The sequence below is a fragment of the Trachypithecus francoisi genome, unplaced genomic scaffold, assembly GCF_009764315.1.
Source record: "Trachypithecus francoisi isolate TF-2019V2 unplaced genomic scaffold, Tfra_2.0 Lachesis_group10, whole genome shotgun sequence".
NCBI classification, from domain to species: domain Eukaryota; kingdom Metazoa; phylum Chordata; class Mammalia; order Primates; family Cercopithecidae; genus Trachypithecus; species Trachypithecus francoisi.
The window spans coordinates 120,093,613-120,237,791 of record NW_022681455.1 but is presented as its reverse complement, the minus strand read 5'-3'; positions in this window follow the sequence as shown (position 1 = coordinate 120,237,791).

Sequence of the window (144,179 nt, the reverse complement as noted above, 5' to 3'; positions counted from 1 at the left end):
TTAGACCTTCCTCCCTCCCGCTCATCTCCCTGGGACTCTAGGTTCTATGCAGCCCAATTTGAATATCTATAAGAAATACTTCTCTCTAAGGAAATGTCAGCTCAGACAGTCTTGGATGTAGCAAAGGACCACTTTTTTTTTTTTTTTTTTAACTGAAAATGGGGGACTCCTCAGGGTAGAGCAAACTACACAGGCATCAGTGCCAGACCTTTCTAGCTTTGTGACTTTGGGAAAGTCACTTTCCCTCTATAGATGCTTGGTTTCCTCACCTTTCAAATGAGAATGCTAGAACAAACCTGATGGAATTCTTATACAGGTTAAATGAATGAACCCAGGCGGCATCTATTAAGTGCCAATACCAGCTAGCTGCTCTTTTCCTCCTCATGCTCAGCATTTAGCACAGAAACTCGCACAGAACATATTCCCAGTAAACGTTTGCTGGACTGACTGTCAGTAGTCATGGGCTATGACTGTCATAGGCATGGGCTCAGAAGAACCAGTTGTATTATATCTTCTCAATTCCATATCTAGAGGCTTTACACTGGTAGCAGAAAATTGGCCATAGTGGGAATATTTGCAGAAGGGAATATAAACACTGTAAAATCAGAGCCTTATCCTGACCCACTCAGAGAGCCAGTTGCTAAACATTTAGCAGCACACCATTGCATGAGCTTCCCAGATGAACAATTTGAACAGAGGAGTATCAAATGTATATGTACTATTGCTAGTCTGGTGGTAAGCACAAAAGAAGCAGAGAAGTTAGAGATAGCTGTAGGCTGCAGATGTCAAAGAAAGATCTTAGAAAATGGAGAGGTTATGGATACCCAGGGAGAAGTAATAGGATGTTCCAGGGCTATAGGGAATAGGATAGGAGGGAACATGGCTAGGTTATTAAGGGAATGGCTTTGGAATATGAAAGACTGGGGAGAAGATAGGCAAGCAAAGAGCTGAGGAGGGATGGCTGGATAACAGGACAATTTGGAAGGCCAGGGCTGGAGGAAGGTGTTAGATTAGGTAGAGCCCAGAAGGATGCTTAGGTAGTGTTAGAAAGGAAGGTAAATCTTAATTCCATCCACAGCAATGATTCCTTTACCTTGCAGATATGTCCAACAACATGAAAAGCATCAACCTGTCAATTTTAGTGGCTTTCTTACCCTTTTCAGCTAGTGCGGAGTCTAACTAAATAGCTTCCAAACACCTGAAGAAATTTAGATAAATCAATGGAAGAAAGATCCAAAAAAAGGAACAAAGACAGGAGCGGGGTTTGGGGGCTGTGGTTTGAAGATGACAGCAATGGATCCCACCACCTGGTCTTTGCTGCATCCCTCCCAGATTCCAGCTGATGGATCATGAAAGCAACGTCAGTTGTTTGTATTTAACTTGTTGTACTTTGACCTCTGCCTCCCTAAGAGCCAGGGACAGCTCCTTCTAGGTTGGTGATTCCCAGCGTTGGTGACTTGTAAAAATGATCTGAAAAGCTTTTCAAATCCCAATGCCTATTCCCCAGCCCAGATCAATTAAATAATCCTGGGGTGGTACCCAGGCATCGATAATTTTTTCACAGCTCCCTGGGTGACTGTTCTGTGCAGCTAAGGCTAACAAGCACTGCTCTAAGGCATGGGTTCTCAAACTTCAGTAAGCCTCAGAATCACACATTGCATGACCTCACTCCAAGTTTCTGATTCAGACAGTCTGAGTGTAGAGCCTGAGAATTACATTTCAAACCAGTTCCCAGGTGCTACTGGAACAGGGATCACATCTGAGCACTTGAGAAATCTCTGCCTGCAGTAACTAAAGCAGGATTTGGAAAACAATCTGATAGAGGAGCTATAGACCACATCCCATCCGCAGCTCTGCAGCTCTCACCCAGAGAAACCCACCCGTTTAAAGCAGTGGGTCTCTACTGAAGGATGCTGCTCCTCCAGGGACATTTGGTGATGTCTGGAGGCATTTTTGGTTGCCAAGATTCAAGGTACGGGGGCCACTGGCCTCCAGTGAGGTTGAGAGGAGGGATGATGCTAGACATTCTATAATGCACAGGGAAGACCCTCCCACAAAGCGTTATCCAACCCCTGATGTCAATCTTGCTGGGACTAAGAAACTCTGGTTTAAAGTCTCTGAGGCTGTTTGACTTCCTAGGTGAAGTGGGAATAGTGACACCTGTCTTTCTAGGTTGTCGCTCAGAGAGAATGAGACCGTGCAGTGACTTAGGCAGGAAGTGCTCAGTACATGGTAGGCGTGCTTAACCTCCTAGCTGATTAATTTAGTGATGTAAACTTGCATGAGAGGGCTTGACCTCTGTGAATCTGTTCTTTTCATCTGCAAAATGGGCACAATAACAGAGTCAGTGTTCTGAAGAATGCTCATAAAGATTAAAGGAGATAATCTACGTAAAGCCCCTAGAAGTGCTTAGTAAACGTGATCTATTATTGCCATTCCTGTTAGATGTTTACACAGGCCTTGATTCTGAAGGTTGTCTTGAAGGGTCCAAGATGCTCACCTACTACTTCTCAATTTGTAGGTCCATCAAACAGGTGGAAAGGCAGCAAATTTCTAGTTTTCAGGAGGCAAGGACTCAGGAACAGTAGCAAAAATAACAGCAACTATTTAGTACTGAAGGCCAGATCCAAGACCCAAGCAGATGATAACTCCAACAGTGCCCAAGTGCATGTGGCTGCTGCAAAAACCTGAGGTTTAATTTTTACCTACATGTTTCTAGCCTCAGTGTATGCCTGTTTTAATAAGAATTCGGTGAAGTGAAATGTTGAGAAGATAAAAGACCTTCAGACTCACCTACCACGAGGCAGACATGTCTCAAGGCAATAAATGAATTAGGATGACTCCCTGCAGGCCTTCCCATTTTCCAGATATAACAGGAATTTGAACCAGGGTCTGTCTGACTCCAACACCTGGGCTCTTAACCAGCCTGTGGGTCATCTTGTGAGTTACAACAGGAACCCAGCAGAAGACACCAGGGACCATTAGGGGCCATCCACAGACACCCAGCCCTGCCGGACTTCCTTTGCAGAGCTTCCAGCTCCTATCTGAACTGCAGCCACGGAGGTAAAATGCCCTTTCTCTAATCTGCATGCAAAATGGATTTTAGCGACTGTATTTTATTGAGAAACAGAATCCCTCTTCCCCCACCCCCAACATTTGAAAACGTATTGTCCTCTTTACTGTAGTTCATTTTGCTTTCTGAGGTGATTAATGAATTAAAGATGCAGCGTATTTATTCTTTTGCCTGATTACCATTCTGTAATAAATCTAAGCTCTGGAGTCTGTCGATACAAGAAGGCCAATCTGCCTCTTTGGAAAATAAAGATTTGTACATTAAGCTTAACTTCCAGCTCTCCGATGCAGGAGAAAATTCAACTTTAGAGCCTTATAAAAATAAATAGGGAATTCAAAGAGACATTAGCTGGCAAGTGGAAGATTCCATTTCTGAGGACTGGAAGGTGTCGTGTACACATCTCCCTGGACATAGGAAAGCCTGATGCCCTGTAGATGGGATTTATTTATTGGAAATGCAGAACACTGAGCTGCTCATGGAGGCGATGGTGGGCAGGGAGGAGATGCCCAGCAAGGCCTTATCCCAGGTCCAGCGGGGAGAGGTTATGCTTCACCCTCTGAAGCCCTCACTTTATATAATTCTCATTAACTTTGACCCATATCAGGGCAGGAAAAACATACAAATAGACAAAACTAGGTTGCTGATATCATTGGTCATTTTTTTAAAAACTTTTTTTTAAAAAAGGAAAAAGCAAAAAATAAAACAAAAAACTTCCCTGCCTTGTGGCTTCTATCGGTCCATTTCTCAGTTGATTTGACAGTATGTGGATGTATCTGTGTATATGTATAATCAAACTAAGGTAGTAATCAAAACTCCGATTGAATGAGTGACTCCTGTAGCTAATGTTTGCTTTTTTTTTTTTTTTTTTTTTGAGACACAGTCCTGCTCTTGTTGCCCAGGCTGGAGTGCAATGGCACAATCTTGGCTCACTGCAACCTCTGCCTCCTCGGTTCAAGTGATCCTCCTGCCTCAGCGTCCCAAGTAGCTGGGATTACAGGTGCCTGCCACCATGCCCGGCTACTTTTTGTATTTTTAGTAGAGATGGAGTTTCGCCATGTTGGCCAGGCTGGTCTCAAACTCCTGACCTCGTGATCTGCCCGCCTCAGCCTCCCAAAGTGCTGACGTTACAGGCATGAGCCACTGTGCCCCACCTAATATTTGCATCTTAGTGGTAGGTAGTCTTTCTTTATATGCATTTAATTCATCCCCAGACAGCCAAAAGATTACCTTCCAGGACTCTATAAAATGCCCTAAGAGGTATTCAAGATTCTATCCTAGTCCATTTTTCTGGAAAGATAGTCTCTACGTTCGTCAGAGCCTCAAAAGTTTCAGTAGCCAAAGAGGATTTGGGAATCAAACCACAGGGTTCCAAAGGCCTTTTCCCTCCTGGTGAGAATCCCAGTTCCATGAAGTGGTGGAAAGAGTCAGGAACTGGAGGTTCCTTAGGGCCCTGCAAATCTCACTAAGATGAAGGATTCAGGCAGAGTACAGTGCAGTTCAGGGTTCATCCACTAACTCAGGTTGGCGATGGGGGACATTACACTTTGCTCTTGAACCTTGGCTTCTTCCCCCAAGACCCATAGTTGTGGCATGGTCAGGAGGGTCAGGTGGCCACCAGGGTGTAGTGTGAAAGGAACACGTGTCCAGGATCAACCCTCCAGAGATGGTTGGTTTGGTTAGCACTGAAAAGTGGGCAAGATGTTCCTATGGGCACTTCCTTCCCAGAAGCACCATCACTCCCTCAGCTCAGTACGGATCTGCTGGGCCATCAACCGGGGGAACTGGGAGTCTTACACTACAGTCCCCACTCCCTGCTATGAATCCCCCTTCCTAACCAGCCTAGGCTCCTCTGACCATTCCCTCAGCTCTTACAGCCTTTTGTAAGACCATAAGATTAATCTCTCCCACACTGGTCTAAAAGTGCCATAAAGACAGAACTGTGTCCTATTTTGGTGCACAGGGATTGCGTTTGTATCTCTAATGGCAGAGTGTTGGCATTTAATTGGTCCTTATATATATATGGATATGTACATTTTTTTAAAAAAAAGGAGCTGATGATCTATAGAGATGTTGTTCTGGATGTAGATCAGAATTACTTGTGAGCTGGTTGGGTTTTGTTTGGTTGGTTGGTTTTGTTTGTTTTTAATACACAAACCTAGGCCTAACAGCCAGGAGGATCAGAGTGGCCCAGGATCTATCACTGCAGGGTGAATTGTGCATGGCCCAGAGTCTGCCAGACTTGGTGTCCAGTCCTTGTCCTGTCAATTTCTAGCTGTGTGACTTGACACAGGTGTCTATACCTCTCTGAACGTCAGTTTCCTCATCTATCAAATGGGAGAAAATACTGCCTACCTCAGAAGATTTCAGAATAATGCTCTCAGTATAGGGCTTTCAACATCCCTGAGCTTGCTAAGTTTATTAGTCCATTCTTATACTAATAAACACATACTTGGGACTGGGTAATTTATAAAGGAAAGAAGTTTAGTTGACTCAGAGTTCAGCATGGCTGGAGAGGCGTCAGGAAACTTAGAATTATGGCAGAAGGGGAAGCAACAGGAAGGCAGGAAGGAGAAGTGCTGAGCGAAGGGAAAAGAGCCCCTTGTAACACTGTCAGTTCTCATGAGAATTCAGTATCACAGGAACAGCATGGAGGTGACCACCCCCATGATTCAGTCACCTCCCACCGGGTCCCTCCCACAACACGTGAAGATTGTGGGACCTACAGTTCAAGATGAGATTTGGGTGGGGACACAGCCAAACCATATCACTGAGTGAAGGGGGGAGGTAAGGGAGAGTTGTGATGTCATAGACCCAGGTCAGCAGACCTTTTCTGTAAATGGCCAGGTAGTCAATCATTTATTTAAGGGCCACATGATCTCTGTTTCAGCTGCTCAACTCTGCCATCGACAGTATGTAAATGAATGATCCTGGCTGTGTTTCAATAAAGCTTCTTTTTTACCACAAGAACAGGTAATTGGGCCGGATTCAATTCCCATAGGCCCAGCTTGCAGAGACAACATAGAGGATTGTAACTGGGTGTTTTGGGTCTTTGATAGCAGAAAATTTGCCTCTGAATGGTGTGAACACCCTGGGACTTGTTATCTCCCATGAGAAGTCCAGGAGTAGGTGCCCTTGCAAAGCTGTTTATTTCCACAGCTGAATGACCTCAGGGCCTGGACTCTTGCCCTCTCCCTGCTCCACCATTCTCAGGCTTCAGATGTAAGACGTGTAAGGTTCGAGGTACCACGTCTTTTACACCATCCCACCCAAAACCAGAGGCAGAGAGTGTGCAGTGCTTTATTCCTTCATAAGAATAAGGAATGTTTCGCAGAAGTCGCTTCCCCACATAGTTAATAGGCTGCAATTGTCAGGCGTCCATCAGTCTGTCAATGGTTGGCATTGGTTATGCAATTAACCATTACAGGCTTGGACTGGTCAAGGTTCACCCCACACATGCTCCGCAGGGTTGGGGATCTGCCAGATTTGCACGGAACCACACTGTCTGGGCAGACCTGAATAAAACCCTGACTTTCATTAACAAAGAAGATGGGTGGATTGGACCACTGTGCGCTGCCACAGTGTGCTCCATGCCCTGAGGGTTGTCACATGGACAAAAGAAGGCACTGTGGGTGACAGTACTTTGTAAACAGTGGGGCTTCTTCAGGATGTGCCCTGTGGACGTCTTCTTCCATCGGGGAAGTTATCAGGCTCTAAGATGTATTATTTCTAAGTAAACCAGTGTGCCCAGTTCACAGCTACTTCTCCCTTGCCTATCTCAGGGTCCCCAGTTGACACTGTTGACCTTATTCGGCTATGAACTGATTCCTCACTTTTCTTCCCCATAATTCTTCCCTTGCAACCGGAAGAAGAAAGAAACTTCTAGGTAACAAATGCAAAAAAGAAGTCTTCCAGCAAGGCAGGCACACTTCCTAGGACCAAGAAATACTCCTTCCATCTTCTCCTGAAACAAACAAACAAACAAACAAACAAAAAATTGCTAAGATGAAGAGGAGAGAGGCTGCCCTGCCAGGACTTTGCATTTAATTATGCAGTGAAAGCCACTTAGCAGAAATCCCAGGAGGCCTGAAGGGGCGTCCGTGGCCATGGGGGTGGAATCTGTTGAAAGCAGGGTTTGCTGCACTTGAAATGCATCCCACCTGCCTGAAAGGTCTCTCTTTTTGCCTTTGAGATACGTGGAATTGTGAACTAGATTAAGAAAAATCTTCAAACCTAAGCTAATAGTTTGAGGCTGGCTTTCCCAACATCCAAAAATGATCACAGGTGATCCTGTCCTGAGGAGTCTGAATGACACTGTTTTGGAAGTGAAATTTACAAGGAGTAGAAGGCTTTTTACTTCTCAACCAGAATTGCTAGAATCAGATATGAAAACTCCCTTAGAACATCTCAGTGGTTGTGTGTGTGTGTGTGTGTGTGTGTGTGTGTGTTTGCTAGCTAATTATTAAGACATCTAAAGCTGTCCAATGAGAAATATAATGTAAGCCACATTTTAAATCTTAAATTTTCTAACAGCCTCATTTAACAAAGAGAAACAGCTGAAATGATTTTTAATATTATTTTAAATGCCATAAATTAAAAGTATTATGATATCACTGCATACTCATTTTAAAAAAAGGATTACTGAGATATTTCACAAATCTTTTTTTTTGGTGCGAAGTCTTTAAAATTTGATGTATGTCTCAATTTGGATGCTAAATGTTCAACAAGGTTAAAGTGAAGTGGAGTCTGACCAAAACAATAAAGATGTGCTTAACAGAAAGGAACAATATTTTACACTGCTTCAGTTTTTAAATTTAAACATAAAGTAGTTAGAGTCAAATAAAATTAATAATTCAGTTCCTGAGACACACCGGCCACATTGCCAATGTTCTGTAACCACACATGGGCAGGGGCTGTCACATGAGACGGTGCACTGAGCTCTAGAGTTTTCAGTTACTTGAGTTATCCAGTTGAAAACCTTTACCTGCCAGATTGAGGCTTAGCTTTGGTGTCTGGAAACTCCGGTGCTTAATAGGTGCAGCCTTCAGCCTGTACGATAAATCCGCCTGTACGATAAATTCACCTGAGCGAAAGGTCTGCTGTCTGTTTCCATAGTATAAACACCTAGTGCAAGCCTAGATGTAACACTGACTTGATATTTGTTGAACGGATGAATGGACAGGCAAAGGTACAAATGAGCCTCCTCACCAGTAGACACATTTGAATTTGAAACTGAGGCCTGAAGGCTTTTTGTTTTTGTTTTGTTTGGATTTGATTTAGATCTAAAAAAGAAGGGAAAGATCTGCTCTGTTTTCTGGGCCTGGGGAGGGGGCTGAATCCAGGCAGGTAAGTATGATGGTCTCATAACCAGACCTACTTCCCGGGTGGGATGATGTCTCCTCTCCATCTTCCACTTGTTCTCCTAGGAGTGAGTACAATACTGGGTTGGAGACCTGGACAACAGCTTTGCGGTGAGTGGGTGGCCTTCTCCAAAGCATGGGGGCTTAAGAATGAGGGTTAGAAAGAGCTTGGCACTTCAGCCTGGAGTCCCGGGTCTACAGATGTTGAGAAATTTGTCTTCTTAGGTCTGTGTTCAGGGACAAGGCTGAAAGACCTTCTGTGGTGTTAGTTGGCATCCAGGGTGTACATGATGTAAAGAAATGTTTTGTGGTCTGGATAGACAAAGGGCCTTTAAGCCTACAAAATGTATTTTTCTCAAGAGTCGTAACTATATCTCTGACTCCTAGGTCCTGGAGCCGGTGAGGGAGTTCGCTTGACTTTTCCTTATCCTTCCATCCATTTATTCATTCACCTGTCACATCGTCTATGAAGAAACTCTTGTGCAAGGCAGTAGAATGCTGGAACTATCGATGGGAACAAAACAAACCTTGTCCATGTCCACATACTGCTTCATAATTCATTAGTGTAGATGGGCTTTAAACAAGTAATTCATTACAATTGTGCCAAGTACCATAAAGACTGGAAACAGAATGGTGTGACTAGACGTGGTCTGAATATTACATGTTTTAAGTTGAATATTTAGAAATGAACAGGATTATGTCTTGAGAAGTTAAGGGAGTAGGGATGGAAAGGGGGAATATTTTCCAAGTAGAGCAAGGAATATGCTAGAAGGCTGAAGACCAACAAGAGCTAATAGCTGCCCAGTGGTTTTGAGCCTGTGGACTTAAGTGGTTGTGAGCCTGCGGACAAACGGCTCATGTTGAACCAGAGACACTGTTGTGTCCACTCTTGGCTCCCTCGTACCCAGCTGAGTGTCTTGCTCAATAAATATTTTCTGTATAAATGAAGGCAAATAGTTACCCTTGGTTAATCCTAGCTTTGGAAGTCACTCCTGTCAAACATCTAAACACACCATCTCCTCTCTTCTCAATCCATTGGGTTTCATTTGGAATTGTGTGGATAATTCTTCTAAGTTTCTTTGGCTTTGAAGACCATTTTTTCTTCTTCTCCTCAAGACATTGTAGGGGCAGTGGAGATTCCTGCTCCCTTTCCTGGAGGTTCCACTTTTAAGTCTGTTTAAAATATACCAGCAGTAGGCAGATGAACAAAGGCATTCCAATTCTGCTAATGTGGAAGGGGCATCATGTGGAAGATAGATGTGTGCCCATGAGCCCAGTGTGAGCCAGAATCTTTCATCACATGTGGAATTTGATATGTCAGAGAGTGAGTTAAAGATATAAGTCTTGGGATGAAAGCAAAGACTTAGACTAAAAATTAAGTTTTGTGGCTGGAGGCAGCAGGATGGCATTGAGCTAGCAGAGTGGATGAAATCCCCTAGGCAAGGATGGGTAGAGCAAACCTTGAATGCAGTTGAGAACCAAAGACCTACATGGCTGTTGAATTTCTCCAAAACAGTTAGGTAGTCCTGCTCTGTGTGTTTCTTCTATTTCCCCCCACACCTCATCACTGTGAAGGGTGGCCTTCACAGAGGAGTTGGGAGGGCAGTGGAGGCGACCTAGGGATTATGAAAAGGTGAATGGGCTTTCAGAAGAATAGGCAGTGGCCTCTCTGGATGAGGAGTCAATATCCAGTGACTTCTAGGCTCATTCCTGTTGTGTGTTAATCTTCCCTGATAGATGAAAAAATTCCTCAGGAGAGTTTTCATGACAATGAGTTTCTTATGGAAAATGTGCATTTAGTTAGGTAAGGAAGATTCAGAAAGAAAAAAAAAGACCTTCTGTGCATTTGCTATTTCTCAAATGCCTTTAGCTTGAAGTAGTCGGCAAACCAATGCATCATAGTTTGGACTCATAGTTCCTGGGGTCCTTCAATGCCTTCCACAATTGCATGCAGTTGTAGAAAAACAAAATAGTTCAGGTTATTTTTTTTCTCAGCTTGCTTTTTGTTCATTTTTATGTTTCCTTTTCAACATTGTATTTGTTCAACTTAATTTGAAATGTCCAGATGGAGACTTACACAGGCATCCTGCCTCTTCCCGCTCGTCTCAAATCCTTTTCATTTCATGATTTAACTAATAATGTCTCCGAAGTAATATATGACATGGAATTTCATTTAAGAATACTGTTGGTGGCCAGGTACAGTAGTACACACCTGTAGTCCCAGCACTTCGGGAAGCCGAGGCAGGAGAATTACTTGAGGCCAGGGGTTGGAGATCAGCCTGGGCAAAGTAGCAAGACCCCATCTCTACAAAAATACTTCTAAAAGTAATTAGCCAGGCATGGTGGCCCATGCCTGTAGTCCCAGCTACTCAAAAAGCTAAAGCAGGAGGATTGCTTGAGCCCCAGAGGTTCACAGCTGCAGTGAGCCATGATTGTGTCACTGCACTCCAGCCTGGATGACAGAGCCAGACCCTGTCTCAAAAATGGTGACATAGATATAGGAGAGAAACACAACACAGCACAACACAAATAAAACCAAAGCAGCAATGTTATGGTAGGAGACCCTTCAAGCATCCATGCTCTGTTTTATCCCATCTGCCCACCAGATAGCTAAACAATAAATTGATAGGATCAAGAGGAAGGAAAGACAAATTAGAGTGAAATATAGCATCATCAGCGCTTTTCATTTCCGTTGGCTTCTCCAATTTAAAAATGGAATCATGCTTAACATCTTAATTAGGGACAGTAATGTACAGCAGTTTTTTTATGAACATCTAGTAATTTACTCTTGAAGTAAATTACAGTCAATTTATCTATAGTGACAAGTCAATAAAACAGTGGAAACCTCAAGCTTTTCAATCACCTGATATTTGTTTCCTGGCTTTGCTAGTAGAACCGAAGGCAGAGCAACAGGTAGGGATGTGTGCCTCTTGGGGAGGATGCTGTGGCTTTTGAAACCTGCTACTCGAAGACTTCCCCTCTGGAAGACCCAGTTTAATTTTCACCAGTTGTCATGCCCTTAGAATCTACATAAAGGTACACATTATTGAGGACCATGAATGACTGGGGCCTTTTTGTTCTTGCAATGTGGGTGATCAGGATGATTCAAGTGGGAAACAAAACTGCTATTTGCTTCTAACAGTGGTTCATTCTAATGAAGAGTGTTAAGTGTGTGCACAAACCATCAGTCGCCTCCACAGCAATCTTCTTGGTGGTGCAAGCCCAGTTACTAGCTAAGCCCACCCAAACCACAGCCAGTGTCCTTAGGCTCAACACTGGTATACGACAAGCTGTACTGTGGTTTCAGAAACGGCAATTAGATCAATGTCAACAGCTCCCAAACAAACATACAGTCACCAGGCGAGATGGAAAAGACACACCCTAGGTAGGGGGTTTTATGGTGTCTGTTGGTTCAGAAAAGAAGTGCATGTGCCCAGTCAAGAATAAACAAATTCTGTGAAAAATTTGACTTCAAAGAAGGGTTAGCCTGTGATCATCTCTCAAAGTCAAATACCTTCCACAGAATCAGGACCCCCTATTATAATCAAATGAGAACCAGGCTAAAGATCCTAGAACCACAGGGAAAATTGTTGTTTTGTTTTGTCTTCCCAAAGAAAGCCACTGGACTCTTGAATTTAACCCCAGCTGGATGGTAAGGTTTAGGAAGGCGTGAAGTATCTGCATCACTCACTGGTGTATCCTCAGGACCTGGAACTGAGTTCCAACTATGAATGAAAACCCCCAGTCTGTGTTGCTTCCAGGGGCACAGCTATCCTCATACTCCCCTCTCTTTGTGTTATGTAGCTGATCCCCAAAAAGTCTGATGCCAATCTTCCCTTCTCTCTTAAGTGAGAAAATAAACAATAATATAAATCAGTGCCAATATTGCTTTTTAATTTTAGCTCAAGGAAGTAGAGGACTGAACTATGATCATTCAAACTGACAAATCTGATCAATGTAATTAGCCAAAGCAAAGGATATGCGACTTTAAGCCATGATATTTCTTTGATGGTGGGTTGACGGAACCAGCCTGTCTTCCTCCCTCTCTCCCTCCTTGCCTCCCTCCTTTCCTTCCTTCTTCTTTCTCTTCATAGTTTCCAATTCAGTTTTTCAGCATGGCATAGCTCAAGCATAAATGGACACATTTCCCTTTCACATTCTTCCTGGCTCTTTCCAATAATCCTCATGCTAATAAAATGGCCCCCCACAGACCAGAAAAACCCATGACCCGCTCTCTCCAATTGTGAGCTACTTCAGCTGCGATGGTCTCCTGTTGGTTCACTCAATTCAGTGCTCAGTTTCCAGGACAGGTGTCACATTCTGAAATGTGAGGGTGTATGAGAGAAGTTGGTATGCTTCCCCTGAACCATTTTCTTGGTGGCTGCATCAGACATTCACTGCGCTTCCATGAAGCACCCATCAGGCTTTGGCGTAAATGTCACTTCCCTAGGGAATTCTTCTATTAGTGCCCAATTAAATTTTGAGCCATGGATTTAAGGACCTTTAGCACCTACATGTCTCCTTCATAATGCTCAACTTATTGGGATGCATCTGTTTTTCTCATCTTACATCTGTGCCCATCAGAGAACACTCAGCATACAATAGGCACTTAACACATGTGTTGAATAAATGAAAAAGTGCACATTAACTTTGTCTTTGGAATCATAACTAGCGTTACTGGAGGTTAATCGTGCTTAACTATGACATAGGTCTTCCCACTTCATCTTTGCAACACTCTGAGGGTTGGCTGCTGTTAGTATCTCTATTTAGCAGATGAGGAAGCTGAGTCTTCAGGGCTCTAACATACCCAAGGCCACATAAGTAGTAAATGGCGGGGCTGAGGTACAAATTGTAGACTAGAACAAGTGCCCATAACCAAAATAATCTTAGTTTCTTTGTGCTCTGCATTTGGGCTGACTCTATTGGGGGATCTATTTCTTCTTGCTCATGGCCAGAGCAGTTTTTGCTTCCCCTATGCACCTGAGAGCCTGGAAAATTCTGTGACAAGATCATTGGCAAAGAGAAGCTTATTTTCTCCTCCTCTACCCTCAAATTGCTGATCTTGGCCATTGTCTAATTTTCTCCTCCAAAAACAGAAACTTCGGGAAATTACCTTGGCAAGAAAGTCTTTCTTAGCTCTCCCCCAGCAGCCCAAGTGTAGATGTAGCTGGCACTAGTAATGGAATTGAATTAAAAAAAAAAAAAAAACTACACTCACTGAAGTCTGTTGAAAGGAGTGTTGGCTGAGAAGAGCTTGTATGTGAGCTGGGTGCTGTGGTGCTGTGGTGTTGTGGTGTGAGCCTGTAGTCACAGCTACTTGGGAGCATCACTTGAGCCTGGGAGTTTCAGTGTAGCCTGGGCAACATAGCAAGCCCCTGCCTCTTGATTTTTTTCTTTTTAAAAAAGCTTTTATATGTTGTATGTATACTAGGATGGTAGAAACTCATAACAGAAATCGTCAGCATAGCTGGCATTTATTGATCACATTTCTCATGCCAAGCACTATTATAAGTTTTCATATATGTTATGTCCTTACAGTGACTCTATGTTGTGGTTATTACTAATTGTCCTCATTGTTCAGATGTATAAATTGAGGCATAGATAATCTAACTTACCCATGGCATAGAGAGAGTATCTAACTTACCCGAGAGATTATCTAATTTACCCACATAGCTAAAATATAAATCTAATTGTGTTTTATTTAGGATGAAGAATAAAAGAGAGACTTTTTTAAAGGCTGTCCAAGGATCTACTGTCCTTGATCGATCCTTGTCCCCATGATTTGTGTTATTATATATTCAATTTGGTTGGAAAATATCACCAACAAATTCCTGGGTCCAATCCTTTTAAGGCTGAGGTCCTATAATGTTTCAGCTTACAGTCTCCTTTTGCAGGGTTGTTACTGTGGGTTCAGGCAACAATGGCCAGGGATCATGGAAAGCAGAAATCCAATACAACTCTCTATCTACAGTCAATATGCTAAACCACATCATGGCAAACCTGTGGACATTCAGGGTATGCCTTGAGGAGGGAGCTTAGGCTAAGTGGTAAAAGTTGGGTAGGAATCTACTGCATATTCAAAGGGAAATGAAGACAATTCAAAAAAGATGGAGTAGCATGATTAAAGGCATGAGGAAGTAAGCGGTAGTTTATATTATTGACCGGATGATATAATAAGCTTAGAGACAGTGGTATGCTAACATCAGCTTGTAATATCTTACACAATCAGATTGTCAAATTTTCAGGAATTTTGCAAGCTGATTATTAAACAGCCATTATTTAAAATTAAATTATATACAATTACAACTAAGTATACTACAAATGAAAGTACTAAATAAAATCATCACTTCCTAGTGATTTTACTGTATTTTATTGTTTATGCCCTTGAAGTTATCTATATCTATGTTATCTGTTTGGTAGAAATACTATTAACAGGTTTATATCCTAATCCCAAATTCTTGAGACCTTTGAAGTTATCTATATCTGTGTTATCTGGTTGGTAGAAATACTATTAACGGGTTCATATCCCTTATCCCAAATTCTTGAGATCAGAAGTGTCTTGGATTTAGAGTTTGTTTCAGAGTTTGGAATATCTGCATTATATTCATTGACTGAGTATCCCTAATTTGAAAATCAGAAATCTGAAGCGCTCTAATGAGCATTTCCTTTGAGCATCTTGTTGGTGCACAAACACTTCCAGTTTTGGAACATTTTGTACTTCAAATTTTTGGATTAGGGATACCCGACCTATATGAGTGTGGTATTGCAGGTATCTTTACACTGTGTAGTTAATAATGTTACATTGGTAGCTTAAAGTCAGCTGTGGTGAGGGCATTTACACCACAGAAATTGGCAAATACTAAAAATTGGTGCTTTTTTCCTATCAAAGAGCTTCCTATTAAACATTTACCAGCACACCATGGCTCAGAGGTGAGAACGGATCAGGTATCAAAAGATATTGAATGCATTTCTGAGAGTTCAAACCATAACCTCTAGAGTATTGGTTCTTGTATTAGCTCAGGTTCCTGAAAGACCAGAGCCCATGGCATGCATGAAGCAGTAGTTGTTTACTGGGAATTGCTATCCCAGGGCAGCATGAGTTAGGGCACAGAGAGATGAGAGAGGAGGATGGATGCAAATACAAAGTGATGCAGTACCAAGCTGACTACTGCTTCACAGCTCACAGTAGACGCAGCCAGTTGTTCATTTCCAGATGGAGCCTTAGGTCACCCTGCCAGAGGGAGAAGCAGAGAGGAAGTGTATCTGCCAGCTCCCTTCCATCCCATCTTCTGTTAATGAAAAGTTCTTCCCACCAGACTGAACTCAGTCACATTTCTGGGCTATAGGCTCAGAAGAAGCCAGATTCCAGCCTGCCCTGCCGTGGAGCACTTTGTGTGATTCAGAAAGCAGTGGGAGGTGCCAGGGCTCTGATGGTAGAAACAGGAAAAATCACGCAGAATCAGTTTCCACCCCAGAGAGACTGGTGGACAGAGAGGCCATGAGAAACTGAGGGATCGTGTGTGATGTCCGTACAATTTTCAGACTTTAGGGTACAAAAGTCTTATTTGTGGAAGTTTGCCCAAAGGTTGTTTTTCTGGGCTCATCTTGAGAATTCTGGGTGTTTAGAACTGGGGTTGGAGTTGGGGATTGCCTTTTCTCATGACCATCCTGGGAGACTATGCAGTGGGGTCACTGGGCCGCATCAGCAGAGACAAAGGGGCCCTCACTTGTTTGCAAATGTCCTCATCCACCTGTGTTGTCTTCCTATCTTCTGTCTTGTTACATGTTCTTTTCTGAAATCCCATTTAGATTCCTAGAATTCTGATCAAGTATAGTTCGTTTGCAGCTTTTCCTACTGGCTTTCAGGTTCCCTTGAGAGAGTCTTTTCCTCTGTCTCAGCATCTCTGATATAGCCCATATTTTTCTACTTTTCTAATGAATGAGGATCTAGGAGATTAGGAAGAAAGACTCTAGAGACCAGCAGATGTGGATATGGAACCCTCAACTTGATCACTTGTCTTTCAGATCCTCAGTTTCTTCATCTATAAAATAGGGACTTTGGTTCCTGCCTCATGGGTTGTTTGGAGGATCTCATCAGGAAACCCTTCTACTGCAATCTGTGTACTTGCTGGCTCATAGTGAGTGAACAGTGCTTTAGAATCAATCATTCTTGGTTTGGTGGGTTTGTTTGTTTGTTTGTTTGTTTGTTTTTGAGATGGAGTCTCACTCTGTCACCCAGCATGGAGTGCAGTGGCATGATCTCAGCTCAGTGCAACCTCTGCCTCCTGGGTTCAAGCAATTCTCCCACCTCAGCCTCCCGAGTAGCTGGGATTACAGGTGTGCACCACCACACCTGGCTAATTTTTGTATTTTTAGTAGAGATGGAGTTTCACCATATTTTCCAGGTTGGTCTCGAACTCTTGACCTCAAATGATCCACCTGCTTCGGCCTCCCAAAGTGCTCATATTACAGGCATGAGCTACCACACAAAGCCCTGGTGGTTATTTTTAAGTAGCGATGAGAGTGTTAAGAAATGACTATCTATTCACCGGGTGAAAGAGAACTGTAGAACCATGTTGTTTCTCTTTGTGCCATGCTAGATGCCCTTTCAAGAAGACAGAGGAAAGAACACTGAGAACTTCCAGCCTTCCCTTGGGCTTTCTTTGAGGTTCTGGCATTTTTGGGAGCAGAGCTGGTACCTGGCAGCTGTCTGACCAGGCTGACTTCAGCCAGGCCAGTACACAGTCTCCGGGTGAGATGACAGACTGTGTTGTGGATACGATATGCTGAGGCATCTCTTTGACAAAGGTGCTTTCTGAGCACAAACTGACTCCAAGCTGTCTGCCTAAGCCTCCCCCTAAAGGAGGCATCTGTAACAGAAGAGGCATAAGGTTCCAGGAGCCTCCAGGGCTGCCTCACACCAGCCCATGCTCTATGGGTCTCTGTCTCTGGGCCACGGGTCCAGAGATACCAGGCTCCATTGGATGCCATTCAACCAGGTGTTGTGAATGCAGATTTCTCTGCTATGATGGAGAACTGGCAATTGTCAAGACCTTCCCTGGAGTTGCTGTGCCTTGAGGAATGGCTGCCATCCTCAAGAGAGACCCAGAGCTGTTGCCGAGGCAGAGCATCAGCATGATTGCTGGCATTTTTTGTGCACCTCCTGTGCACCAGGCTCGTTCTTTTCTTCACTTAATCCTCTCAACTCTGCCAGGTTGGGGATATTAATAACCCATTTTGCAGGTGAGGAAATTAAGGTCCAAAGATCACATAGCCTGGAAATTTAGACCCCGATTTGCCTATATTGCAAACTTCCACGTTGCTTCAACTTTACATCAGGGAAGTGTGAGGCCCTTGTCACAGCTTCCTGCTATTGCCCCCAAATTGAACTAATGTGGCAAAATGGTGTTGGGTAGATTGGGATTGCAATGGCATTAGAATCATAACTCTGGTCTCTCGTGAGTCAACATTAACCAAGCCTCAGCTTTGCACCAGCCTTGAAGGTCAGTACTGTGAATGTAACCACAAGGAGAAAAGAAAACCCTCCCAGAAGTCAGTCTGGTGGTAGCAAATCCAGGTGGGAAGAACCCAGAAACGGCTGCCCAGCAAGGCGGGCTGTGGTTAGTGAAGACAAGTCATAAGGGCCAAGATCCTGTTCTGAACACTGAAGGGCCCAAGGGCGATGGGGGCTAATTATAGAGGAATTGAGGAAAGTGTTACAAAAGAAGTGAGACTTAAAATGAGACTTACGAAAAGATAAAGAATTATCTTAGTAGCCAGACATGGAAAATAGGTTAAAGAAGGGAGAACAGGTGACTTCCACCTGTAATTGTGTCACTTTGGAAGGCCAACATGGGAGGATTGCTTGAGACCAGGAGTTCAAGACCAGCTGGGGCATTATAGCAAGACCCCATCTCTACAGAACAAACAATTAAGCTGGATGTGGTGGTGCACACCAGTAGTCCAGCTACTGGGAAGGCTGGACAATTGCTTGAGCCCAGGAGTTCCAGGCTTTGGTGAGCCATGACTGCTCAACTGCAGTCCAATCTGGGTGACACAGCAAGACCCTGTTTGAAAAAAAAAAAAAAAGAGAGAGAGAGAGAACAGCAGGTGCCAAGGTTCAGAAGAACAAGGGAGCAGGATGATTCTCCCGGGAAGAGCCAGCATTTCCCATTGTCCTGAGAGAAGGGTGCCACAGAAGGACTGCTTGGAGAGGGCAGGTGGGTCTTAGGGCAGTTAGGTTTCAGGTCTTTATACCAAGCTAAGGAGTTTGTGTTTTATCCTCCAAACATTTTGAAGGATTATCTTCCTTAGAATCTCCGTGTATTAAAAAGATATCACAGTTGTGTCGAAGCAGGAGGCAGAATTAGATAAGGCCAGGCCCAGCGTTCTAATGCCAGCGATTGGCAGAAATTTTTCGTAGAGGGCCAGAGAGCAAATATTTCTGGATTTTCAGTCTTTACTGTCTCTGTTGCAGCTACTCAAGCTACTCAGCTACTCTGCCATTATGGTGTGAAAGCATCCATAGATGATAGATAAATGAATGGGCATAGCATTTATTTATGGACACTAAAATTTGAACTTTATCTAATTTTCATGTGTCATTAAATACTCTTTTGACTTCAAAAAAAATTGAAATGTAAAAATAATTTTGAGCTCTTGGGCTGTACAAGAACCAATAGTGGACATTTGACCCAAGTGGTCCCTAAAGGACAGTTATACAATCCAGGGAGGCACAGCTTCAGGCAGGGAAATGAGGGATTTAATTTCTGTTTCAAAAGTTCCTGGAGACAGAAGGGGCCATATCTTTCTCACTTGTAATTGTTAGGGCCAGTTTGGGAATCTCATCAAAAAGGGGAGGGTGGGACTCAAGCTTGATTATGCCTGTATTGCTTCCATAAATTACCCACAGAACATGCACTTCTGCCATGAAAACAATTCAAGAAGGAAAGTGAAAGATTCCATATCAGAGAATGGCTACACAGCAACCTGTTTCAAAACGAGAAATGATGCCTCAGGTGCCTCTTCCTGCTTGACTTTCTGATGGAGAGGAGCATTGATGCTAGGTACGGTCTGACTTCAGTGAGGAGTCTGACTCTTTAGGGAATCTGATGGGAGATCCAGCACCTTTAAGATTGTCCCTTCCTTGGGTGACCCCTCTTTGAATGGTAGAGGTATAGTCTTAGGCACAGCAGTTCCTCAAGGAAGGAGACTGGGGTGAGGTCCTTGTCAACACTTTGTGGTTCCCAGTGTGTAGGTTCCAGAAATAACCTGTGTATAGTAGGCATTTGCTGCTCCCCATGCTGGGGATCACCTGCTGTCTGTGGGGCCATGGGGGTCTCTAGAGGAACCATGGTCCGGGCTATGGTGGAAAGAGTCTACAGTGGCCCCCTATGCTGTGGTTCTGGGGGAGAGCTCAATCTGGAGAGGCATTTCTTGAGCCATCTGTGCCAGTCTCTCTGGGGGTCCTCTGGGTTCCTCTTCCCTTTACAATAACTTGGTTGGGAACCTACATACAGAATCTTTTACGTGCCTGAAATTTCAGGAGACTCTTCCTCTAGCAACCACTTAGATGGTGCAAAATCCTACCATACCCAAACTGCGCAAATTCTACCCAGCAATAACAGGCGGTGAGAGGGACAAAGACGGTGAGTGAGAAATCATGAGGCTCTACCTCCTTACAAGCATGGGGGTGATCCTGTCTGCCAGGTGTGGCTGGTGGCCCTTGACTTCATTTTCTCTACTTTTTGCATGACAATGCTCAACTAGCTTCTGTTGTAGTCTAAAGAGCATCTGTCCTAGCGGGTCACATGGTCAGCTGTCTCAACGTGAGATTTCACAGGTTTTACTGACTGGAGGAGTCAGAGACCTGGGAGTGATGGAGACTCAGCCTACGGCCCACTTTCCAACTCATGGTGCACCAAAAATTGACAGTTTCTCTCTCTCTCTCTTTTTTTTTTTTTTTTTTCGAGACGGAGTCTCGCTCTGTCGCCCAGGCTGGAGTACAGTGGCCGGATCTCAGCTCACTGCAAGCTCCGCCTCCCGGGTTGATGCCATTCTCCTGCCTCAGCCTCCCGAGTTGCTGGGACTATAGGCGCCCGCCACCTCGCCCGGCTAGTTTTTTGTAATTTTTTTTTAGTAGAGGCGGGGTTTCACCGTGTTAGCCAGGATGGTCTCGATCTCCTGACCTCGTGATCCTCCCGTCTCGGCCTCCCAAAGTGCTGGGATTACAGGCTTGAGCCACCGCGCCCGGCCCTCTCTCTCTCTCTCTCTCCCCCCACCTCTCTCCCTCTCCCTCTCCCTCTCCCTCTCCCTCTCTCTCCTTTCCCCCTAAGCCTTATGCCAGGGAGTCCTCTTTCCTACCCCCACTGAAGATCTTCATGATCACCCCTCTTTTCACACACCATTTCTTTCATTCTAATATTAATGTTCATTTTGATAAATGGTCACCCATTCATCAAGCCAGGGTGTTTATTAAACACCAGGGAGAGTACTGGGCTCTGCAGATGCCCTGGGGGAACAAAAGGGCTCAGAGTTTTCAGGATTTGGAGAGAGCAGTATGAGCTTGAGGAAAAGCTAGTATGGCTGGAATGGAGAGATGGAAGTAAAACATTTGTGACAGAAAGAAGCTTCTCCTGCCTCAGTTAATGCTGCCACCAAGGCTAGATAGATTGTCCTTGTGTAGGAACTCAGTTAATTGGTGCTTAAACTTCTGAAATGGAATGATTTAGGAGGTCTGCCTTTCAGTTATTTTTAGGGGTCCTTTTTGACCTCCTTTATTTACAGAATGATCACTTCATAAGGTGCCATTATGGAAATGGCATTCCTTCCCCAGTTTCAGTCTGTAGGGTGATGGTCTTTAATTCTCTGGGTTAGTAGAAATCAGGACTGCTAGGAGGAGGAGACTCAGCTTCCCTTCCAGGGCACTTTTTTAGATGCTGCAAGATGACCCACATTGGTGTCAGGCTTTGGACAGACAAAATGGAACCAAAGGGGATCATTTTCAGGGGAGTGTCAATCCGAAAGGGAGCTTTCCACATTGGGGACATGGCCAGTGTAATTGAAGCTGGGCCTCACTGGCCATGCCAAGGGCCAGGCAGAGAATCGATTCAGTTCAGTCCTTGCTGAAACCACACAAGTTCTTCACCTTGAATTTGGCATTAATGACCTGCAGTTGTTGGAGGAACGTAGAGCTCTAGCATGCCTTCACAGACAGTATCTTGTGGCTTTAAAGGATAGTGGCTGTGCTGCAGAGTGGTCTTGCCCAGACTGGAGTGGAGCTGATGCTAGCTGTTCTGATCTTGTATCATTTCCCCAGCTGGAAACAAGGCATTTTCTAGAGCATCGACCTCATGGGGCTGTTCTGCTCAATGAGCTGATGTATCACTCAGCACTCTGCACTATGTTGGGTACACCATGACTGCTCAGGAAATGCCACTGGACACTCTTAAATTTGTCCCTGTTGCTCGTCACCATCATCCTTTGAAACAGATCACATTAACTACCTTCTTCCAAGCCCTGGGTTCAGCACTTTACATACATTAGCTCATTTAATCCTTGCAACTATCCTTGAAAGGAGGTAATGATATCCTTGTTTTACAGATGAGGAAACTAGGCTAGAAAAGTGTTTGTCTGGAGTAAGGAGGAGAGTAATGATTTTTAAAAAAAAAATAATAATAATACATGCTAATGTAGAAAATGTCGTCATCCCAGAGGTGCGCACAATAACTAGCTAGTGAATATCCTTCTTTTTTTGTGTGTGTAGATGTGTGTATAGAGGCTCAAGGAGCAGAGGCAAGAAGACCTGCCCCCTCTGCCATGCTTCAGATTACCTTCTGGTGTGTCTGTCACTCTCTCTGGGGTCCAGGGTCTTTTCCTATGTACTGTCTTGCCATGAGTCCACGACTATGGTGGGTAGGTATCTGGTAGGCAGGTATTCAATGGGCATTGCCTCCCTGGGAAAGTCTGTAGAGAAGCTCTGAAGAGGGGAGAAGGAACAGAGTTCCATGGATCCATTCACAAAATAAAACAAGGGTTTTCAGAAAAACACAAGACTGTTCATCATCAATGCCATCTATGCACCCATGGACTAATTAATGGTCATCAGCGATATCATGCTAGAATCCTTTCTTGCAGAATTGTTTCATAGTGTATCTTTAAATCCAGAGATTGAAGACCAAACAACCAATGTGTTTCTCCCACACATAAAGCTGTTTTTTCCTTGTTGTATCTTAAGCTTCTTTTCTCTCTGAATCTAAGGTATGAGTAATTCATTACACAATTGAACTTTATGGTTTGTTTATGCTGATTTCAATTACAGAATAAATGACTACCTAAAGCTTTAAAGAAACTAATGAAAAAACAGACATCAATCAAGAACATTTATGAATAAAGACTTTAAACATCCGTACTTAGAAATATATATATTTAGAAATAGATCTGAAAAGACTTATGTAATGTGTTTTAATCAAATCTTGAAGAGAAATTGACCAATAAATCAAATCTTGAAAAGAAATTGACCAATAAATCAAATTTGGAAAGAAAGTGACAGATAAATCAAATCTAAAAAAGAAAACAAGCACTATATCAAACCATGATATGTTTATTAAAGCAACTGATCTCAGTTTTTTGTGTGTGAACCTGTTTCTTTGCTGAGCCCATGTATTAGAAATACTTTTAGGAAACAGCCTTCTTATACCATCGATGCTATTCTCTCTCTCTCTCTCCCGCTCTCTGTCTCTGTCTCTGCCTCCTGTCTCTCTCTCACAGACACACACCCACACACAAAAACACGGAGATAGTTTGAAAACGAAAGCAGTGAGTTTGCTACAGAGGAGATAGAGGAGAGAAAAGATCAATTGTATACAAACATCCAGTACTGGACTTATTTTCACGTGATGTCTGGGATTTATGCTACATGGTGGCTTATATATAAAAACTTCAGATCCAAGGTAGACCTGATGAATCTTAATCTTTCACAGTGAATTGGGTTATATCAATTCCAAAGGGAACTATGTGTTGCATCTATATAGCAATGTACAGAATGTGATATTTCAATTGCTTTACAATTAACCTTTAGGGGTTTCTATGAAGGTTTTTATTTTGGTATATTTTTAAGATCAAGTCAAGTGTGTCGGGGGTTGGGGGTGTGTGTGTATAAATTTGGTTGCTTGTATAGACCTAGACTATAGGTTAAACTTTCAAATGATCTTCCAATGAACTGATTGTGTGTGTGTGTGTGTGAGAATGTGTGCAGGTTTGGAGGATGTAGATACATGGAGGTGTGTGTGGGTAGGTATGTGTGTGGAGGGGGTACGTGGTGTGTATGTGTGTATGTAGGCGAATGTGTATAGGAGTATATGTGTGTGTATGTGCGTGTGTAGGTACAGTTGTGTGTATGGGTATGCGTGTAGGAGTGTGAGTATATGTAGGGTTGTGTGTAGGGGTGTGCATGGAGGGGTGTGTGTTTGTGTATCTGTTTGGAGTGGAGGATGTTTCCGTGTCACCAAGGCCATCCCTGCACCGTCTGTCTCATTGCCTCCCCCAACAGTGCTAGATACATCTCTGATTTCAGAAAGGAACTTTTCAAAGAAAAAGCTTCAAACTTGTAATCATGTCCCATGAACATGTCCGGCACTTACCAACACAGAGGTGAATTAAAATGTTCTGTTATCACCCTCAAATTTGCACTTTCAATTGTCATACAGTATATCCTAATATTTGGCTTAGAAAGTGATGTTCACTATATTTAGATTCCTCCTTAGTTTCCAATTCATAAACATGTCATATAAGTCCATCCTCCGACTGCAATTGCCTATAATAATATTAATAATTGGTCGGTTGTTGGGGTAAACTCTTTATATGTCTTTTCTCTTTGGGTCACACATATGCACATGAGGTAGGGGCTCTTATTTTTCCCATTTATAGTGACGGAAACTGAGGCAGCAAAAGAAAGCAAGCTCCCTATCTTACTCTTGACTAGATTTGTTACACCTGATAACAGCAATCATATAAGAGAAGTTCAGAGCCAACTTCTTCCTTCTTCAAATAATGAGTTAATCTGTCCTGATGTAAGCCAACTTGTTTTTCTTAACCCTGTCATAATCTTTTTTTTTTTTTTTTTTTTTTTTTTTTTTTTTTTGAGACGGAGTCTCGCTCTGTCGCCCAGGCTGGAGTGCAGTGACCAGATCTCAGCTCACTGCAAGCTCCGCCTCCCGGGTTGATGCCATTCTCCTGCCTCAGCCTCCCGAGTAGCTGGGACTACAGGCGCCCGCCACCTCACCCGGCTAGTTTTTTGTGTTTTTTAGTAGAGACGGGGTTTCACCGTGTAGGCCAGGATGGTCTCGATCTCCTGACCTTGTGATCCGCCCGTCTCGGCCTCCCAAAGTGCTGGGATTACAGGCTTGAGCCACCGCGCCCGGCCACCATAATCTTATATGAAATGGAATAGGTGTAGCTGTGGGAAGGTTCCAAAGAGATGAACGCTTCTGCTTTGCACATTGAAAACCATCTTCTCACTTCCTACATTTTCAAAAATGTCAAAACTTTCTATCTCTTCTCCCAGCCCAAGTCACTCGTTCATAAAAAGTGGCATAAATTAGGTTATATGACTGGAAATTTTATTCCCTAATACTCGTTTCAGATGGAGTCTATAACATCCCACTCGGAAAAAAAATTCTCTTGTTGATTTTGATTTTCATTTGGGTTACCAATCAATGATGTTAAAACTAGGATGACTTGGGTTATTTTATAAGGTGTACATAGATCTGTGCTCACAAGGATAGAACTTTTTTGTTCTTTATCCAATAAAATAAAGTTTTAAGGTTCATTCCATCGCTTTAACCTTTTGATGATGTTGGTAACATTCATACCATATTTTTTTATTTTTTCCAATATAGTGATATATTTTATTTTTTATGATTTATTTTTAATGGACAAAAACGTATATATTTATGTTGTATAATGTAATGTTTTAAAGTATGTTTATACTGTGAAATAGCTAATTAATTAGATTAATTAAATCAAGCAAATTAACATATACATTACCCCACATACTTATTTTTTTTCTGGGTAGTGGAAACACTTAAAATCTATTCTCTAAGCAAGTTTGAAGTGTACATTGTTATTAACTATACTAACCAGGTTGTATAATAAATTTCTTGGACTTGTTCCTCCTCTCTAACTGAAGTTTTATGTCCTCTGAACAACATTTCCCTTGTTCCCCATCCCCTGGCTTCTGGTAACCACCATGCTATTCTCTGCTTCTATGGACATCCATATTTTAAAATAGCTTACATAGAAATGCTTTCAATTTAAGTATTGAGATCAAAGATAGACCAAAAAATAAGATGCCTCTGGGCGGGGGGAGGGGGGGCGCGGTTTGCAGTGATACTTATAAACATTTCTGGTACATTTTGCAGTGTCCATGATTCTCTATTGAAATTATTTTTTTTCCAGTGGCTTGTGAAAAACTGGAATTCTGCATGGGGCCAAGCTTCATAGGCATGCAATGTGTGCAGTTATACTCATGCTCAAATGGGTGCCACACTTGATTTCACATTTGGCTGTCCCTTTGAATCTCTTAATACTTTTTGAACAAGGAACCTTGCATTGTCGTTTTGCATAGGCCCCCTCAGTTCTGCAGCGTGTCCAGTTCTGCATTCCCCACCTTTCACTCAGTACATAGACACTGTCTATCTTCTCCAAGCTGGATTTGCAGGAAGTTAAGGTCCAAAACCATGCCCCGTGTTTGAGTGTACTCTGTAACGCTTGTTCTGCCCTTTCTCATTTTTTTTTCCTCCACATTGTTTAAGGATAGAATTTAGAACCATGGAGGGAAAGACTCAGAGATCATCTATTTAATATTCTAGCAGTTAAGAAGGAAAACAAACAGCAGAAATGCATGCTGAGTGTCTTCTTGGAAAGTGGTGAAGGACACCATCCTGGTCTGAGGGAACCAGTCGTCCCTGACCCAAGATTGCTTGAGTTTGTACAGAACAACCTCAGGCCCCATGAGGCTTAACTTAGCCATGGCCAAAGATGAAAGTCCTGTCTAAGGATCGGTCCCTCTTGCTACTGGGTTAGTACCTCATTCTGTGATTTCACTTTTGCCAGACGTGAATGTAGGTAAGGTGCCATATCAATACATAAAATAATATTTTTGTATTTTGTCTCTTCCTGTTTACCGTTTTTTTTTTTTTTTTAATAGAGCCTTGCTCTGTCGCCCAGGCTGGAATGCAATGGTGCAATCTCAGCTCACTGCAAGCTTCACCTCACTGGTTCACGCCATTCTCCTGCCTCAGTCTCCTGAGTAGCTGGGACTACAGGTGCCTGTCACCACGCCTGGCTAATTTTTTGTATTTTTAGTAGAGATGGAGTTTCACCATGTTAGCCAGGATGGTCTCGATCTCCTGACCTTGTGATCTGCCCGACTCGCCCTCCCAAAGTGCTGAAATTACAGGCATGAGCCACCACGCCCGGCCGCTATTGACGTTTTTATAGGAAAAGAATAACAGTGGAATATCATTTAGGAAAATAAAATTTTGAAATCACTCAGAATCGCTCCATCTCTACGTCAGTGCTGTGCAGTAAAACTTTCTCTGCTGATGGACTATTTTAGATCTGTGCTGTGCAATGCAGTAGCCACCTGCTATGTGTGATGCCTGAGCACTTGAAATGAGGCTAGTGTGTCAGAGGAACTGAAGGCTTAGCTGTATTTCATTTTAATTAATTTAAATCTAAATAGCCATATGTAGCTAGTTCCTACTGTGTTGAACTCTAAATATTAATAGTTACTCCTCTTATTTTAGTGTATATTCTTTGATTCTCTGTGCAAACTTTCCCCCCCACGGTTGACTACATCATACCACTTATTGTGTGGCTTTTTAAAACTTAATTTTACAAACAGTTTTCCATTTTTAGTTTAACATTCAATGATGGGGGTGTCTCTTGGTGTCTCTCTCTCTACCTTGGTACAAGAAAAGAGGGCCTGGAAATTGTTCAGCAGTAAACATTGCATTGACCCTTGGCCACAGTTGAGGAGCACCATATTGTGTTACCCAGAAGGTGGGGCATTTAGACAAAGGAAAGGAACTTTGTGACTGAGCTCTTTTCTCCTGCCCACAAAGGCTTTGGACAAGCGGGACTACCCACCATCTTGAGAACATCCAGACATTTGTTAAACATCCACTAGGTGTTCACCACATGCTCTTTGTGTAAATGGCTCTTGTCATCTTGGCAGAAAGCCTTTACTGTAGGCACCATTCTCATTTTGTGTATGAGGTAAGTGGGAAGAAGGCACTTGACCAGGGTCATGGTGTCTGACTGGGATTGGTCCCCAGTTCTCCCTGGCTTCAAATCCCATTCTATCTCCACTCTTGCCTGTCTCCAAGATACTGGGGAATCATATGGATGGACCCAGCTAGCGTGGATAGCGCTTACCTTTGTCTCTTATCCTTTAAATGCCTAAGAAAAATCTGCTTTTATTGCTGTGTTGTCACTCTTCATGATGTTACCTCCTGGTAAATGTTACCACTTTGTCTAGTGAAATGCAAAACTCAAAATGGTATGGTTCTGCTTTTAAAAGGTTAAACATTTACTGATTTTTATTGTTTGTGTGATTGTGAGAGAGATGGAGCGAGAAAACACAACTGCACATACACACACGTGTGCATACATACACACACAATCCTGTTAGGTCACACAATGGGATAATTTCTTTACTATTATAGGTCAGATGTGCTAGCTTACGATATAAAAACCAACCAGAGTCTAACTTATGTGGAAACCAACTGCCTTGACACTCCTGTCTTAAAGTCTATCACCATCTACTAGCCATGGTCACTGAAGATTAACCAAGGCCAGGGGCAATTCAGTGAACTGCTATGGGGCTGAGGTATGAGTCCCAAAGGGGAAGGAAGCTAACCCCTCCCAGTCCAGGAAACTCAGTTTGCCCATCAGCGCACGAGCCCCAGAAAGTCCAAGCTTGCAAGATTCTCCAGGCCGAGAGCGGCTTTGCTAAGGTCATCAGATCTGGCTGCTGCACCCAGAGTGGAGACCTCTGATTGGAGGGGAAGGAAGAGCAGTTCCCTCTTTCTTTCCCTGCTTCCTTTTGTTATCCAAGGGCCTCAGAGATGTCTGGAGGGTGGCTGGGGGTAGTGTGATTTGAAACTCTGCCACAGGCCATGTCCCTGGGGCCACTGACCCCTGTTGCTTGGGAGACACCAGCCTGGAAGCCGGCCTTGACTCTATCTAATCCAACAGGCACTTACTCACCACGTGGCATGGTCCAAAAATAACACGCAACGGGGGGCCTTGGGGACACCAGGCCTAGCTAGCGAGAAGCCACCACCAGCCGAGAACCGATTTCCTGTTTGCGTTCCTGCCCAGAGGCTTCGTGGAGCTCGGTTGGACTGCCCATTTCCTCCTCTTCCCAAAGTTCCCATTAGCTCCCCTCTTCAGCTGCACAGGAATGGCTCTAGGAGCCCCTTGTCCCAGCAAGGATGGTCACCTGCCACTGAATTCTCATTAGCAGGTAGAGGAAATTGTCACCAAAGACTGAAATGCTTGGAATCAGGAGAATTGGGATGAACCAGCTCAGCTTTTTATTCCAAAACCTATCTCATGCCTTGAGGAAACTGAGCAAATGCCACACTCTGAACCTGTTTTTTAATCATTTAAAACCCTAGTAGTAACCGGGCTTGTTGGCTCACGTCTGTAATCCCAGCACTTTGGGAAGCTGAGGAGGGTGGATCACTTGAGGTCAGGAGTTCAAGGCCAGTCTGGCCAACACAGTAAAACCCCGTCTCTAGTAAAAATACAAAAATTAGTTGGGCGTGGTGGTGCATGCCTGTAATCTCAGCTACTCAAGAGGCTGAGGCAGGAGAATCTCTTGAACCCGGAGGTGGAGGTTGCAGTGAGCCAAGATTGCACTCCAGCCTGGGCAACAGACTGGGACTCCATCTCAAAAAAAAAAAAAAAAGCCCTAGTAGCGTAGCTGATAACAAGGGCCCTGGAAGAACCTTGTCTGAATTAGTGTCTCGTCTTTCACCCACTGTATGAACTTGACCGTATCACCTATTGCCCTAAGTCTCAGTTTCCTTATCCTTAAAAGGAGAATAGTTCCTGTGTAGCAGCATGTATTTATTTGTTTTTCCTGGTGGTTTTGGAAGCAGGTACTACTGTGCCTAGAGTCCCTCCCAGGGACTGACGCAGGCTCCTTCAGCCCTGCGCATGACTGCCTCACTCAACAAGGGTTTGGGTTACGGGTACAAATATTTTCTGCACCAACAGGTGCATAGTCTGACAGTTGTGAGAGGACTTTTGGAGATGATGAGACACAATAATTCCAACCAAGATGATTTCCCTACATCTGGAACGTGTGATTGCTGTAAATGCATGAAGTTGCTTGGAGTACAATAGTAGTAGTCGAAGAAGCAGCAGTAGTAACACTAATGGTAAAAGTAATTGTGATAGCAATAATTAGAGCACTATTAGATTAGTATACTAGTGGTAATGGCAGTAGCAGCAGCTCTAGTAGTAACAGTAATAGTGATAGCGATAATCGTGTTAATAGTAGTAGTAGTGGTAGCAACAGCAGCAGTAACAGTAGTAGTGTGTAGTGCTAAAAATAGCAGTTGTAGTAACAGTAGTAGTTAATAGTAGTAGTGACAGTACTGGTGGTAATAGCCATAGCAGTAGTGGTGATAATAGTATTAATGGTAAAAGTACCAGTAGTAGCAGTAAATAGTAATAGTTAACCTAGACTGTGCACTGCAGATGCTGCTAAAGTTTTTCACAGACCCACTCCTTTACTTTTCCCAAATAACCCTAAGATAGCTGTTTTCCCTACATGTCAGAGAAAAGGGGGAGTCCTGATGCCCATATTTGGATACTGAATTGTTTATTTCCAGCCTGTCCCATGAAAAATTCTATCTACATTGTCAACCTCATTAGACCTTCACAAGGTCGTCTGCTGTCTCCCCGGCACACACAGGGAAACAGACACCCAGCAAAGTGGTCTGGCTTCCCACAGAGGTTCCTAGCCAGTTGACCATGCCAGTGAGCACCGTTGACCTTGAGCAGGGTGGTTGCTGATGGGAGAGGAAGCCCCTGTGACGGAGCCAGTCCTCCAGCTGGCTTCTGAGCTGACCAGTGAGTCTTTTGGTGTGTAGATGCCCTTGTCTTCAGAGTAACTGATCTCACTGTAGGCTGAGTGGTTGAAGCATTGGAATCATGTTTGTTTGGTTCTCATGGCTCTTCTGGGAGCCAGTGACGCCAGAGCTCATGGACTTCAGGGAAGCAGAGTTACTGAGCTCTGATGCCCTAACTGCAATCTAGATGTGTCTGGAGATGACTTCCCTGGGGGTTACAAGGAGGTGCTGTGTTCCATCCAGTTGGCCAGCTTTTTCTCAGAGTCTTCATCACCTAACCTATCTGATAATCCTGCCTCATTCTTGTACAGCCTCTAGTCTTCCACCTTCCTTGGTGGCTGCATGCCCCTGTGGTGACCTCTTGGGGATCCTTTTGGCTCTGACTCTATCACTTCAGTCTCAATTCTTCCCCGTAGCAAGGACAGCTTACAAATGAGACTCCTCCCAGCAGTGGGCTTCAGGAAAGACTCACGTGGCTATGATGTTTGCTTTATATATATATATGTGTGTGTGTGTGTGTGTGTGTATGTGTAAATTTACATATATATGTAAATATAAATATATTTACAGAAATCATGTCATACTTACAGTAAAGGATATAGGGAAAGCTAAAAATCACTAATAATTTCATCAGAGAAAAATCACCCTTTTAACCTTGGAGAATCTTTTTGCAGTAGATTTTCAGTGCACACATGCCTTAGAGTGTCTGACATGATTGTGATCATGTGACATTTAGAAAGGCATGCATCTTGCATTTTTCCGTTTAGCACTAGACTAAGTGTAATTAACATTATCCAAAGCTGCAGAATATTATACTTTATGAATGAAACTATTTAATCATCAAACTATTATTGGATATTTAGATAGATTGTCTCCATTTTTCCTGTTATAGATAACACTATATTAAACATCTTTATCTATAAATCTTAGTCTGAATCTCTCATTATATCTTTATTAAAAATGTTCACAAAAGAAATTATTTGTTATAGTTAGTTTTAAAACTTTCTTTTCTTTCTTTGTTTTGTTTTGTTTTGTCCTGAGGTGGGATCTCGCTCTGTCTCACTGGCTGGAGTGCAGTGGCATGATCTCGGCTCACTGCAAACTCCACCTCCCAGGTTCAAGTGATTTTCTTACCTCAGTCCCCCTCTAGTAGCTGGGATTACAGGCGTGTGCTGCCACACCTGGCCAACTTTTGTATTTTCAGTAGAGACGGGGTTTGACCATGTTTACCAGGCTGGTAAACCTGACCTCAGGTTGTCCACTCGTCTCGGCCTCCCAAAGTGCTGGGATTACAGGCATGAGCCACCACGCCCGGCCTAATTTTAAAACTTAATACATATAATAAGATTACTTTCCAGAAAGATTGAATTGGTTTATACTACCACGAGTACCACAGGAGATACCTAGTTTCACTGTAACTACCTTATTAGAATTATTCATTTTACTAAACTTTCTTTAATAGTCAAGCAAAATGATACCTTTGTGTTCATCTTTGTATTCTTTAATATCTTTGTATTCATCTTTGTTTACTCTTGGACATTTTTCTGTATTTTTATTTATGACCATTTTTGTTCCTCCTTCCATGAATTGTCTGTTCTTTTCCTTTACTACCTCACCTTGTTTTTCAAGAGTGTTTGTGTTTTCCTGGGTGATTTCTACTTTTTTTTTTTTTTTTGAGACGGAGTCACGGTCTGTCACCCAGGCTGGAGTGCAGTGGCGTGATCTCAGCTCACTGCAAGCTCCGCTTCCTGGGTTCAAGTGATTCTCCTGCCTCAGCCTCCCGAGTAGCTGGGACTACAAGCGTGTGCCATCACATTCCCAGGCAATTTCTCCCAGCAATTTATATCTTGTATATCAGTCCAATATTTGTGACAAAATTTCTTCCATGTTTATCTCTGGCCTTTTAATTATACTTATATTTTTACACGTATAATATTTAGTCTGTAAATGAAATGTATTCCAGCTTCATTCGTTCTTTGCTTCAGTGTTTGAAAAGTTTCTTTCCATAAGTATCAGTTAACTCTTCCCCCATACTTTCTCCATTTTTATGGTTGCTATATCTGACATTTAAATATTCAATGCATTTAGAATATATTTGGGTATTTCACATGAGATGCTGAGTTAATTTGTTTAATAAATCACCAATTTTCTAACATTGTCAAAAAAAGCCTTCCTTTCTCTAATGGTTTGTATATGCAACTTTTACTGTGCTTCAATTTTACACACACAGAAACGTTTCAGGGGTATTTTACTTCATTGATCTATTTATTTGCTGATTCTTATAATAGGACAGAACTCTTTTTTATAGTTTTATGATAAATTTAATATCTGCTATAGTGATCATTCTTCTCATTCTTCTTTTTCAAAATTGTTTTTGAAGTGAAAAGGAAAAGTAATGCCTTTTAATTTTTTTCTTGGTGCAGTATATAGAATAGATTTCACACTCTGCACTCTGCAGCCAGACAAAGACTCAAATTCTGACTTTTTAGATCATTAATTATAGAACAAAGTTAGTGTATCCACCTGAGATTCAGTTTATGCATCTGTGAAGTGGGGTTAAATAGTATCCCTGTCTCATGCATACCATGAGAACCTACCTCAAGCCAGGAATTCAGGGCCTGAAATATAGAAGGTGCTCAATCAACAGCGACTGTCATTCTGAGGTTCAGAGGTTTCACATTCTATCTGTGACCTCGTCTGGTGAGTAAAAACGATAACAGCTGTCTCACTGGCACCCAGGACCCCTGGGTTTGAATTTTGCTGCTTTGACATTTCAAGGCGGTGGATCTCATGGCATCTGAAGTATTTCTAGGAGCCATCTGTTCTGAAGTTCATGTGCAGCAAAAGGCAACCTGTTCCTAGTTGAAAAAGACTGATGGGGTAAAGAGAGCCACAGAGCGGAATTCTATCCAAAGTAACATCCTCCTATAGCCTACAGTTTGGTCAGGAACATAGGCATGAGTATAGGCTTGAAGACTCAGCCCCACCAACTTAGAGCTGTGTGGCTTTGAATACATCGTTTAACCTTAATGCCCTCAGCTGTAAAATGGGCATTGCAATACTGCCTTCCTTTTGGAATTCTTGCGAAACACATACATGATTGTGAACATAAAACACTCATCAAAATGCCTGGTACTGCAAATACTCGATGACTGTTAGAGGCTAATGATGATGATGCTTTCATCAGTATCAATATGTATTTGGACATACTCTTATTGCAACCTCACAAAGGAAAACCAGGAAACTTCTAGGTTGGAACAGGACGTTCGAGTGTCACTCTGTGCTATCTCAAAGCAGATATGAGCTGAGAATAGATTCACCAAATGACCCACTTTATCATTCAATAAAATGTGCTTATCTCACAACTGAGTATGTAGTCTTCCCAGGATTTCACAGATGTGCAGACATGGTGAGCTTCTGGGCACATGTGCACACACACACACACACACATACACAAACACATACACTGTACACATGCCTGATGCATGTGTCTAAGCCTATGGTATACATGAAAGGTCTTTCTACTGACACTATCATGAAATAGTCATCCCTCAGTATCTATGGGGGAGGTGGTTCCCGGAACCCCTCCTGTACCAAAATCCATGAATGGTCAAGTCTCTTACATAAAATGGTGTAGTAGGATTTGCATATAACTTACACACATCTTCAGGTATACTTTAAATGATCTCTAGATTGCTTATAATACCTAATACAATGTAAATGCTACGTAAATTAGTGTTACTCTGTACTATTTAGGGAACAATGACAAGGAGAAAAAAGTCTCTATGTGTTTAGTACAGACGCAATGATCTTTTCTAAAACTTTTCTCAATGTTTTCATTTATTTTTTTTTTTCAAGACAGTCTAGCTCCATGGCCCAGGCTGGAGTGCAGTGGTGTGATCTGGGCTCACTGCAACCTCTGCCTCCCAAGTTCAAGTGATTCTCCTGCCTCAGCCTCCCAAGTAGCTGAGACTACAGGTGTGCACCACCAAGCCTGGCTAATTTTTGTACTTTTAGTAGAGATGGGGTTTCAACATATTGGCCAGACTGGTCTTGAACTTCTGACCTCAAGTGATTTGCCCACCTCGGCCTCCCAAAGTGCTGGAGTTCCCGGCATGAGCCACCATACCCAGCCCTAATTTTTCTCAGTATTTTCAATTCCCAGTTGGTTGGATCCGTGGGTGGGGAGCCCACAAATATGGAAGGCTGACTGTGTGTGCCTTTTGTTGCTGGTGCTGTTGACTGGCAGAAATTGGCAGTGAATTCCATGCTCTAAAATGTCATGGACTCTACCTGGGCCAAAGTTTTATAAAAAGTAGGTTGACTACCAGTTTTGGTAAGTACCGCCTTGTATCTACATCAGTGATGCACTAGGATCATGAAGTCTCATAGCTACAGAAAGGGTTTATCTGTCTGGTTAAGCACTTACAGAGCACCTATTGTCTGCATAGCATGCAGAACCAAAGATGATTAGACATAATCCTGATTCTATAAATACTGCCAACTGCGGGAGAAAAGAAAATAAGTGGCTGATGAATACACAACTCTATCCCTGACTTCATGGCGGTATCACATATAGCTGAACTATTGCTTCTATAGGTGAACTAAAGTTGCAATGCAGCCAAGAGCGGTGGCTCACGCCTATAATCCCAGCATTTTGGGAGGCCAAGGTGGGGAGGTCAGGAGTTCAAGACCAGCCTTGCCAACATTATGAAATCCTATCTCTTAGCTGGGCATGATGGCATGTGCCTGTAGTCCCAGCTACTTGGGAGGCTGAGGCAGGAGGATTGCTTGAACCCAGGAGGCAGAAGTTGCACTTGATACTATCTTCAGTCCTTTATGAATAATGCATATTATAGACACATGTGGGAAAAATGGTGTTAATACATTCTAATAGTTCCTTTCCTTCCTGGATCCAAAGATATTTTCATACACCTCTTGACCACACAGCATGGTACTATAATTTACCATGACCCATAAAACAAGCAGAAGTGACAAGTGTGATTTCTGGGTGGAAGCACTGAAAAGTTAGTACATGATTGCCTAAGTTCTCTTCCCCTGCTCTGGAAAACAAGGAAGCTACGTGTTAAGATGATAGTACCAGAAAATGAAGGCGCCATCCACAGCCAGTCTCTGAGTAACTCTACAGTGTGAAAAGCAATGTCTGCATCTGTCTCTAGAGACTTGCCTAAGAAATTCAGCATGAGGGCCGGGCGCGGTGGCTGGGCCGGGCGCGGTGGCTCAAGCCTGTAATCCCAGCACTTTGGGAGGCCGAGACGGGCGGATCACGAGGTCAGGAGATCCAGACCATCCTGGCTAACACGGTGAAACCCCGTCTCTACTAAAAAAAAATACAAAAATCTAGCCAGGCGAGGTGGTGGGCGCCTGTAGTCCCAGCTACTCAGGAGGCTGAGGCAGGAGAATGGCGGGAACCCGGGAGGCGGAGCTTGCAGTGAGCTGAGATCTGGCCACTGCACTCCAGCCCCAGCGATAGAGCAAGACTCCGTCTCAAAAAAAAAAAAAAAGAAAAAAAAAAAAAGAAATTCGGCATGAGTAAGAAGTAAACCTCTGTTGGTTAAAGCCACTGAGATTTGGAGGTAGTTTGTTAGAGTCACAGAGCTTCACCTTTCCTGGCAGATTCAAAATGCAGAATTGATAAACTGACTTTGTCCTAAGTAAGTCAAGGAAGGTTTTACCAAAGAAGGTCAAAATCTTTGAGCAGGATTTTGATGTAAGAGCAGTTTACCTAATCCTCACAGCAAGCTTACGAAGGAGGGGATATTTTTGTTGTTCTAATCATCATCACCAAAAATGAGAAAATTAAAATTGAAGCCGAGAAAGGTGAAGTGCTTGGCCCACATGGTCCAGAGAAGAGCCTGGGATCAAATTGTGGATGTTTCTTTCCAAATCTCCTTTGCTTTCTTCTAGTTCTAGACCCTTACAGTCAGTACACTGAAGAGGGCATGGCTGACAACTGGTCATGCTTTTCTTTTTTTTTTTTTTAATTACACTTTAAGTCCCAGGGTACATGTGCACAAGGTGCAAGTTTGTTACGTATGTATACATGTGCCGTGTTGGTTTGCTGTACCCATTAACTCGTCATTTACAGTAGGTATTTCTCCTAATGCTATCCCTCCCCCTCCCCCTACCCGAGAACAGGCCCCAGTGTGTGATGTTCCCCACCCTGTGTCCAAGGTAGATGATACTGGCAATATTCTGCACATCATAGGTTTGGTGGGTAAAAGGATACTGCATATAATTCATCAAAACTCACCTGTATGTGAGTGCTTAGCTTTGGGGCATTGCATTCCAGGACACCTTTCGGACACTATTTTTGGAGTGGGACTCAAGTCTTTTAAATTCAGATGCCCAGCTGGCCTAACTCCTGTGTTCACAAGAATGAAACCACGTGGTAATGCGGTGAGGCAGAGGGAGACACAGGAAGAAGAACCAAGAGTGTACATGACACCTAACTTTTTTTTTTAAGTAACAGAAAAAATAATACATTACATTTGGATTCTGTTTTCACTGAAAGGAGTAAACCGAATTCACACTCTACTTCAAAGGTAAGGAAGAAATCTCCTTGGATGTTCGTAAGCTATACTTCTGAATAGCCAGTGTTGGGCCAGTTACCTAGGCAAGTAGATTCTGATCTCTTTCCTCAAGGGACTGTAGTTTACAATTTAAGCAGAGTCAAAGGGCTGTTCTAAGATGAGCTTATAGTATGGGGACAGTGAGGCCTTCAGGTGAGCTGAGGGGAGCATGAGCAGGAGGGCATGAATTTCCCAGGCTTTTCTTGCCCTCTCTTGTCTCTGGCGCCCTGGATCTTGCCACGACCTTGCTTAGTGCGCTGACATGAAGCAGTTATTGTTTTGATGGCAACGGAGGAGGGAGAATGTTATTTTCGAAGGAAGGACATCACTGGATAAGAAAATTCATCTCTCCACATCCTCACACGCAGAGCTAATCAGCTAGGAGGTGGCACAGTTGTCACTGGGAGGTGGCGCAGAGGTCACTGGTATTGAAATAAAGGTTACGGGAAGTGAGGAATGGATCTCTGTTATTTTCCCCACTAGCAGACTTTCTCCTTCAGTTTCTGAAATTCTCACCTCCGGACAAAAGTTCAGGTTATGAACCAGATGGACAATGAGGGGATCTGAACAGATGTCAAACTTTCCGTTTCCCCCCGCGTTTCCTCTGTCTTCCTCCCTCTCACTCAACCAGAGGACAAAAGTAAAATTCAGAGTAAGATTCCAGTGGTTGTGAATGACCACACTACCCTTCTTATTGGGGTTTAGGGCAGCAAGCTGTAATATTAAATATAAGGAATTTTTTTTATAGTCTAGGAATTTACCTTTCTATTTTTGACTCAGTTGTTTGTAAAATAGAAAAGGAGTGGGGTAGGTGGAAACCTCTTCTGACTGACCCTTGGATCTGGAAAAGTGATAAAAAGGCAGAGAAATACAAAACAGGTCTAAGACCATCCCTCTGCCCCCTTTAAAAAATATGAGCATCTCTTACGTTGATGAGAACAGTATAGCCCTTTAAGGCAGAGATAAATAATTTCTTGGCTAATGTTCTTGATCCATGGCTACAGACTAACTTTTATTTAAAGAGGCCAGTGAAGACATAGATAAATATAGAGAGAAAAGAGAGAAACTAAGACACTAAGTTACCCCAAAGGGCATTCCTGTATTAGTCATCGTATAAAAATTAGATGTACCACAGAATATCTATTTTTAGAGGCCAGGAGGTTATGTGAAGCAGGTCAGATGTCGGCAGAGACCCACAGGCCAGCTTGCAGCAATGATATTGGATATTTGGATATTTGTTTTCTTTTTTTTAACTGTGCAAAGCTGGCACTGGCCGTATAGATATGTTGGCCCCTTGGGGACGGCGAGACGAGGTCCATGTGCTCCTTCAAAGATATCTGAGGCACTCAGTGATTCTTTTGTGTTATTTTTATCCATCTTCTAGGCCTGGCACTACACACACATGTATGCGCACGCACGCACGCTCACACACGAGCAGTTTATGACACGCATTTCATATCTTCATGCCTGACAGAGGCTGCCCCCATTTCTCCTACTGATCTGATTAGAATACTTTATTTCAATACTTTATTTGTTTCTTATGAGTTACCTCTTTTCTGAGTTTATAGAGGCCAGATAATTTGTGACTTTTCTCTGGAGTCGAGAACAGTCCATTTGGCTACTGAGTAGTTGGCCATCTATCAGATTGAATGATTGGAGCTGAAATAAACTGCACTGAAATGTACAAGCTTCTTACTCACTGCACATTTGTTTCACTTTTTTTCTTTTATGTAGTGAAACTCATTTAAGCTGCTTCTCTAGAACCAACTCTCCTATTTGCATAAAAGATTTGCCTCCCAGTGACTGCGGATGATGCTGCAGGACATGGGAGGAAGGCTTCCTGTTTGTTCTGGACCCTCCTCTCTTGGCTCTTCTCAAACCAGAGTGGGGGCCATGTTTCTACCCCACACTCCATCTGAGGAATTGGAGAACCATGTGCTACTGGGGTCAGTTTGCCAGACTTAGCAAATAAAGTCACAAGATGCCCAGTTCAATTTGAACTTGAGATAAATGACAAATACATTTTTAGTATAAGTCAATCCCATGTAATATAGGAACCTACTTATGCTAACAATTTCTCATTGATTATCTGAAATTCAAACTGAACTGGTATTCTGTATTGCTTCTGGCAGCCTATGCTGGGGCATGTTCCTAAGAGGCGTTCCCACAGTCCCCATCGAAACCCTGCTTCAGACCACTGAGTGCAGATAATAGGATAGGATATTGTGCCTCCTAGATCTCACTGGTGCCTATTTTCTAATCTTTTAAAGCAGGGGTCCCCAACCCCCACGCCACAGACCAGTAATAGTCTGTGGCCTCTTGGGAACCAAGTCACACAGCAGAAGGTGAGTGATGGGCGAGTGAGTGAAGCTTCGTCTGTGTTTACAGCCACTCCCCACCACTCACATTACTCCCTGAGCACTGCCTCCTGTCATATCAATGGTGGCATTAAGATTCTCATGGGAGTGCAAACTCTACTGTGAATTGCGTATGCAAGGGATCTAGGTTGTGCACTCCTTATGAGAATCTAATGCCTGATGACCTGTCACAGTCTCCCGTCAACCCCAGATGAGACCATCTAGTGGCAAGAAAACAAGTTTAGGGCTCCCACTATTTCTACCTCATGGTGAGTTGTATAATTATTTCATTATATATTACAATTTAATAATAATAAAATGCACAACAATATAATGTGCTTGAATCATGAGGAAAACACCCCACCCCACTCCCAGTCCGTGGAAAAATTGTCTTTTATGAAACTAGTCCCTGGTGCTAGAAAGATTAGGGACTGCTGCTTTAGAGAACTTAAAGATTCCCAGCTTAGGAAATGCCTCCTAGGACTCTTTCTAGAGAGATGAGATGCAGAGGATAGAGGCTATCTCATCTTAACTCCACTGCCTTTCTTTTATTGAATCCTGTGAAGTTAGGGAGACCTGGGCTTTACCCCTTAGAAACATGTAGGCCAGGGTATGCTTATACACGCTCTAGCAGCAGAATTAAAATGTCTCTTATTGTTCCCTGCTTTTTCATCTAGAATGTTAAGAGTACATATTTTAACACCGCTGACCCTTCAAATACCTTGTGAGGCAGGATATTTAGGAAATTAGAGCTTGGGGAATGGCGACATTACCCAAAACATTACTGGCAGGCAAGTCTAGGGCAAGTCTCCTGGTTTCCTTCCCTTACGGCCTCTCCCCACCCAGGGCTATCTCCCTGAAAGACACAGGATTTGGCTGGCTCAAGTGTCCTTTCTGGCTACAGAGAAGTGGCTCGCAGGTAATCACTTCCATTCCTTCCTTCCATAGACCTGCCATTTTACTATCTCCAGGATAACAATTAAGCAAAGAGGTATCTATGACTGATTTTGAAAGGAGACAATAAACCACAATTGATCATTAATTTTATTATAAAAGCAATCCATTAGAGAAAGTTCACAATATTCAAAAAAACACGTAAAGATGAAAATAATAAGCACTCAGTCATACTTTCAATAATTAGATAAACTCTTTAACATTTTGATCTTTATGTTGTATCTGTGTTTTGAGACACAAATACATATATTCATTCCTATTTATGTGAATGCCTAGAAACACACTTTATAAAATTAATAATGTCCTGAAATATTTTATGCTGCTTTTTTTATTTAGTGTGCTGCATACATGTTTTCCAAAAGAATTAAATTTTTTTTCTTGAGAAAAAGTGGGGTTAAAGTACTTCCCAGTATTTATATCTCTTTCCTTCAGTCTACCAGGGTACTCTGAATTTGAAGTAGGCACTTGGGACCCTGATGTGTTGGGACAGCTGAATGCATGATTATGGATGTAGGTCTACCCCCTGAACCACTCCTGAGACCACAGAAAACCCACTAATCTTTTGTGTCATGGTTTCCCTAAGAAGTGGGAATCTGCAGGTATGGTCTCAGGCTAGAAAAAAATGTAAAAATAAACGGGACATTAAAGTAAATTGTTATGGGATAGCTTCAAGGTTGTACACTCCAAAAATACGTAGTAATACTAATTAACTTGTTTGGCCCTCACGTGGGGCTACTGGGGAGAGCTTATATTTGTTCTATCTCTTTGATAGAAAAATTACTCTCCTGACACTTGATAAACAAAACTTGTACCATCATTGATTGAAAATTAAGTTAAAATAACATTTTTTATTTTTGAGATGGAGTTTTGCTCTTGTTGCCCAGGCTGGAGCACAGTGGTGCACTCTCGGCTCGCTGCAGCCTCTGCCTCCCAGGTTCAAGCAATTCTCCTGCCTCAGCCTCCTGAGTAGCTGGGATTACAGGTGTGCACCACCACACCCGGCTGATTTTTGGATTTTTAATAGAGACGGGGTTTCACCACATTGGGCAGACTGGTTTTGAACTCCTGACCTCAAATGATCCACTTGCCTCTGCCTCCCAAAGTGCTGAGATTACAGGGCTGAGCCACCGTGCCCAGCCTAAAATAATATTTTTTGCATGCTTTGTATCCATACTTCCAACTATGAATTCAGACATTTATTGAATGTCAAACACCTGCTGACACTTATCCATATATTGTTCCTTTTAACTCTTCCAAAACACCCTCTGAAATATTATTAAGATTGGCATTGTTATTATTATTAATGCTCCTATTAAAAATATTTTGAAATAATTATAGATTCACAGGAAGTTGCTAAAATAGTATGTAGATTTCAGAATATGCTTCACCCAACTTTCTCTATGGTGGATGTCTTCCTTTTATTTTTCTGTTTGTTTGTCTGTTTGTTAATACACAAGGAACTGAAACTCTGAATAGCTACATAGTTTGCCAACTTCCAGCTAGAGAGGGGTGGAGACTGGGGTCAAACTGGGTCCATCTGACTCCAAAGCATAATCTCCCTCCCTTGGCTTTTGGCACATGGGAAGGTGTAACTGATGAGTGAGAGACCAGCTGGAGTTTGGAATCTCTTCTGGGACCGTGAGTTCCAGTCTGTCATTTCCCAAATCCCAATTGGCCTCAGGAGGCCACTGATGTAGCAATGAGTCCTCCAGTAGTTTTATGCTCAGCTTGGAGAAGAGCTTCGGTTGACTTTCTTAGACCATAGGTAAGAACAAAAGTAGAAGCTCCTGACAACTCGAGCTCTTTTTGCTGGCACCAAGCTCTGTTCTTACAAAGAACAGAGTGGAGCTGGAGGAGACCCTATAAATATGCAAATGCAGGGAAATCTTGCACCAGGTCATCGACTGCCTAGATGGGACGAAAGGGAAGGCACATTACTGCAGGTAGCCAGCTCCAAGAAATCTCCACATTTCTGAGAATCTCTGAGTAGTTAGTGATTGTAAATAAAGAAGCCAAAGACAGCCAATTTCATTTTCAGGGTTTTGGATTACTCTGTCAGAAATGCATATATAAGCATATGCATTCAATAATAACCCTAATATAGTAAGAAGCTTTCCACTGGCTTCTCTCTTGCCTTTTTTTTTTTTTCTCCCTTTGAATTGATATCTCTCAAAGCCTTAAGTCAAACTGTGTTTTATTAAGAGAATGGATTATTTGAGATATGGTCGTGACATTCACCAGGCTGAGCCTAGCTGTCGTTCTGCCAAGATCCTTCATGCTGAATCTGGATTTCAGTAAAGAGAGAGCCATGCTTTGCTCAGTTTTTCTTGGCTTGGATGATTCTGCTCAGTTCCTACCCAAGTGGCAGGCATTTTTGCCAAGAGCAGGATGATTTCCTGGCCCCTGGGACAGTGTCTGTTGATAGTGTGGGTGGTTCACAGAAGCTAGATGCATCCAGCCACATGAGCTCAGCCTTTGTCTTCATGAATGTGATTCTAGAAAATCATACCATCGCTACTGGGACTGCCATGAGAGGGGACAAAGGGCTGAAGGCACCTTGGAATTGGACATGGCCGCGAAACTAAAGAGGGCAGAAGCTCTTGGAATATGAGATCCTTGGCAACTTGAACTGAATCCTTAAATTCACTCCATGCTTTTTTTCTTTTTGAGACAGAGTCACGCTCTGTTGCTCAGGCTGGCGTGCAATGGCACGATCTTGGCTCACTGCAACCTCTGCCTCCCAGGTTCAAGCGATTCTCCTGCTCAGCCTCCTGAGTAGCTGGGATTACAGGTGCGTACCACCATGCCTGGCTAATTTTTTGTATTTTTCATAGCAATGGGGTTTTGCCATGTTGGCCAGGCTGGTCTTGAACTCCTGGCCTCAAGGGGTCCCCCCACCCCAGCCTCCCAAAGTGCTGGGATTACAGATGTGAGCCACCATGCCCAGCCACTCCATGCTTTCAAACCATCACCCTCTTGTCTGTTGGTCTTGAACCATCATGTTGCTGGTACCATCTTATGAAAAGACCTTTCTCAGTAGCTCTTCCAGATGTCCTGACAATATTCACTTCTTCAAACTGAAGTGAACTTCCTACACATCACCACCCCACACCCTCCCAAGCTTCCCTAAGAAGTGGTTTGAATGATTGTAAGGTGATGGGGTGGAAGGACCCTAGATCTCCTATATTGTAAGGTCACCAAATGTTGGCATACGAAAAGGAATGTGGTAGAAATTTAGTCTCTTTCTTTTCTGTAGTGGGAATTTATCCTCTGGGCCCATAGGAGGAAAACTAGTATTTTCTAGCTCTTCTGACTTGAGATGCCAGGAAGCTGAATGATTTTTGTCATTTGGGGAGTCGATTGCTTTCTTTTTGAGGTTATTTAGATTCACTTAAGCAAGGTAAGAAGGAAAGCTTAGAGCTATATTTGGAGACAATGAAGGAGATGAAACCCTATATGAAAGAAAACAGGCAGCACTGATATTTTGTGGTCAATTGTAATTTGGGGAAAACTTTAGGGGACCAAGACCAATCTAGAACAGATCCAAAAATGTGGTCTGTCCCTGGAAATAGGCAAGTTCACTAAACCACAAATAACACACAGCTATATCCAAATGAATGGAGCTCTAAAGCCGGGTTCCCCCACAGCACTGATGTGTTGGAGTTAGTTTGAAGCAGCTCCCAAGAGCCCCCTGTCAAATTTTCAGAAATTCTATGAGTCATTATTAAAAACAGCCATTATTAAAAACTAAATTATATAACCTTACAATCAAATCAATTCTATTTAAAAATAAAATTCCCCCTTTCTATTATTTATAAAAGTAGAAGATCGTTATTTTACTACCTTCTACTATTATCTATATCTTGTTATTATTTACATGTGTCATAATATCCAATGTATCCCATGCATCTCTTCCAAACTCCACGTTTGGTGACTTCAAAAGTGGCTTGAAATTGTCCGTGGTGGGAGTATTTACACCACAGAAATGGGCAAATGCTATGGATCAGGGGTTCCCCCTTACCACAATGTTTTGTTTTGTTGTTGTTGTTGTGTCGTTTTGTTTTTTGCCCAGGAAAGCCTGTTGTAAAACATTTACGAGTATACTGCTAACCTGTAAGACCCATCTCCTGATAGTTAAAACCAGGTGCTAGACCTCCAGAATCAGGGAGACACGTCTATGCATATCATCTAGGGAAGTGGTCCCTAACCCCCAGCCACTGACCTGTAAGGAACCGGGCTGCGCAGCAGGAAGTAAGCAGCAGTAAAGCTTCACCTGTATATAGAGCCATTCCCCGTCACTCCCATTGCCACCAGAGCTCTGCCTCCCATCAAATCAGCGGCAGCATCAGATGCTTATAGGTGCGCGAACCCTGTTGTGAACTATACATGCGAGGGATCTGAGTTGTGGTCTCGTTATGAGAATCTAACTAATGCCTGATAATCTGAAGTGGAATAGTTTCATCCTGAAATCCTTCCTTCAACACCCATCCAGGGAAAAATTGTCTTCCATGAAACTGATCTCTGGTGCCAAAAAGTTGGGGACCACTGGTCTAACACCATTCCTCAGAACCTACAGTTAGTATGAATCTCTTCACATTTGAAACAAGAGGCGGGGAGATTCTTGGGGGTCCATGGGAACTGAATGATGTTAATTCATATCATTTCACTTTATTCTTACTTGTAAATTAAGAGCCTTTCCTGTCACTTACCGTCTGTCATATGGAAGGTTGACAGGTTAAGGTAAGGAAGCTGATGTCCTCACATCTCCAAGAATCTTCTCTTAAGGCTTCTGGGACTTTAACTTACAGAGCGGGGATGTTAGTAACTGTATTCTTTCTCACAGATTCCTGCTTCTTTCTTGGTACATAGCACTCTTCATGAAACCTGAAGCTAGTACTAGAAAGGGCATCTTCCCCTTAATATAATGGTTTTGTGACAAATATATTACATTTTCCTAGAATGTCATTTGTAGGTGTAATCATTACGTGAAAAATAAAGAAAAAAAAAATCTCAGCAGGCTTTAAACACCAGGTGTGTTTTTGTTTAAATGAAGGAGATTTAAATGTACATCATTAAAAACCATTAGCAATAAAAAGTAGCAGCCTACATTAAAGGATTAGTTTTCCCTCTTGAAGGGGTTCTTGAAGGTTTAACATGGCTTACTCTTTTTCCTCTCTCTCTAGAATAATGTAGTTGTGCTTTATTTTGCTTGCCCTTCTAAATTGATCAAATTGCTGTCAATATTTGGAAGAAGAATTAGAAAAAAAGTTCAACATACTATGTTTGATCCTCCAGGAACAAGACCACTCTGTCCCCTCTGAGCGCATGGCCGTGGACGGAGTCGTGTTTTAATTTCTGTTGTCTTGCCAAGTCAGAAGGGATTCACTGTTCTCAAGGTCTCTGGACTATCACTTTACCCAAAACATCCATCCCAGGCATTGGGGGAGGCAGAGAAGCTCTGCATAGCTATTTATTTTAAGTGCCTGATTAAAATTTCATGAAAACAGGAAGTCAGGGGAAAAGAATAGATTGCAAGAGCGATGAAATCCGGGGCTTTGTAATTTTTAGCTCACAGGGAAAAAAAAAGCGTTAAATCGTAAGGAAGGTATATTTTCAGAATCATGCTGTGGCCACTAATGGCATATTTTGTCACTGGCTGGGGAGCTGGTGGACTAAGAATGGGTCCAATTTTTTAAATCTTATTACACAGTTTTGCACTCATTTAGAAATTGTCACCTTAAAGTAACCTAATACTGCTCTACTTAAAGCATGCCTCACGTGGGTGTATCTGTGTGCGTGTTGGCCACATTGTCTCCTATTTAAGCAGATATAAATGTTGTCCTGACACAGTTGAACAGCACAGAATCTGTCTGCCCCATAAGTTGATGTTGCCTAAGAACTTAATCTTATCTAATTCCCATATCCAATGGGATAAAGAATTTTGGGGAAAGAAAGTAATGACATATTTTATTGCTAGACGATAACGGAATGATTTCTATATTGGTCAACGAAAAATAATGTGTTTCTCCAAAGAAGTAGCTGTCGAGGACAACCAGAATTCTAAATGAAACAAAACAAGAAACACACACTCAAGCTAAAATTTATAATGCAATCAAGGGCAATGATGGAGGAACCTATGAAGGGTAAAACACTCTTGTTCTACTGCTGTTCCTAGACACCTCAAAATCGCTGATGAATGTTGGATAGCCAACCTGAACCTCTGGGATCTCGTGCTGAGCTCCCATTTGGCTGACCAGACAGGAATAATTGCAACAGGCTAATGGCTAGATAAGTTTCATTTGCCAGTTGCAAATAAATCCCCATCTACAAAACCCAGCCTCAAAGTCCAATCCCAGAGGAAGGCGTAATCCTTGAGAGAGATGGGTCAGAGTGGAGCAGGCAATCTGAGCAAGAAGGTATTGCATAGCCCCCAGCTAATGCAGCAAATTAACTCCCCCTGTGGAAGGGTTAAGTCTTTTAGATCTCTTTCCAGGCCTCCCGCTCTCCCGTTGAAACTGACCTGAACAGGGATCAGAGGGTTTATCAAAGAGGAAAAGCAACCAGGGATGCTGATGGGCGCAGTTGGATGCCTGTGAGTCCCTTCAAAACTCCTCAAATCCCCCAGGGCCTGAGTAGGCTTGAGTATCTGGGGAAACCCAGATATCTCCAGGAGAGATATGTGTGTCTATTTATACTGGATGGCTTGGGGTCATTTCATGCCGAAGATGACAGGATCGTGACGACTATATTATTCCAAGATAGTGAGGAAGAAAAGAAATAAGCCACAATAAACTTTGCAGATTCCCTCTACATTGAAAGAGTTATCATCTAATTCAGACTGTTATTGACCTAATAAATTCATTTCTGTGGAACTGAGTCCATCCATAGGCTTTGCTGGATGATGGTGTGCACAATTTTAGTACTTACCACTTGAAGGATGTATGGCATTGCATGAGTTATTTAATCTCTGCACCTCAGTTTCCCCTTCTGTAAAATGGAGCTTCTAACATTAGTTAAGGTCACTACTCCCCGCCTTTATGACCATTGTCTCCAGAATCAGCTTATCTCGCCTTGTAATTCTTTGTGTACTCATCTGTCTTCCTCACTAAACTCTTGAGGCAGCCAGCATCTCTCATTCCCCAGTCCAGTTGTATCACTCAGCAAAGTGTCTGGCTGCCATCGGTGTTCAGTGGTAAATATTTTAGAATGAATGAATAAATGAATGAACCCTTGCTTATAGATTGTTATGAAAATAGAAATAAGTAACATATGTGAAAGTTATTTTAAGGCTTCTAGAGCTTCAACATAACCTCATTTCTTATACTGAAGTCTGGTCTAGTGCGTAGAAAAGTCCTCTGTAGTCTCCCTCCCTTCAGTGGGAGAAGAATCCACTCTATTCACCCTAGAGAATTAGTCACAGAAGGATACGCCCTCCTTTGCTATAGCAGAGAATTCCTCTTAGAACAATCATGGCTAGAAGATGAGTCAAATAGATGCCCCTTTGGTTTCACCACATGGAAATTCTTATGCTCTAATATCATAACAATATCTGCTATCGAACAGTATTGACCAATGGATCAGAAAAAGCTCAAGAGAGAAAAACAATTAGATGCCAGGAGAGAAATACCTAGGGGGTAAAATTTTTATGACTCTCATGCTATTATCATGAAGTAAATCCTCAAAATTCTCTTTCTGTCATTCTGCCTTTCTCCCTGTGCTGGGTAAGATTTTGAGGTGGAAAGACATCACGTCTCCTCTCTGGAATTTGAAATCTAAGCATGATGCTCTCAGGGATGTGCCAGCACTCTGAGTTCTCCAACTGCATGGTATTCATGAAGCAAGTTTCTCCAAGGAGCTCTGAGCATTTACAGCCTTAATCCAATTCAGCCTTAAAACATTCGTAATATTAAATGACTTTTGCCCAAAGCCCCAGCAAGCAAGCTATCGTTGGATTGATCTCAATCCAGGAAGTCTCTTTTATTTAATCATGGGCTTCTCTGTACTACCAGAGCACTTTACTGGGACCCTGCATGCAACATTCAGATTGCTTTGCCTTCAGATGCACCAATTGTGCGTGCATTTGTCTCCCTGGCTTAAGCGTAAACTTCCAAAGAGCAGGGCGAAATTAGGAAGGCTGTTGACACGCCAACCTGTGCCAGCCACAGGATAGTCACTCTATGTCTATTGAACCGATCAGTTGTATTTTTTATTGATAGTTATTCCTTCAACTTGTGCACACAAGTGATGAGGACACTGCAAACACAGCTCCTTTAGCAGCTCTGTTGCAGGGGTGGCGGGATTGTGGTGCAGATACAGGCCACCATTTGCAGGCTGGTTTCTCATCTGTGTCATGGAGTCACTGAGGAACTGCCTCGCGTAGGCAGGAAGACTCATGTAAAAAGAGAAATGCGGCATCTATCCTAGGGGAGCTGAGAGCTCACTGGAGATCAAACAGCACTGGAACAGTGGACAGCCTGGCCTGAAATCTCCTTGATCTCAACCCAGGCTCTACTTCTAAGTAGCTGTGTGTTCTTGAGCAAGATGCTCAACCTCTCTGAATCTCATGGTTTCTCTGTCCACCCCAGAATGCTGTCTCTATCCGCCTACACACCTGAGATTGTCCGCCTGTGTGCTTGCTGCACTCTGAGCTGGCACCTCTCTCTTCACAGTGACTCCATTTTCTTGCAATTGCCATTTTCCATGGCTGTTTCCTCAATGAGAAGTCGATCTCCTTGGAGGCAGGGACTACATTTTATTTATCTTTGTTTCCCTGAGCCCACCATTGTTTCTAGAAAATTAAGATGATGATTTTAATATTTATCACATAGGATTCTAACATTTATCACATAGGATTGTGAGATAGAAATATATTTATTAAAGTGCTTAGTATGGTGTCTTTTTCGCATAGAAAGCACACATTATAATTTATTCAGTAACTGAAATGAGCTGTCTTATTGAAATCAGTGGTATTACCCCGCTTTATAGATGGGAAAACTGAGTCTCAGAGACAAAAGCAAATGGGAGGTTCTTGCACTGGAAAGACATGGCTGCATGATGCAGGGGACTTTGTTGGTGGTGAGTTTGCAGACAGTGAGAGAATGTTTTCTTCTAAGAGACATTGACTAAGTAGAAGGAGGAGGGTCTTGTTCGGGCAGATGGGGAAACCACTGGCTGGAAGACTTCAGCCCTAGAATTCCAGAGTCCACAACAGGAAGAACCCAGAGATCCTGTAGGAAATGTGTCCTGAGGATTAATGGTGGGCTGAATGCTGAGTGCGAACATTTCCTTTTCCTCATCTGCATTTGGGAGATCTTTATTTTTCCTTTTTAAAGATCAATGTGCTATATTTCTTTTTTTCTGAAGGAACATCCATTAAACCAACAGTGGTTGAAACCGAGGACAATTCCCCATCATGTAATTAACCCCCTTGGGGTGCCATTAAGATCCAATGATATGTTGTGATTCTATTAGTGAAAAGTAAATAGGGAAAGTGTGTACTGTGGAGCTCGGTTTAGAATTTCCAGTCACTTGAGCACAAGATGTTCACCTTAGCTGCCTGTGCTCCTTGCCCTCCTGAACAACGTCTAAGCACTTTCGATGCTTTCTTGCTTTAATTGATTATTTTACTGAATTCTCCAGGAATGTATAATAGAGTGGTTAGGAAAAAAATTCTAACCTAGCCAGGCTCCAACATTACTAACAGAATGGTCTTGGGTGAGTTACTTGGACTCTCTGAACCTCAGTTTATTCATCTAAAATATGGTGATGGTAACACCTTCTTTCTAGGGGTGTTATAGGAAGGAAGTAGGATAAGCAAATGAAGCACATAGCACCGTCCCAGGCACATGGTGAATACTCTTCCAATACCAGGCATTGTTCATCAGGAGCAATAACAACCTTCCCAGCAGTTGGGTACCCTGGGTGTCCTGCTCTTACTTTCAGGTGCAGAAATACACTCCAGCAGGTAGATGAACGTGGCCCAAGACCACCCAAGCACAGGGTTAGGACAGAAACCAGATCTGATTGGCCCCAAAGCCAGTGTTCTTTTTTTTTTCACTGTAGCACTACCAGAATGGCATTTGCTTTCAAGTTGGACACCAATTTGTTGTGGGGACACCAACTAGACAGTAAATAAGAGAAGCCATATTTATTTATGTACTACTGATCCAGATTTCAGAACCCTGGAAGATGTGCACGCACACATGCACATGCACACACACACACACACACACACACACACACACACAAGAGAGGCTAGGGTGTGGGGGATGAGGTTAGGGACCACAAGAGCCCTTTGTGTGCCCTGGGGCTGGCTCCTGGTGATGAGAAGGAGCTCATGGCTGCAGAGGAGATGGAAAATGTACGTAGTAGGGAAGCAAGGCCAGACACTGAAGGGTTTCTTAGGCAGCGGTGAAAACTTCACCATTTTACTTCATGGAAAGATTGAAGGGCTCGAACCAGGCTTGCCAATTGATCTGAATTGTAAAAGGTGGCCCCAGCTGCTAGGTAGAGTTGGCATTGGAAGACGCGAATAGTTGGCAAGAAGGGATGTCAGAAGCAGAGTTAGCAGGCGCCTGCTGAATGGTTGAGCCACGCATATTCAGAACTCAGAAGAGGCCCTAGTCTTTGCAATAGCTATGTAAACCTTTTGACCCAAAGTGTGGCAGCAAAGTGTGGAGTAAATACTCAATGCAGTTTCAACATCCCCTCCTGCCCAACTCTGCCTACACAGACAAGGTTCCCTTCCAGAGGGAGAAGGTCTTGCATTGACAAACATGCGCTGTGCCGGATGGAGGACGCATGGCCATGCCAGGAGGGCCAAGGCAGGATGGGCGAACAGTCAACAGGGTCCAGGGCTCTACTTTCTTTCCCCACATGGTGACAGATCATAGGACCACAGCTGGCTACCTGTGCTGTGAACACAGGGTTCAGAGGGAGCTCCGCATCACACGGTCCGTGAGTTAGGACAGGAAGTGCAAACCAGTACAATTACAGCAGTGAAAACCACAGGCAGGATACTTGGGTATACCAGAGCAGTGTCGCCTGGCTTGGACTCCTGCCAGGCCACCCGGGCTACAGTCCCTTCTGGTCTCCAAGGGCCAGCGAATGGTTAGCGATGACAAGCGATAAGGAACTGGGTTTTGTATTGCAGCAGAAAGGGAGGGACAGAGAGTAGGAAGGGAGGCCAAAGCATGCTGCGTCACTCCTGAAGGTGGAAACTGAGGGTTCCTGGGAACAGCTATCCCTGGAAACATGGTCTGGGTTAGAGACTCCCCATAGCATCCTATTTAGACAAAGCAAGAGACAGACCCTATATGTTCCCTCCACCATGGGCACAGCTGACCTAACCTCCGGGAGTTGCAATTGCATGTCACGCCTTTCTTCACAGCTGGAATGCATTATACCCCATCTCATGGAGTTCCATTATCTTTGGAGATCTCGCAGGAGGTCACATGGCTATTTCTGGGTTTCGTGAACTCAGAGTAACAGCTCCAGGTTTGGGGGCTTGGACAAGTCAGTGAACCTCTCTGGTTCTCCATGTACAAAGGAGAGGATCTCTGCCACAGAGATGTTGTGAGGATCAACCAAGATAATAGGCATGAAGAACTTTAGAAGGTGAAATATAATTGCAAGGCATTAGTAATATTATTACACTAAGACATGTGATAGATACATGGCTCTTCCATTCCTAGGAGCTTATGGTTCTTGTGTAAGTAATAGAGTTAATAATGCTAGCTAAGACTTATAAAGCTTATTTACTTAGAGTTTCGCTCTTGTCGTCCAGACTGGAGTGCAGTGGCGTGATCTTGGCTCATGGCAACCTCCGCCTCCTGGATTCAAGCGATTATCCTGCCTCGGCCTCCCGAATAGCTGGGATTACGGGCATGCGCTACCACATCCAGCTAATTTTTGTATTTTTAGTAGAGATGGGGTTTCTCCATGTTGGTCAGGCTAGTCCTGAACCTCTGACCTCAGGTATAAAGCACTTATTATATGCCAGGCACGGTTTTCAATGTTTTATATATATTAATTTTATCCTCACAATAACTTTACTATGTAAAGTGTTATCAGCATTTCACAGATGTGGAAACTGAGGCACCACGGGGCCAAGTAACTTTCCCAAAGTCAGGCAGCTGGTCAGAGTTGGTGCTAGGATCACATCCAAAGCAGCTGACTGCAGAGCCTGTGTTTCCCTACCACTCCTCTGCATAGCCTGTTGAGCGAGGAGATCTACTAGTGGTTTTCAGGATTCCCCATGAGAGTTCTGCAAGATGTATCTGTCTAGGTTCAAAGCTTGTGTTGTTAATGACTTCTCCAGCCAGCCAGGGAGCTCACTGATGAGATGCCAGAGAAGGATACCAAAATTCCCAGGCAAGTTATTGAATGGCTTCCCAAGGAGCAGGCAAGATGTTCTTGCCAGTGTCATGCACTGGCACGGGTTCTGGGGTCATGTTCCTTGGGTGAAACCTCAGGTCCCCCACTTTCCAGCAATGTGACATTGGGCAAATGATTTATCCTCTCAAGGTGTCTACTTCTTCACCTGCCAAATGGGAGATATTGCGGGCTGTGTCATAGCATGGTTGAGAGAATGTAATAAACTTTGTCTACAAAGCTTAATAGGATGCCTGGCATCAAGTGAATGCTAATCCATTTTCATATATGTGATTAACTAGTAGCACAATGAGGGGGACACAGGTGGTGGCTTTTGATGCTTTGAGGAAAGCAGCTACTGTTGAGTTCCCAGACAATAGAAGCAGAGCTGTAGGTCTTGGCAAAAAGACCCTGCCCTTGGTCCACTGTTGTGGGTACGTCTTCGGAGCTCCAACTTTCTAGTAAAAGGCTGACTAGGCGAGGAGCCTGTAATTCACGCCTGTAATTCCAGCACTTTGGGAGGCCGAGGCAGGTGGATCACTTGAGGTCAGAAGTTTGAGACCAGCCTGGCCAACATGGTGAAACCGTATCTCTACTAAAAATACAAAAATGAACCGGAATGATGGCGGGTGCCTGTAATCCCTGCGACTTGAAAGGCTGAGGCAGGAGAATCGCTTGAACCCAGGAGGCAGAGATTGCAGTGAACCAAGATCCTGCCATTGCACTCCAGCCTGGGAAACAGAGCAAGACTCCGTCTCAAAAAAAAAAAAAAAAAGACTAAACAGTCCAGTCCACTCAAAACCCCACTCTGGGAAAGGGGCTGCAAGACTTGGGGGTTAACTGGGTTTGAAAGGCTGGAGTGATCACTTAGTTGAACTTTATTTGTTGTTTAAATTATTTAGAATATGTTTGCTGCCAGGATACTCTGGGTAAGCAGCCCAAGTTAAGAAAATAAATATGTAATTAAGTGAAATAGAGCAATGACAAAGTATGTGAGCAGCCGTCGGCATGTATGTCTGTCTCATTATTAGGCAATCATTTGTCTTCAGATGTTTCCCACATCAGTACTCTCTGGTGCTGCTAGACTGAAGCCAGGTGGGAATGGTTGGTCTTTGGGCTTTTTCCTCTAACAGAGGAAATCAGGCCAGGTAAGCGCAGAGCCAAGGAACCAAGATTAGAACTCAGACCACGGTGGTGATAGAATCTACAGTATAGACTAAAGGATAAACACCTGGCTGGTACAAGCTGATGTCTGATAGCTAAAACAGACTGCCAAGACAAAAGAGCTGTGTTCTATGGCCCTGGAGAAAAAGATTTAAAAACTGGGAGTTCCATTCACAGCATCCTAGAAGATTCAGTGTGGAAGCTGCCTTAGAAAGCCTCTGGTTCAGAGGTTCTCAACCTTTTCCTAGCCATGCAAAATTATGTTTAAAGAAATCGTATGAAAAAGCAGCAACAAGGCAGTTGAAGGTCTAGCTGCTTTAAGATTAAGAAAGGAACGTGGCCATGAGACTTTAGCTCTCTCTTTTCTTGTTCTTGAGTAGATTCCATGGAACCTCCAGAGCTCCAGGCTCCACAGTCTGGGAAACACCAGATAGTGGAGAAAGTCTTAGAAAATGAGCCCAGGGCTTGAATCACTTTTCTCATTCACCAAATGGTAATAATAAATTTGCCATCTTCATAGGCACTTTTCATAAGCACTTCACAGATGAGTTAATCCACAGGAAGGGATTAGCATTGTCTAGCACAGAGTAAACATTCGATGAATGTCAACTAAAATCATCATGTATTAGATTAATTACCACTACATCTGTTACTAGCTTTGGGACCTTAGACAATTGACTTAAAATCTCTGAGCCTCATTCATTCTCCCTGTGGCCTGGGATAATAATACTTACTTTGCCTTGTTCTAAGGAAATTTTAAACAAAGAAAGTTTGTAAATCACTTATCATAGCACCCAGCAGTTTTCCCCTTCACCATGGGAACTTGAGCTAAAGCTGATATTCCTTCTAGGCATCCTTAGAACAGAATAGGTGACAACTCTTAAATTTTAAAATATAAGTCTTGGGGTAATTTATTCATTCAGTAACATTGTAAAAAATATCTCTAAATCCCTATGCTGGACCCTCAGTGGATGTCTCTTTTTCTGTGATGGGCCCAGCTTGGCCCTGTTTGATGGTCTTACTTCTATGTGCTTCTCAGGCAGGGAAGGTCCCAGCAGCTCTGCCTTGCTGGCTTTCAGCCCCAGAATTGAATAGAGGTGGGAGTAGGGGAGAATTGCTGGACAGCTGGGATCATGGGATTGGGGTCACTTGAGCCAGGAACTTCATCTCTCTGGTCCTCACTTACCTTAGCTTGAGGCACAGTTTAAAAAAAAAAAAAAAGGCCTAATTTTTGTCCAAGTAACAGGTGTGGTATGGGTTAGCAAGACGGGCTGTGCCCATTATCAATGTCACTCAGACCCATATGATGGAGGCTCCATCTCAACCCATGTTTCTGTGATCACTGAAGCTGATGGAATGTGGTGCGAATCAAACACTGGATCTTAGACCTCCTTCCTGGAGGCAACTTATGTGACTGCCACTCACATCTCTGCCTGGCCAAGGCAGGTGTCTCATGTTCATGCCCAAGGGTAGCAAGGGCGGGCAGCATGGCCCAGCCTCTTATCTGGGAGGAGGAGAGCTGTAAATACAGATTCTTCTCAACTTACGATGGGGCTATAGCTTGATAAACCATGCACTGAAAATGTCATTAGTCAAAAATACATTTAATCCACCGAACCTACCAAGCATCCTAGCCTAGCCTCGCCTACTTGAAATAGGCTCAGAACACTTACATTAGCCTGCAGTTGGGCAAAATTATCAAATGCAAAGTCTGTTTTATAATAAAGTGTTGAATAAATCATGAAATTCATTGACTACTGTACTGAAAGTGAAAAACAGAATGGTTATATGTGTATTCAAAGTATAGTTTCTACTGAATGTGTGTCACTTTCACACCATTGTAAAGTCAAAAATTCCGTAAGTGGAACCATCAAAAGTTGGGCACCATCTGTATTTCAATGAATGGCACTAATCGCCAGCATAGACAATTATCAGGGACTACTAGGAGTAAGGGTCAGCAGCGCTGAAGTCTAAGTGGATGACAATGACAACAGTGACAAATAACAGGTACCATTTATTGAACACAGTGAACCCTGTGTCAGGCCATAATGTTACCTGTGTCATCTCATTTGATCCTTACACCTGGATGAGGTATGCACTTTTTCTGTGCCCCGTTTACAAAGGTGTGAACTGAGGCTTGAAGAGATGGAGTCATTGTCAGCCAATATGAAGCATCTTTCATGCTCGCTTGATCACAGTAATGGTGCAAGTTAATGAAGGAGACATCAGGTCAGAACCCAGAGAGAGTCCTAGGGTCCTAGGGGAAGGAGAGGGCTTGCGTAGAGAAAAATACCTACAGTAATCATGAGGTCCATTGGAGAGAAAGCCAGGAGAATTTACACCCAAACATACTTTTATCTGGCTTCCAAGCCCCTGTCGGTGAACCTCATTGGCTAAATCCAGCCAGCATCCAGAAAGCAATGGAGTCCCTGATTGATAGAGGCCACCCACGACAGCCTCCCAGGGCACAGAGTTGGATAGAGAAGGATGGAGATTGGGTCTGTAGGGATAGACGGGGAATATCCAGAGGAGTTACAGATCTCAGTTTCAAACCCAGATTTTTCTGCCACTGCAGCCTAAATTTTCAGTCATTCTGCTGGAAGAAAATGGCAGTGTGGGTACCATGCAGGGAAATGCTTAGGAAAATCAAAGCTCTGGGTCACAAGCTAATATGGTTTCAATTCTCAACTGACAAGGAATTTGGGTTGTCCCCCTTTGAAATCAAGTGTATATACTATATTTGCACCCATTCTATGAATACTTCCATATTATTTGTAGGCAAACTCATCTTTACAAAGCTATTATTCATGAAACCATACCTGCAAACCACTCTGCCACCAAAACAAAAAACAAACACCTAGCAATCCATTTTTAAAAGAATTCTGCTACACATTTGAATGATAGGTAACTGGAAGTCTGACAAGCTGCGCGCTCAACGTCCCTTCCCAGCGACACCACTATGAATAGACAATGAGAACACATTTGCTTTTCTCCAACAAGCTGGAAGAGCTTATTTCCCCCATGCAATGAAAAGTTGTATGAATTGGGCCAGAAAGCTTGACTGTGATTTATCTGAGAACAACTGTTAAACATTTCAGAAATTAAAGTTACTAATATGTAGGGGAAGGAGGGATAAAATAGACACTGAGAAGACATATTAAATGTTCCTCTTTTGTGGTAAGGGGCAGGGCGGGGAGAAGGTGTTCTTTTTATTGATTCCATTCTTTCCTTTGGTGAGGATTTATTGTTGTGCTTTTTTCTTGAATGGGAGACATTCAGTGCCAAAAAGACTGGAGTTTTCACATCCAGGAAAGTTTGCATGGGACACAGCCTGCCCGGTGGAAGAGGCAGCCTTCACTGGGTTGGAAAAGCAATGTTATTAGCTAGTATAAATGGAACGTGTCCTACACACCAGGTTCTCAGCTAAGCGCTTTTGATCATGTATTTCATTTATTCTCCACAACAAGCTCATGAGCTCAATAAGCTCAGCAAGCTTATTGTTTCTGTTTTACAGATTAGGAAACTGAGGGACAGGGAGATTAAGTAATTTGCCTGAGATCTCACAACTGGTCAAAGGTAAAACTGGAATTCTTATCTCAAGCTGTCTGACTTCAGAAACACTGCTCACAACCCTTTGCTAGATTCCCTCCCATGTATTTGCTCTCAGTTGCACAGTAACATCCAAAATGCTCAGTTTTATTGACCGTCTACTACGCTGCAGGAGCAGCTTAGGAAGTTAGCACATCTATTATCTCAAATCCTCATGACAGCTCCATAAGGTGATTCTCTTTCATTGTCCTCATGCTCCAGTTGGGGAACTTGACACTCTGCGAGGTTTTGTGACATGCTTTCGGCCACATAGCTAATCAGTTGCAGAACCAGAATTCAAAATCATGTTTCCGTGGCTCTAAAACCTGTTCCTTCTACTGCGGCAGGCTGCCTCTAAGCTACGGTTTTTTTTTTTTTTTTTGAATGTGGAGGGGATTTTTTTTTTTCTTTTTTTTAATTTTTTTTATTATACTTTAAGTTCTAGGGTACATGTGCATAACATGTAGGTTTGTTACATATGTATACTTGTGCCATGTTGGTGTGCTGCACCCATCAACTCGTCAGCACCCATCAATTCCTCATTTATATCAGGTATAACTCCCAATGCCATCCCTCCCCTCTCCCCCCTCCCCATGATAGGCCTGGGTGTGTGATGTTCCCCTTCCTGAGTCCAAGTGATCTCATTGTTCAGTTCCCACCTATGAGTGAGAACATGCGGTGTTTGCTTTTCTGTAAGGATGAGTTTGCGTCCCTTGTAGGGGCATGGATGCAGCTGGAAACCATCATTCTTAGCAAACTAAGCTACTGTTGAGTCGAACAGTCAGTATCTGGCTGTTGATGCCTGGAGCAAGGCGCTGTCGCCCAGGCTGTGGGGCGCTGGTCTATCCTCCACCCTCATGAGGAGCAGTGTGAGAGTGTGAGCTTGCACACCCACGTGCACACGTGCATTTATGCTCACAGCATTGCTGCTGATGCCTACAGGCAACTTTATGTACAGTGGGAAAAAGTGAAAAGGCGTTCCCTCTGGGCAGACACTAGCTCTGTGGTCACATGACTTGAGGAGCAGTCAGCACCTTTGTGTTACAACTCAGCCCCCTTCTCAGGCAGCTTGACATCCGCAGCCACCTGGATGGATGTGTGTGCCTATAAAGGTACTGTGGAATGCCCTCAGCGCTGTGCCGCCCACGGCCCTGGGTTCAGAGAGACTCATCCTGGAAACACACCTCCATCCATCCTCATCCCTTGGAAGAATGAAATCAATACCAGCAAACCCACATTTTTTCCTGCCACAAAACCTGACTCGGGCATATCTGTTTCTTTATTATGTGTTTACCATTATTTTCTTCACATTCGAATATGGATGATCTGGGAGCTGTTAAACAGTTGTTTTCATAAACGGCACACCTTCACCTTCCTAGGATTCATAATGAGCTCCCCGATTGCTGGGCAGAAGGAGGTTTCTTCTCAGAAGAGAGTCAGCTCAGATGGTGAACTGGGGATCCAGGTGGAGCCACCATTTCTCCCCTAATAGGACACCTGGAGATGGGCCTGGATTCTGAAACCCAAGCTGTCTTTCCACCTCAGGAGCCCTTGATCACATCTGCTATATGGAATGTGGAACCCACTGCCCCGCTGGCCTAGGAGTGGACCCCCAACCCCCAAAGCTCATGTGCAGATGGGCAAAGCTGGAAGGTTCATTTTCTTCAACCAGAGTCCAGTACCCTGAGCTGTCTTGAAAATGATCTGGAAACTGGCTTTGTGAAGAAACGTTTGAGAAATTGAAAGGGGCTGTGTGTTAAGATGAAGAGTCTGGGAGGCCTGGGGAACCTGTACTGAAGGTGAAGCTTTGCCTGTTCTTTGTGCCTCTAGCTTAGATCCAAGGGTAGAGGAAAAAAGATCTGTTTTTCAAATTACAGACAGACATTGTCATTCAAAGAGCTGTGGGATTAGGAAGCAGGCTGTCTCTGCAGGTAGTGAGTTCTCCGTCACAGGGAATAATCAAAAAGAATCCATAACAGGGAATACTGGAGAAGTTCATGCACTGGGTGATAGGTTAGAGAGATCACTTCTCAAGTCTGTCCCCTGAGATGCTGAATATATAACAGAGCAGCAGTCCGACCAAGTGTCAATCTGTGACTGGTATTTTGCTGCAGCTAATCAAAGTGACTTATGTTTACTGACCAAAGCAGAGGTAAATATGTAGAACTTATGGACATGAGCTCTGAAGCTACATGGAGCTGAATTCCAGTGTTGGTTCTAGTGTGAGATGTGTGACCCTGGGCAACTTTATTGATTTTCTCTAAGCCTCGGTTTCATCCTCTGTAAGTTGGGACTCACCTGTCTCATAGGAAGTTTTACAGACCCAGTGGGCTACTGAATGCCGATTGGTGATCAGTCAATAAATGGCAGAGATACATGTACCATACCTACGACAGTAAGTACCACGGTCAGGCTGCTGCGAAGCCAGTAGCATCCTTCTTGTGCATGTGATGCTACACACATCTCTCTCCTGGCTCTAAATGCTTTCTATATCTCCCTTATTTTTGAAATTAAAACTTGTTAAATGCAGCAATGTTTGTATTGTCAATAAAGATGATAAAATTTTCCTGGGTAGTCTGGCCTTTTCAGAAATAAAGACCTGAATTTCTTACTATTTATATTCAAATTTTGGACTATCCTATAAGTAAAGCATTCCCTCTCTCTCTATTTCTCTCTCTTTTTCTCTCTCTTACATCACATACACACAAATACTAGTATTTTAAAAAATATGATCTCTTGGCTATGAGAATGAGGTGTTGGGGGTATCTTTTCTTTTTTTTTTTTTGAAAAGGAAACTCCTTTTCGGGTTTGGCATGACATTAATAAAAATAATAAAGGAGAAGGTTTGGAGGGAAAAGGTAAATAAGACAATTCATACATCATCTGCAGGAGACACGGAAGTAAGGCAGAGAAAAATCACCACCCTGCATTGTGCACGGGGAGATTCTCATGAGTCAGCTCATTTGCTGCTTTCTGGCCTCCCAGCTGCCGCTGCTGTGGGGTTGACTGTATCTGCTGGGTGCAGAGGGCCAGGTTTGGAAGCCGCTCATAATTAACTGGGCCTCTTTTCTGCAAACAGTGCTGATAGAGGCATCTCCTTATGTATAGCAACTTAAAATTCAAAAGAATCCCTCTCTGTCCCAACCACACACAGACACACACACGCACACTTGGACAGTGGTGACCTTGGGGACTGCACCTGCCTGCAGAAATGACCAGCTACGCAATGTGTGGGGCCCGGCACAAAATGAAAATGTGGAGCTTCTTGTTCAAAAATGATTAAAATGTCAAGACAGCTACTGCAGAGCGTTGGATGTGTATGGGACTTCACCAGTCCCGTGTCCCCTTTGAGGGCACAGGTCACAGGCCTATGAAGCTGTCCCTGTGGTGTGCCTTTTTAGGTCACAAGCCTTGCGGGTGTGACAGCAAATAGACCCCAGGGTGGCTTTCCATGGTCCCTTTGATCAGCAGCTGCCTTAAAGGTGAGTGCAAATGAAACAGAAGCTTCCACTCTGGAACCCAAACTGTGCCTCCATCCCGGAATGCCTGGAAGGAAGCAGAGACTGTTCTGAAGGGTGGGGTGACAATCCCCAGACTGTGGGGAGATACCACACCTCCAGGACCAGTTAGGAAACCTTATTAAAACCTCAGCATCAGACAGCTTTACAATCAGAGGATTCTCGAGAAACAATCCCTCCTCTAGTGTCCTCATTTTCCAAATGTGAACAATGAAGAAGCCAAGAGCAGGCAAAGATATGTTCAGTAAAAATAGTTCATATTCACTTTGGGAGGCCGAGGCGGGCGGATCACAAGGTCAGGAGATCGAGACCACGGTGAAACCCCGTCTCTACTAAAAATACAAAAAATTAGCCAGGCACGGTGGCGGGCGTCTGTAGTCCCAGCTACTCAGGAGGCTGAAACAGGAGAATGGCGTGAACCCAGGAGGCGGAGCTTGCAGTGAGCCGAGGTGGCACCACTGCTCTCCAGCCTGGGCGACAGAGACTCCATCTCAAAAAAAAAAAAAAAACAGTTCATATTTATTGAGCTCTTTGCTGTGGGCCAATGTGCTTCTAAGCACTATATTTGCTTTTAACTCCCGATCCATACAGGGGATAAACACAGTTGTTATACCCATTTTATGGAGGAAGAAACTGAGGCATAAAGTTCGGTAGCTGTCCTACAATCACTGAGCTAGTAAATGGCAGAGCTTCTTACAAACCTGATTCCAGAGACTTTGTAACTGTTCTGCCACGTCCAAAGCGATTTAGGAAGACTGCCTGCTTCCACGGCAAAGTCGGGATACCCTCCCCTGTCCGTCAGCTGCGAGTCCTTTCCCTGGGGTTTTCTGATATTCTCCTTCAACCCCGTTGCTCCATGAATTCTGGATGTGGCTCTCTCTGCCAAGTGAATTCTCACCAGTAGACACAGAAGAGGCATTGATAAGAAAAGACTCATCAGAGCCTAAGAAACAAAATAAGTTTGGTGCTTTTGTGGATGACAGTGGAGTGATACCAAAACCAGGCCTAAAAAAGTGCACATCCCCAGAGAAAAGGAGGGCAAGGCAATGCCATGCCAGGCCCTGGGCCCCCACTGCGAATGAATTACACACTCAGGCCAAGGTAACGCAGGCCTTGGCCAATATCCCCAGGTCTTTCCTGCCCTGTGCTGGCCCAGACCCGGCCCTCTCCAGCCAGGAATGGGAAGGCGGGTGGGAGGCAGGAGAGGGCCGCATCAGAGCTGGTCTCAGAGCCCCAGCAGGGCCTCGTGTTCCATCCAGCAAGGGCCCCGCTGCCAACATACTTGCCAGCCAAGCTGTGTAAACATTCGAGCTCTTCTGGCCAAAGCTGACGGCAGAAAGGGAAGAGACAAAGGCTTCTCCTCCCAGGACTGGATGTGGGGAATGTGCCCGGTTTCTTGTGGCTTCCTCCCTCACTACCTCCTCCTCCCTGGGCTGTCCATCACAACCAGGGCCTGGAGGGCTTTCTTAGAGACCGGCGTGGTTCACGTCTCCACTTCCCCTTTGCAAAGAGGAGTCCTATTTTTATTCTGCTTCTGCTTAGAACGCCAAGGGTTTGCTACCACGCCTCGGAGATGGTTTCACCAAGGCAGCAAAAAAGTCAAGTAACTTCAGCAGTGCAGCCCATGTATGTCCGGGGTAAAAGCCCCGAAGGGGACAAATAGGGACATAAATGTCAAGGCTACAGCAATAGCTATCGCGAATTTTAGTTATTATTTTTTAATTGAAGTGAACTTCACTTAACATATAATTATCTGGTTTAAAGTACACAATTTGTTGGCCTTTAGCACTTTCAGTGTCAGGCAGCCATCACCCCTGTGTAGTTCCAAAACATTTCCCCCCATTCCAAAGGAAGCCTCATACCTGTTAAGAGCCCCGCCCCATTCCCTCTCCCTCAGCCTTGGCAACCGTTAATCTACTTTCTGTCTCTATGGATTTGCCTCTTCTCAGCATTTCAGATAAATGGAAACCTACAAGACATACTCTTTCTGGTGTGTCTTCTTTCACTTACCATCATGTTTTCGAGGTCCGTGCAAGTTTTTGGTTTTTGTGCAAGATTTTGCTTTATGTAGTCTGTGCTGTATGTAATTTACTTTAAGTCACTAAAGGGTAGGAAAGCGGGCTCTGGTGGGATGGCAGCTGCCGAGCCCTGGCTGGAAAGGGCACATTCAGCCAGAAGAGTTGAGGAGCCTTTGTCTGCAGAGCAAGCTCAAAGAACGCACTGGAGAGGGAAGCAGAGGCAGTGCTGTGAGCAGCACCCTGGGACTGGCAACAGCAGGAGTTGCTACACTCTAGGCATGAAGGGGCAAGGCTAGGAAGAAATGACCTACACCCAGGAGGAGAGAGGCCCATGGAGAAAGCAGTTCAGTGGAGACCCCACAGAGAGGGAGGGAGTCAGGGAAATGAATACCCAGTTTCACTCTGCTGCCCACCTCCTGCGAGTACTCCCCATTGGCCAAGTCCAACAAGAAGCCAGAAGGCCTGAGAGGTGCTCAGCGAATCCAGACACCACAGCGGCCTCCCTGGGTGAGGAGGATTTGAGCAAGGGAGCACAGTGGATCTGGAAGGGCAGAATTATCCCCTGCACAGTGGCTCAGGGCTTGCACTGAATGACTGCCCACTCCTTCCAAGTGTTGCTCCCATGCTGCGCCTTCTTCCTTCCCCATGGTGGAGACTCTGCTCTTCCAGCCCTTTTTTCTGCTGCAAATCTAGTCCTCACGTCCATCTCTCCTGCTCTGCTCTGATCCACCATCCTCTCATACTGCAGGACTATGGCCATCACCAAGTAGACCCTTTCTCCCACCTAAAAAGAATGAGATTTTCATGAAATCCAAGTCTAATACTTTTAGGTAATAACAATTAGTTATTTTATATATGTTCATAATGGACGCGTACAAACCCCAACAGAAGAAAATGCTTATGAGTACTAAAGAAAATGGGGTATTTGGCAACTCTTATTGCGGTGACTTACGTGTGTATCAGTTGACTTACAGAGATTTCCCAAACATATTGTTGAGTAGAAAAGTAAGATGCAAGGGCTGGGCGTGGCTCACGCCTGTAATCCCAGCACTTTGGGAGGCTGAGGCGGGCGAATCAGGAGGTCAGGATATCGAGATCATCCTGGCTAACATGATGAAACCCCATCTCTACTAAAAAAGTACAAAAAAATTAGCAGGGTGTGGTGGGGGGCGCCTGTAGTCCCAGCTACTCAGGAGGCTGAGGCAGGAGAATGGCATGAACCCGGGAGGCGGAGCTTGCAGTGAGCCAAGATCATGCCACTGAACTCCAGCCTGGGTGACAGGGACAGACTCTGTCTCTAAAAAAAAAAAAAGAAAAGAAAAAAATAGATGCAGAGAAGTTAATTAAACATTTAGTTTATTTTTTAAATAAAACTAGTAGTACACACAAACAGCAGAGGTCGACAGATAGGAAGAAAGATATTATTCCAGATTTTATTTATTAGGTTTACGGAAGGAGTGAGTACCAAGTACCCAAGAGTTCTTATACACCCCTCTAAGTCCAGTGCTGGCATTTCTTTGGTTTCAACCCTTATTTATGTCCAATCCCACTGAAAATAAAATCCAAATTTCTTATCATAGGCTGTGGGGCTCTTTCTGATCTGGCCACATCTCAGGTCTCCTCTCCATGTCTCTTCTTCACTCCTTCGGTGGCAGCATCGTTGGTTCCCTTGCTGTTTCATTGCCCAACGAGACCCTGAAGAGCTCACACAGACCCATGCCCCTCTAGCTGCTCCACGCACACAGCATGAGTGTTGCCTCAACACAGTTCCATCCAGCCCCTCCCTTGAAACATGAAATATGGTCTCTGGGTCCTCATCCTGGTCCTCTCTGGCCCCTCTTCTTGGTCCTACACTTCACCGTCCTCCTTTTTATCTACCAGCCCTGGTTTCAGGTCTTCCCCACATTCTCTCTGCGATGCGAGGTTCCAGTTCCCATGCCGAAGAGCCTCACCCTTTATGGGTGCTGGGTTGGGGATCTTCAGCTGCTGCTTTGCTTGTCAAAGACACTAAGAGATACCGGTCATGGACACAGACTCTGAGGTGGAGCCGCTCTCTGTTCAAACCTGAGTCCTTCCCCCAGGAAATAAAAAACTCACAGGCAAAGGAACCCAAGGCCTTGGACTTTGCTGAGCCTCAGCTTCCTTAGCATTAAAATGACGCTACAGAAGGCATCCATTTCAGACTTATGTCCTGGAAATGGAATGCAAAGAAAGGTCTTAGGACAGTAGCTGGTTACAGAGTAAATATGCAGTCGATTTTACATCTTTAGACTATCATTAATCCAACTCCAAGAAATCTCTTTCTTACTGCATTTTTCACTCTGGGGGATCAAATTATACCGCTTAGTAGGAGAGACATCCTTCCTTGTAGCCTAGGAAAAAATGATGACTTCTCCTCCCTCTTCTTTCCCTCCTCTTTCCTCTTTTTCTCCTTTTTCCTTCTCTTCATTTGCTCCTTCTCTATCTTCTTTCTTTCTCTTTTCATTTCTCTTCCTTCTATCTTACGTTCTTTGTGTTGGGTGTGCAGATTTTGTCTGTCATGGCCCAAGTTCTCCCGCATTCCGGTCACTGCCACGTGAGTATCTCTTGCTTCTTTTCTCGTGAGTGCATTTTTATCCCCAGTTCCCTATCCCTACGGCCTCCTGGCCTGAGGCCTTCCAGCCCTCCAAGGGATCATTAGGCCACAGGAATGTAAGATGTAGACCCCAGTGGCCTCACCTTATTTGTCTTTCTGGCAACCCTGGCAACATTTAACAGCCCTGGTTTACCATCAGGCCCAGAGACCAGTCGTGGCTCCCTCAGTGATGCACCCCTCAGGCCCTAAGGTCTTCACTGTCTCCGGTCCCTGTGCCGTGGGAGTGGCTGTTTATCTTAGTGCTATGCTTTGGACAGGAAGCAAGAGCTTCCGGACATGCTGGTGATCAGAGGACTCTTCCCCTAGGAACAACGGGTCCCCTTTTCTGTGGCCTTTTTATAAATTTCAATCTTCCTCCTTTGACAAACTTCCCCCCTCTCCCGTGACTGAAGGACAAGGACAAACCAGCCTCACAAAATATACAAAACTCGTCAAACTGTCGCCTTGCAGTAGAAAAGCCCTTGTTACTTAGTTGCCCCCTTGCTCTGGAGAGGAACACTGGGGCAGGGAACGACATCCATAATCCGGATTTCCAGATTACACTTTGAATTGTGTTTTTTGGCTGTTTTGCAAAAAAGAAAAATGTCATTGCTTTACAAAATTTTGTGAAGCAGCAATATCTTCCACCTGTTTTCCTCCTACTTGGAATTTTTAGTTTGAAAATTAGTTAATAAAATAACTTACCTTGTAGGTAAGATCTGTGTTTGAAAACGTAGCTGAAGACAATGCCGTTCTCAGTCATCCTTAGAGTTTTGTTTTTCTAAAATTTTCTAAAAAATTGCTATAAATACTTGTAGATGATCAAACTTCAGGAGGGCAGATGTGGCAACCTCCAGACAGAATTGGACACACCCCTGAGAAAGAGAACAGCAACTCCACACTGTGTGTGTGTGAATGTGTGTTCATACAAGGCATTCATACAAGTCATAGTCTTGTAGTCAAGGGAAAAGAGATGAGGAAAATGTATGTTGTCCCCTTCAAACTCTGTCAAGAAAATACAGAGAACAGCTTCTTGACTCCAGGGTATGGGATTGCCAGGTTTGAAGACATAGTTTCATTTTATATCCATCCATCATCCACTCATCCATCCGTCCATCCATCCATCCATCCATCCATCCAAGTAAGAATTATTGGGTAATTGTTCTGTGCCACACATTATGTTACATGGATTCCCACCTAATCTTCACAGCAATCCCAATAAGGTACTTGTTTTTGTCTTCAAAATAAGAAAGCCAAAGCTCAAAGAAGTTAGTAACTTGTCCAAGTTCTGAACCGGAATTCAATCTCATAGCTCCAAAGCCTGAGCTCCTTCTGTTACATCATGCTTATCTGAGTGGTGGGGAGAGGTAGTGGGTGTCAGGTGGAGGCTGTCAGCTATAAGAGACAAAAGGGGAGAGGAACTGGATGACTCCTATTAGGCATTTTAGTTTGGTTCTCCTTCTTTCTGAAAAGAGTTTCAAATATCTCAGCTACGGCATAACAGCCAAGTCAAGATGGCCCAAACAGAAGTTGAAAAGTCACATCTGAATATTTAATTTTAGGTAACACCCTCTGATAGGCAGTATTGAAAAGAACATGAGTGGAAGAACTTATCCTTTCTTGAAAACTGTCAGGATGGGAGAAATTTGGGGATATTTACTAAGCCCCTGCAATGTAACAGTTAACATGTTAGAGGCAGAAATTATGGATTTAATAGTTTTATTTATTTATTAATATTTTGCCTAATTCTGTAAGTGGTTTATAGGATATAGTGGCAAATCAATGCTTAAGAAATTACCAAAAAAGTAAAAATAAGATAATGATGGAATTGAATATTATAAAAGAAGGTCAAGACTAGGGAGTAACCATAAGGCAGAAGCACAGACCAAACAATTCAACGCAGTTGCTCTGATTGGGCCACACAATTAGTTGTGAGCTTCCAGGTGACCAAAGTGAAAAGGGAAGCAGGAACACTCATGTGATTTTTCTTGTCCAAGGAAACTAAACAATGCATTTCCTCCGTAGGCAAAGATGAACACGAATTCACACTCTGGAGCGCACACTCTGGAGAGCAAAGTCAGAGCATCCAGCCACAGTGAAATCCACAAAAATGATCAAAAGAAGGCAGCATGGCCATTGATTTCAGCCCAGTAGGGAGATGTATCTCAAAGGAAAGAGAAGAGATTTTAAACTAGGGATGATAGTGGCTTAAGTTCTCAGTCTTTAAAAATTGTATGTACTTTAATTTTGCAGTAAACTTTTTTAATTATCAAAATTTTTATAAAGCTCTTAGAAAAAGTAAGAGCCTTTAAATAAAATTTTTAACTTATCTAAATGACGGTTGCTTTGTGGTTGTGGCTGGTATATCATGGGATTTAACTACTTAGCTTCGTTTCTGGAGCAGTGTAGACAACAAAAACCTGTTGAGTGAGTGAATAAAATAGAAACAAGGTGGTTGTTGAGCAAAGATAAACAAAGGATGCACTTAATAAAATCTTGCGCATTCTTCATTCAAATTCAGAAATACTTGACTTCTGAACTTGTCAAGTTGCTAAACTAAACTGCCCTTCTTAGCAACTTAATATCTTGAATTTGAACCCCCAGGCTCTCCTGCAATGCTAGTACTTGAGAATGTTAGGTAGTTTACTGGTTTTTACATACTTTGACCCAATTCCTTTGATAAAAGCAGACAGCTTTTTAATCAACATTGAGGCATATTATATATACTAGGATGTGTGTAGCTTTAGTGTACAGTTCGATGAATTTACCCCATTAACCACCACGTCAAAGAAGATAAAGAATATTTCCATCACCCTACAGAGTTCCCTTGGATTTCTTTACAATTAATCCCCTACCACTCTCCACAGGCAACCCCTCCTTGAGCTAATGAGTCTTTTTTTATTTTACATATATATATATATTGTTTTTCTTTTTTGAGACAAGGTCTAACTCTATTACCTAGGCTGGAATGCAGTGGTGCAATCTCAGCTCACTGCAACATCACCTCCTGGGCTCAGGCCATCCTCTCACCCCAGCCTCCTGAGTAGCTAGGACTACAGGTGTGCACCACCATACCCAGCTAATTTTTGTATATTTTGTAGACATGGGGTTTAGCCATATTGCTCACACTGATCTCGAATTTGTGACCTCAAGCCACCCACCTACCTCGGCCTCCCAAAGTTCTGGGGTTATAGGCATGGCCCACTGTGCCTGGCCTGATGAGTCTTTAGTCTGTTTTTCATGTTGTTCTTAAGATTAAAAGTTAGGTGAAACAGACGCTTTAAAAGTTTTGAGGCAACCTGTTAAGTCTAATGCTCTTATTTTAGCCATGGGTAACATGAGGCCAGCAGGCTTGTGCTTAGCTAGTCAATGGTGAGGCTGATGAAAGTAGCCAGGCCTCAGGAGCCATGCTCCTTCTGCTGTATGTACCTTCGTGAGTCCTTCTGGCTGTCACAAAAAGGGGCTCTAGAGAGGGGACTCCGCTGGGAGAAATAGATGATGCATATTCATTGAAGTTAAAAATTGCAGTGGTGGTGAAAATTATTCTGAATTATCCTCAGAATTATTAAGAAAATGATACCCTTAAATAAATGTTTGAAAGAAATAAGTTTTGTTGGGAATAATACCTCACAGCCACTGCTCAGAAGTCCAAAGAGAGAAGCAAATTAAGAGATGCCCTTCAAGCCACTGGGGGGAGAAAACACAGAGTTCCTAATAAATATCTCACCAATCCAATTATAACATTCAAATCAAGGAGAGAAAAGACGTCTCAAATATAATGGAAGTTTTCTTTCCCATTTAAAACACAGCCTGCTTCTCATTGTCCCATGCCAAAGGGGATTTCAAAGTCAGCTTTTCTAGGTGAGGGGAAAAAATGCCATGTAAATCAAAGTGAAATAATCAAATTTTTTCTGGTGGAAATAACTTCAGTTGTTTGATGTAATTTTGACACTCAGCATAATTTCAGCGTCAACACTGAAGTTAGGGGATCAGGGTGTCTCTGCGAGATTTGTGTAGTACAAATTTACCAATTAGGAAAATGTAACTTACACTTTGAATGCAATGTGGCCTCCTGCATTTTGACATAAAATAGAGACTTCTACTAGATTCACTGTCAATGGAAAGGGAGAAAAGACCTGTTGCCTGTTCTGGTGGCTTGACTGGTGTCCCCCCAGAATTTATGTCCACCCAGAACCCCAGAATGTGAACTTACTTGGAAATAAGGTGGTTATAGATGTAATTAATTAAGGTGAGGTTATACTGGATTAGGGTGGATCCTAAATCCTATGGCTGGTGCCCTTACGAGAAGAGGAGCGAACACAAAGACAAACACAAAGAGGAAAGAAGGACGTGATAATCCTCCAAGGAGGCAGATGCTGGATGTTGTAGACAGAAACCAAAGAACACCAAGCATTGCTGGCAGCCACCAGAAGCTAGGACAAATGCTTGGGGCGGTTTCTCAGGGTCTCCAGAGGGAGTGTGGTGACACCTTGATTTAGGGCTTCTAGAACTGGGAGGGAATACATTTTTGTTGATGTAACCCACCTGTTACGGGCTTCCTTTATGGAAGCCCTAGGCAACATATGCACTAGCATTGGGTCAGATCTTTTCTACTTAGAGAAACAAGAGCCAGCCTATGATCAGGATATAGCAACACCAAAAATTATAGCAATGAACTTTCCGTAATAGAGAAACTGGGCTTGCAGTATTTTAAGTCAGCAGTCAAGATTCTTCCAGACACCCTCTGAGAAGGTCTAGCTACATGTCTCATCCAGTGAGTGAGAGGTATGTGCCTCCGTGAGTCCTAAAGTTTCTAGCAGAAAGTCAGTCTGCATCCCTACTGGCACTATTTTTTACTCTTCTAGTAAAAAAATCACTGTAATGCTGATGCAATGTACTTTTCCCAGAGACAAGTCCTAGAGTACTTCCCAGGGAGCATACTCTGAGCCATGGAGAGGTTAGGTGAAGAGAACTTTGGGTAATTTTTCTGCCTAGAGTGACCCAGCCTCTGGGCGAGACCAGTCAGGCTCATAATCTCTACCCTGGTATGAAGAAATCGTGGCCTAGAAGAAGGAGTAGGATGGCTGGAGACAGAGGAGGTTTCATGACAAGCAACTACTGGGGTGTGACACATGGTTCCCTGCCCTTCTGCAGACAGAGGTCTTGTGGAGACTTTTGTCTAGGTTACCATAACCCGGAAGGCTGTTGTGCAGACAGAGATTTGTCTAACCCCAAAGAGGATATACCACCTAGTAGGCAACAGTATAGCACCATTTCATGAAGAATGTTAGTGGCGATGGCAGATGGTATTATTGTTCACTGTTCCTTTCTCTCTCTCTCTCTCTCTCTCTCTCTCTCTCTCTCTCTCTCTCTCTCTCTCTCTCAGATTTAGCTGCTGCATTAATTTCTGGTGGCTGTTGTAACAAAATACTACAAACTGGGTGACCGAAGCTAACAGTAATTTATTCTCTCAACGTCCTGGAGGCCAGAAGTTTGAAACTGAGGTGTCAGCAGGGTCATGGTTCTTCTGGAGGCTCTAGGCAAAGGTCCAGTCCTTGTCTCTTCCAGTTCTTTTGGCATTCCTTGGCTTGCTGCTGCATCTCTCTCTACCGTCTTCATACAACCTTCTCTATGTGTCTGCCCTTAAACTCCCTCTGCCTCTTTCTTACAATAATAGATATGATTGCATTTATGGTCAACCAGAATAATCCAGGGCAAACTCCTCCAGATCTGTAACTAAATCACAAACATTGCCCTATAAGGTAATATTCATGGATGTATCTTTTTGGGGAAGTGTCTTTGTCTTTTGAGACTACTAAAACAAAATATTGGGTGGCTTATAAACAATAGAAATTTATTTCTCACAGTTCTGGAGCTGGCAAGTTGATAATCAAGGTGCCAGCCCATTTGGTGTCTGGTTAGGGTCCACTTTCTAGTTCATAGATGGTGTCTTCTAGCTGCGTCTTCATATGCTGGAAGGGACAAGGCAGCTCTTTGGGGCCTCTTTTTATAAAGGCACTAACCCCATTCATGACGACCCCATTCTCATGACTTAATCACCTTTCAAATCTCCACCTCTTAATACCATCACATTGGTGATTAAATTTCAACATATGAATTTTAGGGGAACATGATCATTCACACCCTAGCAGGAATCTACCATTCCACATACTACAGCTTCTATGCCATGTGCTTTTGCAGTGCCTCTCCCTATGGAGGGTGGAGTTGTCATTGAGAGTCCATACATCTCTGCTCAGTCCTGCCACCTTGCCATGAGATGTCTATGTCCCAGGTGGTACTTACTCCTTCATCCTGTGATGAGCATGAGAACCAAAAGGAACAGATCCAACTTGACCTGCAGCTTGGAGCACAGCTGATGCAGCCCAGCCACAAACGAGGGTACTAGCAATAGATGCTTGCTGTCATACTTCACAGAGATCTGGGGGCTGCTTGTTACTGCAGCAAAGGTGACTAATACATTGGAGATTGCAAGTTGGCTTCAAGTAGAACTGTGAAATACCTCTGTGCCTCTGACTGATAATCCCCCTGAAATGTCTGTGCTACCTTGTCTATCTGGGGAGTGCTTCCTACTGTTCTCTCTAAAAAGGCTTAAAAAATTCAGTGGAGAATCTTGGAAATATTTTTCCATAATACACATCTGCTTGCCCACTAGACTATCCTAGGAGTTGGGAATGGTGCTGAAGTCTCTCTGTATACTCCATACCTGAGGAGAGGCTTTATGAATGGATGGATCAAAAAAATGAATAAGCAAATTAGTAGAGTATTCTTAACTTCCAAGGGTTGTGAGAGAAGAAAGCACTTGCATACTGGGCTAAGGTAGTGTATAGGTTATGTTATACACAAGGGCTCTGGAGACAAACTCATGGGTTTGAATCCCAGCTCTTCCACTAACCAGGCACATGAACTTCAGCTAGGTACTTAACCTTTCTGTTTCCTTCCCTATATGCTAAATGGGGGTACTAATAGCCTCCACCTCAAGGGGCTGGTGTGAGTTGTAAACGGCCAAGCACTTGGCACAATGCTGGGCACCAGGTAAGCACCATCTAAGCAGGCAAAGTGAAGACCACGGGCCAAAGCTAGCCTGAAGCCTGTTTTCCTATTGCCTACAAGCCAGGAATGGCTTTTGCAATTTTAAATTGTTGAAAACAAATGTCTTACAAGGATATTTCTTCATCACATGTACAAATTGTATGAAATTTAAATTTTAGTGTCCATAAGTAAGGTGTTGTTGGAACCAGCCATACCCACTCATTCACACACTGTCTATGGCTGCTGACCTGCTACAATGACCAGAGCTGAGAAGTTACAATGGAGACCACATGGCCCTTTACAAAAACAGTTTGCTGCCTCTTGATCTAAGTTGTTACAATCTACGGTTATACTTAGCAAATGTGCCCAAGTACTGGACTTAAGACACCACTACTTTCTTTCCGCCTGACCACACCTCAGTAAGTCAGTTTAATGATGATTTCTGCAAAACAGTCCCATAGATGAGCAGTCCTGCTGATTTTATCTGGGTGCAAGGGCAGGAGGGAATGGAAAGTCGTACTTTCTTCAGCTCCCCTCCCTTTAGTTTTATAATCTCTTTGCATATCTTGTTACTCTCAAGAGTGCTGTCTTCTGGTCTCTAGAACTGGGAGAGCTCAGAGAAGAGGTTATGCTAGAAGACTGGTGAAATACATGAGTCAACAGGAAACAAAAAACAGATAGGTGAGCAAGGCATCGCAGGATTCAGAGGTGCCATATCCACCACAGTCTGAGCTTTCTCCAATTTGCTGGGGAAAATTCAGAGGATTCCTCTTTTCTGCTTATTTGTCTCTTCCAATTATTTCATTAATCCATTCAGCAGTTCATGACTATGCATTTATTGAGTGTTCATTATATGCGAAGGATTGTGCCAGGTGCTGGGGTTCAAACCATGACCAGGATGAACCCATGGGTCTAGACCTCACCAGATTCCTCATCTTGAGGTCACTGTAGACCCACATGAGGCCTGTGAGGTGAATTAAATAAAGGCATCCCTTCCTTCTGACAGACTTTGTGGCATGGCAAATTAAAAAAGAGCTCAGTATAGGCCTAGTTTATTTCCTAGGCCACTGACCTTGGGCAGTGCACAGCCAGTACAACTGTACATAGCAGCACTGCTGGGTCTCCTAGGAGGCACTCACAGCTAACAGGGGCAGAGGAAGCAGACAGGTGGAGCGGGGTGAGGAGAGTTGAGGGGCATACATGGCAGCATCTGATCCATCCTGGTAGAAAAGGGTGCCTTCTAAGGGGAGACCAATACCTACCTATAGCAGTGAAAACAGCCTTACAATAAGCCCTTTTTTCTTCCATATTGCCTGTTTTAAATATGAGGATTCGGAGGCAAGGAGAGGTCAATTAATCCTTTGCAAATTTCTGAAACTTCCTTTGTAAAAGAGAGAATTTACGTGCCACCATTTAAGCTGTTTCAACACAGTCACTGACATTGCATTTTGGTGGAGGCACTAAATGACTTAAGAGAGTTGGGAGATGGAGAAACGATGTTTTTATTATTATTATTATTCAGAAGCTTTTATTTGATCATATAAATCGTTACACTCACTTAAGTTTCTGCTTCAACCAAGACCAAGAATTACATCAACCAATATTCTCAGGCCCACTGCTACTGTGTAGAACCTTAAATTGTAACTTGCAAGGAAAAAAAAAATAATCAGAGGGATTTGTCATGACTGGATGATCAGATTCTAGAAAATCAAAACATACTTTGCTATAGAGATGAATTTGCATATTTGAACAGCACTGGATGTCATGGGCAAGCTCAGCTTCTCTTTCCACTGGTGTGTTTATTTTCATAGCCCCATTGTTTATTAAATGTGCTTGCATTTGAAGCATCTCTAGATCCTGCCATCTGCATTTTGAAGAGAAGAACTTCCTTATGTGAACTCCCTCCTTTGAAAACTATATGCATATGGAATTCTTGATTTATATAGATGAAGGCAGATATCCGAGGTATGTTATATAATACCACAGCAAGAAACCGCTCTGTTAATAAAACTCAGGGAATTTCTAGTAGCAGCTGTGATAACAGAACCTGAGGAGTGTCATGCAGGGAGAGTAATAAAGTACAGTAAAAGAATTTAGGTTGTGTCTTTGAAACTCACTGTGTACGACAGTTCTAAGCCTGCTGACTTTGCTAGTCAATGCCAGAAAACCTCACCCTACTCTGATATGATGGCTGCCTAGAAACCCTTTTTGAGTCTTTTATTTGTTACGATACCATCTGGAATCTTCCCAAATGACCCTTTTCCAAAATGCAACCAAACTCTTCTCTGGAATTCCCTGTTCTCTTTCTTTGCCCTATTTTTTTTTTTTTTTAAATTAAGACTTATTTCCATCTGACATGACACATGTACTAGTTAGCTACTGCTGCATAACAAATACTCCTACACTTAGTGGCTTTAAAATAGCAACATTTTTATCTCATAATTTTTGTGGATCATGAACTTGAGCATGGCTTAGCTAGCTCCCTAGCTCAGGGTCTTGCACAAGGCTGCAAGAAAAATGGTGGCCAAAACTGTGGTTATCTCATGTCTCAACCATGGGAGGATCCAGGGGAAATCTGCTGGAGTCATTTTAGAAACCGCCTATCAAGTCATTTATTTTAATTATTTTGTGTGTGTATTATCTCCATCACGCTATAATAGAAACTCCATAAAGGCAGAGATATTTCTGATTTGTTCCTCCCTGTGTGCATGGTGCCCAGAACTAAACTTGACGTGTGGCTGGTGCTCAAATATTTGTTGAATGAATGGACCAATGCAGAGACTGTTTCTGCTCCTTGCAGAAGTCCCGTGCATGTCTTAATTCTTTTTCTTCATCAGCACAAGGGAAGCTGGATAATTTTGAGCATCAAAATTCTGAGATAGTATAAAAATGAGGAGAAAAGATTCATTTTAACAGTTGTGGCAGGCAGAATAATATTCATGTCCTAATCTCAGGAACCTGTGGATATGTTACCTTACCTGGCAAAAAGGAACTGTGGCATAAGAAGAAACATATATGTGGTCTGTGACCCTGGTTTCTGGCATGAGAGCTTCTAAAACTCTCAGAATTTCCTGAGTAATAGAAGTAAGGTGAGCATCTTTTATTTATTTTTAAGACAGTTTTGTCACCTAGTCTGGAGTGTGGTGGTATGATCAGGGTTCACTGCAGCCTTGACCTCTTGGGCTCAAGTGATCCTCCTACCTCAGCTTCCCGAGTAGCTGGTACTATAGGCGCAAGACACTACACCCCATTTGAAAAAAAGAAAAAATTTTTTTTAGGGATGGGGTCTCACTATGTTATCTAGGCTGGTCTCCAACTGCTGATTTCAAGAAATCCTCTTGCCTTGGCCTCCCAAAGTGCTGGGATTACAGGCATGAGCCACCGAGTTTGGCCACATCTTTTGCTATTCTATCACCAACGACCAATGATTTAACCAATCATGCCTACCTAATAGAGCCTCTATAAAAACTGTAAACTACCTGGTTTAGAGAACTTCTAGGCTGGTGAACAAACCAGGGTGCCTGGGGGGTGACACTCCTGGAGAGGAAAATGGAAGCTCCATACCCTACTCATCACACGTGTCCCTATGCATTGCTTCCATTTGGCTATTCCTACGTTGTACCCTTTATAATAAACTGGTGAATGTAAGTAAATATTTCTCTGACTCTTTTGAGCCGTTCTAGCAAATTATAGAACCCAAGGAGGGAGTCTTGGGAACCCCACATTTATAGCCAGTTTGTCAGATGTACCAGAGGCCTAGACTTATGGCTGATGTCTGAAATGGGACCGAGCCCTTCGTCTGTGGGATCTGCATAACTCCAGGCAGTTATCGGGATGCTCAGTCAGTATCTGCTGAGAATTAGAGGATTGGTTAGTGTGGGAAAACTCCCAAACATTTGGTGTCAGAGTGTGGTGTGAGTACTGTATAGAAAAATAGTGGGATTTTTTCCCCTAGGAACATTGCAGATGTGATTAAGGTTATAGACCTTGAGGTGGGAGATTATCTTGGATTATCTGGGGTGGGGATACAATTGGATCACATGAGTCTTTAAAAGTGGAGAAACTGTCCTGGGTGTGGTCCCAGAGATGGAAGCTTGAGAATAATTTGACTCCCCGTGGCTGCTGCTGAAATATATAGGAAGTTTTTTACAAGGAGAAGAGAGAGGCCTCTGGGAGCTGAGCCACTCCTGCTGACAGCCAGCAAGGAAACCGAGACCTCAGTCCTACAACTGCATGGAGCTAAATTCTGCCAACTCCATGAATGGGCAAACCCGATTCTTCCCCAGTGCCTCCAGGAAGAAACATAGCTTGCTCCTCCCCCGTGTTCATTTGATGAGAGTCATACTGGACTTCTGACCTCTGGAAATATAATATAATAAATCCATGTTGCTTTTCACCATGAAGTTCGTGGTTATTTGTTATGGCAGCAGTGGAAAACCAACACAACTGTGTTCAATAGCTCTGGATTCCTGGCTAGGCTAAACATGATAGAAGGCTTTGGAAATAGCAGTGGAGAGATTTCACATTTGCTGTCACCATGGAAATGACCCAAGGATCATAAATCGTGGGCTTCCTGAAAGAGCCTGATTTTCAGAGAAATCCTGATGTCACCTGGGATTGTAGCCCTCAGGAAAAAAACAAAAAAACAAAAAAAAGAGACCAACCTCCAATTTCATGAATACACATCCACAAAGAATAGAAACTAAGGAGCAGGTCTTTGCTCTTGACAAGGCTTTGGGAGAAGCAAAGTCTTTCCTTGGGACTCGTTTTCTCAGGAAGTATTGATGTCTTCTTTCCAGGCCACCACAAATGAAATGTTGCCGTGATACTCACAATGCAAATATTCATAATGCAAGCTGAGATGGCTGTCATTAGCTCTACCCTTTTATCCAATCTTTTGTCTTCTTAATGAAATAAAAGACCACAGGTCAAAGGATTTTCATTTTGTGAAAACTTCCATGTAACCGAGTCTGGGCACAGTGACTCACACCTGTAATCCCAGCACTTAGGAGGCTGAAGCAGGCCAATCACTTGAAATCAGGAGTCCAACACCAGCCTGGCCAACATGGTGAAACTTGTCTCTATTAAAAATACGAAAAAAGGCCAGGCACGGTGGCTCATGCCTGTAATCCCAGCACTTTCAGAGGCCGAGGTGGGTGGATCGTGAGGTCAGGAGTTCAAGACCAACCTGGCCAAGATAGTGAAACCCCATCTCTACTAAAAATACAAAAATTAGCTGGGCATGGTGGTGGGCACCTGTAATCCCAGCTACTCAGGAGGCTGAGGCAGAGAATTGCTTGAACCCGGAAGGCAAAGTTTGCAGTGAGTCAAGATCATGCCACTGCGCTCCAGCCTGGGTGACAGAGCGAGACTCCATCTCAAAAAAAAAAAAAATTAGCTGGGCGTGGTAGTGCATACCTGTAATCCCAACTACTCAGGAGGCTGAGGCAGGAGAATTGCTTGAACCCTCGAGATGGAGGTTGCAGTGAGCTGAGGTTGTGCCACTGCACTCTGTCTGGATGACAGAGTGAGTCTCTGCCTCCAAAAAAGAAAAAGAAAACATCCATGTAACCAGCACCTGTGTTAAGATATAGATCATAACCAGTTCTGCAGACCCCCTTCACAGCCCTCCCAGTCACAACCTCCTAGTATCATCCCATATGTCTCTTAACTTCTAACACTAACGAATAATATCACCAGTTTTTTGTATTTTATGTAAATGGATTCAAAGAATGTTCCCTTTTGGGTCTGGCCTCTTTCACCCATCAGTATGTTGATGAGATTCACTGCATGTTGCAGGTAGCAACAGTTGATTTTTTCTTGCTGACTGGCAGTTGTATGAGTAGACTACAATTTACTTAACCCTTTCATGATTGATGGACATTGTAGTCATTTATGCTTTGGGGCTATGGAATGGTGCTGCTATAAAGTTCCTATATGTGTCTTTTGGTGAAACTGTTATCTATGCATTTCTGTTGGATTTAGACCTGGGGCAGGGGGATTGTTGAGTCAAAAGGATTTTTTTTTTTCTTTTGCTAAATACAGAGCAAAAGGGCTGGGGTAAGGGTGAGCTGAGTAATGTAAATTGTGCAAATACAGGGTCAGATCCTGTCTTTCTTTAAAATTTGGATACATTGCACATCATGGATTGTTTTGCATTTGTTTTGACTTTTTGTATTAATTATAGCATTGAATTTTGCTTGGGGCTCCCTTAAATTTTGCACCCAGAATGAATGCGTCATTCACCTCACCCTAATCCCAGTCCCAAGTGGGTCTCATAAATGCCTCCCTGCCTGCATTCTTCATGTCTGGTCTGAGAGGTGCACTGGGGCTATGTGACTTTGAGCAGACCCTTAGGCACCTGGTCCTCAACTCTCATGCCCGGTGCCTGTGCCTGCCCTATCTCATGAGGGTACTTTGTTTTATTATCAAATAGGCTCTTTTTATTCCCAGAGATCTTTGCAATATGGTCTTGGGGGCCTGGGGGGAAGTATTTCGAGCTTGATTTTTAATTAATTAATTAATAGCTTGTACTGGGGCTTTTGGGCCTCATCGTCAGTTCCAGGTATGTAGAAAAGAAAAGGAAGGAGACGTGTTGTTTATGAAGGTCTGGCTGGGCAGAGGGGCTGCACTCACAGCGGGAGTAGGTCCAAATTCTTCTCGCTAAAATCCCTCTTTCCTCCATTTCTTTAAGAGGAAGAGATTCTCAATCACCTACTTCTGTCTCTCTAGCCAGCGCTATCCCAAGGCTGATAGGAAGAGACTTTTCAGGGCTTGGTTTATTAGGTTTATGTAAGCAAATCTTCTCAAGAAAAATTGTTCATCAGTTGGCCTAATTTACTTGTCTGGAACAGAACATTTGTTATCGTGTTACATGCTAGTTGCTGGGCATTCTGGGCATAGCAGCAGTGCATGCAAATCCAGGCTCATTTACTACCAGGAGGCAGGGGATACCAGGGCTTGGAAACCAAGGTTCTACCTGGGATGTCGGTGACTGATTTCACTAAGGGGAAATGGGGCAGTGGTGTGACAACTTCAGAATTAATTGGGACTGGAGACTGCGAAGCTGGCTCTCTGCCTGTTTCTTGTGTTCCGCAAAGAAGAACCTGCTGTAAGAATGCAACCAGACGCCACAGGGAGAGAGTTCTGTTTGCTGGTTTGATTGGCAGACCAAGAGTTCTATCCACATCTAAGTTCTGGCTAATTTCATGAGGCAGCTACTACCTCCCAATTGCTGGGTTCCTCTAACTGCCCACTGAGGCTGGGGTTTGCCCCATTTGTAATATTACTGATGTGCCTTTGAGTCTGGTCCTCACTGCTGTTTTAAGCCATCAATCCTGCACTGAAAGGACATAGCTCCACAGGATACCAGGCTCCTGGGTCTCAATAACCCCGTCCCACCTCGGACTGCTTAGCCTACTGCTCTCACCTTCCCTTTCCGGTCTATGCTTTCTGAATTCAGACTATCTGTGACATGTTTCCATGTATTGATTCTCATCATCATTTTCTCTGATTCTTAACATGATTTCCCTAGCTCGTGTTTGTGGTTCCCTTGGTTATCATAGTTTGGGCGTCTCATCTGATCATAACGCCACCAAACATCCTCAGTAAATCACCCGCCTCTTCCTTCTCCGTTCATCTCTGACATCACAGGGCCCATTTCTGGGGAACGTGACAGCCCAGGAGTGGGACCTGGACAGTTAGAAATAGCAGAATTGTGTCACCTTCACTGCATTATTGTCACTGTTTTGTTCTCAGTACAAAACAAATAGATACCTGTATTTCTTGATGGGTAGAACTTTGAGAGTGAAAGTACTTTGTACCACTTTCCAATCTCTGTACCAGTCTGGCATACATTTTTCCAAGTCTTATAATATATTCATGCATGTGTGTGTGTGTGTGTGTGTATGTATGTGTGCATGCATATACTTCTATATTCATTTAACCATATATCTGAGGTATCTGTTTATGTCAGTACATATAGATCTGTCTCATTCTTTTTAAAGGCTGCAGTAGGTTGCATTGTATGAGTGTATCATCATTTATTTATCTAATTAAAACCAGAGACTCTTAAAGCTCAGCTAGTGCTTTCAAGCAGAGGAATCCCCTCTCCAGGATCTCCACAGGCTGCTAGCCCAGCCCACACAGGTCTTGGGTTTCCTTGGGTATAGAAAGTTTTGATGGATCTCAGTCTCTGGGGTGATGTTTTTATTTCTGCCTCATTTGAAAGGCTGGCTATTCAGTCAAGACTAAGGGAGATTTCCAGCCGTGCTCGTGTCCGGGATATTTTAAAGACGCACAGCAGTTCAGGCAGATCACCTGCAGAATCACTGCCATTTCAACATTAGGGTTCCCTGATGGGTCATCCTTGGTCCTTTTATCTTTTCGCTCTATCTGCTTTTGATTTGAAATAGAACTGCTTCCTGGACAGCTCTACCTTGCCACACACAGGTGTAGACACTTGGACACACCCGTTCCAAACCGACTTGTCTTTCCTCATGAGATGATGACTTTCTTCCTCTTAGCTTTTTCCATCTACCTCATGCTCTACCTCCCAAGCATTTCTAGGATGCCTGCCCTCCTCTTCAGACCTTCATCACTGCTCAGCTTCTGGCCATTGCCCGGGCCCTGATCACCTTGTCTCTTTGTAACCTGCCCAGAGTCATTGTCAGAAAAGCTAAGCTGGCTGCGTTTCACACAGACCCATTCTACCTGGTCCTCTGTGTCCTACCAGATAAACCACAAGGCCTTTTGTCAGAGAAGAACACTTTCCATACTCTGAAACTTTGCCTTCTATTTTGCCCTCATCTTCTGCTGCAAGGAAGTTTACCACTCAGCTTCTCAGGCCATCTCTTTGATCATGTTGTCTTTTCCCTCTGGATCTCCTCTCCACTGCTTTCTTTCAGTCTGAGATGTTTCCTCCTCTAAGGAGCTTCCCCTGATCACTTAGACTGAATTAGGTACTTCTGTTCTCCAACAGGGCAGTTCCTCCCTCTACTGTTGCCCTTCCCTTGTGCAGTTCGTCTGCTCTCTTTCTGCGAATCTCCTCCAGGGAATCACCACCTCTTACTCAGCTTTATATCCCCAGCTCTTATAGCAGGAACTGATGCATAACACATATTCAGTACAAAAAGGATGGATGGATAGATGTATGCATGGATGAATAGATGAATGGATAAATAGATGAATGGGTGGATGGATGAATGAATAGATGGATGGATAAATAGATGGATGGGTGAGTGGGGGGATGAATGAATAGACTGGTGGATAAATAGGTGGATGAGTAGATGGATGGGTAAATGAATGGATAGATAGAGGAATAGATGGATTGATAAATGAATGTGTGGATGGATGGATGATGGATGGATGGATGGATGGATGGGTGAATGGATGGATGAGTGAATGGATGGGTGAATGGATGGATAGATAGATGAATAGAAGGATGGCTACAAGCATGTGTGGATAGATGGATGGATGTGTGGAGATGGGTGAATGGATGGGTGGATGGATGGATGAGTGGATGGATAGGTAAGTAGATGGACAGATGGATGGATGGGTAGAGAGATGAATAAATGATTTTGAATAGTTGTCAGTGTTTCTCTAGTTTTAGGCATCAGCAAATTAAGTTGAGTATCCCTCCCTCTGGCTTTATGGCACAATGTTCTCTGCCCTGAAAGGCCAACAGTGCAGTAGCAAAGTCTGGAAGGAGAGGTGACCCTGCTTTGTTCTTGCCTAGGGCATGACAGTAGAGCCTCCTTTCAGTCATTTCAGTTCTTCTTAATTAACTTTTTAATTGAGGTGATGTTCAAGGGAATATTAGTCCTCATGATATGCTCCAGGAAGGCTGATGAACGAGAGGTAGGAAGGCTGCCTTGTGCACTGCATTCTCTAAAGGTACCTCCACCATAGCAAGACACAGGATAAATTAACTTATAAATGGCTGAGATGCATTGTCCCCTTGAAAGCTGCCTAACTCGAAGACTGGCTCCTTCAGTCTCTCTAATAATGGTAATAATATTAATAATAAAATAATGCTAGCCGCCTACAATGTAAGGAGCACCATCTGTGATCCAGATAGCGTGTTCGACCTGTTCCCTGCTTTGTTAATGCCATCCTCAGGGTAAACCTGGGAGCTGATGGAATGTAACGTAGCAGACTTCTATTTACATAGAGAATCTATCTACATAGATTATGAGGGCTCCGAGCTTGCCGGCTAAGGTCACCAGTGTACTAGTTGGCAGGACCAAGCTCCAGTCCCAAGCAGTCTCACCGCAGAGCCTTCCCTCCTGGCTGCACATGGAGGATAAGGGGGTGAGAGGCGAGTACCTAACATTTCTGGACACCTGACGCAAGTGTTTTTCTCCTTGCTGGTCTCCTGAAGTCCTCACAAGGTTTGATTTTCTTCATTAATTGGAGGAAAAGGCAGGTTCACAAGGGGTACCCTGGCTGGCTGGCACGTGACAGAGCCAAGACAGAGCCCAGCTCTCTCCCTCTGCGTGCTCTTCTAAATGAGAATGAGCAGGATGAGTGATCCGTGGTGGCAGCGCCAGGCGCAGCAACGCGTCACTTCGGGTCTCCAGGGACAGACTTTTTACGTCTTGAGGCTTCTGCTTTTCGATTCTCGATGCAAATACTTCTCCCACTGATTTGTAACCTCATCCCTCTCGGATAAATGGATTGACAGGCTGTCTAATTTCCTTGTATCTTCTCAAGCTGAGCATTGTGAGCACAGGGCCTTATGCCCTGCATGGAAAGATTCTCATTTAAAATGCAGGCTGGAAAGGTTCATCCATATGCAAAGATGAAAGCAGAAGTATTTACCATCAAGAGCAAGGGGAAGGGATTTTTGGCGACCATGGGGGTTCCCAATAACTTGGGGTGCTCCAGAGCCACCCAGGGTCCTGGCCAAGGATTCGGTCTCTGAAGTTGAGAAGCATTAGGTCTAGGTAGACAGGGAGCCATCTTTTCCTCTGCCTTCCCTTCACATGAACCTTTTCCATCTTGGGCAATAAAATAGGATTTTTCCCCAAAGGGTGCATGAGAATTATTCATATCTTTGGAGTGGATCCAAAGGCGTAACAGGGCTTTTTCTTCCTTTTCTTTTTTTTCATTTTAACAAACCATTTCAGGATTGCCCCCAAACAGAAAAAAATGTCTTCTCTCAGTCATTTCTATCCTTTTACTTAATTTTTAAATTGAGATTAAATAATACAATGAGATGTGCAATTCTTAAGTATATAATAGGCCCATGGATTTGTATAGGCACATATACCCATATATCCACCACTCAGATCAAAATACAGAATATTCTGAACACCCAAGAGGGCTCCCTCAGGCCGCTTTCCAGTCATTGCCTCCCTGAAAAAATCACTACTCTGACTACTCTCATCATAGATTAGTTTTGCCTGACGTTGAACTTCATGAAACTGTAGTAACATGGGATATATATACACATATATATACACACACACATATATACATATACATATATATATATATATAGTGCTAGTTCATCATTGGAGACAATGTTCTTAGCATTAAAAACTGGAGGTTCTATAACTGAAAGGGTCCTACTTACCTAATTAAAAGGTCTTCATCAAAGTATATAAAACAATGTTTTGGAGGAGATTTCAATAGTTGTTCTTTGCAAAAAGGAGTGGAACTTTAGGCCTCCCCAACCTCTCCCGCTTCGACCACCAAGTCAAAACCACTGACTTAACCTATACCAAATCTGGGCAGCAGATTTAGGATGGACTACTTAGAATATATTAACTAGTCTACTCAAAACCCACCTCGTGGGAGGTGGAGGGGGACCTCCACAAGTCAAATGGCCATGGAGTAGCTACGAGTATGATCTGCAATAAACTTTATTTCTCAAATACGTAGCTCTATCCCACCCAAGGTAAAAAGCAACAGGATTGATTTCTTTTAGGATAGTTAATTATTCTTCTAAGTAATGTTACAGAGGAAAGCTGGTGGTCAAATGAATTTGAGAAACATTTTATGCTCTCTCAGAGATTCATAAAACCAGTTATTAATTAGCACATTAAAGGCACTGATAAGCCCTGCTCTAGAGATAGCTATGTAACTTGGGTTGAACAAGCAATAATCAAACGCCATTGTCTGTGGAACCTTCTTATGATGGATAATCTTTTTGTCTCACAGAACTTATTTCCTAGAACCTAGGTACTGAAATCAGGATGATATGAAGTCAGTCTTTGGGTAAAATATTTTTATGTTTACGTTTTAGATCTGAAAAACACATGGATTGCATCTACATTTGCTCAGATTGTCCTAAGAGTTAAAAACAAAATAAAATAAAATGACCAGGGCAAATCTAAGATCACTTTCAAAACTTTTTCAAAAGATGAGTGAAAATAACCATTTTGAAAAAGTTGGTTTTCTTTATTTTACATAAATTTCATTTTCTCATTCTGTAGCTACTAAGTTGGAACTACAGGGGAACCAGAAATTCTTCTCTTGCCTGTCACTACACTTCTGCCTCTAAAAATCAAGGGAGATGAGCCCCAAATGAAAAGAGAGGCTCCTGAGCTGGCAGGAAAGGTCATGGGTGAGCAAGGAAGCGATAGTTATCGGAGAGTCATGCGAGACACTTCATAATCAGGTTTATTATCTCTTTTGACCTTTTCTTTTCTCTGTGATGTGTGTTGAGGCAATCGATAAGTGCTCCCGAAATTCCTCCCATTATCCACAGTGGTCCAGATTTTTTTGTCTGCAAGATCCTTATAGAGTTCCATCAGTTAAAACTCTGTCCCATTATTGGATGGATGCTTTATTAGTTTTTCAGCAGAAGTCCTTTCTGCTAATTTGCTAATTCATTCATATGCTCTCTGCCAACTGCTGGCCGCCCCTGGGCCATTTTCAGCTTACTTCTGTTTGGCAAGACACGGAGTCTGTGTGCTGCTTTTAGTTGTATTAAATCTTTCGGAGAGAAGGAAGATTCAGGAGGAACCTGACAGATCTTCCTGCTCAGAGAAGACACATCGCCAGTGTAATAATGGTGCTTTTAAATCACCTGATCTAAAAATTTTCAAGAGAGATTTGAAAAAAAAAAAAAACAACCCTTTTTCTTATAAACTTTTGTTGTCTCAGATTGTCAGCTTGTGCTCATGGACTGACTACAACTAAATTCAATGTGTAATTCATGTACATTTGTCGGACTGTTGTTATGTGCTGGGCTCGGAGAGGGTTATCAGAATGATAAACATCAGCTCTGATCCTCAGGGAGCATTCAACCTATTTGGAAAGTCAGAGCATCTGTGTAAAAACAAATAAATAAATAAAAATAACTGGTCATCAAATCACAACAAATGGGTGACAGAGAAGGAAAGAGCAGTACTTCCTGTGTGCCAATTGCTGTCCTATGACTTCGAGTGCCTCAACATATTTACCCCTCAAACAACCATATGAGGTAGGTAGTAGTATTATTTATGTTTAAAGGTGAGAAAACTAAGGCTCAGAGAGGTCAAAACACTTGCCCAGCGCCACACAGCAAGTAGTGGCAGAGGTGGGGTTTGAACACAGGCTTTAAAGAGGAGATCACTGTTCCTGGAGGAAACTGGCTTTTATCTGGTATCTACTCTATACCACGTCTCATGCTAAGTTCTTTAACTTATTATCAGGTTAATTTTCATAAAAGTCTAATCAGGCAATCAGGCCAAGAAGCATGATGTCCATTTTTATAGATAATAAATTGAGGCTCCGGGAAGTTGAGCAGCTTGCCTGGGGCCACAGAACTTCTAATGGCGGGTCCAAGGTGCGAAGCCAGATCTGCCTGATTCTAAATCCTGTTCAGCTCCACCATGCTTGATGCTGCTGGGAGGCCAGCCTTTCATGTCGTTTCTCTGGTTAAGTAGCTTTTACTGAAAATGCATTCGCATACATGCACACACACACATACATGCACATGCACACATGACACCCCTCTTCCCCAGCTGCTCCACCGGTTCTAGCTGTGGAGTGTCATCACCAAGGGGCCAGTGTAAGCAGCTCCCAGCCTGGCCCTTTTGTGAGAACTGAGCCCAAAGCTGGACCAAAGAGGGATATCATAACTCTTCATGGCCCAGGCTGCCACCTGGAATATGCCCTGGGCCTTTTCCAAGGGAGGCTGTCTCCTGTACCCCTTGTTAAAGAGAAGGGCTGAGCCCTTCCCTCCCACCATAGCAGGGACCAAAGACTATGGAAAGTGCATCTGGCTGACCCCTGGTAAGGATTCAGCCCTGTGATTGACCGATGGACGTGTCTGTGTCCAGAAAGGCTGAGTCACCTCTGAGGTCATCTGCAGATACACTGGCTCTGTTCCTTCTTTGGCTGCCATGACCTGGGTCACTTGAGCCCTCTGGCTCCTGGGTGAGGAGGGTAGTGGTCAACGAAATCCATGTTGGGAGATATTGTCACACCAGCCTTGTCTTACCAGCCTTGTCACGCCAGCCTCATCATCACCAGTTGACTAAGAAGACGGAGGGCATTCGCTTGATTCTCAGGGGACCTGGATGGTAACTTTGGTTCTGCTGTTCGTTTGATAGGTGGCTATGGGCAGGTCCCTTAACCCTGTGCAAGACTCATTGTCTTCCACACTTTTTCCATCCCTACCACCGTTGGTATTTGTCAAGATGGCCCCTCTTCCAGAAGAGGTAACACATTCCTGCCTTGCCTCCCAGGAGCCAGCCAGGGAAGGGGACAGAAGGTGAAGATGATCACGCCACTCTGCCTGTCTAATAAGACCACCATCACATTGTTCATTTGCTCGTGGGATGGAGACCTTATTCTTTCTCAGGGTCTCGAAGACCTTCCTGCTTGTCCAGCCCCAGAAGCCTGCCTGGCTTCCCCTCTCTCTCTATGCCTGCCATACAACCCTGTGAGCTACATGATTTGAGCTACATGAACCCTAACCTCCCTCTTCTAGTAGGATCTTTGCATCTGTTGCTATCTCTGCTAGAACAGACAGACATACTTATTTTCATTCTCAGTTGTCACTTCCTCAAAGAAGCTTCATGACCTGGTCACTCTTGCCCATTCTATTCTCTTCTAATTCTGTGCACCTCTTCCTCTTAGCACTTCACGTTAATTTAACATTGCTTCCCCCATGGGCATGTGCACTCCATGCCAGCATGGACAATGGCTTTGGGCCTTCCCTTCACTTCCCTTCCTATCTTCCTTCCTGTGTTTTCTTTCCTTTCCTTTGCTGCCCTGTTCTATTCTGTCCTGTCCCTTCTCTACCATCGTATCCCTATTTCCTCACACAGTGTTTGTTCACAGAGGTCTTGGCGCATATTTATTGATTAATGGAAGGACGGAAGGAAGGAATGAAGGAGATAGGGAGGGATGGAGGGAGGGCAGGGGAGAGAGGGAGGGAGGGAGTGGAGGGAATGGAGGGAGGGAAGGAGGGACAGAGGGAGGGGAGGGGAGAGAGGGAGGGAGGGAGTGGAGGGAATGGAGGGAGGGAAGGAGGGACAGAGGAGGGAGGGGAGAGAGGGAAGGAAGGAGGGAGGGAGGGAGGCACGGAGGAAGGGAAGAAGAGGGAAGGAGAGAGGGAGGGGAGGAGAGGGAGGGAGGTATGTTGAATGCCCTACTGAGTCTGACATCTGCTGCAAGAAGCTGCCAGATTCCCCCTCCTTGAACCCCACATTGGGTGCATGGTTAGAGGCAGCCCTGCCCAGTGGGGCACTGGGAGTCTGGTGATTACCTCCTGCAGCCACCACCCCATCCTGGGGCAGGACCGTGCTGTGAGCGTGCTCCGTGCTTCACTGCTGCTTGGAAATGATCACTGAAAGTTTGATGATGCGTGGCAAGGGGCAGGTGGTGATGGAGGTGGTGAACTCCTCATTCTGTAATGGACTGGAGACTTCCTCATCAGATTGTGCTCCTTCTTATCAAGCAGGAAGCTGGCAGGCTGTGTTTTAATCAATTGATAGCATCACTTGGCATCCAGCAGCCAGCTCAGGTTTTGTAAAAGACCAGGTCACTGATTTGACAATCTCTCCACCCTTGCAGAGATTTCAGGTTGGGGCAGAAGGCAGTGGTAAGCCTTCTCCTGGAACACTGGAGAGGTGCCAAAGCTTTGCGCTCCACACTTCCCCAACAGAAGGAAATGAACCCCCAGATAGAGGGGGAAAAAGAGAAGAAGGAAAGTGCCAAGAATGTTTTGAGGGAAATGAAACTGTCATATGACTGTGGTCTTCCCTTATTAGGAGGACAGGCTGTTAGAAACCAGGATAGATTCTGCTCAAAACTGAAGTCCGTTGAGTCTCTTTAATAAGGATCTGTCAATGTGTCCAACCCTTTACAGTTACAAACACTTTTCACATCTCTTTTTCTTTCTTTGCCGGCTCCCCAACCCCCACAGGCTTTGTCCCATGACCCAGCAGTGTTTGCTTTCATCATCCGTCCTTTTTCTGCAGCCTCTCCCAATTCCAGGTTGACCTCCAGTATTGCATCTGAAAAATTTTCTCTAAGTCTGAGCAGGATGCACCTGCTTCGATAGTGGCCTTTCTTATGTGTTGTTGAAGTAACACCTTCCTGTGACTGTCTCCCCTACCCAGATGAAGACTTCTCAAGGTGGCCTTACTCTCCATTCTAGTGCGAGGGCTAGCACTGGGTCTGGGATGCAGAAGAAACTCAGGACGTATTTATGAATAAGTGAGTACATGGATGGATGGATGGATGGATGGATGGATGGATGGATGAATGGTTGGATGGATGGATGGATGGGTGGGTGGATGGCTGAATAGGTGGATAGGTAAATTGGTAGATGAATGCATAGGTGGATGAATGAATGGGTGGTTGGATGGATGGGTCGGTGGATGGATGGATGGATGGATGGATGGGTGGTGGATGGTGGGTGGATGGATGGTGGATGGATGGATGGTGGGTGGATGGGTGGATGGATGGATGGGTGGGTGGATGGATGGATGGATGGATGGATGGTGGATGGATGGATGGTGGATGGATGGATGATGGATGGATGGATGGATGATGGATGGGTGGATGGATGGATGGATGGATGGATGGATGGATGGATGGATGAATGGTTGGATGGATGGATGGATGGGTGGGTGGATGGCTGAATAGGTGGATAGGTAAATTGGTAGATGAATGCATAGGTGGATGAATGAATGGGTGGTTGGATGGATGGGTCGGTGGATGGATGGATGGATGGATGGATGGATGGATGGGTGGGTGGATGGATGGATGGATGGATGGATGGATGGGTGGGTGGATGGCTGAATAGGTGGATAGGTAAATTGGTAGATGAATGCATAGGTGGATGAATGAATGGGTGGTTGGATGGATGGGTCGGTGGATGAATGGGTGAATGGATACCTGGGTTGATGGATGGGTGAGTAGATTGATGGGTAGATGAATGGATGAAAAGGTAGTGGATGGATGGATGGATGTGAGGGTGGATGGGACTGTTAGGTGCAGAGAGAGGTAAAGTCTAGGGGATGTAGGCAAATCTGTAGAGACAGGAAGTAGATGAGTGATGGCCTAGGGCTTGGAGACAGAGAAATCACTATTCATGGGGTGTGTGGTTTGCTGTTGGGGTGGTGAAAATGTTCTAAATTTAGAGTAGGGTGATGGTGGCACAACTCTATAAATAACCTAAAGCCCATTAAACTTCTCACTTTAAATGGGTGAATTTTATGATACATATATAAGTTGTGTCTCAATAATGCTGTTAAAAAAGGAAAAAAAAACTGCTGTAGAAAGGGAACAAATACTAAAGGAGTGTAAGCTCCCGTCCTGGAGAGATTTGGGTAGTAAGTGATTGAACTGGTGTGTACTGAGGCCCAGCACCACACGGGCTGTCAGCCAACAGGAACAGAACACAATTCTGTCCTATGGAACTTACATTCTGGTGGGAAGGACTGATGTTAAGTGAATAAACATACACACTACAGGTTGTGATAAGGGTGATGAAGAAAAGTAAAGTGGAGTGAGGGGATGTGGAGTTGAGAATGCTTTTTTGCTGGTGTCACAGAGCAGAGATGTGCACCAAGCACAACTACCCACCGATCTCCTCATCTACATCTCTGGCTTACAGTTTTGAACAGCCCAGTTCCATGATCCTATCCAAACAGATGTTGGGAAATGTCATCCAGCTGTTTTCCCAGAGGAAGGGAATGGGATTTGATGAGCACATCATTGTCTATGTTACACTCACCTTCCATGTCCATCTTTCACTGAGATATAGCCTTTGGTTCATGGTACTGTGACCCCATACCCCCAGGCCATCCCTGTCCAATTCCAACTCTGTCCCTGGCTTCTGAGATTCCATCTCAGATAGAGATACCTCTCCCTAACCCTTCTACCCTCCCCACATAGTGAGAACTGATAAAACATCTGAATGCCAGATACCAAATAGAGCACAGCACTTGGATGTTGGGAAGCCCAGCTCAAATGATCTTTGGACAATTTTTCTCCTATATGCTGAGGTCCACATTCCTGAGCTGTGGCTTAGAGGAAGACTCACCCCCTTCTTTGCTCCTTCTTCCCTTGCATGTCTCAATCTGGTCACACCAGTTTGTGCTTGGAATTGGCTTTTTTAAATTTTAAAATCCAAACGAATTAAAAATGTATTTTGCAAAAGAATGAAAAAAATTGTCTTTCACCTCAGCTGAGAATTCTGCCTGCCCAGTTTCACCTGGAAAAGAATTGAAACCGACAACATGTTACTAATTGGGGAATTTGAACAGTCCCTTCCGTGTGGCATGGGTTTTCAACAGACTAGCTCCAGTGAGTGGATACTCACGATTTTACTGTATTGGAAATAGAGGTTCTGAGAGGTGGTATCTCAGCCAGACCAAGCAAAGCAGTCAAGAAGTATTTGGGGACAGGCCAAAGATTCTATTAATCTTACACCCTGGAGCTTGACCTAAGGGAGAGGGTAGAATGGGTGTCTATGAAATCCTTCAATTGTAGAGATGCCAGTATCCTTTTTCACCAGCAGCTAATTCCTAATCAGCTGACCATTGAAAACTTGCTGGAAGTAGTGTAGGACTGTGGACCCTTGAGCCATAAAGGCCTGGTTCAAATCCCAGCCCTGTCACTAATTAACCTTGTGATTTGATGCAAGTGACAATTTATTGAACCACCAGTTTTCTCATCTTTACGTAAGGTCAAAAATGCCAACAAGATCTTTGGGAGGCCGAGACGGGCGGATCACGAGGTCAGGAGATCGAGACCATCCTGGCTAACACGGTGAAACCCCGTCTCTACTAAAAAAATACAAAAAATTAGCCGGGTGAGATGGCGGGCGCCTGTAGTCCCAGCTACTTGGGAGGCTGAGGCGAGAGAATGGCGTAAACCCGGGAGGCGGAGCTTGCAGTGAGCTGAGATCCGGCCACTGCACTCCAGCCTGGGCGACAGAGCGAGACTCCGTCTAAAAAAAAAAAAAAAAAAAAAAGATACAGAATTAAAGCACGGATATACAGTACCAGCACAGACCTTAGCACGTAATGGTATCTTTCCTTCCTTTCTCTGCTGTGGGAAATACCAAATTCTGCCTAGCGTATGAGGTAGGAAGAGTTTTCACATACTCAGTACTGTGATCTGCATAACTGGCCTGCTTCCCCTTGGATACAGGCAAGTTGCCTTGGCTCGGCTCTAGAGAGGGGGACTAAGGATTCCCACTGTCTGCAGGGAGTCAATCCCTTGCACATGCAGTTATCAAAGCTTGCAGTGATGGCCCCACCCTGACAAATTCCATTCTAGTACAGAACCACAGAGATGAACTGCTGGAGTGCCAAGGCAGATCTTAAAATGGATGCTTAGTCAAACATTTGAAATTGATCATTCACTTGTTCATAAAACAAATATCCAGGAAAAAGTATGATCATGGATTTTATGGTGCCTCCATGGGGATGCCACACTGCTACATTGTCATGGAACACAGGTATGCCGTGATGGTACAATAGGATGGTACAAAGGTATGATACAGGTAGGCTGGTGTGGTGCACAGGTGTACCGGAATGGTAAACATATGTGCTGGAGTGGTGTACAGGTGCACTAAGATGGTATACAGGTATGCTGGGGTGGTGCACAGGTGCACTAGGATGTTATACATGTATGCCGGGGTGATTCACAGGTGCACGAAGATATATAAGTATACTGGAGTGGTGCACAGATGTACTAAGATGGTATATAAATATGCTGGTGTGGTGCACAGGTGCACCATGATGGGATACAGGTATGCTGGGGTGATGCACAAGTATAGTAGGATGGCGTGCAGATATGCTAGGATGGTGCACAGGTACACTAGGATGGTGTACAGGTACGCTTGGGTAGTGCACAGGTATGCTAGGATGGTATACAGGTATGCTGGGGTGGTGCCCAAGTGGACCAGGATGACATCCAGGTATGCCGGGATGATGCACTGGTGCACTAGAATGAACCCTGGGATGCTACACAAAGATGCAGGGATTTGGCAATGGGGTGGAACAGTAGGAGAGAAAAATGGGATGACACACGGGGATAGTACACAAGTGATTGTGTGGTATACAAGGATGGTTCTCCGGGATAGTATGAGATCCTATAAATAAAGAGTCAAAATAGACTCTCACAGGGGTCCCAGTATTGCCACATCTAAGACCTATCCCACCGCTAGTTATTGTGGCTGACAGTGGTGACTTTGTTCCTCTCTGTTGGAACCCAGTAGCCGTGGATGAGTGTAGGCTTTGGAAAGAAACTGCCTGGACTCCAGTTCTCGTCCCACCACCCTTGGCCATGTGACCTTGAGCAGCCTCCTGAGCTCCTGTAGACGCTGCCACATCTGTAAAATGAGAAAATAGAAAACTTTCTCTGTAGCCCTGTGAAGCATGGACACAGGAATGTATGAAAGCAAGTCACAAGGCCTCGCTCAAGGCTAACGGTGATTGAGGACTGGCCATTGTAACCTGTAGCAAGGGGCTTGGAAATTTTGACAAAGTTTGACATTTGAGCTTCACTACTCCGTAGTTGGAGGCCTTGGGCAAGGTGTTCTCTTAGCTTTAGTCTTCTTATTTATAAAAGAGAGTTAATCATGCCCAGCTCTGAGTATTTGTTTATTACCTTAAAAGTCACGGCCAGGCGTGGTGGCTCATGCCTGTAATCCCAGCCCTTTGGGAGGCTGAGGCGGAAGGATCACGAGGTCAAGAGTTCGAGACCAGTCTGGCCAACATAGGGAAACCCTGTCTCTACTAAAAGTACAAAAATTAACCAGGCAGGTTGGCACGTGCCTGTAGTCCCAGCTACTAGGGAGGCTGAGGCAGGAGAATCTCTTGAACCCGGGAGGTGGAGGTTGTGGTGAGCCGAGATCGCACCACTGCATTCCAGCCTGGGCAACAGAGCGAGACTCCATCTCAAAAAAAAGAAAAAAAAAAGACACTTAATTCCACAATGAATTTCAAGCAGCTTGCAAAATCTCACAGAATAAATAAGATACAAATACATAGATAATTCAGGTGAAGGGAAAAGCAGGTTGATGAAAGAAACAAAAGCAGCTGTAGGAATGTTAAGGCTCTAAGCATTCATAAGGCAACTGTGGCCATGCTTGTCATGTGGTACAAACTCAGTAAATACTTAGTTCCTCTCCTCCTGTGAACACAGGCTTTCAAGGTGGTTTTCTCATGTTGGAAGAGAATATGAGGCAAATGATGTTTCCTACCCAAGACAGCCAGGCTCATGAAGGCTGGCTTTCTTCACTCTGTGCAAAGCTGATCCGTCTGGCCCTACTCACTGGGAGACTGAACAGCCCCTTCAATTTCTCTGTTCAGCAGATCTGTGCCCATCCTCAGACCCATGCTCCAGGGTCCTGCTGCTCTTGAAGTGGCATCTTTCGGCCACAAAGCACGACAGAGGCTCTTGTGGTCATTAAAATGATCCGGTGGCACCTTTTCCCCAAGAAGAGGAGTGTCATTGACAGCTTCAGCCATTGCCAAGTTCAGATTAACATAATTATAGCAGTTCCCACTCTGGGTCCTTTCAACCATTGCTTTGCTAGTGTCCTTGTTCCCTTCTTGCCCTGGAGTGTTCTGGGGACTTCTGTTGGCCTTGTCAGAAATGCCTGATGTCCTTGAGGTGGGACTCATCACCTGTGGCAGGTGTGGGTGGCACTTGACCTTCTGGAGCAAGATGCCCAGGAAAGACCTACAAGATGGCCATGGATGATAACGTGACTCTCGAAGGCCGCTCTCCTCAGACCTGCACACAGGAGCTCCCATAGGAAATGACATTTTTAAAAAATGTCAGTGATGGAGACAACAAGGCACAGATGTGACAGACTTCATTGCCTAAGGTTACCCAGGGAATGGGTGACAGCAGCCTGCTACCATGTGACTCCAAGTCTACTCACTCACTGTCATCTTGTCAGCCTTCTTACCACAGTTGTCTCTGTCCTCCCGCTAACATGGGTAGGCGCTTTGAATATCCAGATGCTCCTTTTCACCCTCACGACTTTCTTAGGAGTGAATCCTCCTTTCCCTCTCATTTAGAAGATGAATAATCTAAGGGTCAGAGAGGACACGTAAATTTGCCAAGACCACAATGCAAGAAAGGAGTAGAGTTGGGAGGCAAATCCAGGTCTATATCCCAATCTTAAACAATGCACTTCACTCTTTCAAATGTCTGTGCACACTTTATTTCATTGTTTCAACTTTCAGTTGCAGAAAATTTTAAACATATATAAAGTATTGTATCAGTTGCCTATTGCTGTGTTGCAAATCACCATCAATTCAGCAGCTTACCTTTATTTATCTCACAATATATTATCCCACAGTCTTATCTCACTTATTATCTCAAAGTTTCCATGAGTCAGGGGCCTGGGCATGACTTACCTGGGTTCCTTGGCCAGGGACTCACAAGGTTGCAATTAAGAGGGTCTCCTCTCAGGCCCCAGGTCTTTTTCTAAGCCCAAATGGTTATTGACTGAACTCCCTTCCGGCTAAAAATTCATGGGGGCTTAATTCTTTGAGGCCAGCAAGAGAAAGTTTCTGCTGCTTTGAGTCTCAGAGTTCAGGGAAGCTTAAATTCTCTTCCCAGCCATCACCTGGTTAGGTCAGACCCACCTAGGATAGTCTCCCTTTGGATTAACTCAAACTGATTTGCAACCTTGATTACATTTGAAAAAAATCCCCGCACCTTTTCTATCTAATGTAACACAATCACAGGAATAATATCCCATCATAGTCACAGGCCCTGACCCCACTCAAGAGAAAGAAATTTTACAAGAGCACGGGCCATGCAGGGGTCATCTTAGGATTCTGCCCGCAACAAGTGTAACAAACCCTTATGGACTCATCACACAGCTTTAAGAATGGTTGTCATTCTGCCATTCTTTATTCATTCCCTACCCCCACTTAATCCTTACTCATTTTTACAGATTTTAAGATGAAATTTATATACATTGAAACGCACAAATCTTAGCTGCCCAATTTTGACAAAGAGATGAGCCCCACATAACCCACATCCTTATGAACACTTAAAATATTTCCATCTCTATCTCCCCCAGAGAATTCTTTCATGTTCCTTCCTACTCAGAGCTGTATAGACAGACAGACGGATAGATAGATCGATAGACAGACAGACGGATAGATCGATAGACAGACAGACAGACAGAAAATGTACACAGACATTTGAAAATACATAAAGCGTACATGAATATTTGAAAGAGTGAAGTGCATTGTTTGTTTAAGATTCTGGACATAGGCCTGGATTTGCCTCCCAACTCTACTCCTTTCTTGCATATACACACACACACACACGCACACACATATACACATACATATATATATATATATATCTCCATATGTATATGCACTATATATGTGGGTCTGAGAATTAATTAATAGTATATATATTTTTTCTTATTTTTTTTAAAGCTAATTCTAGGAAGTACCTGGGACCATACCTGGCAGAATGTTGGCAACGGATAAATGTTAATCTTCCTTCCAATTCTTCTAGACTCGAGTTTGTGTTTATTATGAGATGCCACAAAGGCAAAGAGAAGGGACCCTGCTGAGGTGCACAAGCCCTGGAGAGGGGGCTTCCAGAAGCACTTTGGTCAGGATGCCTGGTAAGGCTATGTGTGCACTGCCTTATTCTTGGTGATAGACAGCATGACCATCATCTGCTACCAGCACAGTGTCTACAAAGCATGGGAGGTGCTTTGATCTCTGTTGGGTTAGTCCACACATTTCTAATTGCTAGAATGTGTATTGGAATTAGATGATGGTGATTCACACTCCTTTGCTTTTAGATCTCTCCTGATACAGTGATGGCAGCGTGCTGTAGGCATGGCTCAGAATGGGGGTGAGGAGGAATCTTACCCTTCATTTCCTGACATTGGATGGTCCCTTCTTGCCTCCAAAAAGTAGGTCTGGGTCATGCTTGTGCTCAGGGCTTTCCTTCTTCACCAGCAAAAATAAATATTTAACAAGAAGGAGTGTGGCAACCGGATGGGACAAAAAGAGAAAAAGAGTGAGGTGTCAGACAGACAGATTCCAACGCTGTAATTTGGACCCACTTATTTTAACACCTGAGGCTCTCTCTGCACGTCTACTAGTCCAGCCTCATCAGGCTTTTATGGGGATCGAAAGCAAGCATGCTGTTCTTGGCAGAAAGCACCTGAGCCCACACTATTCCCTTCCCCTTGCCTCGGATTTTAACATCAACCCTTGCTGGCTTGTCTGTCTGTCCAGCCAGCCAGGCACTTGCTCAGTCATCTCTCACCACTTAATACATACGAGGTATAGAAATATGTGGATTCATCAGACATGATTTCTGCCCTTAGCACGGGAGACAGGCATTTTTATAAATAGTAATAGTATAACCAGGTGAGGATAATTTCCCTCAAAGAGGAAATGCATTAAGGTTTCCAACAGGATCATTTTCTTCTGTGCCATCTAGAGAGATTTGGAGGAGGGGATAGCCCCTGAGCTTTAATTTAAAGACCACAAATAATTCTAGGCTATCCCTCCACTTCCTTCTATTCCTTCTCCTATTTCCTCATCATTTCATCATTTCTTCCTCTTCCCTGCCTCCTTCCTTCTAGGAGACTATCCATCTTCCTCTCCTGTTCCCTCCGTCTTTTGCCCTTTCCCTCTCCTTATAGACATGAGAATCCTCATCCCTACTAAATAAACTACCTGCGGTAATTCCTCCCCACTCGACCACTTTATAAACCATAACCCCCAATCCCCTGAGCCTGGAGATATTATGAGAAGAATCCCACAAAGGGCAACACTCATGATTTCTCGTTTAATTTTTCCAAAGATTTGATTTTTTTTTAAATTTAAAACTCAAAAATGCCATTAAAACCCTCACCCAGATCAGCTGTATCTTTAAGTGTAAAATCCATTTTAGTCGGCAGAGCTTGCGATATGGTTAAGTACTTATTTTTATTGTCTGCCTGGGCATGGTTTTTAACTGCAGGTGGAGAATAAATCAATAATGTCATAAAGACATGCTCACCCCGTGCCCTTTCCACAGCTTGCTCTGGAGTGCCTGAACTCAGGAGAGAGGCTGAGGTCTGCACACCCTGAATCATGCAGGGGGTAGGAGGCTGGTAGATGTGTCCTCTCTCCATGCTATTTTATCTGACATTGTTTGGCAAAGGCTGTCCATTTTTATGGTTTTCCCAACTCTTTGCAAAGGGCAACATCCGCTGGCTATTTGCACCCATGAGAGGCTACGTTTGTGTCCTTTCTGCTGCAAGAGGCCCAGTGGTAGCCCCATTCCTCTAGGACTGACCCTGAATTGTCAAAAGGAGTGAAGATCATGGAACAATCCTTGTTATATTAAATGCCTGGGTTGCCCCATGGATTTTGGCATCTTGAGACGGTTCCTGCATTCATTCCTTTTGTGAGCATGCAGACATCTGGGACCTGCAAAGAGAAATGAGGACTCCCTCCCCTTCCACAGAGGATATGACTGCCCATGGCTGTTCCTCCCAGAATGCGTCTGGGCTCTCCCCACGCTGAGCCAGGGGTATGAACGACCAGATGGACGTCGACACCATCAAAAAAGGCATCCCCAGTTCCATGTCCCCTCGCTCTACTTTTCTTATTCCCCTTATCACAACCTGTAGTGTGTACATTTATTTGCTTAGCATCAGTCCTTCCCACCAGAATGTAAGCTCCATAGGACAGAATTGTGTTGTGTTCACAGTGGCTGATGGCTCACACAGTAGTGGGCTTCGGTACAGAGTCGTTCAATCCCTGACTACCCAAATCTCTCCAGAATGGGAACTCACACTCTTTTACTGCTTGTTCCCTCTCCATGGCAGGGTCTTTTTTTCTTTCTTTCTTTCTTTCTTTCTTTCTTTCTTTCTTTCTTTCTTTCTTTCTTTCTTTCTTTCTTTCTTTTTCTTTCTTTCTCTTTCTTTCTTTCTTTCTCTCTTTCTTTCTCTCTCTCTCTCTCTCCCTCCCTCCCTCCCTCCCTTCCTTCCTTCCTTCCTTCCTTCCTTCTTTTCTAACAACATTATTGAGATACAATTTATGTACATTACCATAAAATTCACCAATTTAAAGTGTGATGTTTAATGGGCTTTTTATGTATTTATAGAGTTGTGTAACCATCGCCCTACTCTAATTTTAGAACATTTCTACCACCCCAGAAGGAAACTCCATACCCATGAACAGTCACTCTCCATTTCTTCTCTGCCTGCAAGCCCTAGGCAACCACTCATCTACTTCCTATCTCTATCAATTTGCCTACTGTGGACATTTTAAAAAATGGAATTTACGACATTGCTCTTTGTACCTGACTTCCTTCACTTGGCATATGTTTTCGAGGTTTTCCCCGGATGTGGTGTGCATTCGTGTTTTGTTCTTTTGATTGTGAAGTAGTGTGCCATTGTATGGATAGAACACCTCTTGGATATTCCTTTACTGGTTGACAGACATTTGGGATATTTCTACTTTTTGACTATTATGAATAATGTCTCTATGAGTGAATTCACATAGAAGTCTTTATGTAGACATGGATCTTCATTTCTCTTGGGTAGATTCCTGGGAGTGGAATTGCTGGGTCTCTAATGGCATTTTGTCAGTTTAGCCCTGTAATATATTTATTCTTCTCTCCATTATCAGCCTTTGAGCTGCTTGAGGGTTGACTGGGGATTCGAGTCATCTAAATATTTCTGTAAAATTTGACCTAGATGCTTACATACGGTGGCTCCTTATAAACCATTCCAGAGCAAAGGAAAGCGAGGGAAAGAGAGGTCAGGCTCAAGCCAAGGCCGCAGCATTAGGGGAGAAGCAAGGAAAAATTGCTGTGGAGTCTTTCCTAACTAGAAAGCTACACTTTGTCTTATGTATGAGGGAGAAAGCGGGTCTGCACTTAGCAAGGCCATTTTCCCCAAAGTTGTCAGTGATTTCGCTCATTTACCTTGTTAGAAGTTTTTTCTTCTAATAATAATAATTTTTATTGTACCCATTATGGAAAATTTGATTTCACACATCGATAAAGAAGAAAATGGATTACCTATATAGTGACATTCCTGACATGGCCACTTATCAGTTGTCCTAGGCAAACACTATGATATCACCAAATCTCAGGGCTTTTTTACTTGTTTGGGTTTTTTTGTTTGTTTGTGTTTCTGAGATAGTGCCTTGCCATGATGCCTAGGCTGCAATGCAGTGGCATGATCTCAGCTCACTGCAATCTCTGCCTTCAGGGCTCGAGCCATCCTCCTACCTCAGCTGCCCTAGCACCTGGAACTACAGGTGTGCACCACCATGCCCAACTAATCTTTGTGGGTTTTTGTCTAGAGATAGGGGTTAGCCTGTGTCTACAAAAGACATGTTGCCCAGCCTGAGTTTTAACTCCTGGGCTCAAGCAATCTGCCTGCCTTGGCCTTCCAAAGTGCTGAGATTATAGGCATGAACCACTGTGTCCAGCCTAAACCTCAGTTTTTTACATTTGGAAAGTGTGAAAACATAACAGGGAACGCTGAGAATTTGGAGTCGAGGGTTCTGTCGTGCTCTTCGTAATGTGCTTAGATCTTTTGTATCTGTAAGATAAGGAAAAAAGTAAGCAGATTGATGGGCAGAGAAGCTCTGCTGTGAAAGTGCAGGAAGTTGCTCCTTCTGCTTCTCCATACTACCCTGCAAGTATGCCTCCTCACTCCTCAGGCGTTGGAGTGGTCAGCAGGAAGGCAGTCCAGGTAGGAAAGTCCAGCAAATGTGGACCTAAAAGATGACATGAATGTGGCAATTCAACACACACCAGCAAGAATGATGGCGAAGACTAGGGTGGGAGGTGATGTGATATGAACGTGACGATGATGGAAGCTTTCGTTTTTACCATCTTCCATGTGTTATGTGAGACACTTGATTCATTCTTTTCCAGTTACTGAATAATTTGAGTGCCTCTCACTGCGTCAGGTTCTTGCAATACAGAGATGAATGAGAGATGGTGACAAATAGCAGTAAAACACACAAGTTCTGGTGTCTGCTAAACCTCGGTCATCCATTCATCCATTCACCTATCCATCCACCCATTCAACAGATGAAAGAGGGAGTGCCTTCTATGGGCCCAGCATCATGTTGGACAATGGAATCCTGACTGTCTTTCCTGTAGCACATGAAGCCAATTCTTAAACTCTAAGTCTCAGTTTTCTCAGCTGATAAATGGGAAGAATAGTAATGCCCAGTAAGTTCCACTGGGTTGCTGTGAGTATTAAATAAAATATGCTTAGCACAGTACCTGAATGAATAAATGTTGGCTGCTGTTGTTTAGTAATAGTATTTGTGTTTGCATTGGAAGACATGGACTCTTCTGTCCAGGAACTCGTGGCGATTACTGGTGCATGGCCCTTTGCTTCCCTAACCCTTTCTCTAGCCCACAGTGGAGTGGGCAGCTCTTGCTGCCATGCTCCAGTTGCAGTCCTAGTCCCCTGGGCCCTCTGAGCTGAGCTCCTGCGGGGGCTCAGTAACATGACCTGCCCTGGACCTCCCCCCGCAACTTTGCCAGGAAAAGGCGGATGGGCGTCCTCATTGGCAAGGATCCAAGCAGGGCAAGTGTTGGGGTTCAGAGGACAAAGGAAAGGGACATTTCAAGGAAGTTCCCACTTCCTCGGAACCAGAGTTCCTATCTCCACCGCTCATGTGATCTATTGGGACATTCTTCACGTTCCAAATGTAAGCACATCCCGGAAAAATGCCAGTGTTGGTCTTGTGATGAAATGCCTTTCTTTACAAATGACTGACATGGCCTGAGAGTCTGGAGGATGGACAGGGGAAGGAGCAGACCCCACATTTCTCATCAAGGTTGAGATGATATGTTCCCGTCCTTATTCACTTTTCAAAACTTAAGATAACTTATGTCTGTAAAATGGGAACAAAATGTGTCCCTGCCATTAGGGGGTTTTTGAGTTTAAATGAGACCCTGTAGGCCAGGCGCAGTGGCTCACGCCTGTAATCCCAGCACTTTGGGAGGCCAAGGTGGGCAGATCATGAGGTCAGGAGTTTGAGACCAGCCTGACCAACATGGTGAAAGCCTGTCTCTACTGAAAATACAAAAATTAGCCAGATGTGGTAGTGGGCACCTGTAATCCCAGCTATTCAGGAGGCTGAGGCAGGAGAATCGCTTGAACCTGGGAGACGGAGGTTTCAATGAGCCAAGATCATGGCACTCACTGTACTCCAGTCTGGGCAACAGAGAGAGACTCTGTCTCAGAAAAAATAAAAATAAAATAAATAAATAAATGAGACCCTGTACCTAAAAATACCTGGCTCTGCAATGACCACTTTTCAGGTTGTAATTTATTTCATCTTCATATCGTTCAGTGAAGTAGACAATTTTATCATCTCCACTTATAGGGGAGGAAATTGAGATCAGAGCGGTAACTATTTGCTTAAAGCCGCCCAGGTAATAGGCGGGAGAATTAGTCATCAAACAAGATCTGTCTGAATCCTGGGCGTATGTTTTTAACCACTCACCATTTACTTAGTGTAAGAATCAGCAAACTTTTTCTGTAAAGGGACAAATATTAAATATTTTTGACTTTGTGGCCCAGACTGTCTGTTGCAACTGCTCAACTCTGCCATTGCGGAATGAAAGCAGCCATACGCAATGTGAGTGAACGGTGATGGCTATGTTCCAATAAAACTTTATTTACAAAAATGGACAGTGGGCTGGATGGGGCTTGCAGGGCTCCAGTTTGCAACCTCTGCCTTAGAGGAACGCATAATTTGGGCACTTGGGCGCTTAGAACACATGATTGGGTGTGGGGTGGCTAAGGAACAGATGCCTGCTAGCATAAGGACAGTTTGTAGCCTCTACAAAACATCTACTTGTCAAACAGCATCACTCTTTATATGAAAGATGGCTATTAAAAAGGAAGTGTGAGCCCGCAATTGATTGAAGGCAATCAAACCTAGCAGGAGGATTAAGTACAAGAGGTCGCCATTAGAAGGGTCTTCTCCATGTAGCCTTCCTGACAAAGGACAGGAATAGCCCGGGTGATTTATAATGCTCCATGGAGCTCCTCTGGCTTCTCTAGTTTCTTTTCTGCCCCCTGGATTATCTTATCCTCAGCCATCCCCTTCCTCTACCCCAAAGGATTTGAATCTCCCCAGCATGGGGGCCACGTTACCGTTGTCTGCACCATCCTGGCAGGCTCTGACTGCCCCTTAATGCCAACACCCCCAGCCTGCCCAGGGTGAGCTGGGGCTGAGCAGGTTAAGACTAGGTTTGCCTTGAGGCTGCAGCATGCTGGGGCTGCTCCAGACCCGTTTCTGGGACAGCAGGTGCAGCCGTTCACTGAAACCAAAATACATTCTTGAGGCAAGAGCAGACGGGCCAAACAAGAGCAGGTCTCCCGCCCTTCGCGGACTTGGCTCCCTCCAGAGGACACATTTGCCGTGAGGACACCCCAAGTGCTAATCCTCTCACCCAGGAGATCTAAACAGGGTCAGCATTTTAGTCGAGGGCTGGACGCAGGCAGGGGCATCCCCCCAGTGCCGTCTGGCCGGCCCAGGGCAGCAGTAAATCACACGGGGGAAGGCACTTCTTGGACGCCTGGGCTGCTGGGGACTCCGTGGGTATCATAAATCAGGAGTTCACCCCATTTCACCTGTACCTTCTCATGGGTACATGCAGGGCCTTCTGCAGCCCAGGAAGAGAAAATGGTGGAGAATAAATTCAGCCAGCCCAGGCACCAATGGCTGTTGTCTCTTTGTCAACTTATTACCTGAGATTTATGCATGATGCAGCCAGGTCTGCTCGGTGACACATTCTAATTTAATTAAATTTCTGTTGGATTGATGTCTGATCAATCAATAATGTTAATGTTTTTGCAATTTGGAGATTAAAGCATGGTCCAGCCACAGCCCCCACCCCCCACAGCATCATGTACTTACTTGAGAATATTCTTTGAGAGGAGGTTTGCCTGCCTGCATCCTTTCTCCCCCTCTCCCTTCCTCCCCTCCATATTTAAACATTTATTAAGTGCCTGGCATGTGGAGGTATAACAAGAAGGGAATAACACTTAGAGCAGAGGTTCACAAACTTAAGCATACATCAGCATCACCGGGGGGGCTTGTTAGGACGCAGACTGCAGGGCCCCACCCCAGAATTTCCCATTCACGAGGTCCAAGGTGGGCCCTGAGAATGTGCATTTCTATCAAGGCCCAGATAATGCTGCTGCTGCTGCTCTCAGGGACCCCATTCTGAGAACCACTGACTTGGAGGTCAAGGGCACAAGCTCTGGAATCACCTGGGTTCAGGTCCTACTTACAAACTCTATGGTTTCAGACAAACTACTCAATTTCTCTATGCCTAAGTTTCCTAATTCATAAGATCACTGCCTGCAATAAGGGAGATTCTTCCATGCCTGCAAAATGCCCAGCATAGTACCTGATATACAATAAGCACTCAATGCACGCCACTGGAGAGCAAAGCAGCTGCATACCTGCCCCCTTGCAGACTCCCATCTGGAAGGGTGTGATGCAGTACACATGTAAGGGTGACAGTATGATCGAGGCAGTGAGAGGCTGTAATGGGGTGTTTTATTTAACTGGGGAGGTCAGAGAGGACCCTCAGATGAAATTGAGCTGGAATCTGAAGGAGGCAGGAACAAGTAGGAAGGGAATGATGAATCTGGGAGGCACCCTTGGAGGCCCTTGTAAGGGGTTTGATCAGCATCCTAGGCCCAATGAAAAGATAAAAGAATGTTTTAAACAGGGGTGGCAAGAAGATCATATTCTAATGTTGAAAAGATCTTTCCAGTTTCAGCTTAGGGGCATGGCTTGGAGTGGGCAGGAGTGAATGTAGGAATAGCAGAGACTGAATTAGCCAGGCCTCAAGCTCCAAGATTCTGTTCCCCTCTGGAAACTTGACTCCTCCATGGTCCCCTCTTCCGTATTGGTAAAAGCCACAGATCCGTGTGCATATGGAACACTGCTGCTATCAGTTTGGTGTCAGGGGCAGGGGAGAAGATGCACATGAGTAATGATGGATCTTAAATACCCGGTGTCTGTTGCATGAGATGATTGTTCCTCATGGCATAAAGGGTACCACAATAGGTGGTCTGCCAAGATTCCAAATAACTCAAACACATATGGTCTTCTCTTAAGGCTTTTGCTGTCAAATGTCACACACATTTATGTGCAGAACATTTGAAAATCAGCATATGCATTCCAAAAACCTTTGCTGACCACCAGCTCTGTAGACAGCATCAGGCAGCTGAAGGTGCAAACCTGAGGAAGATCCAGATTTTGCCTCCAGGATCTCCTTGATGAGTACAAGAGGCTGGATCTCTTTCAGGATTATTTTTATTATTTCATCCCAGGACCCCTACTCAAGATGCTTGAATATTTTCTTTGCTCCTTTCAACACAAAGCCCTAACGAGTCTTCCATGATGAAAGCTGAAGAACATCATTACTGAGAGTGAGGCAATTTCATGTTCAGGATGGCATTAACAGGCATCATTTAAACCCACGAGTCATCCTTCATTCACACAGATTTCAGAGCATGTCACCCTGTAGCCTGCCAGGTGCCCCTCAGTTACCTGTGCTGAGACAGGTGTGAGAGGGTGGGTCCAGAGGGAGTGAGGTCCAGAGGAATTCCAAACCTCATTGATTCAGGGAAAGTAACCTTGTGTTTCATCAGTGATTGTAGAAGCCCCAGGTAGTAGGGCTGGACTTGTCTGGAGATCCCTAAAAGCCAGAAAAACTCTCCAGCCCTGTTACTTTATCTTCTAAGCTTGAAATTCTCACTGAGTCATTTATGTGTTCATTCATTCATTCATTCATTCATCCTTTTATTCAACAATGAAGGAATTACAGAGGAATACAAGTTTGCCAAGCCCAGGAGATCTGCAAAAAGATTGAATATTTGCAAATGAATCCATCATAATCATAATAACAAAGATCATTAAGGCTGCTGACATATATTAAGCATTTTTCCCAAGGGAGGTGCCATTTTTAGCTCTTTTCCCGCACCACTCCATTTATTCCTCACGTTACCTTGTTGGAGGTAGACCCTACTACAGCTCCCCCTTTGCTGAAGAGGATATTGAAGGTCAGAGAGATTAAGTACTGCGGCCAAGGACACAAAGCTAGTGATGGTGAAGGTGAAACATACACACAGATCAGTATGATTTAAAAAAACAATAATACATGTTTTCAAGTATGTTTCTTTTGTTTCCTGTATTTTTATTTTTGTATTTGTTTTTGAAACAGGGTCTCACTCTGTCACCCTGGCTGGAGTGTGGTGGCCCGATCACGGGATCACGGTTCACTGCAACCTCCACCTCTGGGGCTCAGGGGATCCTTCCAACTCAGCCTCCCGAGTAGCCAGGACTACAGGCACACATCACCATACCCAACTAATTTTTTGTATTTTTAGTAGAAACAAGTCTTGCCATGTTGCCCAGGCTGGTCTCAAACTCCTGGGCTCAAGCAATCTGCCCGCCTCAGTCTCCCAAAATGTTGGGATTACAGGCATGAGCCACCACGCCCTGCCCTTAAATATGTTTTTAAGACCTACCCTACCATCAGTTCTTCATCCGGAGAGGTAATGAAAATACAATTAGCCCTCTATATCCATGGGTTCCAAGTTGCCATTTCATATAAAGGATCTGAGCATCCATGGATTTTGGTATTGTCAGTGTTGAGGGAAGCCCTGGAATCAATCCCCCATAGATACCCAGGGACAACTGTTCTTAAAATGTTGAACCCTCATAGAATGGTTGCTTTGAACCTTCTCTACGGTGGCTGTTGGTCCATTAACCAACATGTTTGAGATCTGGATGACTATCCACCTAGAAGTTCATCTAAAATGACTATATTCTCAGTCACATTTCTCATTGCTGAGATATTGTCACATTCCTTTGAGGTCATTTCTGTCTCATCTCCTTGAACTGATGGTCTAGTGGTCTTTTTTAAAAGTACTTGATCTTACTCAAGGCATGCTGGGAACCAGGTCCCGTGACTTTCTTTCTTGTCATATTCACCATCTGCTATAACCTGTCCTGGAATTTGCTGGAATCAGGGTCAGGGACGCATCTAATTTTGGGAATCAACCTTGACCCCCTCAGAAACCTTAAACAACAGTCCCCTCTGACCCATGGTGTAGCTTGTTTCCTACTACCAGTTGTCATGGTCTTCAGTTATATCATTTACCAGGTACCCTGAAGAGCTGAATGTATTTTGAGCAGTATTGCCAAAATAGCAGCCTTGGGCTGAGTGTACTCTGCAGACAGGTGTTCTTTGGGTCTGTACAGCATTTCAAAAACTTCCGAGTTCCTTGCTGGCATTTAAAAATCTGGGCAGGGCAAGCATGAAATCATTCAAGGTGTTGACTTATGCTGAAAAAAATCAAAGATTGGACAACATTGTCCAGTCTTTGGACAGCCCATTATATGTTCTTAGACAACGTTCTGTATGTCTTCATGGCTACTATGGTGGGCTAGAGTGGGCAGTGGCTGAGGTCCTCAGGTTCCTACTCCCTCGGTCCTCTCAGTTATCTCCACACAGATCTACACACACTTCATGCTTGTATTTACCTGTCTGGCTTCTGGAGTCATCTGAGTCATTATCCCTGGTGTCTGCAAAAGCCCTGAACTCCTATTCCAAAATTAATGTTTAAATTTGTTCTGCCCAATGCGTGCTTGATTCTTTCCAGCCTTAAGACCTTGTTCCTCAAGGGAGAAGGTGGAAGCAAAATAAGAGTGGAGAACTTCTGCTTTCTTACTGTCATCTGTTTAAGTTGCATCATCTGCTCCCGATCCCTTCCTTTTCCTTCTCCCTCCAAACATAGCTCAAAAAGCCCTTTTTATCGTCCTTCGTATTTTTTTTTTGCAAGCCTCAGCTCTTTCCAGGGTTTTGTCTCCTAACATTCTTCTTACAGAAGCAATGTCAGTTTGCATTTGTTTCAGGGTGGGATGGTGCGTCAAAGAACACCACACCTGCAAAAAACAACTAAATTAGAAACAAGCCATGTTTCAGAGTTTGCAGTGGGATCTACTACATCAAGAAAAAGTCGGTGCATATTTTTTAAAAACGTTATAAGCAAATTTTTAAGAGATTTTAGAAAAGAGGCTTAAAGTTTTTGATAAATTTACAAATTTACACATCCAATGCCAATCTAGGCATCAAATGTGCTCACCTGCTCTGACTTAAAACAGGTCCAGCAGGGTTTGACTTGACCTAGAGACTGGACGCCAAACTTAATCCTAATCATACCATTACAAAATGCTCATTTCCAATTTCCAAAATAGACTCAGGACTAGAGCATTTGTTTGCTGTGGTGGGTGGATAATATTGTTGTCATCTGTAGCACAGGTTTGCCACAGTTTATGTGAGACATGGAATTTTAAAATCAAATTGTCATTGTATGTTTATGATATCTACTACTGCTATCTTAAAACAGGGCATCAAGGTAAGCTGGCATTTAACAAGAGCAGCAAGAGTGATCTTATTAAAAAGTAAATCAGGTCATGTCATTATGTGGCTTAAAAACATCCGGTACCTACCACGGTGTGTGGGGATGAAAGCCCACCTCCTACCATAGCCTTCATGGCTCTATGTGACCCGGGCCCATCTCCAACCACTTCTGCTTTGCTCTTTTCCTTCCAGCTACATGGACCTGATCTCTGTTCCATAAACAGGTCAAGTTCATCTCTACTTCAGGCCTTTGCATTTGCTTTTCCCTCTGCCTGGGCTGGGTTTTCTTCCCCAACTTTATGGGGCCACCATTCTTATTGCAGTGGAGATTCCCATTAACGGAAATATTCACTCCCTAGAGTGGACCTTCTCTGAGCACCCTGATTAAAACAGGTCCATCCTCCCATCCTCTGCCACTCTCTAATCCCCATCCTGATTTATGTAACTTCATAATGCTAAGCAATACCCCAAAATACAGACTTCTATGTTGTTTATTATCTACTTCCCCCATAAAAATAGAAACTTTATAAAGGCAGATTATTGACTTGTCCTGTTTACTTCTACATCCCCAGCACCTAGCAGAGGGCCTGGCATTTAGTAGGTGCCCAATACGTATGTGCAGGTATAGGTCCAAAGGCCAGAGAGTGTGGGTCACAAGAGGAAATGAAATGTTAGCATGGCCCGAGTGAACGGAATTCCCTTTGTGGTGGTCCTTGTGTGTGTAGGTGCACATCTGTATGTGAATCTGTTTGTATGCATGTGTGTGAACATGTCAGTTTGCACACGTGTACAAATGTGGTTTTTTTCTGTGTGCATGTTTGTGCACATGTATATGTGTACGTATGTGTGTGAACACCCTTGGCAAGAGGTGAGTCTAGAAAAATCAGAGAACAGACCAGGAGGGATTTGTTAGGTGGGGTAAGAAGTGTAGACATTAAAGTCAGAGCAATAGGGAGCACTTCTAAACTCATTGGTGTAGTCATTCATATTGAAGCATCTGCAGGCAGATTTCTCCTGGTGTTCAAATCTTGTCTTCTACAGACTGGTGGACTTGAGTAGGTGACTCATCTTGGTAGGTTAGACCTCAGTTTCCTCACCTAAAAATGGGAGTAATAAAAGTGCCTCCCTCGTAGAATTGGTGGGAAGAAACGAAATCAGTGCACAGTATATTTGCACGGTGCCCAGTATGGTGTAAGGAATCAGTAAAGGTTGGCCATTGTGGCTATTATAGTTGGTATAAATACACGGTATATGCCCATTGACCCAGCAAATATGCTTCCTTGATTTTAAGAATGTAATCCATCCAATTGCTCACAGGTACATGTATGAGAATGTTCTTTGTAATATTGGTGAAAAGAGTAAGGATAGGCCAGGCACTATGGCTCATGCCTGTAATCCCTGCATGTTAGGAGGCCAAGGCAGGCAGATCACTTGAGTCCATGAGTTCAAGACCAGCCTGAGCAATATGGCAAAACCCTGTCTCTACAAAAATTAGCCAGGCTTAGTGGTGCACACTTGTAGTCCCAGCTAGTTGGGAGGCTGAGGTGGGAGAATCACCTGAGCCCAGGAAGTTGAGGCTGCAGTGAGCCATGATCACACCACTGCCCTCTAGCCTGGGTATTAGAATGAGATCCTGTCTTTAAAAAAAGTGAGAATAAGCAAGAACTTATTGAAATAAAGAGCAATGGGAAGTGACCTTTCCTTCTAGATATTAAAATGTATTGTGAAGCTTACAATAGAAAAACAATATGGTACTGACAGAGGACTAGATAATTGAACAAAAGAAATAATCCAGAAATAGGACTTGGTACATGATACGACTCTCCCAGAGAATGTGGGCTCCACAACACCAGCATTTTTGATGTTGTGATCGCTGCAGTCAGCCCAGTCCCTAGAACAAAACCTGGCACATGGGAGGTAAGAAAAAGGACTTAAAGTATATATGCCAAAATGGAATCAGGATTCTTGTATCTTTTGTTTTTGCTTTTCTTCTAATGTGTATATGTCATCATGATTAAGAGGATGAACTTTTGTATGAGACAAAACTGTAGTTGACCCCAGCTCTGCCTCTGATCAGCTGCTCCTGGTCTTCTATCCTAAATGTTTGAAAGAAGAATGGTACCTACCTTATTGAGTGTGGAGACAAATGAGATTGCATACATGAAGCACTTAGCTCAATAAATGGTAACTGCTGTTTAAAATGTTCCACAACTCATTTTCTTCCAAGAAGTAATGTATATGTTTAAGTAACCAAAACAAACGAAAAGTACATCTTTCCCTGCATTTTCCTGTTGCTTGTTTAGCATCTTTGCAGAAATCTCTGAACAGTGAGACCTCCTCAGGGAGAAACTTTTCTCAGTGACTCTAACCCTAGACAAGGCCCAAGAAAGTAAAAGGCGTTATCTCCCTCTTGACCTTTGGCAAATCCAAAGGGTTACATTATGTCCTTCATGATATTTTTTTAAGCCAACACACTAAACATAACCACACATAACCTAAACAACAAAAGACATGCCTATTATTTTTACCATTATTACCACTTTTTTATTTAAAAAGGCAATTCATGCTTATTGTTGAAATCTGGAAAATGCAGAAATGCACAAAGAGTAGCATTTCACCTCTTCCACCTCCATGAGTTGGTCATGGTTGATATTTTGGTTCACATAGTTAAGTAGGCACCTGTGTGGGAAACTTGTTTTTTACCTCATTGTATATTGTAAATATTTTCCCATGCTGTTAAATAATCTAAAACATATAAAAATGCCCCCTCGGGAAATAAAAACACTCTGTCTCTGAAGGCCGCATGGTTTCTGTCATTGGCAAAGCAATCTATTGTTGATAATAGAGAATGACTGAAAAATCCACTTGTCCTTGTCCTTCCCAACCATGCCCAGAGAGACACATGCGTTCTCAGGATGGATGAAACAGGAGGAAGGAACTCAGGTGTCCCAGGCTCTCCAATATTAGAGCTAATTGAGAAGTTTTAGGGAGAGAAGTGACATGGAAGTCATGAGCTCTTTCTCTCTGCTAGTTAGCTGAGTAGTCAGTCACACTGCAAAGACACACACACACGTGCACACACACACACACACAGTTATACATACCAAAATCTCAGTTGAAATCTTTGGATGGTGGGATGATGGGCAATTTTTATTTTCTTCTTTTTGATCATCCATATTGAAAAAAAAGTCTCTAATGAGCAATTAAAGGAAAGATAAGAAAGATTGTGAATACCTTTCAAACTCTAAAAATATACTGCAGTCAACAATTTGGAATAAGGAAATCACATAGCCTATAGAGCACACCTGAGTCATTTTCTTTCTCACACTGTGGGAGGCAGCTGTGGATAATGTTAGTCCTGATTTCCAGTTGCGATGGCATTTCAGGTCCTGATGAAAGATACCATGACCTTCTTGGGGTACCTTGATCACTCTGGGGTGCCTGTCCCATCACAAAATATTAAGCTTAGTCCTCATTTGAGGAGCACAGAGTGTCGGGTATAAATTAACTGATTCTGTAACATGTCTCTCCTAGAGTCCCATCACCCCGTCTTTTACTTCTGGGGGAAGTACATACAAATGTATATGTACACATATATAATTTATTGGACGGCTGGCTCATCAAGTATATTGGTTTTCATAGCTCCACTATTGTCAGCATATTTCAGATTGGATTTGCTGCTGACATGGTTGAATGAAAAAATACTGACATTTTTCAGTATTGCTCTTGACACTTTTAGTATTATTATTAGTCGTTTCATTCCTTGCAGCACCATTGTCCGAATGGGATCGTGCTCAAAAAACACTCAAGTACTACTCAATTCTAAGGAGGCGCCTGGCTTTGGGGTGCTGCTCTTTTATATCTCCCATGGAGCTGGGAGGGCAGCCATGTCAAACTATGGTGCAAATTGCAGGTGACACCTGTTGCATGGAAAACACCTGCAGAGCTAATTTGGAAATTATTTCAGGGAGAGATTTTTTTTCTTGGAGAGAATGGTCCCTTTCAACCTTATCCTAATGAGGAAGATGAATCAACATTTGTGTTTCTGTGTAGGTTTTTTCTTCCACAGCAATGACCACCACCTCTATTAATCTTCAATGAGTCCCTGCGAGGTTACATTTACCCAAATTTCTTATAAGCCCTTATACACGCACCAAAGCAAACACACAGGCTCCAAGGGTGTGTGTGTGTGTGTGTGTGTCTAAAAACATGGCTTTGTAGGAAGAAATAAACAAATGTATTTAATGCTTCCATGCTACAAAGGACCCACATGTGTTTGCATATAAATAGTGTTGTTACATATTCAAGGTTTAATTTTTAGCAAAATGTCCCAAAAAGAAGAGGAGACTCCACAAATAGACCACTTCATTGAGAGGCAGAACTTGAGTTCTATCCTTGTAAAAGGCTGTTTCTAGGGTGTGAAGAACTGGGTAAGCACACTCAGGTCATGTTGCAGAAGACACTTGCTCAGCTCAAGATGACTTCTGTCATCTGTTAGCTTACAGTTGTAAAGAACGGCTTTCTCTAGTTGGGCCAACTTAGTAGCTCGTCCATCTCCCATACCCTGAGTATGGTTTAAATTTGAGAGTTCTAGAGTAATCTACGCTCATTCCGCAAACCAATGTGATGAGCATTTCTTGAATGTAAGGGGATCCCGCTGGGTTATGTGGACCCCTCAGGCTCTAATTCCTTGGACCTGTTGAGAAGGAGACATGTTTATCTCTTGCCAGATTGTTTACCAAACAGAATGGGTGTATTTCTATCCATAAAACCCTGCTCTGACAATTTGTCCCTGGAGATAGATGGCCTTTTCCATAGAGGCTTTAAATAGGGGGCATAATGGGAGTGAGTGGAATGGAGTGGAATAATTAGATCGCTCCCCATAAATCCTGTGGGGAAGTTTTCTGCACAGGACGCTTTGCAGGACTGTATGTTAGCAGGCAGGCTCTGTGCAGTGTGGACGCAGCTGTGCACCATGCCGGGACAGTAGGCAAGCAAGTTGCAGATGGTGGAGACGTGGGCAGTGTTTAACTCCCTGTTTTCCCTGTAGAATTTGTCTCATTCACCAAAGAAATGTCCACATTAATTTGTTTGATTTATTTTTAAATATTTATTTATTTATTTATTTATTTTGAGACAGTCTTGCTCTGTCACACAGGCTGGAGTGCAGTGACAGGATCTTGGCTCACTGCAACCTCTGTCTCTTGGAGTCAAGCGATTCTCCTGTCTCAGTCTCCCAAATAGCTGAGATTACAGGAATGCGCCACCATACCTGTCTAATTTTGTATTTTTATCAGAAACAGTTTCACCACGTTGGCCAGGCTGGTCTCAAACTCCTGACCTCAGGCAATCCGTGCGCCTCGGTCCCCAAAGTGTTGGGATGACAGGCATGAGTCACCATGCCCGGCCTTAATTTGTTTTTATTGCTAAAAATATGACACTTTCAGGGCTAATTTTTGCTCACTTGCTTCAAAATCAATTTTTTTTTTTTTTTTTTTGAGATGGAGTCCCGCTCTATTGCCCAGGCTGGAGTGCAGTGGCGCAATCTCAGCTCACTGCAAGCTCCACCTCCCGGGTTTACGCCGTTCTCCTGCCTCAGCCTCCGGAGTAGCTGGGACTACAGGTGCCCGCCACCTCGCCCGGCTAGTTTTTTGTGTTTTTTTTAGTAGAGACGGGGTTCCACCGTATTAGCCAGGATGATCTCGATCTCCTGACCTCGTGATCCACCCGTCTCGGCCTCCCAAAGTGCTGGGATTACAGGCTTGAGCCACTGCGCCCGGCCCAAAATCAATTTTTAAAAAATAAATGTATCTGACACATCTTGGTTATGACAGGTGGGAATAAAAGCTGCCCCATTAAGATGGGAGAAAAAACAAATTATTTACTGGCAAATTTGGAAGATCTCAAGAAGTTGAGATATGTTGGCTGGAAGACTAGAGGAGCTGAAGGTGTCTCATCCTTACCATTTGTGCGCTTCTTAATCTCCAAGCAAGAGATTATGTAGCATCTACTATATGTGTGTACTAGTCTACTGGGTTTAGACTAGGGCTGGGACCATGTTTCAGTTCATTTTTTATTCAGAGCACCTAATAACTCATGGCACAAAATAAATCAAAGAGCCTTGTTTTTAAAGGGCTATTTATTTATTTATTTTACCCCATAGAGAAACCCTCTTGAGCCATTAACATATACTAAGCTTTCTTCTGAAATTAGCTTGGAATACACTGTGGCTTCACTTTGAGGATACTGATAATCTAGGTATGATGATCTAGGAAATGTTGTTGAGTTGACCTTTAAGAGGAATAGGTGACATGGGAAATGGACAAAGAGTGGTGGGAATTCTTTCAGATCACAGCTATGGGGGAAGGATGGGATCATGTTTTCCAGAGACGTTGTCATGAATGGGATTGGCCTCTCCAGGTCACCATGCTGAATCGACCAAACTCAGAGGATCAGCTTATGGAGAGGCAGATGTTTGAATGAACAGGTGTGTAGGGATCTGGCCAATCCTAAATTTATTCCCAAGCTTGACTGTTGAATCCAAGAGCATTTACCCTTAGGGCAAATGGGCTGCATGATTCCTGTAATTAGTCAGAAGGTATAATTGTTTGACATCACTTAAAGATGAATGAGTATACCGGGAGTTCTTCCTTTTCTTCTTCTAATTTCATTTATTCGCTCTGCTACCAACTGGGTTGGATGGAATGGTGTCTGTGACAAGTCATCAAGACCAATATTGGTAAACCCCTGAGGGAGGCACAGCTGGTCTCGGATGTCTGGTAGCCTTCTCTTACAACAGACTTCCTTCAACTCTGCAGGGGCCTCTCTCTTCAGTGTCCTTTCACCCTGATGCCCCACCATTTATTCTTTTTTTTTTTTTTTTTTTTTTTTTTGAGACAGAGTCTCGCCTGTCACCCAGGCTGGAGTGCAGTGGCCAGATCTCAGCTCACTGTAAGCTCCGCCTCCCGGGTTTACACCATTCTCCTGCCTCAGCCTCCCGAGTAGCTGGGATTACAGGCGCCGCCACCTTGCCCGGCTAGTTTTTTTTTTTGTATTTTTAGTAGAGACGGGGTTTCACAGTGTTAGCCAGGATGGTCTCGATCTCCTGACCTCGTGATCCGCCCGTCTCGGCCTCCCAAAGTGCTGGGATTACAGGCTTGAGCCACCGCGCCCGGCTCCACCATTTATTTCTACATCTTCTCTGTCTTAGGGAGCAATGGCACTGAGGGCTTACAGGCTTGGGCTCTGGCTCCACATTGACATGAAGTTCAGCCTCTCCACGGTCAATGATTTGCTGTCTTACCTTTAGCAATCACTTAATCTCTTAAAGTCTCAATGTCTTCATCTCTAAAATGGGAGCAAATCGTAGAAATGAAATCTCAGGGTTCCTATAGCAATTAAATGAGATATGCATGGAACACTTTTCTCTGTTTAGGAGTTGACCAGTTGTACTATCTCAATACATTTTGGCTATCCTAATTATAGTGAATTATTATGAATTAATGCCATTATTGTTGATAATCAATCAACTAATCTTTAATAGCAAGGTAGGTATTTAGTATTTTCAGTCTGGATTCAATGTATTTAATCCACATATATATCTTCTTAAGATGTCTAGCCTTTCAGAAAGGAATACCTGTTTTATTCTTAGGCCCTGTCAAAGCCAGTCTCCAATAAACATGGGCTGAATGAATCAAAGAGAATAGCAGTGATGTTCTATTGGTGCTGTTCAAATCACCCTCAAGATAGCTACTTAATTCACTTGCAACCAACCTATCCAGAAATTCTTCTGCAAGAAAAAGTTTGGGATAAAGAATATAGCAAATCAGTTATTTTCCTCTCCCCCAGTCTCCTAATAAAACCAACCTTACCCAGTTTCTTTTCTAGCTATTCTGTTTTTTATTACATAAAATGCTTAGGTGATTGCCAATAAGTAGTGTATGAATACTTAATGAAGGTGGAATGAATTATAAATGGCTTGGAATTTATCTACATTGCTTCCTTGCTGATGGCAGAATGGTCCTTTATCTCCTATCAAGATGTACAGGAGTCAGTAGGTGAGAAAGTATCCTGGTTGATAAATTTAAAAATTGTTACCGGATGCTGTCTTAGGTTACATGGAACTCAGTATCATGTGGCAGAGAGGGAGGAGTTTGACCAGGAAGCATGGTGAATATGATACTGGCAGGGGAGAGATGGGATTGGTCCCTAAGGACGCCATTACTGCTAGAGTAGAGACCTCAGAATAGAGGCAGATAAAGGCATGGGTGGGAGTTGTAGTTACCACTTATTCACTGTGATGGAGTACCAGTTAGGCGAAGGTCTGAAAAGCGTTTCCAGTACTTTGATTTCAAGGAGAAGCTATTGGATGACATTACCTAGAGAAGGGACTTCTATATCATTTTTCCATCCCAAAGCCATCTGTCAACAGCTAGCTCCATAAATATAGTGAACTCTCATTAAGAAAAGTAACAGATAAACCTTCACATCGCAAAGGCTTAATGCAAAATTTATTCCTTGCTCACATAACAGGCGTCTCTCCTGAGTGGTTCTCCTCCAAGTGTTGATCCAGGGGCACAGGTTCTTTCATCTCGTGACTCTGTAGTCTTTGTTCTGTTCCCAAGTGCACTCAAGAGGTAATCCCCTTTTCAGCCAATTGGAGGAGGTGTGAGCAGGGAGGATTTTATGGACCAGGTCTGGAAGTGGAGTGCTTCCACTCTGCCCACATCCCTTTGACGAGGACTCAGTTGCATGGCCATGCGGACTCCAAAGAAGCTCATAAATGCAACCTAGGTGCCCAAATAGAAACAATAGCAAGTCTGATGCGTGGTCAACTGTGCCTGCCACATTTTTCAAATGGCCAAGAAAATGCATGCCCCGAGAAAATGAGAGGGTAAATTTTACTGCAAAATAAGTCATCTTATAGAGTGTTTGCAAACTCTTTTGTAAAAAATCCTTCTAGAGTATTGTGTTTGCATGCACGCAGTGGAAATGCCAGATATAAATTGTCTTAATTTCTAAGAATTTCCTTAGTAACAGTTTATCAGTTTTTTCATCATAAGATAGACTTTTATTTAAATTGCATATATAGTTAAGGCACAAAATAAATAGGTGCATCATTATTAAAAATGTACACAGCACAGCAATGGATGAAGAAGATATTTAGAGTTGCTCATAATTTAACCTATGTTAATAGCTTGTTTTATATACATCCAGTGTCCTTTTTCTCCACATAAAATTACCTACTCTCAGGGGTCAGCAATTTCTTTTCTGTAAAGGACAAAAGAGTAAATATTTTAGGCTTTGCAGGCCACATTGTCTCTATTGCAGTCTCTCAATTCTGTCATTGTAGCACAAAAGCAATCAGAGACTTAACAAATGAATGTGGCTGAGTTCCAATAAAACTTTATTTACAAAAATAGGCGAGGGATGGGATTTGGCCCACAGGTCAACCTTTGCCACTCCTGCAGAATACGATGGATACAAAATAATGCATGCAAAGCACTAAGAGGCTCTGTACACATGTAGTGCTCAGAAAATATAAATTTGCTGTGCTTACCTTAAAAAGAATGCAGTTGTATGGCTTCTAAGCATTTAAAACTTTATAGATACATGTTTAGTTAGGCATAGCAAAAGTCTAAAAGCATAGACGTTGAACTCTGAAAGAAGCTTTAGAAGCCTTAGGGAAGGGGAATATTTTTACTTTTTACTTTATTTCCTCCTGTGTTGTTTGGGTGTTTTTTTTTTTTCAATGAGCATATTTTACTATTGTAATAAAAAAGATATTTTAAATGTATATACTTCAAACTTTTTGCTGACTCAGAAAAGAATGTTTTATTTTAATCCTGAACATGTAACTCATTTGCATTTTTCAATAACCGGTTGCAGTTATGTTTCAGGATTGTAGCTTGAACCGCAAAATAACACTGAAAGAGCTTAGGCATAGCCAGAAATGCTTCAAGGAAGGCAAGGTCACGACTTCCTCTTTTGAACAATTTAGCTGACAGAGACATTGGTAAACGGGAAGGGAAGTGGTCTTCGAGGAGCCTGGGTCCCTCTGCGGTCTTGGGTCCTTTTGTATAGCCCTCTGCTGTCACCCTTTTACCATTGTGTTGTGATCCTCTTGGCCTCCTGTGGACAGGCAGGGTGCACCTGCCGGCAGACACAGGCACTTATAAATGCCTACCAAATAACTACACGAATTAGCCAGCCCTTTTCCAGTTGCCACAATGCCTGGCATAGACTAAACAAATACATGGTAGTTTTAATTGGATGGGCCCAACAAACTGAAGGTGGTGGGTAGCATTTTCTTTATGGGCAAAGTTGCCTTGTTCCTTTCAGGTTTCTGGGGATGTGACTTGTCCTACTATAATTACAATAAAAAGAAACATTTTATGAGACTTCAGAAGTGTTGCTGTACCGGTGAGATTACCTTGTGTGGGGTGATATGATTAACCTAAATTAACCCTAGACATCATCCTGTGAACATTACCATGAAGAAAAGAGACATCAGTGTCTATTCTCTGCTATGGTAGTAAACAGAGTTTTTCATCAAGTTTTCCCTTAATTTCTTCTATGCTGCTTGGTGCTTTTCCAAAATAGAAAAAAAAATGTAAAAATGTTAAATGTGGCTGCATTTTTTTTCTGTTTTCGGTTTTTATCAGCTCCTGGTTTCTCTCTTAATTTCTCCATGGGCGACAATTCTGATTACTCTCCGTCTACCGAGTTGTCAGTCAAATTTCACACTTTCTTTGTAAAACAGGAATAAAACAGTCAGACAAAATAGTAGCCTTATAAAAACCACATTTTCTCACAGAACAGCATTATTTGGACTGCAGGACAATTGTAGGAATCACAATATAATATCTTCTTGAGGGATTGAGCACGTTCTTCACTAGTTTGCTATCAGGCCAGGAGAGGGAAAAACCTCGTTATTATTTGAATCAGTTTACAGCAACTCATGAATTAAAAGCTCACACCCCAAGGAGTATTTTCAACTTAATGGAAACAATTTATCTAACACTTGGAATTCTTTACCAGAGTCTACATTGATAGATGGACATTTCTCCAACCCAGGTGCATTTTATGGTAGTCTGTTGATGCAAGTTAACATCTGTTAAAAAGTAGAGCCAATAAAAGGCAATTTCTGTCTAATAAGGAACACTGAAAATGACCTGAACAATCCCAGTTTTATAAATTGTACTAAAGGTAAGTCTATGAGAATGCAAACGGGTTTATTTGGTTTTAAACAACACTTTACTGGTCCACTCTGTGTGTAACTTCGTGGGATGACACGATGATTTTAGGGGCAGAGCTGATGTGAGTGAAAAGTTACACTCTCAGCACTGATTGCTTCATAATAAGGGAATGCTGTGGAAAGAGGAACATGTGCTTCCCTCAGATTTTTCAGAACTGTCTAAAAGAGCAGTAATTGTTTTAGAGGCGTCTGTCAATTCCAAACTATTCTGAAAGAAATTTCTGCCCACCTTAAAAGAAAGCATCAAAATGTCGTAAAAAAAAAAAAAAAATGGACATTGGAAGTCCATAAGCTTGCATGGCCACTGCTGAAATTCTCTGGGGTGAGGAGTGGGAAGGGGGTTAAGAGCCAATCTTGAACCTCTTCTAGAGTTACATGGGGGATCTGAGTCTGTACTTTCTGGGTAAGCCATAGCTTATTAGTGCCAGAAGTGAGGTTACCATTCATTCGGTGAAACGACTGCTATTTTACACGTGGAGAAACTGAATCCCAGTAAAACGAAATAACTTCTGGGACATCACACCATAGGTTGGTGGGACACTCTTCCCTGGAGTCCACATCTTCCTGGCCCTGCCTCTGTCCTGCTGTAGGCTGGCATTGTAGCATTCTGCCTTACGCAGAGCGATTGCTTCATAAATGTTTGCTGCGCGCATGCAGAAAGAGGTGATAGTTTAACTTCTCTAGCGTGAAGACAGGTAGTAAGTAAACCTCAGAAAACTGAGGAGAGAAAACTAAACAACAAGCACACCCCACAGCTATTGTGAGTTCTGTTTCAGACCACCACAATAAAACAAATACAGGAATAAAGTGAGTCACATGATTTGTTTTGGTTTCTCACTGCATATACAAGTTATGTTTATACCAGGGTTCCCCAACCTTTGGGCCACGGACCAGTACCAGTGACCCATGGTCTATGAGGAACTGGGCTGCCCAGCAAGAGCGCAAGTGGGCAAGTGAATTAAGCTTCGTGTGTATTTACAGCCACCTCTTGTCACTTGGCATTGCCACTGCCTCCTGTCAGATCAGTGGCAGCATTACATTCTCCTAGGAACACAAACCCCATTGTGAACTGTGCATGCCAGCAGTCTGGGCTGCGTGCTTCTTATGAGGATCTAATGCCTGATGATCTCTCAACCATCTCCCATCACCCCCAGATGGGACTGTCTCACTGCAGGAAGACAATCTCAGGGTTCCCACTGTTCTATGTTATGGTGAGTTGTATAATTATTTCATTATATATTACAATGTAATCATAACAGAAATAAAGTGTACAATAAATGTAATGTACTTGAATCATCCCCAAACCATCCCCGCCTCCCCACAAAGTCTGGGAAAATATTGTCTTCCATGAAAACAGTCCCTGCTGCCAAAAAGGTTGGGGAATGCTGGTTTATGCTCTACCATAGTATAAAGTCTGTAGTAGCATTGTGTTTTTTAAAAAACGTATATACCTTAATTTAAAATGCTGGGGACTGGGCTCAGTGACTCACACCTGTAATCCCAGCACTTTGGGAGGCTGAGGCATGCGGATCACGAGGTCTGGAGTTTGAGACCAGCCTGGACAACATAGTGAAACCCCATCTCTACTAAAAGTACAAAAAATTAGCTGGGCACAATGGTGGGTGCCTGTAATCCCAGCTGCTTGGGAGGCTGAGACAGGATAATCGCCTGAACCTGGGAGGCAGAGGTTGCAGTGAGCAGAGGTCGTGCCACTGTACTCCAGCCCAGATGACAGTGTGAGACTCCATCTCAAAAACAAAAACAGAAACAAAAAACAAAACAAAGCAAAAATGTTTCATTGCTAAAAAAACTGCTAAGATTCATCTGAGCCTTCAGAAAGCCACAATCTTTTTGGTGATGGAGGGTCTTGCCTCTATGCTGATGGCTGCTGACTTATTACAGTGGTGGTTGCTGAAGGTTGGAATGGCTACAGCAATTTCTTACAGTAAGATGACAATGAAGTTTGCTGCATTCATTGGCTCGCTCTTACGTGAACAATTTCTCTGTGGCATGTGACACTATTTGATAGCATTTTACCCACAGTAGAATTCCTTTCAAAACTGGACTCAAACCTCTCAAACACTGCTGCTGCTTTATCAACTAAGTGTATGGAATATTCTCAATTTTTTGTTATCATTTCAATAATGTTCAGAGCATCAGGAGTAGATTCCATCTCAAGAAGACATTTTCTTTTTTCATCTGTAAGAAGCAACATCTCATTCATTCAAGTTTTATTATGAGACTGCAGCAATTCAGTCACATCTTCAGGCTCCGTTCCTTTTCTTTTCTTTTTTTTTTTTTTAAGATTGAATCTTGCTCTGTCTCCTGGAGTACAGTGGCGCGATCTCAGCTAACTGTAACCTCCACCTCCCAGGTTCAAGCGATTCTCCTGCCTTAGCCTCCCGCAGGCTCCATTTCTAATTCTAGTTCTCTTGCTGATTCTATCACATCTGCAGTTAAAGTCTGGAACCCTTCAGTGATTCATGAGAATTAGAATCAACTTCTTCCAAACTCCTGTTAATGTTTATATTTTGATATCCCCCCATGAATCACAAGTGTTTCTAATGGCATCTGGAATGGTGAATCGTTTCCAGAAGGTTTTCAATTTGCTCTGCCCAGATCCACCAGAGGAATCGCTACCTATAGCAGCTATAGCCTTATGACATGTCTTGTATTTCTTAAACAAAAAGACTTGAACTTCAAAATTATTCCTTGGTCCGTGGGCCGCAGATGAAATATTCTGTTAGCAGGCATGAAAACAACATCCATCGCCTTGTACATCTCCATCAGAGCTCTTGAGTGACCAGACGCATTGCTGTAATGAGCAGTAATATTTTGAAAGGAATTTTTTTTTTTTTGAGCAGTAGGTCTTAACAGTGGGATTAAAATATCCAGTAAGCCATGTTGCGATCAGATGTGCTGTCATTCAGACATTGTTCCTCCACTTACAGCACCTAGGCAAAGTAGATCTAGCATCATTCTTAAGGACCCCAGGGTTTTCACAATAGTAAATGAGCTTTGGCTTCAACTTAAAGTCACCAGCTGTATTAGCCCCTAACAGTCTCCCCAAAGGCACCCATGTTGTCACTTTGTGTGTCTCCATGAAATATTTTTTGCTCATGTATGTACTGATAACACTGCATACATCATTTTGAACACACCCAGTTTATAATATTGAACATTTATCTGTATTACCAAAAACTCTTGTGAAACCAATGTTGGTTTATTTTACCTTTTACTTTTCCTTCTTTTTTTTTTTATTTTTTTATTTGTCTTGAGATAGTGTCTCACTCTGTCACCCAGGCTGGAGTGCAGTGGCACGATCATAGCTCACTGCAACCTTGCAACCTCAAACTCCTTGACTCAAGTGATCCCCCTGACTCACCTCCTGAGTAGCTGGGACTACAAGTGTCCACCACTGTGCTCAGCTAATTTTTTTTTTTTTTTAGAGATGGGGGTCTCACTATGGTGCCCAGGCTGGTCTTGAACTTCTAGGTTCAAGTGATCCTCCCACCTTGGCCTCCTAAAGCACTGAGAGTACAGGCATGAGCCACCACGCCTGGCCTGATTTCTTACATGTAGCATTCAGAGGAATTGAGATGTGCCTTCAATCCCTTTAGCCTATAATAGGGCTTTAGCTTTTGTAAAGCATTTTCAGTCCTTTATCTTCTTAGTGATCATAACATGGGGTGATTATGTAATTTGTCACCCAAACAGGGTCACTTCTAGAGGTGAAAGGGTGCTATTAATACTCACACTAGGACAACAGGTGTAACCTGGGACTGTCTTAGGCAAACAGAGATGCAGACACCCCAGCTAGGCAAGGCAGGGGCAATCTCAAGTTACTAAAGAAGAAGCACAGAGCACAAGCAACTGTTCAAAGACACATGCTGGTAACTGGCGATACTGACCTTAGAACCCAAGATTTCAGGTTCCTAATCTAGTGCTCTAGGAACCACACCCAGTGCCTCTCCTAGAGGATCTGCACAGCTCAGCAAATATCTTAGAGAGACAGACCCCCTTCCATCGATGAAATGGAGATAAAATAACAGCTCCTTTCCTTCCTCCCTTCCCCTCCGCCCTCCCTGCTTTCCTTCTCTCTCTCTCTTTCTCTCTCTCTCTCTTTTTCTCTCTCTCTGTCTCTGTTTTCTTTCTTTCAATTTCTCATTGACCCCTAAGCCAGGTTACTGACACTTCATGAGCGGTCATTGTCCGAAGAAAGGCTTGCTATGAGGGATTAAGTCCCCTTTAGTAAGAGTCAGTGGCTGATGTATTGTTTTCATTAAGGATGGTCTGCTAAAAAAAAATGGTCATGTATGCATGAATTAGTGTCTTATCAGGCTAAAAGCTGATTTGAAATAACATCTATAATACACCACAATCAAAACATTTAGGAGCAACTATAATAATAAAAGGGCCTCTGGTGGAATATTTCAAAACTACCTGCTGGATGAGACAGGGATGAGGGAGCGTCTGATGCAAACTGGTCCTTTGCTGTCAGTCAGTGGACAAAGAGTATCGTATACTCTTTCCCCTCATCCTTCCCTGACTCCACGGAGGATATTCAGCTTTGAAACCCAGCAAGGGCCTGTGAGAGGCCCTGGCCAGTGGAGTGCAGTGGGCAAGGGGCACCTGAGCATGGTGGTTTGGCACCTGAGCTCTGAACTTTCAGCCTTCTAAGGGTTTTGACTCCCAGCTGAGCCATCTGCTTGCTCTGTGTCTTCCACATGTTACATTTCCGAAGCCTTGGTCTCCTCATTTGTAAAAAGGGTTCCTGTAAAGAGTAAATGGATGAAACCAACAAACAACCTGTGCTTCTCCCGGGAACTGATACATAAAAATATCCGTATGTGGGCCTGGCTCGGTGGCTCACGCCTGTAATCCCAGCACTATGGGAGGCCGAGGCAGGCGGATCACGAGGTCAGGAGATCGAGACCATCCTGGCTAACAAGGTGAAACCCCGTCTCTACTAAAAATACAAAAAACTAGCCGGGCATGGTGGCGGGCGCCTGTAGTCTCTGCTACTTGGGAGACTGAGGCAGGAGAACGGTGTGAACGCGGGAGGCAGATCTTACAGTGAGGCGAGATCTCGCCACTGCACTCCAGCCTGGTCGACAGCGCAAGACTCTATCTCAAAAAAACAAACAAAAAAACCCACAAAAAACAAAGAAACAAACAAAATCCGTACATGTTACAGTGTTTTGTTTTGTTTTGTTATCATCATTAATTTTTGCCAGAAACTGAACTCCACTCTCACGTACACATGCCAGGCTTTCTGTTCCTATCTGTTGGGTGTCCTTTTAAAGATTTCCCTGTGTGTCGATCCTCTTGGCCCATGCAATGCAATTAACAGACGTGATTCATCAATGAAATCAATCTGGGATTTCCAATGGACTCTGAAACGAGTTGTTATGATAAGGGGAGATTACATGGGCCGGGCAATAATCTTCCAAAGTCCTTCAAAGCAGCATTCTGTGGTTTCTCCTTGGAGCCCTGCACCCAAGAAACGGTGCTGTAGCTTCGGTGTCCAAGGGATGAGGCCTCTGTCTCAGTGTTTCCTGTGATCCACTAAACATGCTGATGCTAAAACTGTCCCGAATCTTCTCACAAAGATCCTCTGACCTCAAGTAAATACCTTTGCCCCATCCTGTCTTATTTCATTCTCAGTATGGCCATTTAAGATGCATTCGATTATTCCTCCATTTGCCCTTTTTTAAATATAAGGAAACAGGCTCAGTAAAAGAACTTGCCCAAGGCTATATAATTCATAAGCAGAAGGTCATGCTTTGGAATGTACATGTCTGACTATAAAATCCGTGCTATTTTTTCTTAATATTTTAATTTTCATCATTAAAATAATACATATGCATTGAAAGTAGATTGAAAGTGTAAAGAAGAAACTCAGCATTGTCCATTCTCCTAGACAAAATCAATATTTTTATTTTGCTATATAAATCCTGTTGTTTTTCCTGTAGGGTTGTATTTGTATTTGTGTGTGTTTGTGTGCGCATGTGTGTGTGTAAATGATAATAACAGAGGAATGTTACTATAATACCTATTTTCATTTTGCTTTACCCATTTAATATTCTATCATGCTTTTTCCCTATATAATCACACATTAACTATCTCTCAAAAATGATGTTTTACAGACTGTTTAATATTTCTTCACACACACATATCTTTGTGTGTGTACATATATAAATGTTTAATTAATTCTCTCCCTCTTTAGACATTTTAGTGGTTTGATTTTTCTCAATCAAAACTATCGCATAGATAAAAATCTTTATTAAAAAAAACATAGGTGGCTTTACCATTTGCTGGATATATTCCACGTGTTCGTACCATATTACCTGCCTCATTTGAATTAATCCTCCAAGCAGCCTTGTGAGGTAGGTGTGATTATTATTGTGATTTTACTGATGAGAAGCTGAGACTTAAAGAAGTGAAATACATCATCCAGGCAGACATAGGTCACTTGTGACTGAGGACAAGTCAGATGCCCGTCTTGCACGAGGTAAAATCTGGTTCCCCGGTTACAGGGTCCACACCAGTCTCTGCATTTGTTCCTGATATTATTTTGTTAGGATTTGTTCCTAGATGGAGAATGGCTGGGTACAAGAAAATAGGTCCCTCTTTAGTTTTTGAAATTAATTACTAAATTAACCCTCATAAGGCATATTCTCCCTCCAGCAATGTGAGAAGTTCCTTATCCCTCAGCACAGACCACTGCCTCCAGGAAGCCCAGGCTTGAGCCATTCAGCCAGACTGTCCCCAGTGCCAGAAAGTCCCCCATTTAGTGGGGCTGCCAGATACGGCCTGGAGGTGATGGAGAGGGTCAGCATCTTCTGATTGGTCAACATGAAATGCGTGTGTTTGGCAGGGGCTGGCGTACTGTGGGGGATGAGACTTTGAAGTCTCTTCCCGAAAGAAGCTCATCATCACTGAAGTTGAAGCAAATGTCCCAGTTTAACACTTTGCCCAGAAGGAAGCAAAATGACAGCTTCCTTGGACACCAAGGAGAGAGGCAAGAGACCAAGCCTCAGTTGTGCTTCTTAGCCCTGACTGCCTGGCATAAGAATTATCTTTATTCCAAAAGTCCCTCCAGCAGAATGATCTTACACTTGTTACCTCCTTCCTGTGTGACCCCAACCAGTCCCATTAGACTCTGCTCTTAATCCTTGCTCTGCATTTCTTCAAATACAAGGACATACACACTAACTTTTTGTCCACCCTTATTGCTGGCTGGTGTGCAAATGCCTCCTGAAAATCAGTGTGGATTAAGTCTGCAGCTCCTACACTGTCTGAGTTCCCATTACAGCCAGGACCAGATTCCCCCAGATCTATTGGGTGTGGTTTACCCTTTGGAGAACGAAGCTGTTTCCTCTGCCCTATTTGTGTCTCTCACACCTTCTTGTGTTTCCAAGGCCTCTCTTCAGCCACACCGACTACTGGGAGATGGAATTTCTTATATAAAAAATATTCAGCCAGACAAGGTAGTTCACATCTGTAATCCCCATCTTTTGGGAGGCCAAGGCAGGAGGATCACTTGAACCCAGGAGTCCGAGGCTGCAGTGAACCATGATTGTGCTGCACCACTGTATGTCAGCCTAGGCAACAGCGCAAGACCCTGTCACTAAAATTAAAACAAGGAATATTTGGCCAGGTGAAGTGGCTCGCATCTGTAATACTAGCACTTTGGGATGCCCACATGGGAGGATTGCTTGAGCCCAGGAGTTGGAGGCTGCAGTGAGCCATGATTGTGCTGCTACATCTGAGCCTGGGCAACAGAGTAAGAGCCTGTTTCTACAATTAAAAAAAAAAAAAAAAAAAAAAGGATATTCTCTGGCCCCAGCTCTTTATGTTGCTCTTTGAAAATCTTTGCTTAGGGTTGCCTCCCCACTTATTTCAAGGATTATGTCATTGCTGATACCTTGGTCCTCTTCTTTCTCAGCGAAACACCTTTCATCCCCTCTATTAGATTCCTGTAAGAGAACACTAAACATCTGGTGGCTTAAAACAACAGAATTGTATTCTCTCATAATTCTGGAGGCTACAAGTCTGAAATCAAGGTGTGGGCAGGGCCACTCTCCCTCTGAAGGGTCTGAGGGAGAGCCCATCCCATTCCTCTGTCTCAGCTTCTGGGTCCTGCTGGCGTTCTTTGGCACTCCATGGCTGTGTCTGCCCTCCAAGCCCTGCCTATACCCTTCACATGACCTTTGGCTCTGTGCCTCTCTGTGTCTAAATCTCCTTCTCCTTTCTCTTACAAAGACCCTGTCATCGGATTTAAGTCCCACCCTAAATTCAGGATAGTTTTACCTCGGGATTCTTAACTAATGACACATGTGAAGACTCTGTTTACACATAAGGCCACATTTTGGGGTTCCTAGTAGACATAAATTTAGACATAAATATTTCAGTCACTGAACCCCTGCAAAACGTCTTTCTTCTTGCTATGGAAGGGAACAAATAATTGTCGTTCTTCTTCTATCAGCAAACTGTGGCTTCTGAGCCAGGGCTGGCCACTGCCTTTTTAGAATGGCTGTGAGTTTAGAGTACTTTTTATATTTTTAAATGGTTGAAGACAATAACAGAAAGCGTTATTATTTTTTGATCTCTGAAAATGTTATGAAATTGAAAATTTGGAATCCATAAATAACATTTTATTAAAATACAGCCACCCCACATATTCACCTGTTGTCTGTGGCTACTTTCATACTGCAACAGCAGAGTTGAGTGGTTGCCTTGGGAGGTGTGCAGTCTGCAAAACCAAACAGATTTATTATCTGAGCCTTTATAGAAAAAGTTTGCAACCCCTGTTCTATACCTTCTCTTTCCCCATTTTCAAGTGTGAAAGAGAGGAGCTTGGGAAAAACAGGAAAACAAGTGTCCTTCACCTTCCCAACATAGGGGAAATGTGTCATAACATTTAGAAATTAGATACAAATGGCAAAAGCACGAATCTATGATTCAGTTTGTGATGGGTAAGTCAGAAGCATTGCATGCAATGGTGTAAGTAGCTCACTCTTTTGTTTTCAAGATGGGGAATAAAAACAGCTGGCATGTACTAGTAATCTATGGCTGGGGAAGAGATTCTATTAATACATACCATTCCGATAAGATATTTCACCCATGTATGGAGGCAGATTTTAATTAACCTCCTCCCAAGTTGTGAGAGGGGGAATAGGATATTACAACTCCACATCACCGTGTAATAGCAATATGTCAGCAACAAGCATTTACCAAGAGCTGCAGAGGATAGAACTTGGCTGGGAAGTGTGTACAGCTTTTTCCTTTGGGCCACTTGTTCCTGTCTTTCCCATTCCAGAAAACAGACCAAGAGCCAAGTGGGTAAATACGAGAGTAGCATGGAATTAGTATCAGATCTGCTTTAATTTATATATTAAAAGTAACAGCATCCCATTCTAAAGTTTCCATATTTTACTCATAATCATTAGAAATTAGTTGAGGTTGGCGGGGCGCAGTGGCTCATGCCTGTAATCCCAGCACTTTGGGAGGCCAAGACAGGCAGATCATGAGGTCAATATGGAGAAACCCTTGTCTACTAAAAATACAAAAATCAGCTGGGTGTGGTGGTGTGTGCCTGTAATCCCAGCTGCTCAGGAGACTGAGGCGGGAGAATCGTTCGAACCTAAGAGGCAGAGATTGTAGTGAGCCGAGATTGTACTACTGCACTCCGGCCTGCCAACCAAGTAAGACTCCGTCTCAAAAAAAAAAAAAAAAAAGAAGAGGAAGAAGAAGAAGAAATTAGTTGAGGTTGTGCTACACCATGTACTCATGCACCTGCTCGGGACTTCCTGTGTACCTACTGTGCACTAGGCACCACACTGGTACAAAGGTGATTCACACAGCCCTTCCGCTGAGGCTGCTCACCTTCTGGCTCTGTGAATATGGTGGGTTTCAAGGCAGCGTGTGCTGGGGCCGAGACGGCTGCAAAGCCAGGGCAGCAAGAGCCCCCTTTTCTGGCTTTTCTTCCTTATCATTCTTAGAAACACACCGTCTATTGCTTCCTTCCTGCATCCAGGTGGTAGTGGTGCAACTCGAGGGAAAGGAGAACTTGAACCATGTCCAAAGGGAAGGAATGTCATAATTAGGGAAGTGGAAAATAGAACTGAGCCAAAGGAATCTGGTTCTGACTGTGCCTGTCTGTTCTCCAGACTGTAAATAGGGACCTCAGTAAAGTGCCTGTGGCCAGAAGACCTCTCTCATCAAAACAAAACGAAGAAAAGCAAATCAACAACAGCAGCAACCCAAGTCCCTGATGCATGGGTTATGTCACATTTTAGTTTCGATGATGAATGTATTGGTCTCTTCGGTTGCCCCAGTGATCTGTTTCGATCGTTTCCATCCCATGCCTGCTGGGCATCTCCTATGCAGAATCCACGCTGGTGCTTCCGGCACTTCCTCTCGTTGGCTTTGTCATGCTGTCCTCACTCCTGTTGTGATCTACGTCATGTGGACCTCTTTCTGAGTGAGTGTCTATGGTTTTGCATCTTTGCATCCAAAGGAGCAGAGCAGACTGTTTCTGCAGCAATATACTATCCTTGGAAACTTTGTTTTCTTATCCAGAGCAAGAAGAGATTAATAAACAATAGATATCGGCCAGGCATGGTGGCTCACGCCTGTAATCCTAGCACTTTGGGAGGCTGAGGCAGGTGGATCATGAGGTCAGGAGATGGAGACCATCGTGGCTAACAAGGTGAAACCCCATCTCTACTAAAAATACAAAAATTAGCCGGGCGTGGTGGTGGGCGCCTGGAGTCCCAGCTACTCAGGAGGCTGAGGCAGGACAATGACGTGGACCCGGGAGGCAGAGTTCGCAGTGAACCGAGACTGCACCACTGCACTCCAGCCTGGGTGACAGAGCGAGACTCCGTCTCAAAAAAAAAATTAAGTACTACCCCATAGGACGACAGGGATGGTGAAATAGGTGGATTTGTGTAGGCTCAAAGCATAGAGCTACTTAATAAATGCTTATTCCTGGTACATAAATGAACGATTAATGAAGGCAAGACAGGGCTGCAAAGTACAGTGCTCTAGATTAGGATGTGCAAAGCCCAGACTCAATCCCTGCCTCTGCCTCTGGGAGCTAAGGCACATGACAGTATCTTCAAGATTGAAGGGGCTTTGGAGGTAGACAGGCCTGAAGTCAAGCTTGATTCTGGCTCTTTCGATGTACTTGTTCATCTTAGGATGTCTCAGTCTCTCACACGATGGGGACAGTAATTAATTCTACCTACCCCTCTGGACGGTTCCAAGGATGAAAAGTGGTGTCTGTGACGTGCGGCACGGCACACGCATGGAATACGTTCTTGATAAATACCAGCTACTGTGATCATTATTGCTTTCATTTTATTTCTTCCTAGCGCTTCTTACTTTTTATTAGCATCTCAATGCCTCTGGGACACGGGCAGGGATCATCCGGGGCTCAGGGAAGGACGGAGGACCGTGCCAAGAGAAAGCAGCTTCTGCACGTCCTCGCTGTGCAGACTTAGGGAAACTGATCCGCCCTCTCTGAGCTCCGCCCCCTTCCCTCCTCTGTGAAATGGAGGAAACAATCCTGTCCTCGAGGTTCCAGGGAAGATAAAGTGAGGAGTGTCTGCAGGAGCCACTGACGCACAATGAGTACCCAGCAAATGCCACTTCCCACTGCCCCGTTCCTTACATAATTCTCTGCAGCCTCCTCCAGGCTGTTATCTCCTTGGCAGTGAAGCCAGGCGCTGTCTCTTACCCACATGCCCCAGTTAATATTTCAAACGTCCTGAGTTTCTAATTGTGGCGAAGCCTAAGAGCACCTAATCCGCCCGTGTATTAACTGCTCTGCCTCCAAACGGGTGCCTCTGGTCCCCGGGCTGACACTGCTGAGTTAATAATGACTCGATTCATTCCTCAGGCCAAGTACAGGAACCGCATAATCTGCGGGGCAGAAATAACTCCTGTAATTAGAAATGCCTGAGGGAACCCCCCACAAAGGGCCTTGTAGCCTGGCGTGTGGGAACCCCCTGCCCCCACTCTCTCCCCCCTGCTCCCCCATCGCCACGGGGCCTCTGCTGTTTTCTAAAGCCTGCTCAGACCTGGCGTCTCTAAGAGACAGGCTCTCCAAGGGATGGCATTCCAGCCCCAGAAATATGCTCAGTAGTAGCCCCGGCTTCCCGGTGCCCTGGGGCCGACTCCTGTCTCCACAAACAGGCCTCCTAGAAGCCCAGGCCAGCAGCCCCTGCAGAGGCGGAAACCTCCCGCCTGGCCTGTGTCCCACTCTAGGTGAAAAGGGAATGCTGCCCACTTCTCAGCATGTGGGAACCCCCTTTCCAGCCAAGGCAGAGGTTTCTATTGTGTAGGGGGTGAAAAGGAAGTGCTAGGATTGAGCCATGAGCAATGCCAGCCTACGGTTTCTCTTGGTGAACTTAGTGAATGTCATGGCCAAGAAGCTCCTGCTCTGGAAGTTTGCAGAGAGTCATGCCAGGGTTTTCAGAGGCCAGTCCCCTCCACGGTGAAGCTGGGTGACCCGCACGAGCTCTCGGAGGTGTCCTTTCTTCAGTTGTGAAATGAGGGGGCACGCAGGCCTCCTTGGAGGACTTCGTGGGTGGAATGTGCAGTAGCTGGCTCTGGGTACCTCCTCAACCACCTTTGTCTCCCTCACTGGAAAATGGGATGCAAGGTCCCATCAGCCTGACTTTAATGAAGTTGAGACATTCTTGAAGCATTTCTAGCAGGATGTGTGACTGTGTCTCTCATCTGTACAATCTCAAACAGGCCACACAGTGGTTGTACAGCCTGGGGTTCTCTTACACCTGCAGTGCACGTCTTTGTGTTCCCATTTTACATGGGGGATTATTAAATCTTGGATGACATGTAACTTGCAAGAAGCAGAGCTAGGATTGCAACACAAGCCATGATGACACCAAGGTCTCCATTTGGTTTCCTTAGGGCATGCTCTCTTCCTTACTCCTGTATGTAAAATATACAGAAGTATACACACACACACACACACACACACACACACACACACACAGCGTTCTCCCATTTTAGTCTTTAACACATGCCTTGACAGTGGCCAGGGCAGATGCCGAGGTTATTAACAGTGTGGGTGACACATGACCATGACCATTTCATGCACATTCAAACCACTTCTGAAAACAGACTCTAAAGTGCAGGATTTCTGAACAAATAGTCAGATCTCTCACATTCAAAAGAGTATCAGCCATTTACAAAACAGGCACCTTGGGAGACTTTGCCCAAAACAGTGAAAAGCCTGCCTGCCCTAAGTATTGCAGCATTGAGCCTGTGTGTGCAGACTTTCCAGATGCTGAGTCCTGCATGGCATGGTGGAGTGCTGGGGATGCCAACGTGGAGACCCAGCCCATGTTTCCAAGAGGGCATCAAGTCATCTTAGGGGAAGAAGACCAGTGAAACCGACAAATAGAAAGTGTGACATGTGGGAAGAGAAAGATTAGCCCAACGGTCTCCCCTTTAAGTATCTTTACAACCAACAAGCCCTTTAGAAGTGAGCTCAATTTGGAGAAACTCAGAAAAGTGAGTTACAATAAAGTCTAGTGAAGAAAATGATAAATAACCCTTTGGTGTAAAAATAAATTAAGCAGCAGTGAGAAGAAAGCAAGAGAAGCACTTTTCTTGTGTAATTGGCACCCCAGGTCCCAGTGGGTCATCAGCAGTGTTATCTGAGAAGCGTTAATGCACATGCCTGATGCACAGTAGGTGTTTTGCAAATGTTGTTTAAAATGATCTATAAAAATACGTTAATCTCAGCCAGGCACGGTGGTTCACTCCTGTAATCCCAGCACTTTGGGAGGCTGAGGCGGGCAGATCACCTGAGGTCAGGAGTTCCAGACCAGTCTGGCCAACATGGTGAAACCCCATCTCTACTAAAAATACAAAAATTAGCTGGGTGTGGTGGTGAGCACCTGTAGTCCCAGCTACTTGGAAGGCTGAGGCATGAGAATTGTTTGAACCTGAGAGGCAGAGGTTGCAAGTGAGCCGAGCTCATGCCGCTGCACTCCAGCCTGGGTGACAGAGTTAGACTCTTGTTTCAAATAAATAAATAAAATAACAGAATCTCATTTCTTACAGACTTTGCTCTTTTTACAAAGTGAGTCATAGGTTTCACACACGACTGGGTGAAATTTTCTCCAACCGCATCCCTAAAATCACAGGGCTTTAGGTTTGGGCGTCCTGCACCCTTCTTGCTAATGAATTTTCCAAAGAGCAGGTCCCTTCTCTGTGAATTGAAGGCCGGGTTTTCCTCAAATGCTCTAGCTGACTCCTTTCTGAGTCTCTGAAGAAAAAACCTTTGTTCAAATTCGGGCTTTTTAACTACAACGTGTGGAATCTACACGGACAAATAACGAAGGATTTGAACAAGACAAATGTGTGTCTCAGCGTGAACTGGGGAGACTGGCTTCTAAAGCCATCAGCTCCTGGTGTGGGGACTTGAAAGATGAATTTGGGGAGAACATAGAAATGCCTTGAGAAGCGGAAGAAAACTGCCACTGGCCAGCTGTGTGACCCTGAGCAGACAGTTCCAGCTTCCTGAGCCCCAGTTTCCCCTGGGGAAATGCAGATGAAAATAATAGTATCTGCCTCATGGCCTGGTTGTAAGGCGTGAATGACTGAATGTACATGAAGTCTTGGGACATAGTACAAGCTCAGCGAATAGTAGCTTTAAAGAATATTTCACTATTGATGGCATCTATTTGACCACCGAAGGTGCCTGTTTTCCTAAATATAGGGCTTTAGCCTTGAATTTGGGGAACAGCAAGGCTTTCAATCCCTCATTGTAATTTACAGGAAGATTCCAAAGAAGAATCTGTGTATATGTGTGCATGTGGCATGTGCCCACACCTGGTTGTGAATGTGTGTGTGTGCACACAATCACAGGTGTGCTTGTATGCATGTGTGTATATGTGTGTATACCTGTGTGTTTATGTATAGACGTGTGTCCGTGCATACATGTAGGTGTACTGTGTATGTGTGTAAGTGGAGCCCCAGCATGACAGACTTCTTAGAGCAGAGCGTGCCAGTCTAGGACAAAACAGAGTCTTTGTTGATGGGATGTGTCAACTCAGTTCGCTTCTCCACACTCTGCTAGGACCCAGAAGTGATCACTCCCATCAGATAAGCAGCCGGATGTGGGCCCAAGCGATCTCATCACCAGTTGCAGACCATTAACAAATCATTGCCTCCCTGGTGTTCATTCCATCGCTAATGAAGCATCCAGTACCTGGATACGCGTTTCTCCTTGGATTCTAATCCATGAAAGCTGAGCTCTGTGAACAGGGCAGGAAGGAATTAACCTTTGCGGATATTCTACTCTTTTCTTTATAATCTTTTAAAATGTAATATTTATATCATTTCCTATTCTATCATATAATCTTTAATAGGAAATAAAATATGTATAATGATTATGTTCTCTATTAAAAGTATATATAATTTATTAAAATGGTATCTCATCTACTTTAATTATATATTTTATCAAATATATATTGTGCATAAAGTATATGTATACTTTTAACAGCATAATATATGCATACTTTTAACAACATAATCTATAACGTAACATAATATATAATATAAAACATCACATATAAATTTAAGGACTGGCTCTAGTGAGCCAATAGGAGCCCACATCATACATAATAGGCTAGAGCTGGCTTGTAGCAGCCCCCAAGAGCCAACTGTTACATTTCCAGGTATTTTGCAAAAGCCAGTTGACTTCACATTTGTAGCTTGAAATCAGCCACCATGGGAGCATTTACACCACAGAAATTGGCAAACTTTACAAATTGAGGTTCCCCGTCTCTCCATGGTGAAGTAATCATTAAACGTTTATAAGCATATCACCGTGTGTGTGTGTGCGCGCGTGTGTGTATGTGTAAGCTTTGCTGAGCTTCAGATACGTTAGTCACCAAACATACATCATTTTGTTATTTTATGTAACCTTCACTGCAATCTTCTGGCCCTGGCATTTCCTAGCTAGTGATCTTGAGAAAGTCACCTCATCTTGCATGGCCCAGTGTGCAGTTGCACGGGTTGATTCACTGTAAAACTTAGGGAGTGACATTTATGTCAAAGCTTATGTGACTCTGGTCTTCACCTATGCAATGGGGAGAACTGTCACTACCACACTACCTTGCCCTGAGGATGTTAATAAACCATGGGGCACAAGCTCCACATGTGGTGGGGCCTGGTAAAAGAAGAAAAGGGAAAAGTAGGGACTGTAGCCTCTGTCCCATCTAAAGGAACCATCATTGCTATGTAGGAGTGCACAGGGACCAGTCATGCCAGATCTTTCTGATTTATGACAACGGAAAGAAAAATCTGGATTTTTAATAAAATGTAAAATTCCTCAATTTTTAAAACACCATGAGCCTGACTCCCAGCCCTACATTGGATTTCTCATGTGATGCTATCATCCAGGAGGTGGCACACAGAAGGCACTGGGTGTGCTCATGGCAGTCAGTCAGTTGAGAACAGTAACAAGTTTGAGCACTCCCTCCTGGCTTCACATAGTATGAGCTTTCCTATCATAATCTCAAATTTGTATCTGTCTCCTAAGTTCCTTAAGGGACTTACATTTAGCTCTTCTGTCCATTATTTTCAGATGTCATGCTAGAAAAGCATCACTTCCATTATGGGAGTGGTCAGTAACTGACCACCAAGAAGCTCAGAGCCACATTCTGAACAGTGAAAACAGTTGAGCTACAAATGTCATTCTGAGCACCCTGGTGACCAAGGCAAAAAGACAACACAATCAGTTATGTAGTTTTCACTGCTCAGGAAGATGAAACTTCACCAACTCCATCCTCCCAAAAATCTTCTAACTCACTTTTTTTTCTGGTCATAGTGTTATATATATTTTTGCTTGTCCCATCTTACATTATGTATTTCCCTTAAGCTACTTTAAATCCTTTGTGAGAAAAAAAGGAGTATAAATAATGACAGTCACCCTTTGGCAATGAAAGATTTAAGATGCACAGCTTTCATAATTCAGGAACTATTGCAAAAGGACCATGATATGTGGGATTATGTAGCTTTGCTGGGACCGAGATTTGAATCACATGATGTGGATGTGCTATGGGCTTCAGATACATGAAGGAAGAACTATCTTACCCGATGGATTAGTTTGCTAAGCTGGCATAAGAAAATACTGCAAACTGGGTAGCTTATACAATAGAAATTTATTGTCTCTTGCTTTTGGAGGCCAGAAGTCCGAGATCACTGTGCTGGCAAAGTTGGTTCCTTCTGGGGCATGAGGGAGAATCTGTTCCAGGATGCCCTCCCATCTTCTGGTAGTTTGCTGCCATCTTTGACATTACTTGGCTTGTACGTCCATCACCAGATCTCCGCCTTCACATTCACATGACGCTCCAAGTGCGTGTGTGTGTGTGTGTGTGTGTGTGTGTGTGTTTGTGTGTGTGTGTGTCCAATTTTTCCCTTTTTATGAGGACATCATATTGGATTAGAGACCACCCTACTCCAGTATGACCTCATCTTAACTAATTACTTCCACAATCATCCTAGGTCCTATTTCCAAATAAGGTCACATTCTGAAATACAATGGTTCCCCTTATCTGCAGTTTTGTTTTCTACTATTTCAGTTACTGTGGTCCAAAAATATTACAGTATCGTGAGAGAGAGAAACCATATTCATATAACTTTTCTTTAAGTACATTGCTATAATTGTTCTATTGTATAATTAATGTTGTTAATCTACTTCTGTGCCTAAGTTATAAATTAAATCTTATCATAGGTATGTATAGTATAAAACATAGTACCTGTATATATAGGGTGTATTACTACATTCTCATATTGCTATAAGGAAGTATTCGAGACTGAGTAATTGATAAAGAAAAGAGGTTTCATTGACCCGCAGATCCAGATGGCTAGGGAGGCTTCAGGAAACTTACAATCATGGCAGAAGGTACCTCTTCACAGGGCGGCAGGAGAGAGAATGAGTGCTAGCAAGGGAAATGCCAGATGCTTCCAAAACCATCAGATCTCCTGAGAACTCACTCACTATCACTGGAACAGCATGGGAGAAACCACCCCCATGATCCAATTACCTCCACCTAGTCCCGCCCTTCACACCTATTAGGGAGATTATAATTCAAGATGAGATTTCATGTGGGGACACAGTCAGACCATATCATAGGGTTTGGAAATATCCTGGTTTTAGGCATCCAGGGAAGTTCTTGGAATATATTCCAGTGGATATGGGGGAACTGCTGTACTGGAAGCTCAGTCTTTAGCATAGGAATATGAGGGAAAGGTGACAACTCAACCCGTAACACTTGCTAAGGAAACAAAGCCCTGCTCAGCATTTGCCTGCCATGTGGCTTTGTGATTCCCTCTAAGGATCCATTCCCACAAGAACTAGTACCAGAAAATCATGTTTCTTTGTGCAGAAAAGTTCTGATGTTTTCAATTGTCCCTGCTAGTGATGCAAATGAAATCACGGGGGAGGTTTATGAAAGTGGTGCCTTCGAGTCAGAAAACACTAGTTAGCATTCATCAGGGAAGAAGGACACAGTGATTCACAGATTTAGTAAATGTCTCCAATTATCACTTTCAAATGGCACTGTGAATAAAATCCTTCTTTGAATATAGAGAAACTGAGACTCATAGAGATGAAATGATTTGCTTAAACTTACCAATGAGTAAAGAACCCAGGAATATTTAAATACTTGATAAGATGAACAGTGTGTGTATGTACGATATTAAGACCTATTTTTTTTTTTTTTTTTTTTTTTTTTTTTTTTTTTTTTTGAGGCAGAGTCTCGCTCTGTCGCCCGGACTGGAGTGCAGTGGCCGGATCTCAGCTCACTGCAAGCTCCGATTAAGACCTATTTCAAGCCCACTACACTGATGACAGAAATGAGGTGCTGAGAAGTTAAATAACTTGCTTAATGTTATTTGGTTAGTGTATGGTCTAAGCGGAATTCAAATCCAGGTTTCAGGCTTCATGAGCCTTACTCTTTCATTTTTGTCCTCAGCAGCCCGAGTATTAGAACTCGGGACATAGGACTCATTACCACGCTGCCTTCCTTTACTAGGTACCCAGGCTGCTGTGTATGGTTGAGTAGGTTGTTCACTGCACAAAAATGCTTGTTTGAGGGATCAGGTGAGGATGGAAATCCAGCCTGCACATGAATCCCCAAGCTGTGTACCCTGGTGTGGAGGCAGTAGTGGCTCCCTTTGCCCCATTCTGATTCGAAGAAAAGCGATCTGCAGATTCCCAAGATGTCACACAAAGGAACTATTCACCTACATGGATTTCAGCCACGTTGTCCAGAGCTAGAAGAAAAGAGGGTAGTCTCTTCCCTGCCACCCTGTTCCCAGCAAGGACTCCCCACTGCCCCAACCCAAGTCTGTGAATATACTTAAAACGCAAAGTGTCATTTACTTTCCTAAAATCTTTGACAGAAGAGTGAAGGAAGGGGTGCTGAGGCCAAGAGCAGAGGGCAAAACACAGAAAAGATATGCGTGTAAAAACTGGACAGAGACTGGGGGCCGTGCTTGCCGTGATGGAGAAGGAAGGACTGGGCTTTATGTATTGAAGCAGAAGCACAAATCAGCGCCAGCTGCAGGCCTAGCCGGGCGCTCTTGACACAGAAGGCACCCTCTCCCCTGCCAGGCTTCCTCTCCACCAACTCCAGGCCTGGGCCTCTCATTTTCCCAATTCAGCAGACATTTCCTGCAAATGTGCTCTGTGCCTGCCGTGTGCCAGGCAGAGGGGCCAGCTGGAAGTGAGTTGCCTTAGGTGGGGAGAGGGAAGTGAGCCAGGAATGAGGAGGCACTGGAGCTGAGAGCAAAAACAGTTCTATGGAGTGACAGCCGGAATCAGGGAGTGTGTCTTTTGGAGAAAATTTCCAGTTGGGGTTTGTCAAAAGAGTCCGAGGTGTTGACACCTGCGGTGGCCGGCTGTCTTAACGGGAAGACCCTGTTCAGCCCCGGGGGAAGGTGCAGACGCAGTCCTGCCCTGAGGACTTCAAGCTGGCTTTCTAAAGGGAGCAGGCTCTACGTGCTCAATATAGCTCCGGCTTATTTCCTAGTAAATTATTCAGATGTTAATTGCATTGTAAACAAAGTGCTACCTTTCTTTCCTTTCCAATTATCGTCATAAAATGTGAGGCTGCAGGGAGGGGGGAGCGGTGAGTGGAGAGCTGAAGCGGGAGGCGGGGTTGAAGCTCCAGTTTTGGGCTTCCAGAATGAAGGGGTCCCGGGGTGGATGCCTGGCCTGGAACCAGAGCGAGGCAGAAGACTTTGGTCCTCAGCCCAGAACTCCAAGGTAGAAGATGTTGGTGGGATCTATGTCACGCAGCCCGTATTCCTGCCCTTTTTCCTCTCTTTGCCCCACCCTCTAGCCCTCAGAAAGCTGTTTGGATTCATCCAGCAAGACCTACAAATTATGGTGACACCTTTCCGGGGGAGTTAGGCTGGAGGAAAAAGTATTTGAATGTTGTATAGACCACAGCACCAGGCAAGTGCAGAAAGCACAGGTCCAATAAACTGTCTGGATATGATTTCAGCTCCAGATACAAGGGATCCAAAGGGGTCATGTCTTTTCCTTTTCCAGCAACTCCCTCTAATGCCTCTGTTCACTGGTGCATGGGAGTGGAGGCTTGCACATCCTGGGAGAGGAGCCCAGGAAACCAGAGACAAGGAGCTCAACTTCACTGTCACAGTGGGGTCTGAATTCACCGTGCACAGCGAATCCACGTCAACTGTAAAGAGCCAGCCTGTCTCCCTCTCTCTGCTGCTTCCTTTGGAAATGACTGCAGTCCTAATTAAAAGCAAATTGCTTAATCTTGTGGCGTCAGGCGAGGGAGGCACGGCGTTCCTCAGAGGGGAGGTCTCCTGCCAAGGGACAGAAACGCTGCGCAGATGAAGCAGAGAGAGAAAGAGGAGGTACACAAAAGAGCAGAAACTATCCCTCCATTGGGCCCCTGCTTTGTGTCTGCAACCCCAACCTGTTATTTCTCTGCCGCAGGTAGCAGACCCACGGGCAGGGCAGGATATTCGTATTGGCTCATTACGGAATCATCTGAACTTGCCCAGAGATAGGCCAGTCTAGCGTGAGACTCAGAGTTTCTTAATTCTGGGAAAAGATGTTCCCGAGTCAGTCCTCAAAGCAGCCCTCCCATGGATGTGCCAAAACAAAGCTTGTAAAGGTTCCTTCTCCCAACTTAATTACCTCCAATCAGCATTTAAAGACATCCGCATTGCTTACAGCACATCCTAGCCTCATTCTTGCCCAAGGATGGACTCGAAATGAACCATGTCCAGAGTGACTTATTCAGGCATTCCGTGGAGTCTCCATTGCCCTGTCCGTCACCGGAGGTTTTGTAATTGCAGCTGTTCTGTTGGCCTCTGGTAACCTCAAGGATGGTCCTCTCCCTTCCATGATTTTTTTTTTTTTTTTTTCTGAGACAGGGTCTTGCTTTCTCTCCTGACCTGGCACGCAGTGGTACAATCTCAGCGCACTGCAGCCTCCACCTCCTGGGTGCAAACAATCCTCCCACCTGAGCCTCCCAAGTAACTGGAACTACAGGCACAAACCGTGCCTGGATTTTTTTTTGTTTGTTTGTTTTTTGTTTGTTTGTTTGTTTTTGTATTTTTTGTAGAGATGGTGTCTCACTATGTTGCTCAGACTGGTCTCAAACCCCTGGCCTGAAGTGATCTGCCTACCTCGGCCTCCCAAAGTGCTGGGATTGCAGATGTGAGCCACTGCACCCTGTCCCTTCCATGATCTTTAGGAAGAAGGAAGGTTCTCTCTCTCTCTCGTGTCTCCTCACCCCAAATTGAAAGGAAAATGCCACTTTGGGGACTCCAAGGGAGCAACAGGACACCACGTCCCATGCAGTGTTGTCCTTGATACAGCTGGGTGTTGAGCTGGGGGTCAGCTAGGGGTGGCTGCAGAAAAGGGACCTAATCGTCAGTGTGTGCTTGCCACCCCCAGGGGTGAGACTCCGAAGCTGGGCCCTTGCCTGGGATGCTCAATGCCATCTACAGGATTGGTGGGGAGACTCTAACCTCCATTGTTAGATATAGATGGAGGAGGTGAGGGTAGCTGAAAGATACTCCATCTGTTTCACTTAGAGCTCTGTGTTTTAAACATCTATGGAGCCTCTTGGAAGTTGCTTTACAACAGAAAAGCTTTGAGGCAAGTTGGAAGCTATGAGCAATCAAGAATGTCCCTCCTTCACTTACTCATTCACACTGCATTCATTTATTCATTTTAGATCTATTAAGCATCCCCTAGGTTCCAGCCATTGAAGGCTAAGTCCTGGAGGCACAGAGCAGGATAAAATCAGATTCTTTCTCACAAGGAGGCCATGCACAGTCTAATGGAAAGCCAGCTAGATGAATGAGTAGGGCAATTACAACTAGGTGTAATGGAGGCTGGGAGGGGAATTCAGAGGGGAATACTGGACCAGTACAGGGCTATCAGGAAAGGCTTTCCAGGCAAGCAGATTCTTAAAGGAGAGGCAGAAAGTCGAGGAGGAGAAAATGGAGAGGGAGATTTGAGAGGGCCTTCAGGGTGAGGGAGGGAGCATTCCTCACTGTGCACCCTGAGAAAGAAGTAGCCTGACCAGAGAGCTGTGCCCAGCTGTCAATGCATGCCAGCTCTCCAAACACAGTCCCAAGTCATTGAGCCGACATCACTAGTCCAAATAAATAAATACGCAAATGAACGAGTAAAAGAGTAAGTAACAACAGAATTGTGTGCCTAAAGAACTAGGTAGACATCACCAGTGAATGGGGCTGTTCAAGCCCTATTGATGTAGCAGCATATGTTTGGGGCACCCCAGGACATGGCAGGTGGACAAGCAAAGTGCGCTCTGTGGCAGCCAGAGGAGATACCCCTGAGTGATCTGAACCAGGTTCTTTCCAAACACAGACTCTGACTTGCGTCTGGATCATTGACTGTGGCATTTATTCCGTTTGCCTACTCCTCACATTTATTTTTTCTTTTCTAAAACCACAGTGATAGTTTACACATGGAAAGGTGGATAGCTCCCTGAGAGTTTCCTACTCATTATCATGTGTGGTCCTCACAACAAATTAGGAGTGGGAGCGTCACTCTGGACTTTCGCTGCAGCAATGGAAATATGGTTCAATTTGGCTTGAGCAGAAACCAAGATAATTTAGTGACTTCTGCAAATCAGCAATCCAGATGTACCTGGCTTCAGGTGTGGTTTGATTCAGGCACACAGAGAATGTCATCAGAACTGTTTTCCTGCGTCTCTCAGCCCTGCCTGTCTTTTATGTCAGCCTCATTGTGGGATTTTATTTTGTGCCCTATGTGTTGGCCCCCGCACTCCAGGCTCACACCAGCCTTCCTACTAATAGACCCAAAGGGAAAAAGCACCCTTTGTCTGAACCTTCCATCTGAGTTTATGAATTCACTTTGCCTAGATTAACCTAAGCTACATGTCCTTCTCTGAATCAATCTCTGTGGCCACAGGGATGGAACAATGGCTGAGTAGCTAGGCTGGCTTAGGGGACTCACCAATGTTGGATTGGGGAATTTGTGTTCTGTTTGGTCAGGCCTGGGTCACACACTTTACTCTGTAGCTGGCTGCAGTCTCCCCTGATACAGGTAAACTGAGCATGTGGTAGGGCTGGATCCTTAGGAAAATTTTTAGTAAGAAATTAACAGTATGAGGGAATAGAGGCTGGGCTATGTCAGATAACAAATACTCTTATGTAATTGTAACAGTTCTATTAGCCATATTCAACAATGAATAAAAAAAGACACATAAAAAGAAACAGGTAGAGAATTCATGATTATATTTGACCCAATATATCTAAGGTATTATTATCTCATGTAATCAACAGAAAAATTATGAACCAGATATTTTAGGTTCTCTTTTCCTATCGAGTCTTCCAAATCCAGCATGTATTTTCACCTCAGTGAAGATGCTAATTTTTTTTTTTTTTTTGAGACAGGGTCTCACTCTGTCGCCCAGGCTGGAGTACAGTGACATGATCTCGGTTCACCATAACCTCTGCCTCCCAGATTTGAGCCATTCTCCTGCTTCAGCCTCTCGAGCAGCTGGGACTACAGGTGCCCGCCACCATGCCCAGCTAACTTTTTGTATTTTTAGTAGAGATGGCGTTTCACTGTGTTAGCCAGGATGGTCTTGATCTCCTGACCTCGTGATCTGCCCGCCTCAGCCTCCCAA